Consider the following 139,942-nt stretch of genomic DNA (forward strand, 5'->3'; position numbering starts at 1 on the left):
ACATTAGAAAGTGGATATCAACCTAAGTAAGTGAGATAAACAGAGCATGTGCTTTTCAAAATCCAGTTTGAATGAAGAGGATGCTACTGTTTTATCCAGAATTCCCATTTATTGCAATAACAGACCAAGGCTTGTACTTTTTTAAGCTTAAAGAAGATTCAGACTTCACAGATTTAACTGCACCCTCGTGCCCAGTTTAGATATCTAACAGTGTGTCATAGTGCACTGACATTACGTCCCAACCCTTTGGCTAACAGAATAACAGGGTCTCCTCTGACCCGCCTCCCTCATCCCTCATTTCAGTCCCAACTGTCGAGTCTGTCAAATTGCCATTGTATCTTTTCACTCTGCAGCTCTCAAACATGACCCAGTCAGACTTTTATCTTTCTCTTTGATTGTCTTCTGTTTCATTATTTTCAATAACTTTTTCTCCCTCAAGCTTTTAACACTTCTCGAACGGATTCTGTCATATTGCAGCCCAAAACTCTTTCACTGTGTTACACTTACACTCTTGTCGTTGTGTAGGATTACTTCCTCCTGCTGTGTTCTTCTCACCTGTGCCTGTGGGATTGAGCGGATCTGTCTTTGGTTGGTCCCTGAGGGCCCCTTGGTTTCCCACTGGGTGTTTTTTTAACAGCTTGTGCGTTTTCTACTGCTGAAAGATTTACATGACAAGCATGCAACCATGTTACACTGTAACACCCTCTCAGCCTTTTGATTCACCTCCTATTACCTCGACACGCACTGCTGACACTGCCGGGTTGCTGCACACATCCTCTGGCAGTGTTGTGGAAGCTGTTCTGTGACTGTAACTTGACACGCTACAAGATGCTCATAATTTATAGGTAAACAACAAGTCAAGTAACCTTTTAAAAATTAATTATCTAGACTACAAGCTATTAGCTAAATGTGGCTAAATACAGTTAAAGCTATTTAAATTGACAACATAATCTAAAAGTTTATATTATTCATTTATAACCAGAATAAAAGCAGTATCTATCTGTGTCAAAAACAATGGCTGACAGCATTATAGAGCATTGATGTACACAACTAATTACATATGCATTTCATAAATGAGTCATGAATCTGTGATTTATTTGTTTCATCATAGTCCTCTATCAGCTGTATTTTAAAGGATCGTTCAGCCAAAAATAAAAAAATCTGTCATCATTAATTCCCCCCCATGTCATTCAAAATCTGTATAGGACTCTTTCTTCTGTTGAACACAAAAGCAGTTATTTTGAAGTTGAAAGTGAGTGGTGTCAAAGTTGTTTTGTGTTGTTCCTCAAAATATATTTAATTTTTGGTTTGTTTTGTATTACAGAAGAACGAAAGTCGTTACATGAAAGAATGACATGAGGGTGAGCAACAAAAAAGTTTGATTTTGACCTTGGTGGGGACATAAAATTTATTCGAAGAGCCAGATTGTCACCAAAGTTTACATTTATGCATTTGGCAGGCGCTTTTGTCGAAAGCAACTTACATTGCTAGTACTATACATTTGTGTTTGAGGATGCGCAAACCGTGGGAACGAACCCATGACATTGGCTTTGCTAGTGCCATGCTCCAACCACTGAGCTACAGGAAAGCTACATAAGTGCTGTTTACTTGACTTGTTTAAACAATATAATAATTTAACTTTGAACACTTCCATCTCTTCACGCTTGGAGATTGGTCCAGCACAGAGCTCGCAAGTATCCGATTCTATATGGTGAACTTTGTTACCTTTGAGGCGCTTTGCCAAAGATGATTTTTATTGGTGTTCAGAAATCGCTGCCATGCTCTCACTATCGCACATTTGTGTTTCATGTATTGTTTGTGTTTATGCTATCATCTTTATGTTTACTATGTAGATTAGAGTTTAATAATATGCAAGCAAATTTACACTTGTCAAGGGTTTTCTGTGCTCAAAGCTCATACTTGGTCACTTAAACTTTGTTTGATTTATGCTAGCTTTGCTCTAAATCCTGTTTGGTTAAGTCATGTTACTTTTGGCCATGAGATAAGGTAAAGTGTATAATATCATTAATGCATTCTACATACACATATTGTTATTGTTTATATTGCTAATCAGAGACTGTAATATATATATATATATATTTAATAATGATTATTATACGTATTTTCGTTTGAGCTAAAAATTCCTTGACTGAAATTTATGTTTAAAGTAACTCATTTCATGAATGTGATCTTGATAGATCTGGTGGAGAATCATATTTGGTGCGCTAAGATCATCATTATTTTAACATACAGCTAAAACCGCTACAGAGATAAAAAGAAATGACGTTAATGTTTAAATGATGTGAGCACGCTGCCATTTGCAAAACAGAGAATGCGCGTGCACACATATCAGATGCGCACACTAAATTAATATAAACTCTTGATTAATAGCTTTACAGCATTTGTCTTGACATTATAACAGATTTGACTTTGATCATAAATTTTCCAGACAATAACATAATAAATCGAAATTACCAGATTCATTAATCAAATGACCAGTGTCTAGTTAATCTGAAGACGAGTACGTTGCGTCTCTACAACGTTCTCCATGGGATTAATTCTCAATGTTATTTGAGAGCGTGGCTAGGACGTTTCTAGAACATTGGCAAAAATGACCAGATTCATTAATCAAATGACAAATGTCCAGGCTACCTGAAGATCAGTACATAACGTCATCAGATTAATTCACGATACACTTGACTCCTATAGTTGCTCCCAGCGTTGTAAAGTCTACCGTTTTGGCCAGGATTTCCCCATTTTTTCACCCATCTCCTGTAAAAACCTCCCAAACAAAATCACAAACAGACTGGAGGGAAACCCCCGGAAACTGACCATCAGATACAGGAATGCATCCGCAAATGGAATTCTTTTTTCACCTCTTTGCTGGTTAAACATTTTTAGTAGTAGAATTTAGTCGTCTTCTTCTTCGTCCTTTACAAGTGCCACTTGCAAACTTGCACACATTTAACAAGGGGAAAGCTAGCTTCCAGCTGTTTACCTGACATTCTCCCGCTTTGTGCAAAGCATATGAGACCACGCTGATAATGTATGGTGTCTGCAGGGTGACAGAGGGATGCCAAATGCACACATGACCGAGGGCAATGATTTGGTAAAAGTTTTTTGGTCGTACGCCCTTCACAGACGATATATATAAAAATACCAATTATCACTTTACTGATTGATTGCTATCAGGATCTTAAGAGACTTACCACCAGCAGGACAAAAAATTTAATCACTTTACTTATCCCTATCAGTTAGAAAGAAACATAATTTTGATCATAATTTGGAAAATGCTTGTTAAGAATAAGAAATATAGTTAATAAAGGCTTATGAAACAGTCGATTGTCAAGATTAATTGTTTGGTCGAAATTAATGGTAGGGACAATTTAGTGTTCCCAAATCGACGACTGAGGGTGAGTACATAATGAAAGTATTTTCATTTTTGGGTGAACTATCCCTTTAAGTAAGCGTAAGGTGAATAGTGATGGTGCCCCCTTCTAACATTGTGATTAGTGTAGATTCTTTGGATTTTGTAGTAAAAGCATGTGTATCTCATTTGCAACGTGACTAAAGACAAAATGTGCAACTACTTCATAAAATATAAATGCTTTTTGGATGGAGTGCATTAGCATTTGTTAAATAAGGCTTAACAAGTAAAGAAAGAGAACAAGATCTTTTAAATATATTTCAAAGAGCCTCTTGGTATGAATAGGGGATTAGATTCAATGCTGCACGTTTGGAGTTGAAGATGTTAAATCATTTCAGTTTCCCACATGTATAGATGCCAAAGGAGTGATGTCAGTGCGGATGTGTTGTATTTATGCAGTTGCCTGGTAATATGTTTGCATATTTAATTTCTGCATAAATATTCACAAACTAAGGTTTGAGGTTTTACTGGCAACGGCACAAGATAACCCTCTCAGTGAGTTGCCTTTAATCTGCTGGTTGACATTTCCTTAAACACAGTCTCACAGAAAACTAGGCGCTTATATTTCTTGAAACGAGATGTTCGTATTAAAAAGACTCATTAAGTCATATGGAAGCCGCGTTGACAGATCTGCGTGTGCGTATGTGTTTGTGACTGTGAAAATAGCAGGCACTGGTACTACAGGCTGTGATTGGATGGAAACTGTGTTCACAGGATGGATGTGATATGAAGAGTTTGTTCTTCTCGCGTTTAATTAGGACTGACACGAATCAAGTGTGGTTGAGAGGGAGATAATGAGAACATGACAGAGCAGAAAGGAACAGGAGGTGTCAAACGTTTATTCAAGTTTTCTGTGTTTGGGGTCTCAGAGACCCCAATTAGCATTGTGAGAATATTTCCGTCACATAACTTAAATAACTTAAAGCGATACATTACCCAAAAATGTTCTTCATTTATGTTCCCTCCTGTCCCCTTATGTCATTCTTTTCCATTTATTCTCTCCCATTATGTGATGCATTTCTACAAATGTTAGCAACTGACACCATTGATTACCATAGATGGAAAAAATATGTTTCTTTTTTCCGTTAAACCCATTTTAGGAAAGAATTTCGGAAACCAAACTGTTCTGGGGCACATTTGACTACCATTAAAATTTTTCATACTATGGTAGTCAATGATGTCCCAATTGTAGCTGCTTTTCCCAATCTTCTTTCTTTGTGCTCAGCAGAACAACGAAATGTATACAGGTTCCAAACAACTTTTTATTTTTGGGTGGAGTGTGCCCTTTAAAGTTATTTACGTTTACGTTCCTTTATCCAAAGTGGCTAACAAAAAGAACAAAATAAAGAACAAAATAACAAAGCTTTTCATCCTAGGTTGTTTATCTGTCAAATTCGTTTGAGTCTTGTCTCTCTAGCTTTATTATCTCAGTAGGGGTTAGATCAGAGGTGTTGAAGTGATGTGGGCATAGATCAAAAGCCATACAGAGCAGGTGCCAGTGAGAATGAATGATGATAGTTCCTATGTGGATGTGTGCTACGCCCCTACATCCCGAGCAGACTGTATCATAGTAATTTTTGACTGACATATCTGGTTATATCATCGCGACCCTCCGAACTGCTGCCAAGGCTATAAGGCAACCTCTGGAGGTTAAAATTACTCACTTTTGCATATGTACTGATTAAATTTGAAGCATTCCTGTTTTGTGTACAGTAGCCTTGCTTTAATCAAACCTTTGACTGAGGAAAAGAACCGCCCACATAAAGAGGCATCTGACATGTGAAACAATCAAGCTGGTTTTGTCTCATTTGGTCTGGGTTACCTATAAAACCGAAACACTTGCGTCACTGACAGTTCCCATAATTCTTTGCTATGTTCATTTTCATATTTGGCACATTAGCTGTTAATGCACCAATGGTTTCCCTTTTCCATTTAAACCATAATTAGAAAACATAAAGCGAAACCACAGAGGAATACATTTTGTTGTCTTCATTTACAACGAACTGCACACGACACATACAGCACAAGAAAAATGCAGACCAAGTAAACTATATATGCCCACAGCACAAAACGCATCTTTCTCTCTCTATGATATCATTTGATTTACTTTAGTTTTTGTTTGGTGTACTAAATTCCATGTTTTCCCCAGTAATCCTAATTGCTCATATCTCCCACTCAAGTCACAAATGTGCCCCGAGCCCTGTATCCAAATGCCAAGATATGCACGCTTTTTAACACACATGCTCTGCTATTTGAGAATGAACTTTTCATTGTTTACCATCGTCAGGTGTCAGAAGCCACTGAATTCAGAAAAAGAATGATGCGTATGTGTTAATGATCATACACCTGTCTTGGGTGGTTATATCTAGTCATAAAATGTCATGCTGAACGGCCAGTGGCAAGATGCTAACAGAACTTAATTAATGAGACGATAAAAGAGTCAGATCATGACACAACATTTCCCTTCTCTACAGTGCCGTGCAATAATTACATTCTGCTTTTCAAACTTTATTTTTAAGAAATGAAATTCGGTATTTTTAATATGGATAAGCTGGAGATGGTAGACAGTCTCTCGGCTGATATTCCAATTTATATGACAAAGTGTATTTGTATGCTGAAGCACTGTTGATTGACCTGTGTTACAGTAAGGGATTTTAATAGGGTTCAACAAGGGGTTAGTTGTAAATGGTCAATGCTCGTCTCAGTCACCATTTACCTGACAGTGTGTTCATCTAAAAATGGACCAATCTTTATCAGTTTTGGTTGTTCTTTTACATGACGACAGCATTTTGGGGGACTGAAACAACAATGACCCAATGGCGGCCAGATCACCTTCAAAATGAAAATTCTGTCATTATTTACACGCCCGTGTATGATTTTCTTTCTCATTGGTTTTGTGTCCATACAATAGAAGTCAATGGGGACCGACGGTTTTCTGTAACCCTCCTTTTTCAAAATATCCTCATTTGTGTTTTAGAGAAAAAAGAAAATCACACATTTAGAATGATAACAGAGGCGAGTAAATGATGACATGATTTTCACATTTGCTAAATTCTAAACATACCTATAAGGTTATTCAAAAAGGAATTTTGGGTTAATCCTGGAAATGCTCAATTTCTCAAACTTCTAGCATGACATGCATGATAGAACGTTTGACTTGTTTTTATTCATCAATGTGAACGCAGCTCGTTTTGACATAAAAAATGCAATTGGAAACCTTTTTTGCTACATCCTTGTCATATTAATATCCTCTCAATCTTATTGAGCACGTTCACAGACCACCGGCAACTTGTTAACACTTCATCTGATGCATAGAGCACTCTTTGTACAGTATGCTTTGCTTTTTCGTTGTTATAGCCTTTGGATTGAAGGAAATGTGATAGGCCTAGCCTCCACCCATTTTCTGCAATTTTCTTCTGTTGTCTCGATACTTTTGTTCTCTGCGGCACTCCTTTATTTCTCTCTGGTTTCATTCATTATTTTGTTGTTTTATTATTTTATCATTTATTTCAGACTTTCCTACCCTTAAAGGTCCAGTGTGTCATTTTTTGGAGGATCTATTGACAGAAATCTCTTCAAAGGTGTATGAAGACCTTATATAATGAAGCATTATGTATTTATGACATTAGAAGGAGCTTTTTCTATCTACATACACCGCGGGTCTGCTTGCATGGAATGTTGTTGCCATGTTGTTTATAAAGTTTCCCTAAAAGGACAAACTGCTCTACAGATCGTGTTTGGTGAAGACGGTATCTCACGAAAACGTGACAACATCTTAGTCCTCTCTCTGCCTCTGTTGTGCTTCGAAAGGGAGTGGTGGAATGAGCCGTATTGACAGGCCTCGGGCCTCATCTCATGCTGACGTGCAATAAGTGGGCAGAGTGTTGTCAATATCTTTATACGCTCCCTAAAGGAGGACTAATATGTTACTGTCAACATCCCCAAGGATACTGACTGCCTTTGCTTTCACATAGTAAAAGAGACCATTTCACAGAGTGAAAGAGTTTTTAAAAACGAAAAGAATGTGAGTCCTTAGCTATAACTTCAATTAAAAGTCCTGGTGAATTAATTAGTCTCAGGGCTTTTAGCTCAGTGTGTTTTTGAATCCGCCAATGGCGGGGTAATCACTGACTATGAAGTAATAATAAGTCAGATTCCCCGCTGTAGCCTCGGCCTGTAACTTCTCCATATTCCACAGAGCTTTTACTTTCAGCGTGCAATGCTTCAGTTCTTCCAATTAGATGGCATTGCTCCATTATTAGACGGGTGAGAGAAATTTAGTAATGCAACAATGGCGCGAGACCTCCATGTCCCGCTGAGTTGTGGTTAAAAGATGCTCGTCAGGTTCAAACACACTAAACCCCTACTGAGAATGTACTGACGCTTGGCCAGGCAGAACAACATGACGTCTTCTAGCCTGGACACTGTATAGACCAATTTTCTATCAACACGTATTTTTTTTACACATTTTATAAATCTGATTGTGTTGATATTGCGAAAGTAAAAACTGTGGTTCCCAAACACATAACTGAATTCCTCTCGCTCTTATAGCAAGCTGAAAATCACTTTATAACGTTAAATCAAGCGGACCATACTGAGACAGCTTAATCTGTAATTAGCCACAAAAACATATGCAAATATGCAAATCTGAGAGCAGCAGGCTGGGCGGACCTTATCAGAGCGTGACGGAGTCTCCGCCAAAGCTCTCTCTGTTGTAGTGGTGTACAGATGTAGTGTGTTGAGCAGGCCAGCTGGGAGGGTTTAGATGGATGGACTTCTCCAGAGCTATCTCCAATAATCTTTTTATTTGAAACTAATGTCTGTGCCAGGTGAGGCACGTTTTCACTGGCTGTTTCCAACAAAGAGCGAATACAAAAAGAACATTATGCATTTACATTTAAATCCCACAACGGCTTTGTGAATTAATCACATATTTCGACCTTTTGTATTTGGTTTTATCATAAATCTGCACACGCACAATTGAGAAGACACAATTGTTCCGCTGTTCTTGTTGTAGCCTAGTGTTTCAATGGTGTAATGTTTTCTTTCTGTTGGTTGGTCATAATTGTCGGAGATACAGTATATTGATTAGTCAGCCGCAGAAAAAATTAAGAGACCATTCCAAATGTTCATTAATGAGCATTTCTAGATTTATTGTGGCCATTCCAGTCTACTGTCTCTTGAATTTTAACAAATCAAACCACTGGAGTGACATAAAGTTATCAAGCAGCATTAAAGACAAATGAAAACTGTACAGTAATAAAGACTGTGATACGTTTTTATCTTTTACTTTCCTAGGTATATGTACAAATATAACTGTTGTATTGCTCAAAAGTGAATATAAACTTCTATGCAGTATTTGAGGTGTGAAAAATACAGAGCATTCAGAACGTTTTTGTTATTTTTACCTGTACCAGTTTTCATTTTCTGCACATAAATGCAAATAAAAACAATATTTTATTTGAAATTTGGGAGAATTATTGTTAGTAGTTTAAGATAATTTCACCTTAACTCATACCTATGAATAGTAAATCAATGGTAAATGGTAAAAAAATGTTTTTGAAATGATCTCATATTTTTCTCTGCCACTGTATATTAGCTTAGGTCACAGACCTGAACTCAAGAAACTACACACTCTTGTAAAAAAAAGGATGCTTCACGACGTAGAAAAAAAGTTTTTGTCTGAATGGTTCCATAAGGAACCTTTAACATCCAGCATTCTTCAGATAATAAAAGGTAAGAAAGAGTTGTTTCTAAAAGAACCTTTGTCTGAAGGGTACTTTGTGGAACCACAAATAGTTCTTCTATGGCACCGCTGTGAAGAACCTTTTAAGGACCTTTATTTTTAAGATTAGGGCGTTTTCAGATTGGGCTTGTTTGCTTGCGGTCTAAACTTGAGTGTGATTGTTTCCGGCATGGCTTTTGCGTTCATTTTGCATCATCATCAATGTGCACGCCGCATGACAGGAAACAGAACACGGATCAATATATTGTGTTTTTATTAATCTGGTGCTATTATGTGCAGCAGGGTAAATGACATTTGGGTTTACTGTATGTGCGTTGCATGCAGACGGCTTTCTGCTGCTTGCAAACAGATTATTTTGAGGAAACAGTGGATTAGCATTGACCTGCTGCTCTGATTCCACTCTCAACGCAGAAATACGATGCAGGCTCACTCATGCTCGAATCCAAAGTAAATTGTCAGCACTATCATCTCTTACATGTGTTTTATTGAAGGAAATAGATTGTTATTGGCTTAAACGCATGTGCTGGTCACTTTACTTCCTCATCAAGTGCGCACCCGGGTCCTTGTTGCTTTCATATTCATGCGCGCCACAGTTCGAGAGCAACCAAACTAAGACCACCTCCTTTAGGTAGTCTCGGGTGTCTATATTCACGTTAGTGATTTTTCATACGAACCGTGCCCCGTTCTGAACTAGACTTCAAATGTGAAAGCCACCTAAGAGTATACTGTCACATCATTTAAAAACACGGTGTTGATACTATGACATATCATGGTATTAAATTATTAGCCTTTTTTCTATTTTCTATATAATGTATTTTAGTGTCATACAAGGCACAAAGTATTATAATAGAGATTTTCTAACACATTTGATGTTTTTCACAGTGAACGAATGAATTGTTCAGAACTCCCTTTGATATGTCGCATGTCCACATGTAAACTTGATTTCCTGTACACAGAGGAAGTGCTGGAAGCTGGGACTATTTGTCTACTTGTTCTAAGCGACCTGTTAACCCTCCTTGATGTCTTGAGCCAAAGCCTTCACCTGCTTTGAGCAGAAGTGTCAGATTTCCAATATTCTGTCACTAATGCCTACACGATCTATTCATCAAATAACCATCCAGCACCCACACAAGGTCAAGCCACAAAGGAGTCAAGCAACACACAATTGAAGGGACATCTCACCAAATATTTGTAAGGTATCTCTAAGAAATTGGCATTAAAGATAGCTTGCGGTATTCTGAATGAATTCCTTTATTTCTAATCTTTTTGCTGATGTGCAGTTCTGTCCTTTCAAAGGCTGAATTGTGTCTCAAGCCAATATTTGATTTCTTCCGTTGGGCGAGGTGAAACAGATTCAGTTGTTCTGTCTTCGTAAAAATTGCTTTTCTGAAAAGAAAGAAAAGTTTTTTATCCATGTGTCTGCTGCCAGAGCTTGGGCGTATTCAATGTGGAAAGAGGGAAATTAATAAATCGCTGCTTTGTCGCAGCCTAAATTGTCTGCCTGTGATTGCAACACAGCGGGTGGTAATTTCGAAGGCGGTAGAAAATGTGAGCTCTTTCCATTCAAGGCTTGATATTTTTCAGATTTCTGTTTGTAGTTACCTTCACACTGTCAGACCACTTTTCACAATCTAAGAAGTAATAAAATAGAGAGAAAATGCAAATTGCAGATGAGAAAATACAATATGCTACATGAAACTAAGACATTAAACAAGTGTCAGAAATCTGATTGGTAGTCTAGATCAGATGAATGTGTGCGGATTATGTTTTGATGAAAGATTTCTAAAGCAATTATGTGTTATGGAGGAAAAGGTATATAAATACAATTAGATTAGAATTAAAACAGCAATTCTTAAAGGTACAGTTTGTAGAAATCGCAGCTAGAGGGCGCACGATCAAAACAACATTAATCGCATAGCTTGATGACGCTGTGTAGAAGCGTGGAATGATGGGATATGTTGTCTTCAACTCCACCGCTGATGGTATCGCTGATACATAAATCAGGCCGGAAGGAGAAATCATGTAAGCGGAGGAGGTGTAATAACGTTTTATAAATGTTGCGTTTGATGAAAACATTTTATTTCATTATAATGAATTAGACCCGAGTAATGTGAGGTTTAAAACTAAATTGTTAGTCATAGATGTTACAGTAATTGTCCAATTCGATAGTGTGATAACACTGTGCAGTTTTAAGTCTTCAAATCATTCATAGTAAACGTTTTTTTGAACGTACCCACATCATTTGCAATAATGCTAGACGGACCGACAGTACGAACTACTTCTGCATCTGTCTACAACATTGTCACGCGGTTGCTACGTCAGTAAAGGTGGTAACAAAGGGAAACGCGGATATGACGCCTTTGACAGGTGACTAAACGGTCCCCGTCCACTGTTTAGAATGGCGATTTTCTCAGGATCTAAAGGTACTCAGCTGGATATATATAATATATATAACATTGTCCTAGTGGTTTTGGGATATTACAAGTTCTACCTTTAATAGATGCTAGTTGGAATGGTTATAAAACATATTTGTGTAAATAAGATTTTGCTTTAAGAACCGACTAATCCAAGCAGTGTGCGTGTGGTCCAAATCTCCCCACAAAGATAGCAATACCAGTAATTTTTTACTTTATTGGGACATTTTTTGGGGACAAAACATCTTATAAATCAAACTTAATGATGTTTATTTATAATTGTCTAAATGCACAAAGGTTTTGTGATGGTGGAGTTTAGGGGTAGAATTAGGGGATATAATATTCAGTTTATGTCATTGGGACAATGAAAAGTCCCAATAAAACATGAAAACCCCACATATACTGTATGATCTGTATATTTCATCCCCTATAAACACAGGGATTATGTAAATAATAAATACAAAATGATACTAAATATTGCATTCCTGAAAAACTTGTTCATACTGCATGCCTGAGATCAAAGCAGCTCCGGTAGAGCATGTTGATATTCATTAAAGGTCCTCTTTGCCAGGACGGAGCTGTAGAGACTCTCAGCAAAGTGGACTAAAATTGCAACATAATTGGGCCATCTTGGAGAGTGAGGCTAAACATTCATTCCCTTTCTCCCACAAGACTAGGACTCTCTCTGTCTTTTTCTCTCTGGGTACCTGTCGTTCTTTATAGCAATTCCAAAGAGTTAATTTGGCATTGCAGTTCACTTCAGTAGAAACACCAGCCACTGAAGAAGTGAGGTACAGTTGACAGCCTGGCTGTACTGGGATTCAACTTATAGACAAATGAAATTTGGATTCTCTCCTATCACAAAGTGGGAAAAAGGAGGGAGAGGTGAGATAGACACTGAATGGGACAGTGTTCTGAAATACAGTCTGGACTTGTTCCTGTTCGATGTCCACTAAAAGGTGTTTAATGTGAACTCAGAGAGAGAGACAAAAGAAAGAAGGTGAAATGTAAGAGTACCAAAGAGGAGCTTGGAATATAAAGCTGGCTGGGTATTAAATATTAATCTTCCTCAGGTTTGGAAGCACGTTCGTCTCTATTTAAGCAACGTGAAGCAGTCAGCAAAAGCGTATAAACCACAGGAGAGAATGTAGCTCACACCCGTAAACCACACAACACACAAACACCGACAGAAAGCGAGAAAAACTGCAGCAGATTTTCTCTACTGAACTGTCATTCACAAGCATGAACATTAAAATCAGGAAGCACCTGGGTCCACAGGCACAACACACATACAGTTAGCTATCACATCCACATGCAAACTCATACTTTTATATTACTCTCTTACTTAAGTCAGTGAAGCAGAAACCCTCATCTGCCATGTGTTCTGAGAATATGCACATCCCTCGTCTATTTAGTTACAAACATCTTTTTTGCCCATTTTTCTTCCTGCGTTTACCCCTTTGCATCTGCACACTTCAATATTGCATGGCTTTCGAGAGAACCAGAGATAGAACAAGACATAATGTACATTTCAGTACTCTAACTATCATTTTTATATATTTCATAACCATTTTTTTACAGTGTCTGTACTTGAATGCTTTGCCAATGTTGTAATCCTTTGTAGTCGGGCCAATGAAACTTAATTGACTCCCTTTTCACTTGAATAAAGCAGCGTTGAATAGTTTTCATACAGACTTAGCCTTTGACACAATGTTCACCTCCTACTGACAGATGATTGGTTAAGAATGTCAGATGAGACGGCGGAGGTCAAATCAAAATGTCACTATCCTTGTTGAACGATAAGACGACTTTTGCCTATCTAAAGAAAATGTAATTCAACAGATTTGCTCCTATAATAAAAGACAGTCTCCCAGTGGAAGATGGGTTGAGCGTTGTGTCAACGTTTTTTTTCTTCTTTTAAATTAGCATAGAAATTATGTCTGCATATGTATACAAGGTCAAGTAGATCATGGCAATGAGTGTATATGGCGCATACAGTTTCCTCTTTTCTGGTGGGAGCCAGGACATCAGGGAGTTCACAAAAGATGAACTCTATAGTGTACACTTACAGTTGAAATTGTACTGCATACCTCATGGTACAGTACATCGTATGGAGTCAGCACTTTATCCACCCCTGATAACAATTTATATCTTGTTCAGTCTTCCGGGAAATCCCGATAGTTTAGCTGACCCCTGATTTAAAAAAGCCCGCAGTCTCTCATTAGTGCCATGCAAAACAAAAGAGAGTCAAAAGAAGCGTGCTATTGATCACATTAGCATAAACATCCGCAGTGGCAGGTGACCTGAGCTGATTTACTCAGCAGCAGAGCACAGGGAGCAGACCTGCCTTTACTCTGAATGCAGGGTTATAACCTACCTTGGACTCCATGAATACTGCATTAGTACCGTCACCTGTGTCGCATTGGATGTGGGTCAGCGATGAAAAGACACAAACTGGCATTTGGTCTCAGAAAGACATTATTTGCCCTCTTTTCTTTCTCTCTTTTGTACGATAATTAATAAATCATAGTTACATCTGCAGCAGTTGTGTAGACAAAGGCTCATAATCTATTTCATAGTTTGTGTTTTTCACTTTTTCTTGCGATGAGATCTTTTTCTATACAACTATTTGTTCAATTTTTAAAACAATAAAATCAAACACAGCCTTGAAAAATTTTTAAAGATCATCTCAGAGACTTATTTTAAAATGTACTACATGTGTTGAAGTTAAATGATCCTTTTAGTTTCGTTCTGTGAACTACTAACAATATTTCTTACAAATGTCGAATAAAAATATCGTCTCTATTTGCATTTATTTGCTAAAATGTAAAACTGGAGAAACCAGGTCAAAACGACAGAAATGATGCTCTGTATTTTTTCAGACCTCAATTAAATTCAAATTCACTTTTAAACAATACAACAGTAACATTTTATGTATTTAGGAAAAAATTATTTGAAAACCTTGATTTTGTATCACTGTTTTCATGTGTCTTTTCATGCTGTCAGTTTTTCACATTGCTGTTGGATGACTTTGTCACTCATGAGTTTAGATTTTTTATTTATTTAACAGAGACTGGAATGGAATGTCCACAATACATCTAGAAATAGTGATTGAAGGAAAATTGGGAGTGGTCTTTTAATTTTTCCACAGCTGTGTACATATATTACATTTGGAAGCTCGAGGCACATTCAGTAAAATTATATTTTTATGTTTAAGTAAAAGTAATTTTAATTTATCATGGACTGTACAGACACCCTCTTTTTAAATCATAATAGCATCAGAAGCTTTTCCGTGCACAGAGCGGGTCTACGTTTGTATTTGGTCATAAAAGCAACGGTCATATTTCAAGTCTAACATGTTCACCAATGGGACAGATAGACGTCAATCTCATTTCCAGTTTTTATGAAACCGTGAGACTAGCTAAGTGGTTCTGGGCTGTTTATTGTTTCTCATTACCCGAAGGGAAGGAAGATGAGCCGCTAAAAAGATTTAGGAAAGTACCAGTAGCTGTATTTAAAGCTAAGGCCATAAAGATTGGTAATCTGCAGGAGTTGTGCACAGTTTGTGAACCGTGGCGATGTGAGAGCACAAATGAGTTTGAGAAAGTTTGTCCTTTATTATTGAAGTCTGCAACACAAGGACATTCTGTAAAGGGAGAAAAAAAGAAAAATGATCCAGCTGAAATATAGAGGTCAGAAACAGGAAGGGCAGAAGAGAATTCATTTTATTCCCCCTCATGTGTTGTTCTCAACCAGTTAGAAATGAAATCCCAAAATCAGTGTCAAACATAAGAATCAGAATAAGAAATTAATTCAACATTAATGATGCAAAAACTGGCTCTCACAAACACAGAGAGCCGATGCATCTCGATTCGCTGCGCACCCATCTGCACAAACACACGCTGACATCCACCGAACCAACAAACACATGAATTCTTAATTGTTTTCCTGGAGTTTTGGAGTTTATAATCACGTTCGGAGTGAACTCGTGGAAGCACAAATGTCTACGGTGACCTATATTCTTTGATTGTCTTTGCCTTTTTAGAACAATGGAAAAGTTGTGTTCTAATTATTCTGCCTCTGGATGCACTCTCGAATCAATGGGAGCTGAGAACGCTGCTCTCGGGTTTACCTTCACATCTAGTGCTGCATCATTTTTTCTTTCCTTTTCCACTGTTATAATGTAAACCATCTATTGCGATTTCTCATATTAAGCACTTCTTTATGCGGCTCGAATCCATTAGAGCATCGAGCGGGGATTGCATTTAATGAATCACAGCGCCAAATGTAAAGCCCACAGTTTGGTTTCAAAGCAAGCGCTGTAATGAGGGTAAACAGCGTGCTTGAGGTTCCCTTCAGACCTTCTAGCATGGTCCATTACCGTGACTCATTGTACCTCAGCGTTTTCCAAACCATGTCACGCATTCTAAAATCTGTCCAGTGCACCTGCAAGACAGGTTTAGACAAATAAGCTTTTTTTTCTTTTCTTGTTATTTTTGCCACCATTTTTACTTCCTCTTCATACGTGTTACTTTTCCAGCCTGAAAACACATCATAGGATGGCAGTTTTCGCATGCAAGAGTCAGTTTAAAACACATCCCCGTCTTTGTCACATTATATACACTCGTGGCTCCCAGTGAAATGCTTTCGTTGTTAAAAGTGACAATGTTTCCTTCAAAAGCGTGTAAGCAAAATACAAATGTGGTGTATAAAAAAAAACAAGCATTGATGTTTTGTAATGTCATCTGGTTGTCTCTCTCTCTCTTTAGATCGCTGAGTGGAATCTGTGAGTGTTTGCAGACAGCAGAAGTGTTCAGCGTGTGTTCAGTGAAGAGACCGTTTCCCCTCTGCCGATAATGAAGAACCATTTCCACACGAGGAGGCAGTGAGTATTTCATCTCCGACTGCAGCCGCATGCGCATGCCGAGCTGTTAATTCCCTCGGTTCGCCTTTGAAAACCGCCTCTCTCTGGCTTCATGGAAAGCCTTTCTCAATTTCAATCTTCTAGCAAATGCCTAGCTGGGATTACACAAATGTCATTGTAATGCCCCCCAAAAACCTCACCTCAAAGATTCCCGTTCCTTTAATGCTCTTTGAAACTGTCCTTTTCATTCTTTGATCTTTGATGTGAAGAGAGTCTGAGAGAGAGTTGCCTGACAATTGTTCTGGCCTTTAATAAATCTATTCAACTACAGTGTATTGAATATACTGTTGCTGGACGTGTGGTCTATGGTGCTTTGGGGTGCGGTGTGGTTTTGTGGTTGTCAATTAAGGGATGGTGGTGTTGACTAAAGATTTTGCATTATTCAATCCTGGCCTGTCGATTATTCAGGAAGCTGACATAGTGCCACAAGAGACTGCTGCTTACTGTATGTGTGCTGAGTGAGGTCTTTAAACAGGTTTGATTCTTTAAATATGCCAGTAGTACAAGATCCCATCAATAAAACAGGATCTGAGTATGCTTGCATCACCTATCATGAAAAGCCCATCTATGACATGTGTATCTATTCTGTGTGTGTTTAATAGATACAATGTTAGGATATAATTATTTTTGTTTACATTTCTTATTCATTATTAGGGGAGATAATTCAAGACTGCACACATATTCCGAACGTACGGCACAATTACAAACAAAGCCTGCAAACAGGCTCTTGTAGAAAGGCTTATTTCACTAATGCCTTTTGAGTTAGAATACGTTTGCTTTATTTGATAGATCCAAAGACTTTAGACCTTGTGCCTCATGTATAAAACTTAATAAACTGCACACTAAAGAGAGACAGCAGATTGTGCATAATCACAAGGTTTCAGATTTATAAAACCATATAAAGCTGCACAAATAAATAAGGGATCATTTCAAAATCAATATTATAATGTACAATTTACAGGTATGTGTTTAGGTAAAATTATCATTTTTAATGGATTCTGTGAACGACTTAGAATATTTCTTCCAAGTTCAAATACAAATATTGTTTCTTCTTGCATTTATTTGCAGGAAAAACAAAAAAAACATGTGAGAAACAGTTCGAGAATATAAAAAAATGTGCTCTGTATTTCGTCAGACCTCAAATACTCCAATGAAAACCAGTTTATTTCAAGCAATATAACAGTAATATTTGTACATGGATTTAGATAAAGTTAAAAAAAAAAGTTTATTATTTGATAACCTAAACATTTTCATGTGTCTTGTCTGGCTGTCAGTCTTTCACATCGGACGACTTAATGTCACTCCTGAGGTTTCCTGTAGCTCAGTGGTAAGAGCATTGCGTGGGTTCAATCCCAGGGGATTGCACGTACCTAAGTATAAATGTATAGGTTAATGCAATGTAAGTCGCTTTGGATAAAAGCGTCCGCTAAATGCATAAATGTAAAATGTAAATGTATGTGTTGAAATTCCAAGTCAATCAAGGCTTTCATCATGAGAGCTCATCATCGGGTTCTGCATTGGTTGACACGCTGTCACAGTGCAGAGCATGCCGTTCAGATACTATCATTGAATTCCTCTGAGTCACATAGACAACACTGCAAACAGGTCGATGCTTCTGGTTGACCAGACATTTTTCACCTTTTTACCACTTTGATGATGTCAGGCTTGGTGATACAGCTACCGGTTTGGAATTCAGAGCTTCCCTTTTATGTAGTCATGTGTGCTTCCTGTTCTTTGTTGCTTGCTGTTACAGCCCACTTCTTGTCATTTGTCGGTTGAAGAAGCGCAGAGATCGACCTCTGCCTGACCAGGATGAGTAATTTTTCCTCATTACCTGATGCAAGTACGTGGACTAAGTGCATTGCTGTGAGCATGCCTAGTCTCACCTCTCCTGTTTTCGCCAATCAACATGTCATGGTGATCAGGCCGGGGGGAAACAGGTTGGAATTTCGCTAATGTAAGAGACCATGCACAGTACAAGCAGTCTGTTATTTTGATGGAAGTACAAGGGATGTGATCCATGACATGGAATGAATGTGTGGTTGTTTTTTGAGGAAATAGAGACTGCTTGATAAAGCAATTGATCAATACATGCAGTTATACAAAAACATTGAACCAGATGTTTGGGTGGTTTGTTGTGATGGCTCTCCTGAGGCTAAAACAACACATTTCTATGCTTTGTCCGTCTGTGTGGGCTTATTTGTCAATGGGCAGTTGTGATAGAAGACTGCTGTAAGCAGCCAGTCCTAGTTTCCTCTTTTCCTGACACCCCTTTTCCTTAACCACAAAACGGTTTGTTTGTTTCTCTGAGCTCAAAAATCAATGGAAACACTTTGCAGCGTGCCTTTAGAAAGAGATTCATCTATCCAGGTCACTCTGCACCGCACAACGGTCACCAAACACCCGCACTCAATTGAACAACAGCTTTATGGGCTATTTTTAGACTTCTTGAAAGATGTTTATCTGCCTCAAGAACGGATGTCACCTTTCAGCAGCTTTTTCAGAAGTTCGCCTTCCGATGCAGACTACTGTAACTAGTATCCTGTCTGCAGTGAGTCAGACATCATAATACATAATCATAATAATAAACAATAAAAGCTGCCTTTCAGCCATTGGCAGTGCTAGAGTTTAATTATGATGGTTATCATTTCTTTTTATAGCTTGCTGTAATGCCCACTCATTGCAAATGTCACTTAGTAAACAGGCGAAAAAAGTTTTTTGGCTGTAGACTTCAAAGTGGGTTGCGAAATGTTGTTATGAATTGAAAATAACTGAAAGTATACTGAAGCTCTGTGTAGTTCTTAATACATTTTTAAAGCGTAAGTGTATGAGTAACAACTATGAAATTTGCTGATTTATCACTGAATCCTGTCAATGTGTACTATAACGATAAACAACTCTTTCTTTTTCCTAAATCCAGCTTGTTTGCTATTTCGGTCCTTTAATCTCTACTAAAGTCTCAAACATGCAAGTCAGTTAGATGCAAGTGTAAGATCAACTATGCACAAAATATTAATGCTACATCAACCCGGCTGCAATTAGGAGCCAGCTTGCACGTGCTTATGCATACATTTTACTTAGTTTTGCAGTTTCTGAAGTGCAAAGTTTGCATGCTGAGAAAATAAAGCGTGGAGTATGAAATGAAAGAGCTTTAGGCTGAAAGTATTATGTTTCAAAAAACGTTCTTCAAATTAAAGTTTTTACCCATTTTCTTGACTCTCACACTGGCACCATTGTGCTTATGAAAGAAAGCCATTATATTAAGTTTACATTTTTATACATCATTTATAGAGTTATATTTGCCAAGACCTTTCCCTCTGTTGCGCTTTAGATGTGTATTTGTATAATCTCTTTTGAATTAAGCAATAGGTGGTGGATGTTAAGATTACTCTTTGTAAATGTTTACGCCTGGGCAATTCCGTGAAAATGTCAACCTTACAAGGAAAAAATTTAGTTTTTACAAGCGATGTTCTCTATGGTAACATTTGGTGGTTTAAATACCCATGTGTGGCTTAGTGGTTAGCACGTTCGCCTCACACCTCCAGGGTTGGGGGTTTGATTCCTGCTTCTGACTTGTGTGTGTGGAGTTTGCATGTTCTCCCCGTGCTTTGGGGGTTTCCTACGGGTACTCCGGTTTCCTCCCCTGGTCCAAAGACATGCATGGTAGGTTGATTGGCATCTCTGGAAAAATTGTCTGTAGGGTGTGAGTGCGTGAGTGAATGAGTGAGTGTGTGTGTGCCCTGCGATGGGTTGGCACTCCATCCAGGGTGTATCCTGCCTTGATGCCCGATGACTCCTGAGATAGGCGCAGGCTCCCCGTGACCCGAGGTAGTTCAGATAAGCGGTAGAAAATGGATGGATGGAAATACCCATGTGAGATCTCTCTTTAAATTTGTAAAGCATTTGTTTTATTTTTAGTGCATGATTTTTCATAGTCAGGTAAGTGCCATTGAACACTTGCTTCGATGTCTGCGAATGAGAAGAGGGTGAGTCCGTACTTATATACTCCTAGGGTTAAGTGATAATTGGGTAGGACTGTACGTAGAATGATGGCGTAACATTTGATTCTTCCCGGTAGAACTTGCGCTTAAGCTTACATTTTCCTTTCTTTATATATATTTTTTTCATAGACTGATATCTTTGGGAGGGGGGCACGGTGGCTTAGTGGTTTGCACGTTCGCCTCACACCTCCAGGGTTGGGGGTTCGATTCCCGCTTCCGACTTGTGTGTGTGGAGTTTGCATGTTCTCCCTGTGCCTCGGGGGTTTCCTCCGGGTACTCCGGTTTCCTCCCCTGGTCCAAAGACATGCATGGTAGGTTGATTGGCATCTCTGGAAAAATTGTCCGTAGGGCGTGAGTGCGTGAGTGAATGAGTGAATGAGTGAGTGTGTGTGCCCTGCGATGGGTTGGCACTCCATCCAGGGTGTATCCTGCCTTGATGCCCGATGACTCCTGAGATAGGCACAGGCTACCCGTGACCCGAGGTAGTTCGGATAAGCGGTAGAAAATGGAATGGAATGGATATCTTTGGATGTTTAGACTCTTATCAAAAAGGGTTCAGTAAAATATAAAGAGATGGTTCAATAAAATCGTAACAAATCACGTCCATATCGCCTGCATGGTAGGCTATGTGATCAGGTTATGGAGCAATTTACACTTGATTATAACCTACAGTGTTTTACAAATTTAGTAGACCACCACCCTGTGTAAGGTTTGTGCCACAGCTGTCCAAAATTAACAGTATTGGTAGTTACCTTATTTTTCTGAAATGGTCAATCCACTATTACATGTAAGCTCACAGTATTATGCATAATTCTAAAATGTGACTGTTGTTACCATGAATATTCGAACAAGAAAATCGTAAAGCACTTAATATTTTTATTCAGATGCCCAATGACAGTTATTTACCTGCAGTCCCTAAAAGAAAAAAAAGGTGTAATGTTTAAATGTTACGCTTGAATCATTCATGACTTCTGAGAGAAATTGAATGTGCCGGCTCAAACCTGCATTTAGTGCTGTCCACCTGTAATCTGCTTTTCCGAAATAGATCTTAACACCAGATATAAAAGGGGTCTCTCAGCACCGATCAGTATGCGGCTTGTCAAACACGGTCCCTTGGCTAACATTCGCAATCTCTTCACTGGCTCAAACCATCCCTGACAAACACATATTACATCTGACCTTCATGACACCAGGATGCCATGGGAGCGTTCTGACCTTCTATGTTGGGTAGCTGTCCACTTCTGGAAAGAGGTGATTTTGTACCAGAGCTATAGTACAAAGGAAAGAATGGAAGTACACGATTTAGCAGTGATACCTGCAAAGCAGAAGAGCATTTGAAGCAAACAATTTATTTCGGTATACAGATTGATGATGCTTTCTTACTTTTTTCTTGTTCTCTCTGACATTTGTTTTGTAATTCTAGTGCAGCCTTTAAGATCTGTTCACTGTGGTTAATCATGTCTTTGACTGCTAGCATCTCAGTTGATTATACCAACCGAGTAATATATGGATATTGTGAAACAATGGAACACATTGTGCTGTGCAGTAGTACGTAGTGATCTTCTGAAACTTTACTGGACTGTGGATGGTGCGCAAAAGTGAGAAATTCATCAAGGTTTGAAATGTTAACATTGATCGGATATCATGTAGGAGCCCGTCAAAACAAGGAGATTAGGATAATGTTATCCATAAGTAACTAAATCGTGCTATCACAAATATATAAAGAGTTAAATGTAATTTCTCGGAGGTTGCTCTTTCGTACCTTAGGAAATTTGATAGAGTTGACAGTGTTTCAATATCAATTTTGTCTATGCTCTTTTTTTAAAGTGGATGAGGAGCAATAGACTCTATGCACAATCGCTTTAGCATTTTATCTCAGTAAGCTCAGTTACATCCGGCGCACATTGTGTTCATAGGGAACAATGACGATTTCACTCAAGATGCACATAGGATTAGGGTCAACTGCGCGAGTCAAATTATCCAAACACTACATCATACATTGACAATCAAAAAGGGGAACAGCTTCAGGCTATCCGTTTCAAGCTACATTCACAAATATGATAAAAAACGAAGTAAACGTTGCATTTACACGAGGCTTGATCACAGAGACACATAACAATGCGGAGCTGTAGTGCTTTCAGTTAGCTGAAATTTGAATGTTTTACTAAACATTCTCATTACCTCGTAAAACATTACCTCAGCGCTATGAGAGCGGAAGTGGCTTAGCTGCCTGAGATTTTAGCGGACGTACGTCATCACGGAACTAGAAAGCACAGAACTAGAAAGCACAGAACTAGAAAGCACGGAACTAGAAAGCACAGAACTAGAAAGCACGGAACTAGAAAGCACGGGACTAGAAAGCACGGGACTAGAAAGCACGGGACTAGAAAGCACGGAACTAGAAAGCACAGAACTAGAAAGCACGGGACTAGAAAGCACTGAACTAGAAAGCACGGAACTAGGAACAACATACACTAGGAGAGTCAGGGGAAGTACAAACAGACATAATACATCCAGACCTGACAAAGACTGACGGTACAAGTGAGGGTTATATGCCATGTGGGTGATTGGGTGCAGGTGAGACTGAATTGTGTAGATGAGTGAGTGCACAGAGTCCTGGGAAGTGTAGTGTACTAAAAGTCCGGGGATAAGGTGAGAGGATATCCAGAGGGAGACCCTGGTGCCGGGGGCGTGGTCAAGGCTGGTCTTGCGGGTGTTATACATAAAACACAAGAGGCAAATGAAACAGTTCAAATACAGTAGGGGTTGTAATTCATTACCAATACATTAAAAGGATAGGTCACCCAAATTCAACCCATTTACTCACCCTCATGCTATTTCAAACCTTCTTTCTTTTGAAAACACAAAAGACGATATTTTGAAGAATTATGGAAACCGAACAAAAAACAGTACCCTATTGTATGGACACAAAACAAATATCAATGTGTAACACTATTGTTTGTTAACTAACATTCTTCAAAATATCTTCCATTGTGTTTTAAAAAACAAAGAAAGCCATACATGATTGAAATGACAAGAGGGTGAATAAAGGCTGACAGAATTGTAACTTTTGGGTGTATCCCTTTAAATCAATGAACGTACTATAACTATTACTATACATACTATTGATTATGTATAAATCTATAATAATATTGACTTGACTGAAGACTTGGCAAATTGGTTTGTGACATTAAAGAGACTTCTTGTAACAGTACCGCATCAGTGGTTCCTTTTCTAAAGAACATCTGAGATGCAAGAAACTTGCACTAAAATATAATTTGGTTTTCATCGTATCTTCATTTTGTCCATTAAAATAATAGACAAACAAAAATGATTTTACCCTCCCTTAAAGAGATGATGATGAGTCAACCAAGCAGCAACAAGATGACTTAATGAGTTGAAGATGTTGAAGAAGCACTCAATGGTTAATGAGAGAAGGTGTCTCTGGAATTACTTCTCCTCCCAAGGGTTTGACATCAGGTGTTTTATTGCACACAAGAGGTTGGATGGTTTCTTGTGGATATTGATATATTCTTTGTTAACAGAGTTGCCAGCATTGCTGAATCTCAGAGTTTAAGAATTTCCATAAGACTGCTATGAGATGTTTTCGTTGATGGTGAGTTCCTAACTAAAAATAGCGGAAAGCTGAAAGTAATCTTTAATAATACGTTTTATATAGGATGACTATAGCAGTAAGTGCAGAGATAACCGTATTGGAGAGCCAGTGATAACCTAGAAATGAAATCCTGAAAGGACACAAACCCATAAAAAACTGGTTTAAGAAATGCAGTTGCCACCACACAAGACTTTACTAAGACAAATAATATTCATAAGATGTCTAATTGCATAGCTTTGGATTCCGGTGTGAGGTAACTATGGTAACAATAATTAGAAAACTGGTTCCCTCTACTTATTAACCAAGGTGTCTACAATAGTCTCTACAGGTCTCTTGAACTCTTCAAGCAAGCAAAAAAGGTCATGTGAGGTGTGACAGATCACCTTGGTTACCAGGAAAAATTATATTTGTGAAAGGAAAAATGCAATTCCAGAGACAACAAAGCACAGACCAGAGGATAGATGTGAACTTGTGTTTCTCAATGGATATATTTATATATCAGACACATCATGCCTAAAATAGATGTGCCATATAAATGATAAAACTGAAGCAGTATTATCTATCTACAGAAGTTAATTGTCTAAATGGTTTTTAAATGACGTCTGCACAAGGTGTTCAAAATAGCAAGAATTAAGAATCAGAGCAAGATTGACAACATGCACAAAATGTCTTTCTGCTCTCCTTCTAACATCATTTACACTTTAATATATTTTCAATAGTTAGTTTCTTTAGCTTAACAGATAGAGCATTGCATAGTGAATGCAAAGGTCATGAGTTCGCACCTACAGTACTGATCAAAACTGCAGAATCATATAGGATGTTGGTTGTAAGTAAACCTCTGTTAAAGTTCAACCCCCCAAAAAATATCTCGTAATTTACTCACTCTCATATTGTCCCAAATTTGTATCAATTTCTTTGTTCTGATGAACACAGAGAAAGATATTTGGATTACTGCTTGTAACCAAACAGTTCTTGGCCAACCATAGTAGGAACAATTACAACGGTAGTCAAAAGTGCCCCAAGTGCCCCCGTTTGCTTTCCTACATTCTTCAAAATAATAAGAGTTAAATAAGAGTTGATCTTTGTTATGGTGTAGCATATTACACATTATGAGCTACAATGTTGCATAGCAACATTATTAATTCTGAACTCTCATCCAAACAATAATCAACACAACACATCCACAAACTGAAGATTCTGCATCATTGATTGCCTTTAGTTTTTGCGCCTGTGTGTACATCAGACCCCAGAGTAGTACATTTATCTTTGCTTTATTGTTTATCCTTTGCAATACTTTGCAACCAAAAATGGTTCTTCTATGGCATCGCTGTCTTTTTACTCAGGTTTGTGTACCATAAATCTACTTCTGTCAGGTTCACAACTGTCAAAAATGATTGACAATTAGCATACAGTTTAGATTGGTGGTATGGTTCTGTTCTGGGCAAAACTCCCTGCCCCTAACCCCCCTTAGAGGAAACAGAACAGAACAAGCAGATTTCATTAGTTCTTAAAGACTTTTTAGTGTAACACATAAATAAAATGTGGTTGAGACTTATGAAAAGGAATAACAGAAGTCAATGTGGAGCTGGGGATGGAGGAGGGTAATTTGCTCCTGAGGAATGCGATAAGGTGCTGGTAGCAGAATGAATTTTTGAATTGAAGCTGTGAATTTGGGTCATATTTCTAGAGGTAGAGGAGGATCAGCGGATGCACGCTAGACTCACATGACCAGACAGAACTAACGCTATTCGCTTGATTTGTGCTTCATTTTTTTTTTCTCTTTATGGATTAACCCCCGTAAGTCATTAGACACTTAATGGTACCTGTGCAGTATTTAGACGGTACCAATTAATAGGTATCAACTATTTGTTTCATACTGCAACGGGTAGTGTTTTCAATGATAATGTGCTCATTTTTAACTTTATGGGTGTAAGGTGTATTATGGATGTATTGCAAATGGTAAACTGTAAATAAGACTGTCTAGACTCTAGAGAGCCGTGTTGTCTATACTTTTGCCTTCGGTTGCTATTTTCATTTTTTACTTCTCTTTTGATGGAAAACATATCATTGAATCAGAAATGCAGAAAGAGAGAGAGAAGGCTACAGAGGGAGTGAGATGTCCTGAATGAAGATGCCTTTTTTCGGAGCAGGGAAAGCTAGTAAGAGCAAATGCAGGAGTATTGATTGTATTTCTTTATTATCACCCCTTCAGCTTGGCTTATCTGTGACAAGCAAGAGAGAAGACTAGGAATTAGCCGTGCACATATTTTTTCCTCTCGTTTGATATTGATTTCTTTGGGGTGTAAAAACGTTTTGCTAATATTCTGTAACCCTTATGTAAGCATTGTACTTGTAAAGTCCGCGCAAAATATGATTCTTCTGCAGTATTTCCCTGTCAGCCTGTTTGGTTTATTACACTTCTGCCTAGCTACACCAATAAGACTATGCAGGTAAACCAGTATTTTTTGCATGATAAATGAAATAAATATTTAATTATAAATGTTTTGTCGCTATGGAACTTTTGTTCACAGGTGACTATTATTACTATATAAAGCTTTACTCTGCACATTGCATCTTTCTAATCAATGTTGTATTATATAATATTATAGTATATTACATTTTGTTAAATATGTGGCTGCATTAGACTACTAGCTGACCAGTGTAAACCATCATAAACCAAACTGAAACAACAATAAATTCATGTTAATTTAAGCTGGTCTTTGTAGTAGTATTTAGCAGCTATTCTGTCTTTTCTTCCCCCTCTTGTCAATGATAACAGCTCGTCTAATTCTTTTTCTATTACTCTTGTCAGGTGCTTCGTTAATTTCAACGAGAAGGATTAATTGCTTTACTGATGCTCTCTCTTTCTCTCTCTCTCTCTCTCTCTCTCTCTCTCTCTTTCTCTCTCTCTCTCTCTCTCTCTCTCTCTCTCTTTCTCGCTCTGAGATGATTTATATATCTCTTTATCCTGATGTGTGGGCTTGTCTAGTCTTAGCTCCTAAACATCTATCTTATTCTATCTACATCACATTGTTTCTTTGTATGTGTGTGTGTGAGTGCATCAGACTTGTGAAAATCAAAGTTGTTAGGAGCCGCTCAGATGTGAGATGTTGTGAACTGCTGAGCTCTAATCAAAGTGATCCATCATTTTAGGGGTAAAAGAACAAAAGCACTCTCTAGTTTTTCAGTCTGGTGGGAGATTTTGGCACACGGTTCTGCCACTGGAGATATCAATCTTTGATGCCTGAAGTTGCTGTTTCCAGCAAATACAGATGTTTGCCTAGATTTTAAAACATTGTTTTGATGGATGGTTATCTAGATAACAAATTTGGAGGTTATAAGGTATAAGAGGTTAGAAGATTTAGGGATATTTGCTGTCATGCTGTCAAGCCCTGTCATGGTGATTCTAGATTAATTCTTTTGTTGATTCTGTTGGTAATATATTATATTAGCATCATACATTTCAGTCAACATTGTTAATATTTTTTAAAGACAAATGGCAGGCCCCTTTCATCCTAAACTATGTTGTATTGAAGGTAAATATTGTTATGTTGATGTATTCCCTGACAGGAACATTTGCAATGTTTGCTAATAGCGTGCTTTGAAAATGTAAAACAATACAATATTTAAGTCCATTGAAAAAGTGCATTACTGCTCTAATAATGTATTCCTGTAGTGCGTAGAAAAATGAGCTACTTGTATTGTATTTCTTCTGCTTATGTAATTCTCATTTCTAAGTCTGACAAATTATAAATGAAAATTCACCTGCTAAAAATATCTCAGTGCTCCAAGATACATTATATTATTTGATATTATTATTCAGAAGCGTTCAACTATATACACAACATCTATTTCATTCGTTTGTAGGTCCATAAAATAAACAACATTTGTTGGTTTATATCAGCAACACAGCAGAGTTTTGTTTTTAGTTTTAGTTATATTTAAAATGTGCTTTTATTTTTATATTTTATCAAATTTGATTAAGTATTTTGTCTTGTTATTATTTATTTATTTATATGTAGCTATATAAGATTAATTTTTATTTATTTTTAATCAGGGTCCTAAAAGAATTCCAATCATTTTAAGGCCAAGTTTTTAATTGATTTGAATAATCAGGGTTGCGTTTCCCGATAACGTTGTCTCTTAACGCGCTACGAAGACTCTTAAGGTACACCTTCACTCAAGTTATACCTTTGCGTGTTTGCAAGTTATACCTAGGCGTGTTCCCCAAATTTACCTTTGGAGGTTACTTAAAGTAAACCTTTTAAGTGCGACCTTAGCAGGTGCTGTCCATGGCGGTGGTGCTGAATAGGTTGATATCGATCCCTCGAGAATCAATAAAAACGAAGAGCCACCATGCAGCAGCTGATTTTCGGGGCTGAGGGAATAGCTCCGTCTTGTCTGTCTCAACAAAGTTGGGCCAACAAGATGCAAGAGCTGCATAATTTGCTCCCATGGCAGGCTACATTTGTGTTGAAATTTCTCTTCTGACATGGCAGCCAGGGGACTAAAATGTTCTCTAATGAAATTGTGCAAATACACTAACTGGCTCTTGGATGGCGCCGTCTTTAAATTTAAAGAGCATGTTCCCCGCGATCCCATTTTTCAACCTTTAGTTTGTGTGTAATGTCAAGCATAAATAATACCTGTAAAATTACAAAGCTCAAAGTTCAGTGCCAAGCGAGATATTGTCTTTATCAGAATTCGCTTTTCAAAGACTACAGAAAATGGGAGGATCGGACTTCCGCCCTCTACTTCCCGGGTACATGATGTCACCATTCCAGGTGCTTTTAATAATCTCTGCCCAAAGGAATACGCCAAAAAGGGGGGATGTCTACCTTAAGGAAGTAGAAGAGCCACTGGAGTACAGTTCGGTTATCAGAGATTGTAAACATTTGACTGAGCTACGCGCTAATCTACTTTCACTTTCATCACAGTCCTACAGCTGGTAATAAGAATTCAGCTACACACATTCCAAAATAACCAACGGTCAATTAACAACTTTAACATCGGATGTGAAAGCTGTTCTGTGTGATACACTGATATTACGATAAGACGATAAGGGAGGCAATAGCTGAGAAAGGTCCAGACTACCCTTACGAAAGTATGACTAGCAGAGGGTATAATTAACCAAGAAGGATTCGGGAAACAAATATTAACGATAAGGTACATCTTAAGGTATAACTTAAGTACGACGTAGCGTAAACAAGGTTTCGGGAAACGCAGCCCAGAACATTTTCAAAGTTTTTATTTTAGCAAACTAAAAAAAACGTGTAACACAGTCAAAAACCACAATATCACAAACACCTTTTGTCAGAGTTTTGTCGTTCAAAATCCAACCAGTATTGCAACTTCCTCCCTCCAAAACTACCAGGGCTGGGTTTACTTAAGTAGCACTTGAAAATCATAGTAGATCTACGAGTGCTCTGGAATAATCTTAAAGCACTAAGTGAATTGTAAGAAGACAGATTTATGAGGTTACCTGATGTCAACTGGAGAATAGCGCTTAAACTTACACCCGCCTATGTGATTTATTTTTATCTTTTTTTATTTTGTTGGTTTAAATCTTATAAATTACTTAACTTTATTAATAAATAAACAGTACAATAAAAATTTAATGAATGAACATAAAAAAGTAAAGAATAAAATATATAGAATGGGCAATGTAATGACACACTTACTGGAGACAAACACGATGACCACCAACTAAATCAAAACCACTTTATAAGGGAAATTCCACAGAAAACCAGGCCACAGAAAACATCCACGGCTACGATTAACAATAAACATCCACGGGTACGGTAAACAATAAACATCCACGGGTACGATTAACAATAAACATACACGGATACGGTAAACAATAAACATTTAGGTGCCCCCGACAAAATGTGGTTCACTTAACACATACAGTATTTTTTTAACTAATGATTTAAACCTTTTGTATTTTCCCTAGAACGTGCTAAATACATTGCACAATAACAGGAAATAAGTCATATCTGCACATAGAAAATGTATTACACATAACAAGTTGCACAAAAATTATGTTAAACATCAATAAACAATATTCACCTAGCACATGCACATCGGAAGAAAATAATTCCTGTCCTGTGCTGACAAGTTATTACACAAGCAAGTGAAGGCAGTAGAGAATATAGTTATCAGAATATCACTGCAACATAGTCAATTACTTACTAATTACACCTTAAACCTCTCCTGATAAAGCCGGAGACGCCCATTACCCTGCATGTGTGACATAATTACATACTGCCGTGAGGAATTAGAGGTGGGACCTTCCGGAAGCAGTTCAATATTCTTGAATCACGATATCTCGGATGTGTCAAACCTTGTGATGGTCTCGGGATAAATTACTAAATTGACTTTGGGCTTAATTATCTGTCCATTGTTGATCTGTCAGATCTGTTTTTCTGTGGGCGCTAGATACGTAAGTGCTGAATTCTGGGAAAGGGAAGCTTACAGTAAATCATTTTTATTGGAAACTCCCACTGTTATGAAAGAATTCCTGATTGCATCAAGAACGTTTCGTTCTTTCCTCTCATTTTTCTCTCCTGTTGTTTTTTAATCAGTGTTTGGTATACTTCATTCAGCAATTTACATCTATTCAACCAACCATCAGCGCACAACTTCAAACACACAGAAGAAGACAACGATTAATGAATCACACTTCCAAATCAGGCCAAACAATATAAGCATCTCAACCAAACTCAATAATGGAAAATGTTTAAGAGTTCGTGGTGAATAAGAATGAGTCAAAGACTAATTATTTAGTCCTCAGTCAGGCGGCCATAATGGATTCTATCACCAATCGTTTAATAAAATCATTTGTTCCTTAATTTCGTTTGTTAAGCATTCCATTTGCACCGTTTGCACATGAATGAATGTGCAATGAGAATGCATGTGTGAGTATGTGTTTGCACATGAGTTGTTTTGAGTCCTAAGGGTGCTGGCAGATTTTTGTCTTTGTGTGTGTTCTCCTGCGGTTATGGTTAGTCACATTGCCAGCTGATCCACGTAACTTGCATGTACAAAACCACTCACAGAATCATACACTCATCTAATACAATTATAAAGAATGAATACATAACCACACTCACATTGGGAAAAGGAATCGCAGGGACTTTAATGACTCTGGTTTCAATACACTTTTCATCAATTTGGTTAAAAAAAAAAAAAAACGCAAATCAGTTGGTACTGCTGTTGTTCAGTTTCCATCATTCTTCAAAATATCTTCTTTTGTGGTTTGAAATGGCAAGTGGTTGAGTAAATGATGACAGAATTTTCATTTTGAAGTGAAATATCTAAATAATATATTAATATTAATATATTAATTAATATTAACATAACAATGTATAGAAAATTAGAACAAAACTACTTGGTCATATTTGACTTTTTAATTAATGCCATTTGATGTAATTGCTCTGAACTACATGTATGACCATAAAAAAAACCTGATGAAAATGATTAAGTTTAGGACGTTTCTCATTGATTCAGTCGGTAAATGATTCAGTAGACTGATTCAAACTAATAACCCATTGATCTCTGTGTCTCTTTTGGCCATTCCCTGAAGAAACAACTCATAAGTGTCATTTATTCTCTAATTGGACTCAACTGAAAGGTGTGTTCTTTTTGTAGTCTTAATTGAATCAGATTGCAAAAGTGCAACTCCTAAAACCTAAAAGCATTTCTTTAGCTATAGTGCCATAAAAACACATCACTGGAAAATTCAAACATTCAGGAACCGAAGCAAAAAAGAATAAAAACATCATTTTTCTTTTTCGTCTTTTTTAATGGACCTAGTTCTAAATAAAAAAAATGGTTCTGGGTTCCCAACCCTGCGGTACATGGATATTCACTCACTTAAAACATCACATGCACACTGACACAAAATTTTAACTCAGTATTACACTGAAACACTGAAGTAAAAAAGCAAATGAAAATGTAGGAGTGTGTGTTTCTGGGAGTGTGTTTCTGTGTGTAGTGTGCAGTCAACAGCAGCACTTTGACGCAGCATTGAGATGTTGTAAGTAATGTGTCATACTGGAGAAGTGTGTTAAATGTCACGTGGGAGGACTCCAACTGTTTCCTCACTGCCGTCAGAGACAGTGAGTGCGTCGATGTGGAGTGCGCAAGTGAATGCTTGTGTGTTAGCCAGGTTCCTGAGGGACTCTGTCATGTATCTGTCACAGTAATCCGAAAATACTCAGAGAATGGCGTGAATTATGTATGACACTTCTCTCTGTCTCTGCCTACTCTCTGCTCCACACACACACTGCCAGAGGGAAAGCAGCCTAGACCTTTTGACTGTAGTATTTTATACTCCCAATTTTTCATTGTGCCCACTCTTGGTTGGATGCTTTATTGCTCATAGTAAAAACACATGATCATATGTTTCGTATAACAAATTGTTCGATTTCATTTATTGTTATATGCAAACCTTTTTATTGATATACAAATGTGATAAAGTGTGATAGTTTACCCAAAAATACAAATTCTGTCATCATTTACTCACCCTCTTGTAAATTCAAACCTGTAAGACTTTCTTTCTTCTGCATAACACAAAAGAAGATATTTTGAAGAATGTTGTAATCTGGCCCCAATTTATTTGCGTTGGTTTTGTGTCCATACAATTCTTCAAAATATCTTCTTTTTCTGTTCTGCAGACGAAAGAAATTCAAAAAGGTATATTAAGGCAAGAGGGTGGGTTTTTTGTGTTAACCATCACTTTAACATACAAATAAATATGTAAGAATCATACAAAAGATGAAAACTCCATCTGTAAAATGTAGGATATGTTATTATGTTGTGTGTTCCCATGACGATTTCTTTCCAAACCTTGTGTAAACAAGACAAAAGAACCATTGTAGCCTTGAAGCAGAAGAAATGTTTTATTCATGTGCTATACAGTATATCAATATGTTCTAACTGATGGAACAAAGCAAATATTTTCCAATGTCAAAGAAGCCTTTCAAGTCAACCCTCTCTCTCAAGCTCTTCTCTCTCTCCAGCTCTTCTCTTATAGGAAAACAAACACACACACACACACACATACAAGCAACCACTCTTCTCTGAGCTCTTTGGAGCATCTTCAGGTCAGATATTGAAGATTTGGTTTTACTGAATAAGAGATGAACTGCAGATTCTTGGTGCCAGAAGTGGCACCTCAAATATTGCACCATCCAAGCTAAACTACTTTGCTTTCTTATATATTCTTCTCTCTCTTTTCAACCTCATTTCCTGTGCCTCTCATAAGAGTCTTCCTTAGTAACCCTTCATATACTGTAAAAGCAGAGATGATGGTAATTGGTCTGAAGATATGAATAAAGGATTTTAGGATAGTCCTGAACCCGCATCCTCTCACGGATTCATGAGAGCTCTTGATCCGTCACTCATTTCCTGTTTCACTTAGAATGTTGAAACAGGATTGCAGAATTTAAAGATGCCGTATTTATAAATGGTGACTGTGTTACGGAAATAGTCTATGCATACATATCATATTTTTATAGTATTGTATACAAAAGCCAAACTCTAACACAGTTTTTGTAGTCTAAAGATTTTGGAAATGTATCTTTGTATTCGCATTTGTGATTGTACGTTTCAGTTCTACAATGATTTTTCTGGGTATGTGAGAGCATGATATGTTCAAGGTGTTTTGGATGTTAGATGGATCTTCAGAGCCTGCAAATGGTCTATGATGTCTCTGTGAAGTGATTCATATGAGATTACATACTGTGTAAAGTGATTAAGAGAAAGCGATTTATATGTGAGATGATTCAGAGATGATAATGACTGACTACATTGAGCAGTAGAGTTAACATTAATGTTCTGTTGGGATTGACTTTCTTTCCTCGGGCTTAGAGACCATAAAGCTTTATGTGTAAAGATAATAACGTGTAGAAATTGTAATCATTTGAAATGAACCTATTGTTTTCCCTTTTGATCTCTGTTGTTCCTCTCACCTAATTAAAGCCAGACAAATACTGTTGATGCCAAATCCATATAGACCTCCGGCAGACCTGCGCTATAGTGTGTACCAATCGCTCCCTGTGGAAAGTCAAGTAATTTATTCTTGTTTTTTCTACCTGTTCCTGGAGGCAAGTTGAAGTAATGTTACATTTTTTATAGAGGACATGTGGTAATATCATGTTTAAAAAAACCAAGTAGTTCAGACTCGGGGTAGCTAAAGTTGCTTATTGTAAAATTATCCATATATCGCCGCTGTCCTTCTGAAACCTTGTATCATGCTTTCATTTTTGCCATAAATTGTTATTATTAGTCACCCTTTATGTTTGTTACTGGGTTTACCAAATATCTAACCAGTACAAAGTACAGTCAACTTTGACAACACAGTATTCAATAATTCAAAAAATTCCTGAAAAACAGCGAATTTGGACATCCAAGATTTTAGAAAGACAATGACGGTATTCATGTTATCGCACAGTGATTTAATAATTTATCATCAACAATTTATTATTTTTAATAAAGTCTGAGGGGTTAAATAAATGTAATGACATGAGATTAGTGTCTTAAATCCTATTGCTGTCGGTAAAATCATTGTTATTTATGGTAAAATATATTAATCATCCTACAGTGTAACACATGGGCTTCATTGTTCAATGTACCCCACCCATAGCAGTCTAACAAGTACTGTACAATTTATTTCACACGGAAACAGAATTAAACAATTCCTCTGATGGAGACATGAACAGATCTTGAATAAATTAAAAATCTGGCTGGATCGCATGTATTTACCCCTCTCTCTCCAACCCCCAACCCCAGCAGTGTCAGCCTTCAGGATGCAGTGAGCTGCAGCACACATTTTCACATGTTGTTTAGATATTTTTGCTTAATCTTATCTCGTCTTCATCTTGTGTGATTTTATGATTCCTTTTCAGCATATAATCGTCCATTAAAGGAGAGATTTTTTTCTAATTTTACACAAATGTAAATTAAATCTTAGGGGTCCACAGAATATGTCTGTGAAGTTTCAGCTCAAAATACACCGCAGATATTTTATTATACCATGCCCTAACTGCCCAGTTTTGCATGCGAGGAGAAATATGCTGTTTTGGTGTGTGTCTCTTTAAGTGCAAATGAGCTGCTAGTCTCCACCCCCTTTCCAGCAGAAAACGCAGCCAGGGCTGTGAGCCGGTGCTTTCATCGAAAAAGAAGGGTCAAATAAAGCGAATGAGAAATGTTGTGTTTCATCTTTCAACATCAAACACATTGTTTTCTATAAGCGAACAGACTCCTTACAAAGGCGTCATGTTTTATATAAGCGAAATTTCACATTACAAACCGGTTGACTATTTACAAACCATAACACAGAAGGGTCACATATAAGCGAATGAGAAACACCATGTCTTGTCTTTGAACAACAAACACTTTATTTTCTATTAGCATAGATATATGCGCGTTTCCACCGGGGCCATTCGTGAAGGTGTTCCAGTCCCCTTGGTCCGGTCACAAATTCTTTTGTGGGGGTGAGACCCGCTATCGCGTCACGTCACATGTGAAAAACAGGAGATTCTAACAGGAGTGTAAATATAACAAACCGGTCATGTATTTACAAACCAAACCCACTCCTTTCTATAAGTGAAGATCCTCAGGACAAAAGCATCGTGTGTTCTAAGTATAAGTGAAAGTAACGTTACACAGGACAATCACGTTGCGTGTCTACAAGCCATACACATTGCTTTGTTATGATTTCGCCATCATGTCATGTCTATTCTTGGTCTTGCGGCAGAGTCATGGCATAGCGTTAGGTTTTGTGTGGAGGGAGAGATAGTTTACTTGCCGGCCTTCTATACGCTCTCTCTCCCGTCCGCGTCTTCTCGTATCCTTGTTACCATCCCATTAGTGTTTTATCCCTGTCACCTGGTCCCTGTTATTTATCCTTTGTCTGTCCCCCCAATAAAACATCCTTGTGTCTATTGTCCTGTGCTCGTTCGTTGTATGTACCTGTATGTACTTACTTGTGCATGTGCTAGTTTGTGCCTTGTCATGAGTCCGTGAGCTACTAATCTTTTGGAATTTCCCAGAGTCCTGGTCATAGTAAGTTTTGTCATTCTGTTATTATTTGTCTAGTGTTGTTCACTCTTGTTAGTTCTAGTCAGTGTTCCTCCCTTGTTTTTGCTTATTGCTTTACCCCATCGTGGGCGTTTGTTTGTTCCTGTTTGTGTATAATAAATCCCTTCGTTAACCCCTGCGTTCCCGTGCCGCTGCCTGCATTTGGGTTCTCCCAGAATGAACCGTGACATGCTTACTTTGCGTGAAGGAACGAACGTTTCACAGTCACGTTTCACCTACTTTTAAGTTCCCACAGGTCCCTGAGCTCTTACTTAAAAAATACCGGTACTTACAATGTCTTTATTTGCAGCTTCGCCTCGTTCAGTCTGGAGGATTTCCTTTGAAAACAAAATAAATCCATTGCTCTCTTGTCTCCTGTGAGGAGAATTCACATGTCGCTTGCGAAAACAAAAATGGCGCGGCGCCATGGGTGGATGCTCAGAAAAAAGGGCGGTAATATTATAATAAGAACGGCTACCTACGTCAGAAAGGGAGCGAAATCCGAACGGCTCGATCTCTCACAGGCTTGCAGAGATAGGTTCACATAAACAAGGTTACTGGGTTGTCATTATTCACGTTTTCTGGGTTGGTAAATGCACCAGAGACCCGATTATATCACTTAAACATGGAAAAAGTCTGATTTTCATGAAACGTCCCCTTTACGGCCTTATGAATCCATTGTGGTTCAGGCTTCACTGATGATCCACGGCACACTGTGGAGACATTCCGGGGTTCTACATAAATTATGAACAGATCCCATGTGTCCATGCTTGCAAAACTAGATCACCAACTGTGGATATGAGGATCGTGGGATGCCTGGAGCTGCCCCACATTCTCATGGATTGAGGCAGGACCATACTGTCAGTGCCGTACACCAAAATATCCTGGGGCTTTTTTGGAACATGTAATGTGTGTTTATAAGTTGTGTATGTGTGGGTCTCCTGGTATAAGTCAGGAAAAAGCTGATAGAGAGTGAAAAACACATCAAAGATACTTGGTGATAAAAGCACAAATTAAATAATACATTTTATAAATACAATGAGCTCTCACAGGACAGTAGTGACTGATGTTGGCTATTTCTACAAAGCAGGATCTATTTTCAAAGCGTTTTAGGTCTCATGCCAGAATGTTTGTTGTATAATTATTTGATCTTTAGACTGGAAATAAATTCACCTGAATTTTCCTTCTGTTAACATGTGTGATCTCCTCTGTACTTAATTTCACACAAACACAAGGCAAACAAGTCTTTGGAGTTGAAAATAGCTAGACGTCTCTGCATGAAGAAAGTATTTTTTTTGACATGTGAAGTAATTTTCAGCTGAGTAAATGAAGCACCATTTATTATATTATATTGTATGCGGATTAGGTTTGATTGTATAAATCCATGCATTCAGACAACCATAATGGTCAGTGATCACTGATGTAACTAAATATGTTCAGTATACTGTATTCACATTTCCTTATAGTTGTTTAATTCAAAATACCATATCGCATGCATCATGGGATGATTTCATTTGAACCTAATATGAATACGATGTGTTTTGTGTTCCCCCAAGACTTTGAATTTGATTTACTTTAAATTCATGTAATATTGTTAGAACACAATTTGTTGTAACAGAGAAACTAAGCTGAATTTATGGATTGAGTGATCATAATATTCAATATACCCTATATGAGATAATGCGGTTAAAGTTCCTAAACAATATCAACTGTTATACACTCTAAACACTGTTGTGTAACAAACAACACAATCTGTCCTTACCTGAACACATCTATATGTCTAGTTAAGGACAACCTATTTTGTGTTACTTTTAACTCAATCTTGTACCGTCCCTTTTATCGATTTAAAGGTCCTATGTTTAATTGTTTGGAGGATCTATTGACAAGAAATGCAATATAATACACATAACTATGTATTCACAAGTGTATAAAGACCTTATATATTGAATGCTTTATTATCTTCTAATATAATAGGCCCCTTGCATGGAATTTGCCATGTTGTTTGTAGCCCGGCTCTAACTGACGAACTGCTCTACACAAAACGTGGCAAAATGTTTGTCCTGTGAGAGGTGCTGTAGTGAGTGAGAGGGGGTGGACTGAACCATAAGGTTGCAATTCGCACCCGAACCACCAAATGCCTCTAAAATCTCCATATTGTACATTTAACATTTAAAATCAACACAAAATTACTCATGATGGTTTTAAAAAAGCCAAAATTTTGAGAGTGTAATCAGATTGGAGTGATTTTTTATCTTTTGTTATTCACTTTAAATGTGTAACATGTTACCAAAAGTTTGGCCAAATATATGGTTTAGAAATATATATTTTTTACAGTGCTGGAAATCCTTCGGTAAAACACCAATAAACCTAAATCTCGTAGAGGAATGGCTGGATATCACTGTATGCCGTTTTGAATAAGATGAAGTAATTTTATTCACACTAATGTGTATTACCTCAGGCTCTCTTCTGTGTCTGGGGTAGCATAGATTATCTTGAAAGCTAATATCCTAATGGACAGCAGAATGCTGATCTCATTCACTTTTGAATAGACTTAGCTTCGAAGTTCTCATTTCACTGCTGTAACACAATTTTGCTTGTTCTGTGTGTTCTTTATTAAGGTAAGAAATCAATGATTTCGAGAGCTGCGAAGCGTTATTGCTCTCTTCACGTTGAGCTGCATTGAATGCTTTATCAAACATGATCTTTTGTGAGATGTTCTGTGTAATTGTAAAATACTGGTTTTAACAATACAATATTATCTGTATAATTGAATCAATTGTAGACTTTGGATAACACTCACACCTTGTACCAATTGAAAGAGTCTATCTCGTTGAACCGTATTGAAATGACTGGAGAAATTATTTAGGCAGACATTGTGAAAATCCAGGTCTATTGTATTGTTCCACACAGTCAGAACAAGATTTAGCTGTATGGGATAAAATGAATGAAAGTGCTCTGAAGGGTAAATGGTCTGCATTTATCATCTAACTGTGATTGGTGAACAGCGTTTTGTGCTGCTGGTCTGGTTGCTGCTCCACTACTAGTCAACGAGTACACTAGTCATTATATAAAATGACCTTTTTCTATGTAAGGCAGTGGAATGGTATTAGAGAACATTGTGCGATAAAAGGACTTGAAAAGAAAGAATTTCCTGTAGTGGTTCCTACTAAAAGTCCAAAATTGTTGCCATAGTGTGAGTGTTATCAAGCGTGTTAGTACTGATGTTGTTAAGACTAGGTTAATTCAATCACTTGAAAGGTGATGTCTTACCTCTCACTCTGAAAGAACCGTGAGACTTATTCTTATTTATCAGCACCTTAAAACATGCTTAAAGAAATAAGGAAACAAAGAATCAAAATATAAAAAGTCTCTCAGATTTTATTCACACTCACTTGGCATCCTATGTGTAAGACTTTCTTTTTTCACTAAAACATAACATTGTAATTTATGTTAATAACAAATCTTGTGTATCATGTGACGAAACACGCAAATGACAACTAGTCACAAGACACATGAAAACCAGAGAGCTTCAATATTAGCGATGTGCCAGCATATTTTAATTTACTGCATTGAACTCTATGAATATGCAATACATAATTCGCTAAAAAATTCAAAGTTTAAATCCTTTTCTATCACAACCTTTTTTTTCTTTTTCAAAAGACACATATTAACCAACTGGAGTAATATGTATTATTTATGGATAGGAGAATGCTAAATTTCCCCACGATACTGAAAACCGATGAAATCTGTGATATCTGCAAATACTGAGACCGGTTTTAAAGATGAAAATTATATTTCTTAACTTTTTGAGTGTAATTAATTCATATAACGTCTATTATTATTGAACATCAAACAGTGACGTTTCTTTAAATTTTCTATATATACAAATTCATTGCATTTTCCCATCGACTTTTGTTCATCAGCTGTTTTAGCTATCATCCGACAGCCGATAGTGTGAAAGATTGCTATTGCATTTATATTTAGCTTTTATCCAAAGCGACTTACAGAGAGTTCAGGGAGCAATAAGCGATATATCATACAGGAGCAATAATACAATAGTTGATAATACAAAGTTACTAGTTTCAACAAAAGCTAGACCACTACCTGTTGAGGGAACGTTTTTTTTTCTGTTACTGTCAAGTATTCACAGAAGAGATGGGTTTTAAGTAGTGTTTTGAATGTTGTGAGATGTGGTTGACCGGACTGACTTAGGAAGAATGTTCCACCAAGGAGTTGTGAAGGAGAATGAGCGGGAAAGCGATTTAATGCCCTTATGAGAAGGCAATACAAGACGCCGCTGGCTTGTTGAAAGCAGGGTTCTTGAAGGGGTGTAGGAATGTGTGAATGCATGTCAGTGCAGATCCAGTAATAGTCCTGTAGGCAAGCATTAGTGACTTGAATCTGATACGGGCTTCAACCGGTAGCCAGTGGAGAGAGATGAAAATGGGTGTCACATGATACTTTTTGGGTTCTTGGAAGACGAGGCGTGTTGCTGAATTCTGAACCAGCTGGAGGGTTTGATGCCCTTTGCAGGAAGACCATCAAGGAGAGCATTGCAGTGGTTCAACATGATGTAATAACGCATATCGGCATGACCGCTTTGTCTTTGCAATTTGATCATTGAAGGACAGCTGTTCATCAAGTATGACTCCGAGGTTCCTCCGAGGGTGCGATTGTGCTGCACCGTGGGGTGTGCCAGAAACACGAGTAGTTCTGTCTTGGCAGGGTTCAGCTGGAGGTGATGCTCTTTAATCCAAGCTGAGATGTCTTCTAGTCAGACTGTAATGGGAGCTGCTACAGTGATATCATCTGGGTGAAACGAGATGTAGATCTTGGTGTCGTCAGCTTTATTGACTGATACTGATTATTGGCCGATATATTGTTGTATCTCTATTATGGATTGTACTGTTTGTGCTTCTTCGAGGTTCAAGACCTACACTATATGGCACAATATTGAAAAGCCTTGAATTAAAATGATAAATCATTTAAATCTTAAATGGGCAGGTGTAAGAGTTCTGCAAAAGCTTGTTTTGCGGGATAGTTCAAGAAAAAGAAACACGTCACGGCCAGCCACTTCAAATCACTTCAAATCTAGAGAGATGGCGATGAAGTCCCATGCGACTTGAGGCCGGCGCTTTTCTGAGAATTTATAGCCTTGCAATCAGAAGGCTAATGTCATAATTATTTAGATTGCAATTAATTAGATTATGATGAGCCTGTGACGACAAGCTGTTTGGTTTGATTAGAATTCACTCCCCCGTGAAAGACACTACTAACAGCCCTGTGGTCCGAGACAGCATCTGCCTCTCCCCTTCTTGAATATCCTCCCCATAACCAACAATATTTTGGCTTACATTACCACGCTCATCCTCTTTATATACAGTTTCCTCATTAAGATTCAGTTCAGATGGCCAAGGTGTGTTGCATTTTGTTGACGGAGGCATAAAGCTCCAATGTGCTGGCCAGTGATCATTACGGTCATTCCTTTATAACTGACTTTCTCAAACCAAGGACAATGTGATTGCTTGAGAAAATGAAGCTTTGTTCTGTTCAGTTTTGCTTCACCTCTGCGGCTGCCTCGATATTGTGAGACAGTTTAGGAGATTTCTTAAAACGTGTTATAAATAGTATATCTCACAAAATAGGGAATCTAGGACTGTCAAAAAATCAATCGCATCCAGAATAAAAGTCTGTGTTTACATAATATATGTCTGTGTACTGTGCATATTAATTTTGTATTCATAAACACATACACAAACATGCATTATATAATTCAATTCTTGGTAAATATAAATGAAGTATCTAAATACTTCCCCAATATATACGGATAATCGGGATCAATAATTTGACAGCCATAAAACAGAATTTGCATATTTAATTCAAAATCTTACCTGTAGGAAACATTTTTAACGGAAAGGTGTTATTTTATCTGTTTTTACATGTTATATAAGTTCTTTAATAGTAATGTATTACAATTTTTAAAGGAATCCACTAAATGTGTTTTATCTGTACCCTTAGTTCATCTGTCGGTGTCACAGCTTCATTTCTTATTTTCGACCCCATTTTCCCTTCTTCTACCATTTGGGCTCCAGCAGAGAAGCAAAAAAAGATTGACTCCTCCTGTGTCTCTCTATTGAGTGTGACGCTTAAAAGCCTTTAGCATTTCTGTGTTGACTTTGTGATTGACAGCTTCCTCCTGCTTAGGCACACAGATCTATAAAGCACAAGATCCAGACACAGCGCGACACTGTCATTAAACATAGAACCGGCCCTGTCGTGCCAACACAGCTCAATCACAACACAGCCACACACACACACTAAATCACTTCTATCTCAACAAATTTTCTGTCTCTTTCACTAATATACACACACACGTGTATATGCTTTTACCTGTGACCCTCATGGCTGTGGTGAATTTAGATTGCAGCTCTTAAGCTGGTGAGTGGCAGCTAATCTGGGTATCTCTCTAGTGCGGATCTGGTAATAAGAAGTCTCTTGGGTTCTCTCGCCTTTCACGCTTAAACCTATTATGGCACATCTGTGATATCACATAAATGCTCATTACGAGCAGAGGAGATAGGGATGCGGGTTTGATTTTTGTGAACGGCAGGAGAAAATATGCATAAAATTATCTGGCAGTTTATTATCTTGTTTAGTAGTGAGAAATATTTGTATGTAAAATGTTTTCATAACAATTGCCAGTGCTGTATGTATCAAGTCTGCACAGTATAGCTTTTAATAGAAACAGACAGTTTGTCTTAAAAATTTGTGATTAATATATATTAATATAAATTATAATAATATAATTTGCTTTTATGTCTCATAATATTGTTCTTCAGTTCCCAAAGTAAAGAAAGCAACAAAACATGGGCAATCAACATTTTTTGTGCTTTTACACCTGTCAAATTAATAAAAAACATTTTTATGATTTGGAGAAAGTTTTTCTGTTTTGATTTAATATTTGTAATTTGTGGTAAACATTTTATAAAACCTTCACATTGTGCCTAGTATCACCCTACCGCCATGATTTACTCACGATAAAGCACAGCCCCTCGTACCTTATTGCTTATATTTGTGCAACAAAGCGGTTGCAAGCACTGTTTTTTTCCCCACTTTAAGCACTAATGCTTCCCTTTTCATTGCCCTTTCATTTTCACACCTTTGGACCCCTGCCGATAAATAGTTTGACAAATGCTTAATTTTGTTATTTATTTTATACATTTGAAAGGCCACAACAGAAAGGCCATTCAGTGCTGCTGAACCTATCTCATACAAACGCTCCAGAAATGCCCAGATGAAGCGGTTTTGTTTATTTATTCATGAGGGAATCGATCCTTTGGACTCCTGAGCATAATGTTGTAATCTTTCATTAGAAACTTGAGAAGAGAGCTTTTACAGGGGCAGCTAGTCACTTAAGGGGGATTATGATGTGTTTGTCTGTGAATATGCTTGTGTGTGTGTGAGTGTCTGTGTGTCTGCATCAGGGGAGGTAAAATTATCACTCCGAAATGGAGGGGGAAAAGGACAAGCGATGAAAAGTGGAGCACGCAGAGCTATTATGCAGAAATTCATACTTGAGTGTGCCAGAGAAGCAGTGACCTAGTTCTGATATAGAACTGAAGGGTGTGTGCCGCTGTGTATGCGTGCAGGTGTGAACATGCGAAGCATTACCATGCAGTTCAAATATGTGTGCTTGTATAAAGGCATCATACTTTTTCCTTTTTACATCTGTTAATAGGAAGTTGGTCCTTCCTTGGGAGGACTTTCTGCTCGATGCTGGACCATGGCTTGTCAGCATCAGCACCAAGTCGGACACTGATGTCGGCATTCACCCCAAAGGTGTTTAGAGGTGCCTACATACATTTGGCCATGTGTTATATAAGATTCAGTAATCATTTACTCATACAAGGTTTTTTTTATAATGCCAAACTCTAGTCCATAGATTGTGACAGAATCTTTTATACTGTCATTTGGGAGCTGTCCAAAAGAGATCTGACCTCAGACTGCCTGCATGTGTCCTTTAATAAGACTTATATTCTCGCTTACCTTCAGCCATCTTCTCTCTAAGCCTCACATTTTTATATTACTCTGCGTATACAAAAAGAAATTCCGCACAGAATGCAGAGGACTCAAAATGTGTGGAGAGAAAGAGCTAGAGATTTATTGAATCAGAAGTAATGAATGGATAGCATTTCAACTAGAGTACATCTGTGTGTCCATTGATTTTCTCTACAGAAATGAAGCTGTGAGAAATGTTTTGCAAGGAAATGAGTAGCTCTAGTAATCTGGAAAATAAGAGCCAAAGTCAAGAACAGCAACTTATTTGTGATCTTGTTCTTTATACAGTTAAAGTTATATACTATATATGCAGTCTATAGACATTATGGTTCAAATGTTTTTAAACATTTATGCTACTCATTCTTTATTTTACTTTTTAGAATAATAATAATCTCATCAAAACTATATAATAACTGATCTTTCCACATTATATTGTAAATATGAGCATCCTAAGGAAATGAAACCAAAGTTTATTATAGCCTCTTAAAAAGTAGCCTTCCTTTTCCTAGAGGTTGCAAAATCGTGGTATTTTATCAAGCAGCTTCTTGAAATGGAAAGCTTTTAAAACGGCATTAAAGGAGTTCCCATCTATTATGGAGCTGTTTTTGGTTGCTTTTTCTGTGGGCCGGATCAAAAACGTGAAATATATTTTTCAGTATAAAACCTAAGTTTTCAAATAAAAGATATTACTCTGTTGGCTCAATTTTTTGTCAACAAACGTAATTTAAAACATTTTGTTGTTGTTAAAACGGGTCTGGCTATGACAAACTATAGTCGATCTAAAAAGTTTATAGAAAGCAAATTACTTCAAATGTGATCATCTCAACTATGACAATGAAGCCATATACCTTTTGGATTAAAATATTAGAAAAATCGTAATAGACATTTCATTCAAGTGTTTCATTCTATTAAATTTGAAGTATAACATGTTGCACAAATGAGACAATCTACCATCTTTGAACTTTAGACAACAAAACACTGGAAGTAAAAGAGAGGGACCAGATTATCAATGTACTTTAGAGAATTGGATACATTGGACACAACTTGATGGTGTGCATGTTTAAAAGAATGTTAAACTAAAGATGTGTTCTGGGGCCTGTTTCAGAAAGGAGGTTTAGTGAAAACTCTATATTGATCCTGAAAAGAGGGAAAATCTGGGATTTCCGTTTCAAAATGCGAAGTTTGTCAAACCCGAGAAAACTGGGTAACTCAAACCCGTTTCTAAAAGAGAGGTAATTTATACTCAGAGTCAGTAACCATAGTAACTTACTCTGTGAACCTAACCTGTTTGGAAGCTGGTTTTCTTTGGTAAACCCACAGTTTATTTCGATCTCCTCCCCCTTTTAAAGCGCAAGTGGTGTACCTCAGTCATTCATTCATTCATTAATACAGTCATTCATGGCACACATTTTGATAACAAAGAGACCATATCAGTGACTAATATATCATATTTGCTTTTAAAGAGGATTCAGTACATGAAGAGGCTGCATTAATTAATTCATTGGGATATACTTTGATTTCAGGAGAGCAATTTAGGACCCGAATGGAATTTTGTCATTTCCCTGTGCATTTGTATTAAAACGGTACAGTTTTTTTTATTGAATTAGATATATCAAAAGAGAACATACATTTTTTTTATTACTACTGTCTTGTTTCTGTTGTTTAATTCATGCAATGATTAATTTCTTTCTGTCGCCATGTTGCTTTTTTTGGTGCCGTTGCCATGGTGAATCGTAATATAAGAGCTCCATTGATGACGGCCTTTTACAGTCGTGGTTCACACGCTTAACCCGAGGATAATCCTACCCAGAGTAAATTAAACTAACTCAAGACAGCTGTTCTGAAACCAAAAACTCAAAGTTTCTCATTTCTAAGTAAACCAACTCGGAGGTGAATGTTTAACCTAGAGTTGGTTAAACCACCTTATTGAAACAGGCCCCTGGTTAGCTGACTCATTATGCTGATAATAAGATTGATCTTATTGTCCTTGAGTGAAGCTTAAGAGAGATTCTGTCTAATGGCCGATCGTGTCTTTAGTCTGTTAGTGACAGTGATCTGTATGTTATCTGTGTTCTGTTAGTGGACTTTCTAGTGAGTCTCTTATCACAGAATGAACAGAATGTGTGTGTGTGTGTTGGTGTGTGTGTGTGCGTGTATCTGTCTGTGTGTGTGTGTGCTAATTTGATCACATTGCTAAGCACAGATTAGCTACGAAACACCCTGTTCTTCCTGCTGTGTGTATTTTATATTTTAGACACTAAAGCAGTTCTTTATCTGGCCAAAATACAGAAAACGATTCCTAGTTTGTGCTTTGATTTATAGGTTTGCATACTTAAGGTTGACAGCTTTGGTAAACATATTTGAGTGAACTACTGTGCACTGCGGTGGTTGCGATTCATACATTTTAAATAGAAAAATTTGATTTTTCCTGGGAAAATTGTATTTGAGTGGTTATTATATTACTTTAGTTGCCCGCCCAGTACTCAGAATGGCATGTCTGGCTAAATGTAGAGCACAGTTTATTCACAAATGGTTTAACAGCTCTTTACACTGTCAGAAAGTGAAGGTTTATTTATTTCAACAGCAAGTTCCAAACACTGTGGCGTTAAAATATAAAAAAACGCCCTTATTTGTAATGCTAATAAACCATGTGTTCGTGAGGATGATATCAACATCGTCTCAGTGTACTCCACAAAATATGACACATCTGAACTGGCAGATATTTGATGTCCCCTGCCTTTAGACAACAGCTTGATATTAAATAGAATGATTATACAGATCATCTGTCAGTCTGGTCATAAGCCAGTTGTGCCAGTTGTCGCAATTTATTTTTATTTGGATGGCCTATCCAAGCTGCGGCTTCCAGTAATGTGGTATGTCAGCTACGAGCGAAATGTGTTGCAATTATTGTAATACAATTATTGGTTATTATAAACTACTGGCACGTTGTTGTGCACGCCTTGTTGTCTTTGTGTGTAGTAAGCGTGCCATTATCATTTGTAAGAATTCAGATGTAAAGTGCGGTTCAAGCACACATACATTTTCACATTATAGCTTCCGTGCATGGAGAACATAACATACAATTACCTACCATCTAGCCTACTTTACTGCCAGTGTATATACATCAAAGGATTCTGATTTAAGATACAATTTAATGCAAAGACACACACTCGCATTCAGTTCTTGGACATTTCTTGGTTGTTGATTTAATAATGATTGTGTTTACATGCACAGACTAACTTTGCTTCTGCTTAGTAATGTGGTAATGTGTATGGTCATGTAAACATGTAAACATGTAAATGTTTTCTTTTATTATAGAGAAATGTCATTAATGGAAATGTCTTAAATCCAAAACTATTGATTTTGCGTTGAATTTGTCAAGTAAACTAAAGTCAAAGTAATGTTTAGAAAACCAAAGCTCTTGACTTTTTACATACATTTTAAAAAAGAGATAGACAGACTACAGTCTTGACATCACTTCATGAGATCAACCTGTTAAATAACAAAACTCCACACCTTCACAGAAAAGACAAACAAAATTCACATGTGCAAAAAACACATGTGATCACGTGTGAAATGTGTGTTTTTGGAACATACAGTTGAAAGAAAAAGTATGTGAACCCTTTGGGCTTACTTGGATTTCTTCATAAATTGGTCATAAAATGTGTTCTGATCTTCATCTAAGTCACAACAATAGAGAAACACAGTCTGCTTAAACTAATACCGCACAAACATTATACGTTTTCATGTTTTTATTGAACACAACATGTAAACATTCATAGTGCAGGGTGGAAAAAGTATGTGAACCTTTGGGTTAAATAACTGGTTGACCCTCCTTTGGCAGCAATAACCTCAACCAAACGTTTCCTATAGTTGCAGATCAGACCTGCACAACGGTCAGGAGAAATTTTGGACCATTCCTCTTTACAAAAGTGTTTCAGTTCAGCAATATTCTTGTGATGTCTGGTGTGAATCGCTCTCTTGAGGTCATGCCACAGCATCTCAATCGGGTTGAGGTCAGGACTCTGACTGGGCCACTCCAGAAGGCGTATTTTCTTCTTTTGAAGCCATTCTGTTGTTGATTTACTTCTATGCTTTGGGTCGTTGTCCTGTTGCATCGTCCATCCTCTGTTAAGCTTCAGTTGGCGGACAGATGGTCTTAAGTTTTCCTGCAAAATGTCTTGATAAACTTTGGAATTCATTTTTCCATTGATGACAGTAATCCGTCCAGGGCCTGTGGCAGCAAAGAAGCCCCAAACCATGATGCCCCCTCCACCATATTTCACAGTTGGGATGAGGTTTTCATGTTGGTGTGCTGTGCCTTTTGTTCTCCACACATAGCGTTGTGTGTTCTTTCCAAACAACTCAATTTTGGTTTCATCTGTCCACAGAATGTTTTGCCAGTAGTGCTGTGGAACATCCAGGTGCTCTTTTGCAAACTTCAAACGTGCTGCAATGATTTTTTTGGACAGCAGTGGCTTCCTCCGTGGTGTCCTCCCATGAAGTCCATTCTTGTTTAATGTTTTCCTTATTGTAGATTTGTCAACAAAAGTGTTAGCATGTGCCAGAGATTTCTGTAAGTGTTTAGCTGACACTCTAGGATTCTTCTTCACCTCATTGAGCATTCTGGGCTGTGCTCGTGCAGTCATCTTTACAGGACGACCACGCCTAGGGAGTGTAGCAACAGTGCTGAACTTTCTCCATTTGTAGACGAACTGTCTTACCGTGGACACATGGACATCAAGGCTTTTAGATATAATTTTGTAGCCCTTTTCAGCTGTATGTAAGTCAACAATTCTTGATCGTAGGTCTTCTGAGAGCTCTTTTGTGCGAGGCATGGTTCACATCAGACAACGCTTCTACAGAACAGCAAACTCAAAACTGGTGTGTGTTTTTTATTGGACAGGCCAGCTTTAATCAACACATCCAATCTCATCACATTGATCGGACCCCAGGTTGGCTGACTCCTGGCTCCAATTAGCTCTTGGAGAAGTCATTAGCCTAGGGTTTCACATACTTTTTCCACCCTGCACTATGAATGTTTACATGTTGTGTTCAATAAAAACATGAAAACGTATAATGTTTGTGCGGTATTAGTTTAAGCAGACTGTGTTTCTCTATTGTTGTGACATAGATGAAGATCAGAACACATTTTATGACCAATTTATGAAGAAATCCAAGTAAGCCCAAAGGGTTCACATACTTTTTCTTTCAACTGTATTTGTGTGAATCCCATGTGAATTCCGATGTGAACCCAAGGGATTAGATGTGAAAACCAATGGGATCACATGTTCTTCACATGGGTTTTTACATGTGATCCCATGGGCTTCACATAGAAATTCACATGGGATTCACACAAAAATATTACCAAAACACACATTTCACTGGTGTTTTGTACATGTTAAACACATGTGAATTTTATTTGTCTTTTCTTTAAACAGATTTTTGTTGTTTGTTTGTGTAGCCGTTTTATTGAACTATGCAAAGACATGAGAACAGATTTCTCTAATTAGTAGATTTTTGATAGATATTTATATATATCTTATTTTGGGCTCTTGTCATTTCGGGCTCTTGTCATTTCAACAATAGAAAATGCTTTGAAGAATGTTGGTAACCGAACAACACCGATACCCATTCACTTCAACTGTATGATGAACACAAAACCAATGCAAGTCAATTGTTCCGTTACAAATATTTTTCAAAACATCTTCTTTTATATTCTACAGAAACAAGGGTCTCATACAGGTTTTAAGAGGGTGAGTAAATCATGACAGAATTTTCATTTTGGGTGAACTATCCCTTTGACATGATGTATGCAAATATCAATGTATGCAAATATCCGCTGTTCAAATATAAGGTTTGAAAAATCTGTTTGCTCAAATACATTTTCAAAACTTACCATGTGGTAGTTTTAGGGAAACAAATCTGAGGACCTACACTTGTACTAGTTTCAGGTTCACCTGACTAAAAGCTTGTTTTTTTAGGGAGCAATTCACATCTCATTTTTTCTCTTACTCAAAATCAGCTCTAGTGCTCATTACAATACTCAATGAACAGTATAATTCATGAAAAACTGTTTAAATTTGAGGAACTACTGCATATTTACGAAAAAAAGCGGTTCTTGGTCAATTACAGGACTACGGGACATGATCTCTGAATTGCAAAACCCAACATGATATCATTATGAAAATGGTCCCTGTTGTACATTAACTAACCTAGTTAAGTGTGTAGCCTAGCAACGCAGAGATGATTTGTATGTGTGTGCGAACACATGTTTGAGTGTGAGTAGGGACATGCTGGACTTGAGGAGACCGAGTGGCTTTGATGGAGTAAATCTGAAAGCCATAGGATTGGACAATTCAATACCCCTCAGAGAGGTGACGTGGCTCAGCGTCCTTGTATCGACACTACTTAATGAGTGTTTGCTCAGTAAAGCAGTCAGTAAAAAAGAGCAGAGGGCTGTTTAAATCCCTCTCAACCCATCGTCGCACTCACACCGCTAATAGTGCACATGCCCGTAACATGAATAATGAGCATATCATCCATTAACACAGGAGCACCTGGGCTCATTGTGCTCTCATAACAGCATGTGTGTGTGATAGAAAGAAAAAGAATGATAGAGAAGAAGAAAGAGGGTGTGTTTATGAATATTAAACACGTCTGCACCAAAGCACGAGCCTAGAACAGGCGAAAAGATCAAAGTAAGCAAAGCGGGCCGGTCACGTGGTTATGGGTTCGTCACATCGTGCAGTTTGTACAGGATGTTTTTAAGTGGTTGCGTACCATTTCTGTTTGAAGGGAAACTGCAGGCGTTATTCCGTGTTATTTCAACATGATGCATTTTTGTCGCATGATCTCATTTCATGTTGCATTTTAATTCAGTCATCCATCCAGAAATAGGTAAAAAGGTTATTTTAGCATTTTTAATCTATTTGGGGGGGAAATGTCTTGAATCAAATAATGAATCAAGATTATTATTGGTTCATTTGATTTTGATTTGGCACACTGGAAACGAAAGGTCATGTCTTGTGCATTGCATTCTGGGATACAGCATTTTACTCAGTGAAATTATTTGAAGTGTAGATTTTTTTTATTCTATTTATAAAAAGCATTTGCATAATGCGCACAGTATATAATTGGTTAAGTGATAGCATGCTGTTTCAAACATAGTCCATCCCTCCTATTCCCAATTCATATGTATTCTCCCTCCATTTTCCCTCCGCCTACATTTTGACCTTCCATTTTGTCCTTCAATCTCTTAGCGATTTCCATTTGTCTTCGACAGATTTGTCTCTTCTCTCTGCCTCCCCGGGTGAAGGGCCAGTGGGGGTTGGGCGTGTTCGCTTACCCTTTTACCCTCTGTTCCCGTTTTCTCTGTGTTGAAAGGAAAATATGCTTGTAGGTGTACATACAGTACATTAGACAGTAAGGAACAGAGTGAGACTCATGTGAAATGGATGAGGTGGTAGAAACTTCAGAGCAGCAGCAAAGTTTGCTATGTAGTCCAGACCTGACACTTTTTTCTGTGAGCTTTCTGTCTGACTTTGATCGTCTGCCTGTAGAAGTTTGATAAATTTCTCCGACCTCTTTCATATTAGACCCCGGACTGCAAATGTCTAGAGGCATTGAAAAAGAGAGAGATATAGCTGCTTTAAAAACATTATTATATTAAAACATTATATTTAAAATTAAAATGAATTGTTCACACAAAAACATTTTGTTACCCATTACCATTGAATCTTTGAAGACAGTCTGGCTTTGTGTTTTAAACATCACAAAATGCGACATTCTGCTATTTTCTCTTTACCTTGCATTTACAATACAGTATATAACTCTTGAAAGCATCATAAAATGCTTTAATTTAAACCATTTGATGCACAATGCAGAACAGAAATGATGCTATGGGCAAGATAGGTCGATTCATCTCCTTGATCCTCTTGTCATATGTCACATGTCCTGTTTCATATCTGGTTTGATTGTTCACGATCGTACCCTGTTGGGGTGCCTCTCTTTCTGAGATGCACAGGATCTCAAAGATCCTTCTCAAGAACACCCAGTCTCACCTGCAAGCAGAGAAGAAGAATAAAGTGTGAGAATGGGGAGAGAATGAGAGAGAGTGAGACTGGCCTCAGGGTGTGAATTCCAATTTATGCTCCGGTCCATGCTGAGGTGAAGGCCAGAGCAGAGAAGGATGAGGCAAGAGCTTATCTCTTTCAAAGAGAGGGACTCAGAAAGAATCATATCAAAACCCTTCATGTGGAGTGAATGCTAGTATTTCTCTAGCTGTGTACACAAACACAGAGTATACAGGTACATCTGAATTTTTGTGGGCATTTTGAAATTGTTTACGGCAGTTTGTTAAGAATAATTCTGAAAAACATAAAAAGACATTAACCTTTAACAATTGATCCGATTGCATCAGGATCGCAACCTGCACTTAAAAGTCAACACACTGAAACCATTTTATAGCAAAAACTGCTTAAATAGCGGATGACATTTGATATCCCCCTTTCTGTCTTTGCCTCTTCACATTTGCTATTATCTCTGAAAAAACGTATTCTGGCTTCCCATTTAACCTCCACATGCTGGAACTGGAATAAAAAGTCTTGTTCTTCTGTGAAATCTGCATGTCTTACTGCATGCTTGTAACAGGAAAGAAAAACACAAATATTTTAAAGCAGTAAGCCATTAAATTCAACCATGCATTTCTTTCCCAAAGGCTGGAGTAACACTTCACTGCAACCAATCACTGACGGCCATAAATGCCATTTGAAAGTAATTATGACTGAACAGAAAGAATTAACCCCATTTTTGCGTATATAAATCATATTAAAAACTAATTTAAAAATAACCTTAAAGTCCGGGTGAAGAGAATTCTGAGAATTGTTTCTAAACACATTATAGATGTTAGAAATGAACATTGCTGAAACACATTTCAATGAGAATGTAGTGCTTAATTGCGGACTTAAACCGTTATATCGTTTTTTGGGGTATGGTTTAAAATGGGGGACCAATGAACCTCAGCATGCATGGACCCTCCCCTACCACTAGAGCACCTAGCATCAGGTGTCTACTCAATCACAAGCTCAGGGTTGTACGCTTTTCGCACAGTCTTTCAGGCTCTCACTCTGCCCAACTAAACACATTTCACGCCAAACAACAAGCAAATGGTAACGCAGACGCAAAGGAAGGACGTGCTTCAGTGAATGATGTTTAATTAACAAATTTCGAGACGAGCACAAGCAGATAATCCACCCGGCTGGTTCGCTATCAGCAATCCCAGCTCAAGAGAGACTACACATAGACAAAGCTGTCAGTGTTTACACTTGACTTCTTTTTTGAAGGAACTTGATTGGTCGAGAAGGCTCAAGCTCGAAAAATAAAATGGCAGCCGAAACACCCTTTGGAGCATATTTTTGTATAAATATAAATTTAATTTTCACTTTCAATACCATCTGATTGCATTTCTAAAGTTTTTTAATATGTTGTCATAGTCATAGTGGTCATATCAAATAAGCTCTCTGTTTATAATTCAAATAGACTGTTACGCTGCCTATGAAGCTTGTCTCTCTAAGCTGCCTCTGTACACAAATGTTATCTTTAAACATTGCCGGCTATTTGTAACCACAACTCACTCTGGGTTTCGGGCTAATACCTTGCCTGGGTCCTTCTCCAGGGACAGGGGGAGAGTGCTCCGAGTTCGGAAGAAACTGTCATGCTCGGAGCCCTCCCCCCGGACAGCACACCAAATACACATACATTTTAACCTGCTCATGAATTATCTATTGATGAATATTGCGTGTCTTTGAATTGAAATTCTCCCATAAAATGTATTCACATAGCCTACTGGGCTGGGGACTCAATTCGAGTGGGCGTGGCTTCGGCGCAGACAGCGGACACGCTCCCAGCATTTGAGAGCAGAGAATCTTGCTTGTTTTTTCAGGATTTTGATAACTTATTTTATTTACTTGGAGGTTTTTTCTCCATTCAAATTTTGCTGGGCGGTTGAAACTCAGAACACACATTTCAATGTCACTTTACTCTGACGTTAAATAATTTCTGTTTATCTGAAAAGGGAAATCCAACGCTTCATCCATAACATAATTAATACATCCCACCAAACACCAAGTTTTTACGGTAGGTTTTCACCGTACTGATGTCAATATTTGATGGTTTGAATACCCATATGAAGTCTGTCTTAAAGTTTTTAAAGCATGATTTTCCATAGTCAGGTATATAATAATTATGGGATAATAATCTATATTTCTCATAAAAGGCAACCGAAAAATGAAAATGGTAAATATTTTATGTTCTAAAAGAGCCATCCCTTCCCCGGTTTGCGCATTTTAATTCACAGAAATCATACCATGAATGTTGTCTCTCCAAAACATGCATCCTTATTTGTCACATCGTTAACTCATGAGTTTTTTCCTGTTTTATAGAAAACTTGTGTGTATACTGATATTTTTTTATGTCTGGACTCGGTCAACAGTAGTTTAGTAAAATATAAACGTGGTTCAATATTGGTAATAAATAAATTCTCTTTATTTATTTAGGATTATTATTTCAAATTTTGACAGAAAATGTGCCCTTTTCATGCAGAACACATCTGATGTGCATGGTACAATATATAAATAAAATATTGTGTAATGTTTAATGCAGATATCTGCTTCAGTTTTCTCCTGGGTGAAAAAGGAGAATAACATTGCATAATACCTCATCTAGGTCAACAATTCTCCCCCTACTGTTTAATAGTTCTAAAGTAAATTGTTCAATTTTCTCCTATCGGCTCTGCAATGTTCTCACCTCCGTAATGACAACCTCCCAATCCAATTACAGAAAATTAACCAAGCCCTCTATCTGTTCAACAGTTCTAAATATTTAAAGAGAGAGATCTTTGTATGCTCGTAGGGCTGAATTAGCTCATCACTTGTGTGGAAGGTTATTTGAGAATAAGATAATATTTTATAATTGCCTGGAATGCATCTGTTTCTTTGTGTTACCAGCTTTATTTAACACTGTTGGAAACGCATGTCCAGGGCCATTATGGAGGCACTGTGTGTGTCCATAACTGGTGGTGCGGAAGTCTGACATCAACAGCATTGTTCCAGCAGTGAAATAGTTTAATTTACATACCATTTGCCAGAACAGACTTGGAATTCGTCCGCTTTCTCATAATAAGGACCAATGTGCTAATGCCTGATATTATTGTCATTTTCTCATGACTGTTGACCGGTAAATTTATTGTTTTGGCTTTACTCAAGGCAATACTTGGCAATACTCAAGCCAGTAAACTAAATCAGTTAATAGTTTGGTGTGAAAGCCTTCATGTTTTTGACCTGTATGAGATGCTGTAACCATGAGCCAGTAAGGAGGAAAAGGCAAGAGGAAACCAAAACCAGATTTTATAGTCGGCTACTGGTGACACATTCAGACAATATGAAATAATAGAATAGAATAGAATAGAATAGAATAGAAAGAATGTGTACGATTTTTATGATGGCTAGGCAATGTTTATGCATTGGCAACGCTGCACCAAAATGCTTTGAGGATGCAAATCAGAAATCAAGACTGGCATAAAGACACGGATGGAGAGACAACTGAAGGAAAGACGTAATGGCATTTAAACAGCTGCCGATGAAATACATACATTTATAAACTAGAGTGAAAGAAGTAGGTCAGAAGCAAGATCTAGAGAGAGAACGAGAGAGGATAAGGGAGAAATAGAGAGAGAGAGAGTCTGCAGAGACTCTGGGCTCCTGAAGACAGGCAGAATGGAAATTATGAGATAGGTTTTATGCCTGTCTTTGTTTCCAGTAGTCTCCAATTTCGTGTCCGGCTCAAGGAGGCAAATGGAGGCCAACTGGCACCTGAAGAGGCAATGAGTGACACTGATTGACAGCAGGCTCTACTAAATTACAAGACAATCCAGACTCTATGTTATTCCCGCTGTGAGATGTGACTGCACCATGCAACTTATAGATTTTATATAGCTTTCTTTTGAATGCAAATTCTTTATCTGTTTCTCTTGTGACCTCGAACACACACACATATGGGTGATTTTTTTAATGAGGACTCAAAATGAAAATGTATTTACTCACCATCTTGTTATTTCAAAAACCTGCATGACTTCTTGTTTGGTTGCTAACATTCTTCGAATGTCTTCTTTTGTGTTCTGCTGAAGAAAGGAAGTTAAACAGATTAAAAATGACTGGATTGGTGCATGATGACCGAATTTTCAGTTATATGACAGTTTTTTGTGTGTGTGTGTGTTATTTTTTCCCATCTCTCTTCTTGAGCACTAATTTCCTGCGATTTTGTAAAACTGTAATGTTTATAATGTTCATGTTTGTAAGTTTCATTTTGATCTGAGGTGTCATTACCAGACCAAATCACAAGCGCTTGCCTCTATTTCACAATCATTTTGAGCTGCTGTTCAGTATGACATCATGACATAAAGGATCAGGCTAGCTGTGCAAATTTAGATCATTAAAAGTAACAGGCTAATTTCGTCTAATAATCTCCTCAACATCTGTCTGCCGTAGCACCACCTGCTTCAAAGACCAGACCCATCAGCTGACAAGCCTCGCTCTTCTAGCAAAAGCCTTTTCCCTTTCAGGCATTTTTTTTGTTTTATCGAAATCACAGCATGGGCATTAATTTAACTGTGAAACAGCAAGGAGGTTTATCAGCTAGGAACATAAACTAGATTATGGGTTGAAACAGAAGAGATTATCCTGCTTTGCCAAATGAACAGATTTTGAGAGATAGCGACACAATGACTCACTCCAGCACAGCAATGAGAGTGAAATGAATGATGAATGGATATAGAGTTATTTTTACACAGTGTTTGCCCACCCTCCGTCATCTACGTTCAGGGTCAATGACGGCACTACTACAGCAGGCGGATAAAAGTGTGCTTGTTCTGCACCGTCAGCTAACTGAGTTGTGGTTGTCACATTGTTAGAATACACATGAGCAAATGAAAATAGTATAATTTGGTATGAATGTTGAAGGTTTTCGTTTATTTGTCTCATCAATGCTTTCTCTGTATCTCTCTTTTTGTAGTTGACTCCGGCACAGCCCTGTCGCGCTCACAGCGCCCCCTCTCGGCCCGGGCGGCCCACCACGCCCCGGCAATTAAGGGCTACCAGGTGAGTCGTAGTCTATCACAACACTCTTCCGGGCCATGCTACTGCATGCCCGAGGACTGTGACGCTTCCCGGGACTACATGCACCATCCCGACCACTACCAGGGGCCCAACGACCACCCCTACTACCCGCCTGGTGGGCCCCCTGAACCCCTGGCGATGGTTCCATCTGGTGGAGGCACTTTCCCCCGCTCACACCCCAGTCAACCGCACCCACCCTACGACTCCACATGTGAGGAGTGCCTATCTTCGACAGGACATGGCCATGGGGGAAAAATGCACCGCATCCCACCCAGCCTCCTGGACCAGTTTGAGAAACAGGTTCCCTTCCACCCTGACGGCTTCCATACTCTACAATACCAACGCACAGCCAGCGGGGAGCAACGCAGCGAGAGTCCAAGTCGCATACGCCATCTGGTCAACTCGGTTCAACGTCTCTTCGCCAAGTCTCATTCGCTGGAGACTCCATCCAAACGAGAGTTTAATGGCACTCGTGGGGGAGAATATAGAGAAAGGGGGCAGCGCAGCGGAGGGGAGGACGGTGGTGGGCACCATTATTCCGGAACGCACCAGTCTCGGTCCACCCGGCGCAGCAAGAGCCGGGAACGCAGCAAAAGCGGAGACTCCCGCCATGAGTCACGAAGCTCCCGTCATCGCAGCAAAACGGCCGGTTGGTGGAGCTCTGATGATAACCTGGACAGCGACAGCAGTTTTCTTGTGGGGGCGGGCAGGGGGGCACGGGGATATCCCACCGGACATGAGACCCTTGATGCGGCCATCCAAGAGCTTACCTTAAGGAAATCTAAGGGACCCCCTCCAGGAGAGTGCCTGGCTTGCACCAACATAGCCATGTCTGCAGGGGACAGCGGACACTCTCTGAAGAGAAGCACGTGGTCGGCTATGACGGTCAGCCAGGCGAGAGAGGTCTATCCATCTTCTCGGGGAGGTGGAGGAGGCGGGGGAGGAGCATACGACAAGGCATTGGTTCCCATGGATCCGAAAATGAAGGAACGATCACTCCACTATCTACAGGTAAGCTTGTGTGTACAGCATATCACTTCTGTCCTTCTGAAACCTCATGTCTCCATATTTCAATTTTTTTTTTTTGCCATAAATCGTTATTATTAGTCGACCTTTATGTTTTTCACTGGGTTTTGCAAATATCTTACCATTAAAACATTTAAAAAGTGCTTGTCAACTTTGACAATAGAATATTTAATCATTTAAAAACAGCAAATTTGGACATCCAAGGTTTTGGAAGGACAGCAAAGATATGAAGGTCATTTTTTGTCATCTTTGTGGAAACCAGATCCCCACAAGGATAGAAAAACCTGAAATCACCTAATCTGAGGGGATCTCATTGGAGAGGGCTTAATAAATATACTGAATCATGATTTAATGAAAAATGTAGAATATTTTTAGGTTTAGGACGTATTTTTTATTTGCACAGTATTCAAACAATAGAATGAATGGAAAATCATCATCAGTGCAAGAAAAACAGAATGAGAGAAAGAAAGAGTAAGAGACTTTTACAACATGCGATCCCATTATCAAACGCAATGACCCCAACATGGCTTCCACTGAGATTTCAATATTTATGTGGAGTCTCTGTTCTCAAACACAATCAATCTGCACCCCTTATTGACTTGCAGATTCATTTCATTGTCAAAAGAATTAATCTGTTTGCGGAGATGGAGATATGCGCTAAATAACAATTTCTCAGTGTGAGAGAAAAAAATAACTTGATGATTATGTTTGTTATCAGCTGCTAGCTGTGAAGAACGAGAGGCTGATGCCATTTCCAGCCACAGTCGAATCTTTGTTAGAAGGTGAATAAAAGCAGGGAAGAATATAGGAAAACAACATATTAACCTTTGGCCTGCTTGAAACAGTGAACGCACACAAGCGCTGCTATCAATATTAATATTCAGAAATTCAGAAAACTAAAGTTTCTGTGCAGACTTGTACGACCCATTGCTCCTTTAATGAATGAGCAGCACATAATCGGAACCTTGGTGTCTTGTCTTTCTTCTCACATATACACTTCTCAGACTCACCCGCTGAGGACATCCATGGGTGTGCTATCACAAATACAAAATTGTGGAAGCAAACACTCATGAATGTGGGGGGAGACTTTATTTGACCTGACAGTAGGTTAAATGAGGATTATTTTCTTCGGCCACGTCGTGCCGAGCACCTCCTATGAGCTCTCACACCTCCTACCAAGTGTCAGCGTATGGTTTCTAAGGTAACAGAATGGAGCTTTACGAGGTTGCGGGTTACAGGTAAAATGGTGAGATGCAGATTATCACCACTCGTAAAGTTCAGACTACAGAATCATTGTTTTGTGTGCATCCCGTTGTGTTTTGCAACAAAGAAATAAACTGACACTGCAGTTCTAAGATTCATTGGTTTGATTGATCTCTGTGGGTTTAAACGTCCTTTTCATTATTAAATATAAAATAATTATTTATTATTAGCTTTATAAAAGCCTGTCTTTTTAACTGGACTGGTTAAAATAGTGAGATGAAAGAAAGACTATGGAAATATTAAATTTTTTATGTACATACATAATGACATGTCAATAATTGAAAATACTACGAGCAATAGACCGCTTCAGGAGACTTAACCGCTGTTCCAGAAGAAATTCCTGTTTCAGTGTTTTAACACCACACAAAATTTGAACAAAATACAACCAACAGAACATTTATAACCAAATTAAAATACTAGACAAATATCTTTAAAATGGAATTATATAAGATTAAATAATAATAGTAATAATAAATAATAGTACAAATTATTTATGATATATTATTTGTATAAATTTTTATCCATTTGTCAATTTGTTGTATTTTTTAGGTTTAGCTCTCAAAATTACTTTCTGAACAGAACAACAGTTTTAAAACAAAGCGTCTCTCTTTGCAACAATAACATTGGCACACTTGGCTTGGAAATCTGTATATACTGTATATCTTAGTTTTAAGTCCTATACAGTATCCATTATTCTCTGAATTTAGGGAAGAAGACTTGGGGAATAAAACGTAGCTCGGATCTGAATGTGATGTAGCTTGAATAATAGCTTCAAACAACATAATAAGCATCATGTGCGCACACCATCTCATGGTCACTCCATCCTCGGGCTTCCTAAATGGGAGATAGAGGAATCTGTGTTGTTAGATGGACACTACTAACAGCCGTCTCTGGCATTCTGTGCTATTGTTGCCCAGGGCGACATAAGCATGCTGGAAGGTCTCGTCCCTACACTAATTTAACTTCCTGTTATATTAGCGCTTGAGAGGTCCAATTACACAGAACATCAGCTTCACCGTCATACACACACATTTGATCTGCCACCACTGTTGTTTTGCTAATTTGTCATAGCAAGACAACCAGTCAACTCGCATTGACTTCCTACAGACTCTGTTCTGTTACCAGTTACTTTTGATGGATATTCTTTAAAGGGGTGCTGCAACGATGTGTCATGCATTAAACGTGCTATCTTTTCATGTTTAACATGGTCAACTTGTCACAAAACGAGTAGTATTGCATTTGGGTGATGAATGTTACATAAACGGAGGATATAACCCTGGATTTGGAGATCGTTTGAAACTGATATGTGGAGCCGTCCCAGCGCTGAAAGATGCCGGACATGAACCGGATGCGAAGAGTGAAACTGATGTCTGTGTTTTGTTGGCAAAACCGAACAATGGGTACCGCTGTGGTTTGGTTACCAACATTCTTCAAAATATCTTCTTTTGTGTTCTGCAGAAGAAAGAAAGTCATACAGGTTTGAAATGACAAGAGGGTGAGTAAACAATGACAGAATTTCCATTTTTGGGTAAGCTATCCCTTTAAATTAGTGGCTTCCACATTCATTTCGATTTTCAATGATTTTTGCATAAGATGGTGTAAATAATGCTCATATTGTCTTGAGGAATCTGTGTAGGGGTTTTACAGTGATAGCTGAAGGCAGAGCAGCTGACTCAGCTCCCCCGAGCCCCGGGAGACAAAAAACCCCAGCTGGGTTTCAGCTTGGTCAGGGACTCATTTTGGGAGACAGGGGATGAAACAGATGAATCCTTTGTTACACGTCAACCGATCTGTGTCCCAATTAGCAGGGGAGCAAAGCAAGTGAAATGTGTCGATATAATGAGAGTGAATGCACAGGCTGTAGGGGGAAAATATAGAGGAGAAAAAATATCACAGGTTGTGAGGGATAAAGGTTATTAAAAAGTTATTCAATAATCTTAAAGGAACAGCTTAAAATTAAATAAACAAACTTTATTATTAGCTTAAATTAACTTTTTTTTTTTTTTTTAATCTTGAAGCATTGAATCTCCAAATAAAAAATAAGCATTGTGGAGACAGGTAATATAGATAAATTGGATGTTTATATGCTTCAAAGAAACTAGTTAACATCCAGATTTAAAGGTATTTTTTGGTGTAGGGGTCTGTCAGTGTGTGTGTAAGCACATGCGTGTATTGAAAAGAGAATAAGAGGGGTGGGGCCTAAAGAAACAGAGCTAGATTGAGAGAGATGACCTTTAAAAACCCACTGAGTGGTCATTTGATAGATAAGGCATGGCTTGTGCGTGTGTGCACAAGCCATGTAACTATATAACTCTATACTATATAACACAAATATAGTAAAACATTTTTGGTCCCCATAAGCAAAACCGCATATAAATCTAACTAAAATGATGTTTTTTAAAAAAAATGTAAATATAAAGAAAGGTTTGTGTAAGGGTTTTGCTTAGAGTGCGGGTTAAGGGATAGAATATACAGTTTGCACAGTATAAATCCTTATGTCTAGGTAAAGTCCCCATAAGACATGGAAACCCAACATGTGCTTAATTTGGACTCACCATCCTATTTTTACAACCTGTCAAGTCCACCCATGCGTTTTGTGCCCATTAAAACCTTGCAATGTGACTATTTTCTTTAACAAGCTTTTAACCTACAATCTCACATGCACCAATCAACTTTTGACATTTAATTGAGAAATTCAATACGCTTATCTCTTCACCATGATAGCTGAATATTAAGCAAACTGTGAATATTTGACAAAACAGTGCAGAGTACAGCAAGTAATAAGAGTGTACATTCTGCTGTCAATACTGGCTTCTCACCTATATCTCACTTCATTGTAAGAGTTATTGGTTGTGATATAAAATGTCTAGCTGTCTTATAGTAACAGCACAGCCCACAATGGCTCGCATGACACCATTTATTACTGTATGTGTACAAAATATGTGACAGAAAGCCAATACGATAGGAGAGAAGTTGAAATACTACACAGCGTTGCTATCAAAAAAAGGACATGGCTCTGGAGAGCAAAGTTCATGAAAATAAGTAATTTCACCTCTCTCCTCCATAACCTGCTATCTCCGCACATCTGTGCTCGGTTTGTGCCCCAGCCGCGGGGCGAAGCTTGAGAATGATGACAGGTCTAAATGTGCAGCTGGTGCCTTTCATCCCGTCAGCCAATCAAATTTCATTTTTCTCAGCTGGCCTCAATTCAACCCTGCATTCCCCCTGGTTACCACACCTGCCAATAAGAAAGCTCTAATATGACTGTGTTTCAGACGTACATAAATCTTAAAATACAGTATTATAGTGTATTTCCTCCAGTATCTCTGAGGTGTATGTATACAGTGGCCCAAAAAGAAATGCATCTGGGCATTTCAGTGTTTAATTAGATATTAAAACATCTAACCAAAGTGCCATTCTTTTTACAAAAGCATTAATTTTGGGGCCTCTTTATGGAAACGAAAATGTGCTTTATTTAATAAAAAGACCAAACTGACAATCATACTGTGACTCTTGCAGGTGCCCTCAGATGACTGGGGTGGTGGGGGTCCGTCTGACAGTGGTGGAGAGATTCCCTGCAGACGTATGCGCAGTGGCAGCTACATCAAGGCCATGGGGGACGATGACAGCGGCGACTCTGACACCAGCCCCAAAGCCTCACCAAAATCAGCCCTCATCGCCCAGAGAGAAGCCTTCCGCCGATCCATCAGCATGGACCAGCGCTCCTCCACCACATCTAAGTCAGTCTCTTTCCTTTTCCTTTTCAGTTAATGTAAGATTTTAAGATATATACTGTAGATCGGAAACATATGAAAATATGTTACGTAAAATATTAGCGTATGTGTTTACATTACAGTAAATCACATTAGGTTACACAGTAAAATACTTACATAATTCATTATGTCATTAAATATATATCATAAATTATTTATGGATTATTTAAAATGTTCATTTAGTTTCTTAAATTGCATTTCTTTTTATATTTGTATGTTTTAAATAATCATTTTACCTTTAGTGGTCACTAAACATTATCAAGAATAACAATAAAAAATGATTTAATACTGCAATAAAATTGTATATTGCAATTAAAGCCCAAGCAATTATATGTATATTAAAACTGATATGTCACATTCATGCAACAGTGGCAAATGCAAACCTTAGTAAACCTCAAATTTTCATATGATAGCTAGATAGAAATACCCCTAATATGCTTAGCATTACCCATAATGATAATAATAATAATAATAATAAAATGCTTACTGTGCTGTATCCACTGGAGGTTTAATGGTGCACTTCTCTTCAGGTATTCCTGTAAACAGTGTACAGATGGTTACCCAAACAGCCGCACCACACCTAAAGGCCACGCCCGCTCTCGCAGTTACACCCGCTCGCTGACCAGCTCTCAGGTACAGCATGCTCACTTCCTGTCTCTTCTTTATCTTCGACAACACAGTCATAGTTTTGATTTGCCAGAAACTCACAACTGGTCAAAATGTATAACTGGAATGCATTGTACTATAAATGACTTCGGATAATGTCGTATGTCAAATGCAGGAATGTTAATGACTGTGATCATCATTATTTTAGCTTTTTATAAAGTAAAGGTTCGCCGTTCCTCAATAAGCTGTACAATCTGAGTCATCATTCATGATCACAGGACAAACAAAGAAGAACGACTAATCAAATCCTAATCATAAATGTGAACATTAGCAATGCTTTCTTAAGCAAGGACCACAAATAACAATGTTACTTATTAAAGTGACTGTCTGGATTCAATTGATCAACATCATGGTCTATATGTGTGCATCAGCTGGGAGAAACTTTGAACCTGTTTGGGGAGATGGAATCACAGGCTGTCGAGGCTCTAGATCTGCCCGGATGCTTTCGAACCCGCAGTCACAGCTACGTGCGGGCCATTCAAGCTGGCTGCTCCCAGGACGACGATTGCCTCTCTGTCTTCTCAATGTCTGGCCCACTGAGCAGCGTGAAGGGCGAGGCAGGTGAGTCATCAGTGTTGTCACAAGAATTAGTTTAGTGGCTTAATGAGTTTTTGGATGAGTCTCTAGGAATGCCAAGGGATTTGGATCCAAATAGCTTTCTTTATATCTTTCGTCTTTCACTATATGAAGACTGTAAACAAGCGTTACGTTGTGAACATTGTAAAACGCTCGAATCCCCACGAGGACATTTTATCTCAACACAGCGGTCGTGATTGCAATCATACTTTATTCCTTCTCACTCCCTCTGTATCATGTGAATGGCTTTTCTGTCGTTTTCCATTGTCTCTTGTTCTCTCGTTTATGGCGAAGAATCTCACAGGAGATTTTTTAAAGCCCTTGTGAAGTGTCAAAAGCATCCATCTGCAGCTTCCCAAGGCAACACTCATGACGTTCAGGAGAGGGATGAGGAGAGAGATAGAAGAAGAGCTTAGGCTTGCTTTTTTAAAACTCCTTTAATCTCACAGTGTGTCCCACAGAATTTAATGTGTCTGCTTTCAAGAGCTTGTGAGTGTGCGCGTGTGGATGTCACTTAAGCCATGTGGATGTCTCCAAGCTTTGGAATGATAATACTCGTGTGGGGATTTTAAGCTTTAATGTATATACAGTACACATTTCTATCTTCTCTATATAGACAGGATGTTTACATCTTTCAATGCACACTTACCATTTCTCTTGATTATTTCACATTTTTCAGTTCTCTGTACGATCCCCAGGGGTGCTAGAGTGATTATTCACTATGCTTAAATCTGTCAGCTTTGCTCATGAATATGGAATATGTGATATGACCTTCATCAAGAACTAAAAACTTTAAACATGCAAGTTTGCCAGTGGTTTATGCATATCATGTATAAAGACACATTTTTATAAACATGACATTGCAATTTATGTGAATTTATAAGCAAAACTATTTCATATAACTTTTTTAATTCTATGTTACCTTTACTAGTTTATTTAAAGTGTTCTAAATTTGTGACAAATTATTTTTTATATATAATTCTCGTCTCTAGTCTCTTAAAGAATTTAAAGTTATAAAAAGTACAATAAATAAAACAAATAAAACAAATGCTGAGCTTTCCTGTAGCTCAGTGGTAAGAGCATTGCGTTTGTGGTTTCAATCCCAGGGGATTGCAAATACCTATGTAAAATGTATAGGATAAAGCAATGTAAGTCATTTTGGATAAAAGCGTCTGCCAAGTGCCTAAATGTAAAATGTAAAATGTAAATGTAAAATTGTATTATAGTATAATGCTGCTGTCCTTCCGAAACCTTTTATGTCCACATTTTTTTTTTCTAGGAAATGGAAAAAACACTGTACTTTTAAATTGATTAAACCCTGTGTTGTCAAAGTTGACAAGCACGTTTTAATACTTTTTTATTGGTTAGATATTTGCACAACCCAGTGAATAACATAAAGGGTTTAATGATTTAATGTATTTCGTGTGTCCACCTTTTATCTAGTCTACATAAATGATAGCTCTTGAGCCCTCAGGCAGTTTTCAAGATTTTGTTCATCTGTACATCATCACATTTCCCTCCCTGATTGTTCTCCTTGCCTGCTATTAAAGCTATGAATTTACCTTACTCAGCACATACCTCATTTATCTCAAAGGCTTGTTTTATTATTTCTGTGATGAATGTTTTAAAGTCACAGAACAGCCATTTATCTTTCAAACAACTGATGTCAACAATATCTGCCTTCGTCTGTCTAGTGTTCCCGTACAGGAAAGGCCCACCTCCTCTGCCCCCACGGATGTCCAAACCAATGATCTCTGTTACCGCCCAGAGCAGCACTGAATCCACCCAGGACGCTTACTTTCAGAGCACAGGCCAGCCTTCTTTGGTTCGACCCAGGCAGCACAGCAACTCAGTGGACCTGACGGAGAGCACCGCTGGCCGTACTTCTAGGGGCGGGCACTATTTGGGCGGGAGCTCGTCACGGGTCAGACAGAGCAGTAACTCTGCAGAGAGCCTGAATGGCAGGGCTCTTCAGAGCATCAGCTATCCTGGTGGGCCCATTCCATTGAAACCCAAACACAGCAGCTCGGCTGATAACCTGCTGGAGGGACCCAGGGGATCCAGAGAGCGCATTGTAGGAAGCCTGGGAAAATCTGCCTCCCTGCCGCAAAACAGCATGTCCCTGGCTAAAGCTTTAACTGGGGGAGAGGAGTTCAAACAGGAAGGGAGAGGGAGGAAGTGGAGACCCTCTATCGCAGTACAGGTATGAAAGGGCACTGTGCCGCGAGCACTGCTCAGAGCATTTCTCTGTGCGCCTTTCCAAATTTTGTTAAATGTCTCCCTGTGTTTTTTCCAGGTGGACAGCTCAGAGACATTGTCAGATTCAGACCCAGAAGGCAAAGTCCTGAGAGAGGTTCATTCTATTGGAGTGCAAGTGGAAGATGACAAGAGGTTGATTTCTTGTGTTTGTTTAATATCAATGTTTGAACATCGCTTCGACAAATACTTTCTTTTCTGTGCAGGGCTACGTTTACATGCACCCTCATTATGCTATTATAAAAGGATTTGGGCAATATTGTGATTACATTTTACCTCACGTAAAAGCAATCATTCTATCTAAATAAAAGCGATTAAGCTCATAATCGCAGTAAGAATAATCAAAGTAACATTTGTGACGTACACCGGTTTTAATCGTAATAAGAAGACATGTAAACACTTTAATCGCATTTATGCTGCTCTGACCAAGGTGCGCATGTGTTTCTGTCACGCACCTTAAGTGCAAATTCATGCATGAGCTGTTGGCAGTTTCTGCTCCTTATCTTCATACAGAAACAGCACGTTTGTGATGACAGAGTACACCGTTATGGAGGCATTTCCCATTATATTTATATATTCATCACGATGCCGAATAAGCACAAAATATGTCCACATTTCAGTGTTTTGCATTTGACGCAAATATATTAAAACGATAGGCAGGAACACACACCTTTTGTATCTGAGATCATTGTTTGTGCTGTGTATTATAGCAAATAATGAGACTAATAAAACTTTCATGTAGATGTGTTCTCATGTCATGTAAACATGTTACTGCGATTTAGTCCTTACTCTAATTATTGGAAATAATCACATTATTGGTGCGCATGCAAACAGGCACATATTTTACTTCGATTATGCTCACTTGCATTATGAGCTTCATCACATTGTTTATATCGAATGATTGCGTTTACATGAGGAAGGGTAATTGTAAAATTGTCAAAAATCCTATTATATTCGCATTATGAGGGTGCATGTAAACGTTGCCATTGTTGAGATCTTTTCTGAAACTCAAATGGAGACATTTGTGATATTTCTCTTTCTAATGGGGTGGCAGGTGGTAGAGAGATTTTTATGCTTAGAGACAATTTTATTCCAAACATCAATATTAGCATTTTTATATGCATTTAGAAGACATTTTTATCCAAAACAATTAACAGGGCTTTAACGGTAAATCAACCTGAATCAAATCCATACATTTTGTGCTTCTATTACAATGCTCTACCAACTGAGCTACAGAAATAACATGTGCTGGAAGAAAGAGAGTATGCATTATATACATCACTGCTGTCCATCTGAAACCATGGAACTGTCAATTTAAACATGCAAGGTTTCAGAATGACAGTGATAATATTCGATAAGTAAATTTTTTACGTTTTGTAATAGATGATTACTGCCTCAAAGCTAATATCCCAAATCTTTAAATATCTTATAGATTTTCACTTTGTTCTTCTAATTGGTTAAACAGCAGTCATGGATTTATTTCTGAGGTGGATGGGGTGTGAATGTGTCAGTGTTAAATGAGCAAGAGGTGCAGGTGTAAGATTCACACACACAGGGGGTGTATGTGCGGGGAACAGTGTGTGTGGTGAGAGGGTATAATTAGGCAGCGATCACGCAACACAGCACAACTTGTGAAATGATGTCATTCATCAACGAATGAACGCAATATCTTTGTGTCTTGTGATCATTAATTAGCCATGTCTCTTTTTGGAGTTGACAAAAATGCCGCTACAGAGCTTCTTTGAGTTTCATCGGGTTCATATACTGTATCATCGTACAATTGTTTTGTCTTTTTTTATTTACTGTACTTACTGACACCAATAATAAGCTAAATTATCTGAATCATGTTTGGTAAACTGTGGTGAAATGTCTGCTAGGTTATATTGTGACTTTCCATAGACACAAATTAAATAATTTTTAGTTAATTAATTTAGTTAATTTTTTGCTGCCACGTTGCAATGTGTCCCACAGCTAAAAGCTGTCTATCTACACTGAACGCGTCATAGCAACTGTTTCAAATCATGGTTAAATGGTTTAAAGGCCTTTACATGAATGAGAGCGTGATAACATAATGTACCGCTAGCGAAAGGATGACAAAATACACGTATGCTGTGTTAATTGCGTTAAATATTTTAATTCGTTAATCTGGGGGGAAAAATACATTCGCGTTGACAGCCCTAATTTATAAACAATAAAATATCAATATGATTAATATTAATATAAATTAAATAATTAAAATAAGTAGTTACATTTTAATCAAACACAGAACAGAAGTTAACTTGGGGCCAGCATGTGCGTCCAATGAGGCACAATCATTGTATATTAGTACTTTATTTTTGCTTAATACTACTACAATATTTTACCAAACATTAAAGGGTACTAAGTACAAGGGTTTTATGATCATGAGAAACAAATTCAGTCAAGTGTACCATAACTTTTGAATTACTAAAAAATAGAGTTTATAGTTCATATTACAGTATCGCCAGTAGACATCGCTTATCACCGAATGTTGCTAATCCCAAAATGTCAACTATCATCTTGGTGTTATCTGTTCCAGGCGAGCCAGATTCAAGCGCTCCAACAGTGTAACCGCAAGTGTCCAGGCTGACCTTGAAACCGAGGGTTTCGGTGTGCTCACTGTCCCCACTCAGGATAAAGGCCTGCAGTTCGGTTGCTCATTTCAGCGCCACTCATCCGAACCAGAGTCAGCCAGTCAGTTTGCCGAGTACCGCACGGTGCACACACAGGGCCAGTGGGCCTACCGTGAGGATTACCAAAGCGGTTACACCACCACTGAGTCTGGACCCCCAGAACTGAGGGCCCTGCCCCGCTCACACTCCCCCTTGCCCCTGGCTCCCGACCGAGCAGTTGTAGGATGGATCGAGGGCCCGCGGAGCCTCCCCGATTCGGGCCGAGCTTCCCCCTGCTTACGGGATGGAGAATTTTTCCTCCGTCTCCTGCAGACGGAGGTGGAAAGGATGGAGGGATGGTGCCAGAACATGGAAAGAGAGGCAGAAACAAACGAGCTGCCAGAGGAAGGTGAGTGAGGAGGAACAGAAAAGGCAGTGAGGTGTCAGAGTGGGGAATAAAGACGTTGGTTTCTATTATGCATTGATGTCAGGTTAGCCTCCTGATTTCTCAGGTGTAAGGCATGATGAGAAACAACACCTGTGTTAATCGGTTGTGTGTAAGATTTGTTCCCAGTACAGTTCTTTTTTTCTTCTGTCTGAATGCTGATAGTTATACTGAGTGTGTTTTTACTTCTCTCTCTTTCCTCTGATTGGTGTGTTTGTTTGGTTCAGTGCTGGAGCTCATCAGAGGAGCTGTTGGCAGTGCACAGATGCTCATGTCCCAGAGAGTTCAACAGTTCTTCAGGATGTGTCAACAGAGTGTGGTGAGTGCTTCAAAATAAACATTTCTCTGTTAAGATGTAAAGTTGATCCTCACACTAACCCAATGCATAATTTAAAGATTACTTATCACAGGCAGTTTCTGCCAATCTCATATTAATCTTGAGAGCCTAGTGGAATGGCACACGTTGAATCTTCGAAGAGTATTTAGTTTGATCAAATTTATAAAAGAGAGGTACGGCTGTACAATTATTTCGAGTAAAACACGAGCTGCTAGAGGTGGGACTAGTGGGGAGAGTGGGATGGAACTACAGCACGAGCATGCAACACATCATCACATTAATCTCTTCATGTTTTTAACATTATGGATGGACACGGCGATTGCCAACAAAACACAGACGTATGACTTAGTTTGACTTACCGCGTGCAGTTCATGTCCGGCATCTTTTAGCACTGGGACCGCGCCATCTATCCGTTTTCGACGATCTTCAAATCCAGCGTTATATCAACCATTTATATCACATCCATCACTGAAATACCGTGTACAAACAAACACACCTGTGTACAAACACGCCAGTAAGAGTAAGCTTCAATCCCATGGCTCTCAACAGACAATCTTGATGGTAGGCGGGTCTTCCAATGCTTGTCGGTTAGCACGTGGGCGGGCTCTTTCTTTCGTCTTGCCGTGATTTTCTGGGAGAATTGCCCAATGAAAGGAATAGGATCTCTGTTACAAAACAGGGATCCAGAATTATAAAAAACTTTCCGAAACATTTTTTTTAACAAGTCGACCATGTTAAGCATGAGTAGCCAGCATGTTCAAGAGTGTAAAGAAGTCAGAATGCATGACATAGCATGATACCTCCACTTTAAAATGTATTAAATAGATTTTAAAATATTTTAAAGCATTTACTGTGCAAAGGTATTTGATGCTTCACCAAAAGAAAATCTATATGAAGTTGAATTATATTTTTTATAAATTATATTATATTATTATATATATGTTTTGTTGTGAAAGGTCCATATAGACATAACATTCAACTTAAAGTCCAAAAGAAATCAAAATATAACCTATTTACTTTGTTAGCACACAGTTCTAGTTTTGTGCTGAACAATTCACCCATGCAAATCAAAATGTTATTTATTTGTTAATTATTGTCTATTTATTTAATTTATTTATTGATACTATATTATTATCAGTATATTTATCTGTTTATTTATATGTAAGAAAAATCATAATAGTAGTAAAAATAATGGTAATACTACTTCTACTACTAATAATAATAACCGTTGTTATTATTATTATTATTATTAGTAGTAGTAGTAGTATTCTATGTTTATCTATCTATAATAATAATATTTTTTGTCAATTATTATAATAATAATAAGTATTATTATATTAATGTTTTTACCATTCATATTACTATAATAATTGTTATTATTACTATATTATAAAAAGAAAAACAATCTACATTTCTCTATTTTTCCTTTTTCAACATTTTATTTTACTATGAAATGTCACAATGCAGATGTAAATGTGGTCACATAGACATTGCAATAGGCAATAGACATTTTTATTTATTTATTTATTGTGCTAAGAAACACAAAACAACCAGTTAAATAAAATGAACAAGGTGAATCTGCCTTCCTAACTCTTTTCTTGCATATTTCCCTCTCTGTTTGATTTCTAAATATCTTTCTCACTACTTGAAGGATCCCTCGTTGTACCCTCAGCCCATCACACAGGATTTGGCCAGTTACTGGGACCTCCTGCAGTTGGCCATTGAGGATGTTAGGGTGAAGTTTCAGGACCTACAGCGGCTGAAGGACTCGGGCTGGAGGTTGCTCCCTGAGAAGAAGGTGAGAGTGGACATCCGCTCTGCTCCGGTCACTGCACAGTTCCACTCGAGTGCCAAAACTGGAGTGAGCAGGAGAACACCTCATGTGTTTGCCCCCAACAACTCTCTCCCATCAACTAAACACCAGAGCCACAAAAGAAACTAAACCGTAGAGAAAACAAAGACATGCATGTTCTGAAAAACCAACCAACAGCTGATTTGCTGCCAAGAGAGCTGTTTGCTTTTGAATATTAAAACGACTATTTAACCTCCGTTGTGGTGTAGTTACTAATTTTTCTGTTTTCTTTCCTTTTCACTGTCCGCTGCTTCCACAATGTTGTGTCACATCCTAAAAACACTAATCCAATATCACTTTGCATCTTCATGGCTCTGTCCCAAACTCTGCACCCTACATGGTCTCCATCCTTTTTCCGACACATCTTCTGCTTATTTGTGTGTGCTTCCCTGCATTCTTCCTGGTCATCCATATTGTCATGCCACTTCCCCACTCTTCCTCTTAGGAGGACAAGAAAGTTCCACCACCATTACCAAAGAAACCGGCTGGTGGTGTGACGGGTAGCCTGCGGGCGGACAGCGCCTCCGAGGCGGTGGTTGGGGGCAGTGCTGGCATGCTGGTGGTTTCACGAGGGCGTAGCGTGCCCGAACGGGAGAAATCATTGGACATAGGAGACCGTCAGAAATTGGAGACACGGCGCAGGTTGCTCCAGACCAAGCGTTCCGCCTCTTTTCGTCAGAATTCTGCTACGGAGAGTGCAGACAGTATCGAGATCTACATCACAGAGGCACAGACGAGACTATGAGATGCCCCTGGACAACCAGAGCAACTCTTCTCTGCCTCACACCTTTGCACAGACGTCATAAAAGAGTGCAGAAATTTCAAATGGAGAGATGAAGATGACTTCCAAGTATGCTGCTGGTACCTGCTTGTTTTTGGGATAAGGTCTTTGGATGTTGCGTTGCACACTTTTTATTTATTCGTTTATTTTGAGCAAGTGTTAATATTTTCAGAAAAAAAGGGCTCATCCAGCACAACCATGTGGTTAAAGACTTTTCTTAGTCCACATAATACTCAAAAATCTTTAGGACTGTTTAACACACTAACACACATACGGGTGCAATATCATTTATTGAGAGGATCTTAAAACTACGGTATTCTTTTAAATAATTGACCTTCTTTTGATATATTTAGAAATCTCGTTTACTGAGTGTGTACTGTACTTGTTTCCTAATCGTTTCCACAGTGCGGCGAACGTCAAGTAAACGTCGCCCTTTCACTGTGACACGAGCCCACCCTTGTGGCCAGAGTAGAGTAATGCATCCTGAAAGCTCAGGCTAGATCTGTACATTTGGAGGCCTGTTACTGAATGTCATAGTAGTACGGTTGTAAAACTCATGGAAGCAACGTTTTCAGTAAAGACGGTAAACAACATAAACAAACGTTATGTAGCCCAAATTTTCACTTACGGTAGCCACCCCAAAGAATATAATACGGTTGAGTAGTTTAAAAATGTACAATATATACAATAAAATATGAATATAAATTAATATTCATATAAATTAAATACACAATCTTTTTTTATGTTTTCAAACACACAGACCGGAAGTTAAGCGTGTCTGATGAAACCTTTTTTTCATCAGGGATCCATCTCCTGTAGCCTATACTGCAATATCATTATACAATTGCAATTTTACAGATGCATTCAGGCTTCTTGACAAACTGGCAAACCTCTAAAAATATGAAAGAAAAAACATTCAGTGAAGCTTTTTAAAAGAGGACAGTCTTCATCACATGACAGCAAAACAGCAGGACGGACCCGGGGGTGATGAAGACAATCTTAAATTTCACACTTGACCTGTACACTGAAGAATGGATATTCAGAGAGAGGAGGGTACACGTCTTGTTCATTTCACCCCTCTCTGCCTTTTTATGTAACATATGAAAACCATCATACGTGAAATCAATGTAGCTTCGGCACTTTGAATGAGTGCTTTAATTTCAGTCTCTTTTTTACTCTTTGTTTTCAATTTTAGTTGGAAGAAGGATGAAATTACTCAAACAAAATCTTCTTTTCCATTCTATTTGTTTGCTTCCCTCTCACACAGGGTTTCATAAACTTTATATTTGTATTGTGATAAATAGCCTATTTACACCAAAAGAAAATTCATTTGATGAATATAACTAAAACAGTGTTTTTATGTGGAGATTGTTATGTGCTCATGATAGAACAGAAACATTCATGGACATACAACGTTAGCGAATGAAAAAGTTGTTTATGTGCCAATTGGGGATTTTACAACAGCGGAGACAAGATTGATCTGATTTTTTTGGTGTCAAACCATGGAAGATGTAGAATATTTTATTGGGATATGTATATTTTATAAAGTACATTTTTAGATTAGAAATAGTCTAAAGTGGTGTTAAATAAAATAATATTATAAAAGAGTCTTTAGAAAGAGAGAGATTTATAGCTCTGTGGACTTACGTGTTTTAGTTGGACTTATCAGAGTCTAAAAAAGACTTTGGGTAGAATTGTGAGCTTGTTGAAATAGACAGGATGATATTTTAAAACAAGAGCTAGTTGACTACTTGCCATGTTGTCCACGGGCAAAAAATATATAATCTCTTTTCTATATCTTGATTATCTACATGTGCCTAACATGAGCACTATGTGTGGCTTTTTTCAAAACTTATTCAGTATTATATTCAACATGAAATATGACTCGCACACAATATGTGTTGTTCTAATAATATTATTTCTTCCACCTCATCCAGCTAATAACCACCTCACACTGGATGTTTCTATGTAACCTGCATGCTGTTATTAATCCATATAAAAAGAACAAACTCTATCAAAACTGTAGATTTTTATCCCGTGTCTAGAAAGAAGACAGGTGTATTTATCTATAATATTTATTTAGAATGACTACACCCACATTTCTGTATCGCACTGGTTTTTCTAAAGACACGACGGTCAACTATTCAGCCTGTCATTCATATGCAGTATATATATGTTACTGTACCTCTCACATCTCACTTTCTTTGTATTTATTTTTCGTCTATACATAGCTTTTTCTGAACCCACTTTGTAGATCCAGGTGCTTTTGAAGCTTCAATACAGTTGTAATTATGCTCAAATGTCACATTTTGTAGATGCAGCAAGTCTATAAAGACAGAAAAGCACAACAGACTATTTCTTCCACTGTGAAGGACGCCTGCCTTCTCAAAACACTTACAGACCGTCTGTGATGTGGAGTTTGAATTTCTAGGTTGATCTTTTATCAGGGCCATATGTTTTTGATACATCAACAGGACATTCAAAAAAGACTGAACTTTTTTTTTGATGGGTGAGTTGTTTACTTTTTCAGGCACCTGCTGATACAGGAATCAACATTAGACTATGAAGGACTACTGAGACATTTTAACCCACATGTTTTTCAATGGATGGAACTCTGGGATGTATTGAACCCCATGTCAACACATGACCCAGGTATGTGGATTGTCAACAGTCTCAATAGATAAGTATGGATGGCTTAAACTCTGCCTCGGTGCCATAAAAAAAAACAAGTCTGATATACGTTGGCGAACATGATGTGTAGCCTTTATAGAATAAGATGCCGTGACCAGATTTAAATAGTGATGAATAATTATCTTAGTTGCACAGAGGAGCTTGTAGCTGTGTGTGTTATTGGGGCACTGTGATGTAGACCTTACATTGGATTCTAAACTCCCGCATAACAGATCACTGGAAATTACATGAGTCATAGACTTACAAACAATTACTGTGTAATTACAAATACCTTCTCACATTCTGTCTTTTATGTACAGTAAATATATCTGTTGCGATTTAAGTTATTGATAGCCTATTAATATTCCATGGATTGTTATGATTGCTGGTATTATTATTGATTTCAGATACAGTGAGAAAATGTTATTGCGATTATTATAATGAGAAACTCTATTCTGTATTCTCAAGGGTGTTAATAATGTATAAAAGTCACCCTGTTTAGATTTTATTCTTATGTTTGTAATTGCTGCTAATGTAGAAAATAGACCGGAGGATGACGGGACGTTTCTAAAAAGAGCCACTAATGTTTAGCAGTTGCATGAGAGACATCACATGCCAGGACAGAAAACAAAGTGAACACGTAGAGTTGTAACTGAGCCTACTTCACATTTATGTATTCTCTCTTCCATTAAAAGAGGGGGGCAGGTTGTGGTGGAGCAAACATTTTTCCTACACCGAGTTGCTCAAACAGAACATGAAATCATTGTGGAAATATTATTTGCTATTGTTGTAAAGGTTGTAATTGTTCTTTGCCTGTTTTTGTTATCACATATTTGTTTGATACAGTGCCAAGGTTAAATGTTAATTTTGTATCTATGCTTTTTATATTGTTTATTTTACCGAGCAGAGCTAACTGCAATAGCTTACAGCAACTTCACCCTTCTTGGTATTTTATTTCTAGATTTGAAATAAATCAAACTTTTACTGATTTGTTGAAACAACGGCTGGATGCCACATGTGATATGTACATTGATCAAATGTTTAGTCTATAGTTTGTTTTTGTTTCTTGCCACTGTACAGTTCAATGTTTGCTAGCATTACATCAGAGAGATGGCACACTGTGATGTGGTAAAAACTAAACAGAATGTAATATTGTCAACAGTTGTAAACATTTTCTATAAACGATTATAAAGCTATTTTAGCAAGGTAAAATAATTGCCGTTTACGTAGCATTTTATTTTGTCAATATTCAAATCAAGGGTCTCTTAACTTCTTAAAATTGCCAAAATAACGGTTTTGGAAAACGTACAATATTGACTGAAGTTACATCAGTATCTTAATAGCATTGTTAATTTACATCAGGGCTTCAGTGAGGGGTGATATGTTCAGACTACATGATAAATCAGACAAATTAAAAGAGGAAATAAAAATTTAATTCACTGATAAAAACAAGAAACCACAGGTACAAAACATGAAACCAAATTGAAATCTCTTTCGGTCCCCTTTGTAGTCATAACCGTATCAGAAAAGGCGAAGTGGGGGGAAAAAAAGGGAAAATCGATGGCCTTTTGGTCCTAATAATTTGCTGACAATTACCATGAGCTTATTAAGCATGGCATGACCAGAGGAAAAATCAAATGTTGATGTACTGGGGACTTCACGGTAAGAGATAACAAAAGGATCTGTAACAAAACAAATTAAATACAAAGTGGCAAAAGCATTAAACAACAGGATCACTCCTGGGTCTCCATGGTTTCATCTTCCCCTTCTCCTCCTTCCTCCAAAGCTTCATCTTCCTCTTCTTTGCGCTCGGGAGGTTTCTCATAAGCTTTTTCAGACGGGGTAACAATCACTCCGTCCCAGGTGGACATCTCAGTGAGGAGATCTGCACAGACAAACCTCAGTCTCAGAAACAGAATCCAAAAAGGGATACTAGAAATCCAGTAACATATTCTCACACTTACAACTAGCATCTCCTTCAAAGCCCAAGATTTTGCGGTATCCTCCATGAGACAGAACTCTTACCAGTGTTTGAGCGGTAAAGCACACCATGTCCTGCAGGCAAAGATCAATCAGATTTCCTATGTTTGAAAATAAGCAAAAGTGAAAAATGTTCACTCTTCCAAAGATCTACATTACCTGTTGTTCCAAAGTCATGACTGTGTGCACACGGAAGTTTCCACTCTCACATGGATCTGTGATTCCGACCGAACCAGGCAAGAAAAGTCCTGCAGCAAGCATCTGAAGACAGCGCCTGAAATACACGCATTGGCTTATCCTCTGGTTCTACAATAATGTTGATGTACGTACATACAAGAAACTACAAGAAATCGATTTAAATCAAACACACACTGGCTTACCTGTATGCAACGTTGAGTGGTAAGGGCTGTCTGGAGGGGTTGTTCATGACAGCAGAATGTCCCTACGAACAAACAAAGCAACGTTGCAGTTGTTAATCATCCGGTACAACAAGAAGTAGTTTTATTCTTATCCTAATGCTCACCAGCAGATCCAGAATCCAGGGCGTTAGGGGTTCAAATCCAGCGAATCGGACTTGCAGATCTTTCAGTAAACGGATCAAAACTTTCACGCTATAAAAAAAAACAGAGTGAGTCACGGGTCAAGGATATGCATTCTTGGCATTACGTCAAGCAGTGCGTGCTTACGTTGAATGGGAGGCATTCTCCTCAAACCAGCGAGCGTGGCGGATAGCAGCCAGAGCACTTTGCAGAACCTTGATGTCCACTATGAAAGAGGCTGATTAATAAGCTACATGCTTATAAGGACACATTAAATATATAGGAAGTGTTTAAAGGTTGACATACAGTGTAGGTCTGAGTCCAGCTTGCGCAGGTTTGGTGGGACTGTGGTGATGAGAATTTTTACAGTGGCATCTGCAGAGCTGATCTCAAAACCAGTCTCATTGGTCAGCATGGAGAGCACTGGTGGGTGAAGATTTCAGTGAGAAACACAGTAGCACATTTTTTATCAGAATATACCCAGTTCTTATTTTTACTTTATCCGGCATTTTGACTCTTTTAGCAGTTAAAATGAGTTTGGACTAAAAATAAGAAGAGGCTAAATTGTTTTAGATTAGCAAATAGGACAAATTCCACACTCACCCTCAGCAGGGTCCTGTGTACGCAGGGTCTCAACTACTTTATTTCCGAGGGCAGCAACAGCTTCCACTGCAAAATAAAAGTTAAGAGAATTACACACTTGCCAAGAGCACTTGACAAATGTGCTCGCACTGCACCACAGATAACCATATACTTGACTTATACTAGCTATAATGAGACTTACATGTGGGCAATATCTTCAGGATAACCACAAGATCTGCTACGTTGTGTCCTGTTGTCATTGTGCCTTTTTTATAGGAGCCCACTTGCCTTACTTCCTCAATTTGCTGTAAAAGGGATTTTAGACATTGGTAAAAAAACTTTTCTCCAAAAACTGATTTATTGAATTGTCTTTCTGAAAATGTTTTTTACCACTTCGAAGTTTCCAGGAGCCACAATTAGGTTGTCAATGACGTTGTTAATCTTAGTGACCAAGGACAAAATAGAAGCCTGCAGGATAGAAATTAAAAAGATAAAATTAAAAGATAGTTTTGTTGTTGTCTAAAAACGAATTATTCGTTGAAATAGGTATGGGAGGTGATTGTGAAAAGCCAACAGAGCCATACAATCATCCTCATGATATATAAATTACACTGCTCGGACAGAACTCACTGGCTTTATCGTTTGGCCATGTAGATTATTGCATGATAAATGTACCTGTTCAGTAGATGAAGGAGAGAGATCTTGGTTTCTTTTCAGCAGACACTCGCTGAAAGCAGTCTCATCAGGGGCGGGTTTTACTCGGGGGAAGGCCATCTCACACTACAATAAATAACAATACTATAACAAACTACATTGAATGACACCACTTTTAAGTCAAATGACATGAAAGACATGAAGCAACGAAGAAATACACTTACAACATAGAAGTCAAACGGGATGTGAGGAACAAACGGCCGGTACCTACAAGTACAAAAGTCACAAGCAAGTAATGTTAGGCTAAATAATTTTGAGTAAACATACTAGTGGTGGGCCGTTAACGGCGTTAGTGAGACTATTATCGCGCGTTAAAAAAAATGTCGGCGTTAATCTATTCTCAAAGTTGGGTTGGGAGCTGGGTCTATACTACGCAAGCTATGATGACTTTCACCTTGATATTTTAGCGCGGATGTATACCAGTTTAACAGCACTGTACGGGGCGAGAACGAGATTTTTCAACTCACGTGATTCGCGTCATTCGCGGAAGCAGAAGCCGCCTCATCATCTCATAACCAGTGCTTCATTCGCGCGATTCGCGCAGCAAGTAGGTCTATTGGCTCTTTGCATTAACATATAAATCACTCGCGCTTGACACGCCATTCGCGTTTGGTCTGAACACAACATAACGTTACTGTGAAATTACCGCATCAAACGTGACGTGCTAACATGGATGCAGCTATGAAGCCGCCGGGTTTGCTTCAGGGAATATTAATTTCTAAGAAGCTTCCCAATAGAAACATCGACAAGACTAAGGTTGTTTGCACCTTGTGCAATGCGGAATTGGTTTAAAAAAAACACTTTCTCTCAACAGGTAGTGGTCTAGCTTTAGTTGAAACCAGTAACTTTGTATTGAGATCTAATGTATTATGGCTCCTGTATGACATATCGCTTGTTGCTCCCTCACTCTTTGTAAGTCGCTTTGGATAAAAGCGTCTGCTTTTGACTAATGACTAAATGTAAATGTACTGTAGGAGCTCTTCCAGTCTCAAGTACCACCTAAGCTCAAATCATCCCTTAGCTAATGCGGAAGTAAACACAAATTCATCTTATTGAACATAATTTAATTTTCATCCCCAATTATCATAGTAGAACAGCTTTCTCAAGCAGTTTGTGATGCATTTTGGAAACAGGAGATGAGCCCCTGGTCTAATGCGCCACCTGGCTTGAGAAACCCGTTCTCAAAGACTTACTTTTAGTCATTATTTGGGTAGCAAACATATTCTGAATGCCTTCGGCAGAATTCAAATGAGCCAATTTAATCTAGATTAATCTTGGAATTAATCTAGATTAAAAAAAATAATCTATGCCCACCACTAAAACATACATAGATCTACATATGCTAGACAGCTCACCCTTGGACCAAGCCACCACGGGAGCCGAACCGGCCGCCCCTCCCCCTGCCACGATCTCCTCTGGAGAATGAAGAATATATATATATTAGTAAAGAAAATTACAGGTAGCATACAACGTTTGCAAGCAAATTATGGTCAAACCTACAAATATTTATCCAATACAGAAAAACAGAATTAAGTAAATTAATATTTCAGGCAATCCAAATGTTTACTAACGTTACTGCTGAACCATTTTAGCTTACATATCAATGCTCTTCATTGCCTGCTTCATTCACTCTTTCGTTCATTAAAATTATTACAGCAACAAATTATACCAAGATAAATAGTATTTTACAAACAACGAATAAATAGAATTGAATCGTAACCTACCCTCGAACAGGTTTAAGAGCATGCATTCATTATCAAATAAGATGCATCTCATTTCTGCCAATACCAAAACGGCTAACAGGGCAATAGGCTAACAAGCAATGAATCAGGCTAGCTAACCTAGTAACAAAAATCAAGCCGCCAACTATTGCACATAACGTAATCAGTGTAGGGTGCAATGTTAATCAAGTAGATATATAAACATTTTTACCTCATTGCGTAAGACGTTTTGGCAGTTTTAAAAGACACGCGCTAGTAAGAAATGATCTATCACCGCCAGTACCTTCCACCGGCTCTGCGCTTCTCTAGACCGGAAGAGTGTTACTGTAAAAGTCCATAAGAACGATGTATAATAAAAGTCTCATTCTAACAGAGCGCCGCCAGACCCACTATGGCTGATCTAGATTGCTATTTATTCGTTTGTATTTAAGTGGGGATATTTTAATATTTTGCCAATTCAATATGTATTTACCTGTAAATATTTATATTTTAATAATTGGTTTGTATTATTGCATACTTTATTTTAACATAGTTTTACATGTTTTATTTGCGATTTATCGAACACTTAAGAGCCTGAGTTATATTTAAAATCATTGTTTATACTTTGTTTGTACAAGTTGCATTCCATGCCAAGTTTACGCATTAAACATGGTAAACCAGTTAGCACAGTGTTGGAGTGGGTTTTGATATGACGCCATATCACGGGCGGACCCGTACAGCGCTCTTATCAGCGAAGACCAGACAAAACTCATACAGCCAATCAAATGCAAGGAAATCTAAAGCTGTGGCATCTTACGTATACAGGCTACGTAGACATCATCCATGTGCTCAAAGAAGATAAAATTGTTTATGAATAAAATTCTTGAGGCTCACATTTTCGGTCATTACTCCAATGTGACTTCACCATCAGAACAGTTGTACAGGAATAATCCAGGGACACCACAGAAGGTAAAATTATATTTGATAATATTTCACTTTCTTCTATATATTATTTTTCCAATCTACTGTTCATAGTTTACAGAATTGTAATTATAAAGCCTTTATTTAATCCTCGTTATGTGCAAATTTTAGCAATGATTTATTGTGTCGTATTATATTGACCCCACAAATGTTTAATATATATTAAATTATTCCTTAAAAATTGTAATTTACTTTTCTTTCTCACTCATTATTTTTGATAAATATTAGCACAATACATAACTTTGTCATTTGTTTATATATTTTATTTGTATGTTTGATTGCGGAGTTCTCTGAAATAAGTTCCTGGAGAAACCACAAAAAGCTATTGATTCTCATAGAGTTAAAAATACAATCCGTATAGTTTTCAGAAATTGCTTGCAGCACTTCTGGCGTCTGGAGTTCAAATCCCGGCTCAGGGTCCTTTCCTGGCTTCCGATCCCCTCGCTCTCATCCCATAATTTTCTGTCTCACTCTCCACTGCCTATCCGTTTAAAGAATAAAAAACTGCATGGGATTCTCTAAAGTATCAAAACAATTACAATAATTTATTTGCATACATTTTAGATCACACTTCCAGCAAATCACATGTAGCAAAGCAGCAATGGCAGAAACTAGAGACTACGGTAAAGTTTTCTACAATACATAATAAAGTTTGTTTATTGGGATTGTGATGCACTGTTTATAAATTTGTTCTGCACATGTTTTCTCACTCAACAGTTGGAGACTTCCTGGTGGAATTTAAGGATGTGATAATTGTGAGAGCAACACAGGTCAGTGAAATTGCAGAGGCAGTTATTTCCCAAAGTCTGATACATGAACGGGCAGCTCAACAAGTGCTGAGTGCTCCAACCCAGCAGGAAGCGATGCAGCTTCTGTTTGAGGCTCTGGATAAAGAACCACCCCGACACAGAGTATCCTTCCATTTGATCCTGAGAATGACGGAACCTGAGCTGATTCAAGAATTAGGTTAGATTTTTTGAGAACTTAAAACAAATGTGATCATTTAAAGGGAACTTCCCAATATTTTTTATGTTATTTGAGACTAATCAAAAATGTATGTAAAAGCTGAAATTAACATGAATTAAGATGAATAAATGATATAGAACTATTTTTCATTGTTAGCTCATGTGAGCTTTTGCATTAACTAATTGTTAACAAATACAACCTTAGTGTTAACCTTTTTTTTCATGCAATACTATACAATGAGATTTTTACTATGTGAAGCTTATTTTATTTTAAACTATTAAAATAGAAATATACAAAATTTGATAGAAACTTAGTATTCATATTTTCAGCAATGTAAAGATAAAAAACTTTTTGCAGAGGGGATACAACGCAACACCAAGCACACGCAAACAGAGACAGGCAGTCCACCGAGTTCTCCCAGAGAAAAAAGAAGACATGATGACAAATACGGACATGCAAGTGACCTCCAGAAGAGAAAAGACTCGCTGAAGAGACGAAGACTGGAAACGATGCGTGCAATTGAACAGATAGAGAAACTCTGGGAAGGAACCAAGAAAGAAAGAAACGAGATAGAAAACATGAGGCAGAGGATACAGAGACAGCAAGATGAGATGGCCAGGATGACCCTAGAGAAAAGACAACTTGAGAGATGTATTACTGACTCGAAAGCTGAATTGGACTACACCCACGAAAGAATAAGTCGGAGCAAAGAAGAGATAGACAGAGAACAGGAAAGGATAGAGAAAATGAGATCTGATCTCCAAACGGAAACAATCACCCTGGAACAACAGCGTTATGAAATCATGAGGGAGAGACAGAATTTGGAGATGCTCAGATGCGAAGCTCTGAGAGAGAAAGAGGAGCTGGAGAGCAACCGTGAAAGCACAAAGTATGAAATAGAACGATTGGAACAAAAGAAAAGCGCCATACTGGTTCAGATTAATGAGATAGAGAAGAAGTTTGAGGAAACAAAACAGGAAAAAAGTCAGATTGAGGGCATGAAGGCCGAAATCAACGAGGAGAGAAATGAGCTAGAGAGAAGAAAGGATGATATCAAGAGACAAAGAGAACAATTCAAGCAGATTAAACTTGACATACAGCAAGTGAAGGGGGAAATGGAGCAAAGGTGCAATGAAACAGAAAAGGAAGGGCTGGAACAGAGAGCAACAATCCGCAGAGAGAAAGATGAGCTGAAATATTTGCAAGATGAGATTCAGAGAGCAAAAGATGAGGTTGAAAGAAACAGAGCAGTGTCAAGGCAAGAGAACGAAAGACTGGGACAGCTGAGAGCTCAGGCACTTGAAGAAAAGGATCTCATTGAGAAGAAATGCCAAGAGGTGTTGAGAAAAGAGAAAGATTTTGAAGAGTTGAAGCATAAGGTTGAGATTGGCAGAGAGGAGTTAGTCATGAATGAAGAGCTGGTCAAAAAGGAATGGGAGAAGATAGAACAGGCCAAATTAGAAGCACAAGCTCACATCAACTCGATGGAAGCCAGGGTTAATGATACAAAAAGAGAAATTGAAAGACTGAAGCATATAAAAACGGAGATGCAGAGAGAAAAGGAGATTCTTGAGAAACAAAGGGATGATACAAGGACAGCTAAAGAGGAAATGGAGAAAAAGAGATATGAGATAGTTACAGAGGAGTTAGAGCACAGAGCTGGACTTCAGAGAGAAAGAGATGATCTGCAGAGTTTGAGAGTTCAGATGCAAAGAGCCAGTGATATACAAAAAGCAAAGATTCTAAAAGAGAAGGAAGAAAGCATTCAGATAAGAGATGAGGCCAGACGAGACGTGGAAAGAACAGAAAGAATCAAAGCAGAGATAGAGGCTGAAAAAGACAATTTATCTAGACGACAAGATGAAATGCTGAGGGAGAGGCAGGACCTTGAGAGAATTAGACATGAGATCATCAGAGCCAAAGAGGAGATTGAGAATAGCAAGGAGGTCACAATGCGGGAAAATGAGAAAATGGAAAAAAGGAAAACTGAAATTCAAGGGCAAATTGAAGATGTTGAGAAAAGTGTTGCAGAGACCCAAAAGGCAAAGGAGAAAATTGAGGAGATGAAGGCTGAGTTAGAGGAGGAGAGGGAGGAGTTGGAAAGAAAGCGAGAAATGGTGAGAAGTGAGATGGAACAGTGCAAGTTTATTAGAGGTGAAATCATCAGGGTAAAGGAGGAAATGGAGAGCAGGTGGCAGGAAACAGAGAGAGAGGAAGTAGAACTTCGAGTAAAAACCCAGCATGAGATGGAAAGATTGGAACAACTAAAAGAAGAGATCCAGAGATCCCAACAAAATATTGAGGAGAGTCGGATGGAGCTAATGCAGTGGAAGGTGAATCTTAACAAAATAAAAGTTCAGACAGAGGAGGAAAGAAAGGCTGTGAATATAAAGATGGCTGAAGCTACAGCAAAACAAGATGAGTTAGCAAAAATAATAGAAACGGTGGAGAAAGAGAGAGAAGAGATTCAGAAAAACGGAGATAAGGCTAAGCAAGAAGCAAATGAAATCAAAAACTTAAGGGCTGAAATAGAAAACCAGATCATGGCAGCAAAACAAGAAAAAGAAGAGGCGAATCAAGCCAAACTAGCAGTCCAGGAGGCTGAATTAATCTCAAGAAAGCAAATAGAAGATTTAGAAAAAAGAAAGTATGAAACTATAAAAGAGACATTGGAGCAGAGAAATGAAATACATAAAAAAGCAGATGAGTTAGAGCAACTGAATACAGAGATACAAAGAACCAAACTTGAGCTTGATGAGATGAGATATTCTGAAAAACACATTTTGCAGAAGATGCTGGAGGAAGCAAAGCTAGAGAGAGAAATGATAGAGCAAATGAAAAAAGTTCTGCAGAAAGAGAAGGAGAATCAGGAGAAACTATCAGCTGAGATAGGCGTAGAAAGAGCAGAGCTCAAACAGACTCAGTCTCAGGTCCAGAATGAGAAGAATGAGGTTGAGAAAATAAGGTATGAGGTGATGAGACATAATGTCGAACAGAGTGCTGAGTTGCAGAGACAAAGAGAAGATCTTGAGTCCATCACACAGCAGCAAGTTAGAGATAAAGAAACCATAAACAAAACCAAAGAGTTGGCACAACAATACAGAGAGAAAGCTGAGCTTCTCATGAACGAAATCCAGAAACAGAGAGAGGATCTCAATAAAAGGTTGGAGGAGACAAAGCATGCAGAGGACACTTTGAGACGTCTGAGAGAGGACATGGAGCATGATAGAGAAGCTCTGGAGAAGATCCGTGTGGATACGTATGAGGAAGTCAAGAATGAGATTAACAGAGTGAGGGCTGAGATTGAGAGATTGTGGGACGAGGCCGAAAATGGAGAACAGGAGGAACGAGAGAAAATAAACAAGGAGAAAGAGGAGATGATGATGAAAATGGAGGCGATGAAGGAGGAGATGGTGGAGATTGAAGACATGAAGGTGAAGCTTAAGAAACAGAAGGACGACACTGACGTAAATATGGAAAAGGCGAGGATGGAAATAACTAAACTGGAAACGATGAAGGGAGACCTGCAAAGACAGAAGGACGAGATTGAGAACAAGATGGCCGAAGCAAAGAGCGAAAGGCATCAGATGGAACTGATGAGGGCAGAGATCTTGAAACAAAAAGAGGATGTTGAACAAAAAGTGGAGCTAGCCAAAGCAGAGATGGACAAAATGCAGCGGGTCAAAGATGAAATACAAAGACAAAAACAGGAGCTGGAAGAAAGGATGCAAAGGACCAAACGTGAGATTGGAGAAATGGAGCTGATCAAAAGAGAAATGGTGGGGAAAAAGAGAGAACTAGACCAAAGGATGAAACTCACCAAGAGAAAGAAAGACGAGATGGAACGACTGAGGTTGGACATACAAAAAGCGAAGGAAGACATGGAACGTAAATGTATAGAGACACAGAGGCAGAAGGATGAAATGGAACAGGTCAAAGCTGAAATTCAAAGAGCGAGAGAGGAGTTTGAATTTAGGATGGAGGAGAGAGATTCAGAAGCAGAAAAAGAACTGACGAACGTCACACTAAACAACCTGATACAACAGATCGAGGCAACAAGAGAAACGGTGAGAAATACCAAATTTCAGAGCGGATACAGGATGGCGGGGAGTCAGATGGAGACAGCAGACCAAGACGAGATGAATGCTGAGATGCAGAGGCTCATTTTGGAGATCGAACATATTCGAGAAATGCTGCGGGGTTTTAAAAAAGAGGTGGAGCAAAACAAGGAAATAATGAAGAGGGATAAGGAGGAGATGAGGCTGCTGAAGTTGGAAGTTCAAAGAAGGAAAAGAGAAATAGAATACAGGGAAGAAAAAATACTGAGGGAACGAAATGAAGTTGAACTCTTGAGATCTATGATTCAGAGACAAAGAGATGAGCTGGAGAGGAGGTTGGAGGAGATCAATAAAGTGAATGATAGGGTGGAGAAGATTAAAGAGTGTGCAGAACAGGCAAAAGAAGAAATAAAGAAAGAGAAAGAACCGATTGCTCTCGAAAAGGCTGGAAAAGGCAAGGTATGTTATTGTTTACATTCACTTGGTGGCAAATGGATCATAACATGTTTGGTTTAATCAATATTATCAGCAACTGTAGTATCTTTCCTAAAGTCAAGATTAAATTTAAATTTTCATGTTTAAGTTCACGTAGTTATAGCTTTGTAATGTGACATATTGCGGAGTGAAAGGTGGTTTGGAGAAATAACTGGAGTAGTTATTGTCAAGTTAGGGTATTTAAAAAATGACAAACACAAACTTTTCATTTTGGGAAATAAGATCCACATATGTACTATGTGACCAAGCATGTGGCAACTTGAAATATATTTTAAAAAAATATTAAGTTGATGGTTGAGTGGGTTTAAATGTCTTTCAAACATGTACTTAATGTTGGGACAAAGAGATTTAAACAGAAAAACGTATTTCAGATTCAACCAGCCATCACCACAGTTGAAAGCCAAGAGGCCACAACAAAAGAAGAACTGGGGGCTATGAAAGCATTCACATCAGATGACTGTGAACCCAACTTGACTGATATACAGAGAGAAAGAACAGAACTAGAAAAATATAAAGAAATAATTTTAAATGAGAAACACATACTAGAGAAGACCAAAGAAAATATACAGGCATTGAAGGATGAGATTGAAGAGCAGATGTCCAAACTACGAGAGGAAGAAAAAGAGATGGAAAAGAAACGAGCCAATCTAGAAAACTGGGAGAAGAAACTGCAATCAGAAAATGAAGAGAACAAAAGAAACTTCGATACAATATGGAAAGAGAAGCAAGATTTGAATCTAAGAAAACAAGAACTGGATTGTATTAAAGTAAATACAAAGAGAGAGAAATATGAATGGACAAGAATGAAAGAGACTAGACAAGTTGATGTTCAAGTACAAACTGATGTGCCAGAGGGTGTACATGAACCACAAAAAAAAACGACTGTTGAAACTCAAGAACATGATGTCATTTTGGCCATGGAGCAGCTGTATAAAGAGCGACAAGCTCTAGGAGATATCAGAGAAGACATACGTTCACAAAAAAGTTCAATAGAAAGACAAGTGGCAGAATTAAGACTGAGAGAGGATGAACTTTTGCACAGAGAAGCTACATTAAAAAACGCAACTAAAACCGCAGCAGGCACACAGATGCAACTTGAGCTACAAAAAAAAGAGCTGGATCGCATAAAAGATGCCCTCGGCAGAGAACAAGATGAGCTGGAGAAGACAAAGATAAATATACAGAAAGGATGGGATGACCTACAAACTCAAGTTTTAAGAAATAGAGAAAAAGATGAGATCATAACAATACAATTAGAAAAAGAAAGAGATGTCCTTAATCATATTAAACTGAATTTAGAAAAACAGAAGCAAACCATGGAGGCTGATCTAAAAGCCGGTTTGGCAAGAGATCTAGAGGACATAGACTCTCAAAGGCAACTGGTTGAGGAAGAAAAGAATAGATTGGACAACATGAAATTTGAGCTACAAAGACAATCCGATGATAATCAGAGATTAAAACAAGAGACACAGGAAGAAAAGCAGATGGTGAAACAAATGGCAGAGCAGCTTAAACAAGAGAAGGAGAATCTTGTAGATCTTACAGAAGAGACAAATGGAAGGGCTGAGATCTTAGGGAAACTGCAGCTTGAAATAGATAAGCAAAGAAAGGAAATACAAACAGAAAAAGACGTGTTAGAAAAGCAAAGGTGTGACATCGAAAAAATACAAGCACATATAGAAAATGAAAAGGAGTATGTCGAAAACCTGAGAGAAAAGAATGAGTTTACATTAAAGAAGGTAAAAACAGAACAAGACACTCTAGAGAAGATCCAGGAAAACATTTCAAAACAAATGGATTCCATTGAGAACGAAAAAAGAGGCACTGAGCAAAGAGAAACAACCCTGCACCGAATGCCGACCGAAATAAAGAAACAACAAAATGAGATTGAAGACTTGAAAAACATTATCTCCTTACAAAACAGTGAGCTTGAGAAAAGCAGAGCAGAAATAGCAGAGAAGCATAAAAAAGAAGATGACATCATGGAAATCACACAAAATGAAAGGGACAATCTTGACAGAGAGAGAGCTGCTTTAATGAAACACAAAGATCAAATAGAGAGCAATATGAGAGATTCAATAAACAAAGAACTTGAAACTGTGAAACTTATAAAAAAAGAGTTATTAGATGGTAAGCAACTTATTGAGAACTGCAGAATAACTTTAAGGAGCGATATAGAAGATCTGGAACAAAAGAAAATCGATTTGATGAGGGAGACTGATGAGATAAAATTACAGAGACAAAGTATCAAGGATGAGAGAGGAAAGTTGGAGAACATTAAAGCTGTCCTGCACAGAGCAGCTGAAGATACTGAAAAGCTTAGACAAGATACAACAGCTGAAAGAAAGAAACTCGAGAAGACTGCGGCAGAACTTCAGAAAGAAAGAGACGTCATTGTCAGTCTTGTAGAAGAGACTAGGAGAAAAAGAGAAGAACTAGACAGAATGCAAGCTGATATAGAACCGCAGAAAAAAGCAGCCGAGATGCTGAAGGAGATGAAGGCCGACCTGCAAAAAGAAGCAGGTAAGATTGAAAATATAAGGCAAATTGTTCAGAGTGATATACAGAAAGTGAAACAGATGGAAAACCAACTTCAAAATGACAGACGTAACACTGATAGACTTGTTGAGGAGATTGAAAGAAGGTCTGAAGCAATGGATGAGATACAAGCAGAGATTCAAAAGGAGAGGTTGGCAATTAAGTCTGAAAAAGATATGCTAGAACAGGAACAGTCTGAACTGGAAAAAACAAAGGCAGAGATGTCTAGGCTTAAAGATCTTCAAGAACAACTGGCTAGGCAAAAAGAAGCAAACAATACTATACTTGCAGAGATTCATAACGAAAGAGAAAAACTTGAGGAGATTAAAGAAACCATCTCAAAACAAAGACAAAGTCTTGAAGATGATAAAGAAGCTTTGAGACTGAGGGGAAATGAACTACAACAAAAAGAAGCAGAGAATGAAAACCAACAAAAAGAAACAGATGACGTGAAGAACCGTTTGAGGATAGAAAAGAGACAAGTTGAGAGATTGCAAGCTACAATAGATGAATCCCAGAAATATTCAGATGTGGAGAGACAAGAAATGGAGAACATTTTGAGAGAAGAGTTTAAAAGGAACTATGAAGATCTGGAGCTCCAAAGGAAAAGGATAACTGAACAAAATGAACTATTTAAGAGCCAAATTAAATCACTGGAAATGGAAAGAGAAGAAATTGAGCAGAAGAAAGCAAAACTGCAACCTTTTGAGAGAGATATGCAGCAGATGAGAGCTGAGCTTCAGAAAGAGGTTGAAGAAATTGAAAAATTAAAGAAAGAGTTGCTGGATGAAAAACAGAAAATAAAAGACATGGCAGACCAAACAAAAAAAAAAGAAGTTGAAAGAAAAGAGGCCATGGATAGGATGTACTCATCACTCGAAAAACAAAATCAAGCTATTGAGACTGAAAAACACATACTAGAAAAACAGAAATCTGAACTGGAGAAAACCAAAACAGAGATGGATAGAGCAAAAGAAGATCTAGAAACTGAACGAAAGTCTCTTGAGGAAATGAAGATAAACATCTCACAACAGAAAAATTATATTCACATAGAGAAAAATGAATTACGAGTTAAAGAAAATGAACTGAATAAGTGCACCTTACAAATGTATGAAGAACAACAAAAATTTGAAGAAATTCAGAATGAAATCAAGAGAGACAGGGACAGACTTGAGAAAGAGAAAACTACAACCATAGAGGAAAGACGAATGGTGAATGACATGCAAATGCAGATGCAAAGAGAGATTGAGAAGATAAAACAAGAAACTCAAAATGAAAGACAGAAAATAGAGGAAATGACAGCTCAGCTCATAAAAGAAAAATATGATATCAATAATCTTGTTGAGGAAACAAACAGAAAACAAATGGTCTTAGATACAATTAACAGTAGTATTGAAGGGAAAATTAAAATCATGGAATCTGATAAACACAAGCTTGACAAAGAACTAAAAGATTTAGAGGAAACTAAAAAAGAAATTGCAAGAGCCAAAGATGATCTTGAAAAGAAACTTGAAGAGCAAACAGAAAAGGATAAGATAACACTGTCAGAGATTCAGAAAGAAAGAGACACTCTAGAGGAGATGAGTGTGAACATCACAAGACAAATGAAAAATCAAGAGGAACAAATAAAACAAAAACTAAATGAACTTAAGAAACAACAAGCAGTGATTCTGAATCAGCAAAGAGAAATAGATGATGACAGAGACAGCATAATAAAGGAAAGAAGTCAGGTTGATGTAAGACAGCTTGAGCTAGATAAACAACAGACAGAAGTGAATGACATTATAGAATCGTTGAGGACTGAGAGAAGTCAATTGGATAAAGATAAAGAAGAGCTGAAAGTACAGAAACAGATAATGGAGAAAAATCTGAGAGATGATCTCAAGACCGAGTCTGAGAACCTGGAGCTTCTAAAGCAAGACGTACTAAGAGGAAGAGAATTGCTAAAGAAAGACAGAGATGATGTCGAACAGAGCAGACAGAGTTTAGCTGAAGACATAAAGATGCTAACACTTCAGAAACAAATATTTGAAGATGAGAAGAACAAGTTAGAACAGATGAAGATTGAGCTGCAAAGAGATGCTGATGAGATTGAGAAGCAGAAACAAGAGACACAACATGAAAGACAGAAGCTGGAGGAAATGACTGCACGCCTAAAGAAAGAAAGAGATGATATTGTCATGCTCACTGAAGAGACAATGAGAAAGAATGAGATTCTGAATGAAATGCAAGCTGCACACGAGACTGCATTGGATGATCTACAAAGAGAGAAAAACACTCTCGAGCAAATGAGAGTGAACATCTACAAACAAAGGGAAGACATTGAAAATGAGAAAGAAATTATATATCTCAGAAAAGATGAACTGGAGAAACTGAGAAAAGAGATTTATGATGATCGAAGTGAAATGGAAAACCTCAAACAAAACATCACTACTCACCAAAAACTGCTGAAGAACAATATGAGAGATCTAGAAGAAAAAAGAGCCAATATTGACATCGATTTGGAGAGTCTCAAACTTGAGAGGGAATCTATTGAGAACGAGAAGAAAGTAATGGAACATGAGAAAACTGAGATGGAAAGAGAGATTGAGAAGTTAAAACAAGAAACTCAAAATGAAAGACAGAAAATAGAGGAAATGACAGCTCAGCTCATAAACGAAAAAGATGAAATCAATAATCTTGTTGAGGAAACAAACAGAAAACAAATGGTCTTAGATACAATTAACAGTAGTATTGAAGGGAAAATTAAAATCATGGAATCTGATAAACACAAGCTTGACAAAGAACTAAAAGATTTAGAGGAAACTAAAAAAGAAATTGCAAGAGCCAAAGATGATCTTGAAAAGAAACTTGAAGAGCAAACAGAAAAGGATAAGATCACACTGTCAGAGATTCAGAAAGAAAGAGACACTCTAGAGGAGATGAGTGTGAACATCACGAGACAAATGAAAAATCAAGAGGAACAAATAAAACAAAAACTAAATGAACTTGAGAAACTACAAGCTGTAATTCTGAATCAGCAAAGAGAAATAGATGATGACAGAGACAGCATAATAAAGGAAAGAAGTCAGGTTGATCTAAGACAGCTTGAGCTAGATAAACAACAGACAGAAGTGAATGACATTATAGAATCGTTGAGGACTGAGAGAAGTCAATTGGATAAAGATAAAGAAGAGCTGAAAGTAAATAAACAGATAATGGAGAAAAATCTGAGAGATGATCTCAAGACCGAGTCTGAGAACCTGGAGCTTCTAAAGCAAGACGTACTAAGAGGAAGAGAATTGCTAAAGAAAGACAGAGATGATGTCGAACAGAGCAGACAGAGTTTAGCTGAAGACACAAAGATGCTAACACTTCAGAAACAAATATTTGAAGATGAGAAGAACAAGTTAGAACAGATGAAGATTGAGCTGCAAAGAGATGCTGATGAGATTGAGAAGCAGAAACTAGAGACACAACATGAAAGACAGAAGGTGGAGGAAATGACTGCACAACTAAAGAAAGAAAGAGATGATATTGTCATACTCACTGAAGAGGCAAAGAGAAAGAATGAGATTCTGAATGAAATGCAAGCTGCACACAAGACTGCACTGGATGATCTACAAAGAGAGAAAAACACTCTCGAGCAAATGAGAGTGAACATCTACAAACAAAGGGAAGACATTGAAAATGAGAAAGAAATTATATATCTCAGAAAAGATGAACTGGAGAAACTGAGAAAAGAGATTTATGATGAACAAAGTGAAATGGAAAACCTCAAACAAAACATCACTACTCACCAAAAACTGCTGAAGAACAATATGAGAGATGTAGAAGAAAAAAGAGCCAATATTGACATCGATTTGGAGAGTCTCAAACTTGAGAGGGAATCTATTGAGAACGAGAAGAAAGTGATGGAACATGAGAAAACTGAGATGCAAAGAGAGATTGAGAAGTTAAAACAAGAAACTCAAAATGAAAGACAGAAAATAGAGGAAATGACAGCTCAGCTCATAAAAGAAAAAGATGAAATCAATAAACTTGAGGAGGAAACAAACAGAAAACAAATGGTCTTAGATGAAATGAACACTAATATTGAAGAGAAAATGAAAATCATTGAATGTGATAAAGACAAGCTTGACAAAGAACTAGAAGGTTTAGAAGAAACTAAAAACGAAATTGCAAGAGCCAAAGATGATCTTGAAAAGAAAGTTGCAGAGCAAACAGAAAAGGATAAGATCACACTGTCAGAGATTCAGAAAGAAAGAGACACTCTAGAGGAGATGAGTGTGAACATCACGAGACAAATGAAAAATCAAGAGGAACAAATAAAACTAAAACTAAATGAACTTGAGAAACTACAAGCTGTAATTCTGAATCAGCAAAGAAAAATAGATGATGACAGAGACAGCATAATAAAGGAAAGAAGTCAGGTTGATGTAAGACAGCTTGAGCTAGATAAACAACAGAAAGAAGTGAATGACATTATAGAATTGATGAGGACTGAGAGAAGTCAATTGGATAAAGATAAAGAAGAGCTGAAAGTAAATAAACAGATAATGGAGAAAAATCTCAGAGATGAACTCAAGACTGAGACTGAGAACCTGGAGCTTCTAAAGCAAGACGTACTAAGAGGAAGAGAATTGTTAAAGAAAGACAGAGATGATGTTGAACAGAGCAGACAGAGTTTAGCTGAAGACACAAAGATGCTAACACTTCAGAAACAAATATTTGAAGATGAGAAGAACAAGTTAGAACAGATGAAGATTGAGCTGCAAAGAGATGCTGATGAGATTGAGAAGCAGAAACAAGAGACACAACATGAAAGACAGAAGCTGGAGGAAATGACTGCACACCTAAAGAAAGAAAGAGATGATATTGTCATGCTCACTGAAGAGACAATGAGAAAGAATGAGATTCTGAATGAAATGCAAGCTGCACACAAGACTGCATTGGATGATCTACAAAGAGAGAAAAACACTCTCGAGCAAATGAGAGTGAACATCTACAAACAAAGGGAAGACATTGAATGTGAGAAAGAAATTATATGTCTCAGAAAAGATGAACTGGAGAAACTGAGAAAAGAGATTTATGATGAACAAAGTGAAATGGAAAACATCAAACAAAACATCACTACTCACCAAAAACTGCTGAAGAACGATGTTAAGGATCTAGAAGAAAAAAGAGCCAATATTGACATAGATTTGGAGAGTCTCAAACTTGAGAGGGAATCTATTGAGAACGAGAAGAAAGTGATGGAACATGAGAAAACTGAGATGGAAAGAGAGATTGAGAAGTTAAAACAAGAAACTCAAAATGAAAGACAGAAAATAGAGGAAATGACAGCTCAGCTCATAAAAGAAAAAGATGAAATCAATAATCTTGTTGAGGAAACAAACAGAAAACAAATGGTCTTAGATGAAATGAACACTTATATTGAAGAGAAAATGAAAATCATTGAATGTGATAAACACAAGCTTGACAAAAAACTAGAAGGTTTAGAGGAAACTAAAAACGAAATTGCAAGAGCCAAAGATGATCTTGAAAAGAAACTTGCAGAGCAAACAGAAAAGGATAAGATCACACTGTCAGAGATTCAGAAAGAAAGAGACACTCTAGAGGAGATGAGTGTGAACATCACGAGACAAATGAAAAATCAAGAGGAACAAATAAAACAAAAACTAAATGAACTTGAGAAACTACAAGCTGTAATTCTGAATCAGCAAAGAGAAATAGATGATGACAGAGACAGCATAATAAAGGAAAGAAGTCAGGTTGATGTAAGACAGCTTGAGCTAGATAAACAACAGAAAGAAGTGAATGACATTATAGAATTGATGAGGACTGAGAGAAGCCAATTGGATAAAGATAAAGAAGAGCTGAAAGTAAATAAACAGATAATGGAGAAAAATCTCAGAGATGAACTCAAGACTGAGACTGAGAACCTGGAGCTTCTAAAGCAAGACGTACTAAGAGGAAGAGAATTGTTAAAGAAAGACAGAGATGATGTTGAACAGAGCAGACAGAGTTTAGCTGAAGACACAAAGATGCTAACACTTCAGAAACAAATATTTGAAGATGAGAAGAACAAGTTAGAACAGCTGAAGATTGAGCTGCAAAGAGATGCTGATGAGATTGAGAAGCAAAAACAAGAGACACAACATGAAAGACAGAAGCTGGAGGAAATGACTGCACACCTAAAGAAAGAAAGAGATGATATTGTCATGCTCACTGAAGAGACAATGAGAAAGAATGAGATTCTGAATGAAATGCAAGCTGCACACGAGACTGCATTGGATGATCTACAAAGAGAGAAAAACACTCTCGAGCAAATGAGAGTGAACATCTACAAACAAAGGGAAGACATTGAAAATGAGAAAGAAATTATATATCTCAGAAAAGATGAACTGGAGAAACTGAGAAAAGAGATTTATGATGATCGAAGTGAAATGGAAAACCTCAAACAAAACATCACTACTCACCAAAAACTGCTGAAGAACAATATGAGAGATCTAGAAGAAAAAAGAGCCAATATTGACATCGATTTGGAGAGTCTCAAACTTGAGAGGGAATCTATTGAGAACGAGAAGAAAGTGATGGAACATGAGAAAACTGAGATGGAAAGAGAGATTGAGAAGTTAAAACAAGAAACTCAAAATGAAAGACAGAAAATAGAGGAAATGACAGCTCAGCTCATAAAAGAAAAAGATGAAATCAATAAACTTGTTGAGGAAACAAACAGAAAACAAATGGTCTTAGATACAATTAACACTAATATTGAAGAGAAAATGAAAATCATTGAATGTGATAAACACAAGCTTGACAAAGAACTAAAAGATTTAGAGGAAACTAAAAAAGAAATTGCAAGAGCCAAAGATGATCTTGAAAAGAAACTTGCAGAGCAAACAGAAAAGGATAAGATCACACTGTCAGAGATTCAGAAAGAAAGAGACACTCTAGAGGAGATGAGTGTGAACATCACGAGACAAATGAAAAATCAAGAGGAACAAATACAACAAAAACTAAATGAACTTGAGAAACTACAAGCTGTAATTCTGAATCAGCAAAGAGAAATAGATGATGACAGAGACAGCATAATAAAGGAAAGAAGTCAGGTTGATCTAAGACAGCTTGAGCTAGATAAACAACAGAAAGAAGTGAATGACATTATAGAATTGATGAGGACTGAGAGAAGCCAATTGGATAAAGATAAAGAAGAGCTGAAATTACAGAAACAGAAAATAGAGAAAAATCTCAGAGATGAACTCAAGACCGAGTCTGAGAACCTGGAGCTTCTAAAGCAAGACCTACTAAGAGGAAGAGAATTGTTAAAGAAAGACAGAGATGATGTCGAACGGAGCAGACAGAGTTTAGCTGAAGACACAAAGATGCTAACACTTCAGAAACAAACATTTGAAGATGAGAAGAACAAGTTAGAACAGATGAAGATTGAGCTGCAAAGAGATGCTGATGAGATTGAGAAGCAAAAACAAGAGACACAACATGAAAGACAGAAGCTGGAGGAAATGACTGCACACCTAAAGAAAGAAAGAGATGATATTGTCATGCTCACTGAAGAGACAATGAGAAAGAATGAGATTCTGAATGAAATGCAAGCTGCACACAAGACTGCATTGGATGATCTACAAAGAGAGAAAAACACTCTCGAGCAAATGAGAGTGAACATCTACAAACAAAGGGAAGACATTGAATGTGAGAAAGAAATTATATATCTCAGAAAAGATGAACTGGAGAAACTGAGAAAAGAGATTTATGATGAACAAAGTGAAATGGAAAACATCAAACAAAACATCACTACTCACCAAAAACTGCTGAAGAACGATGTTAAGGATCTAGAAGAAAAAAGAGCCAATATTGACATAGATTTGGAGAGTCTCAAACTTGAGAGGGAATCTATTGAGAATGAGAAGAAAGTGATGGAACATGAGAAAACTGAGATGGAAAGAGAGATTGAGAAGTTAAAACAAGAAACTCAAAATGAAAGACAGAAAATAGAGGAAATGACAGCTCAGCTCATAAAAGAAAAAGATGAAATCAATAATCTTGTGGAGGAAACAAAAAGAAAACAAATGGTCTTAGATGAAATGAACACTTATATTGAAGAGAAAATGAAAATCATTGAATGTGATAAAGACAAGCTTGACAAAGAACTAGAAGGTTTAGAGGAAACTAAAAACGAAATTGCAAGAGCCAAAGATGATCTTGAAAAGAAAGTTGCAGAGCAAACAGAAAAGGATAAGATCACACTGTCAGAGATTCAGAAAGAAAGAGACACTCTAGAGGAGATGAGTGTGAACATCACGAGACAAATGAAAAATCAAGAGGAACAAATAAAAAAAAAACTACATGAACTTGAGAAACTACAAGCTGTAATTCTGAATCAACAAAGAGAAATAGATGATGACAGAGACAGCATAATAAAGGAAAGAAGTCAGGTTGATCTAAGACAGCTTGAGCTAGATAAACAACAGACAGAAGTGAAGGACATTATAGAATTGATGAGGACTGAGAGAAGCCAATTGGATAAAGATAAAGAAGAGCTGAAAGTAAAGAAACAGATAATGGAGAAAAATCTCAGAGATGAACTCAAGACCGAGTCTGAGAACCTGGAGCTTCTAAAGCAAGACGTACTAAGAGGAAGAGAATTGTTAAAGAAAGACAGAGATGATCTTGAACAGAGCAGACAGAGTTTAGCTGAAGACACAAAGATGCTAACACTTCAGAAACAAATATTTGAAGATGAGAAGAACAAGTTAGAACAGATGAAGATTGAGCTGCAAAGAGATGCTGATGAGACTGAGAAGCAGAAACAAGAGACACAACATGAAAGACAGAAGCTGGAGGAAATGACTGCACACCTAAAGAAAGAAAGAGATGATATTGTCATGCTCACTGAAGAGACAATGAGAAAGAATGAGATTCTGAATGAAATGCAAGCTGCACACAAGACTGCATTGGATGATCTACAAAGAGAGAAAAACACTCTCGAGCAAATGAGAGTGAACATCTACAAACAAAGGGAAGACATTGAAAATGAGAAAGAAATTATATGTCTCAGAAAAGATGAACTGGAGAAACTGAGAAAAGAGATTTATGATGATCGAAGTGAAATGGAAAACCTCAAACAAAACATCACTACTCACCAAAAACTGCTGAAGAACGATGTTAAGGATCTAGAAGAAAAAAGAGCCAATATTGACATAGATTTGGAGAGTCTCAAACTTGAGAGGGAATCTATTGAGAACGAGAAGAAAGTGATGGAACATGAGAAAACTGAGATGGAAAGAGAGATTGAGAAGTTAAAACAAGAAACTCAAAATGAAAGACAGAAAATAGAGGAAATGAAAGCTCAGCTCATAAAAGAAAAAGATGAAATCAATAATCTTGAGGAGGAAACAAAAAGAAAACAAATGGTCTTAGATGAAATGAACACTAATATTGAAGAGAAAATGAAAATCATTGAATGTGATAAAGACAAGCTTGACAAAGAACTAGAAGGTTTAGAGGAAACTAAAAACGAAATTGCAAGAGCCAAAGATGATCTTGAAAAGAAAGTTGCAGAGCAAACAGAAAAGGATAAGATCACACTGTCAGAGATTCAGAAAGAAAGAGACACTCTAGAGGAGATGAGTGTGAACATCACGAGACAAATGAAAAATCAAGAGGAACAAATAAAACAAAAACTAAATGAACTTGAGAAACTACAAGCTGTAATTCTGAATCAGCAAAGAGAAATAGATGATGACAGAGACAGCATAATAAAGGAAAGAAGTCAGGTTGATCTAAGACAGCTTGAGCTAGATAAACAACAGAAAGAAGTGAATGACATTATAGAATTGATGAGGACTGAGAGAAGCCAATTGGATAAAGATAAAGAAGAGCTGAAATTACAGAAACAGAAAATAGAGAAAAATCTCAGAGATGAACTCAAGACAGAGTCTGAGAACCTGGAGCTTCTAAAGCAAGACCTACTAAGAGGAAGAGAATTGTTAAAGAAAGACAGAGATGATGTCGAACGGAGCAGACAGAGTTTAGCTGAAGACACAAAGATGCTAACACTTCAGAAACAAACATTTGAAGATGAGAAGAACAAGTTAGAACAGATGAAGATTGAGCTGCAAAGAGATGCTGATGAGATTGAGAAGCAAAAACAAGAGACACAACATGAAAGACAGAAGCTGGAGGAAATGACTGCACACCTAAAGAAAGAAAGAGATGATATTGTCATGCTCACTGAAGAGACAATGAGAAAGAATGAGATTCTGAATGAAATGCAAGCTGCACACAAGACTGCATTGGATGATCTACAAAGAGAGAAAAACACTCTCGAGCAAATGAGAGTGAACATCTACAAACAAAGGGAAGACATTGAATGTGAGAAAGAAAATATAGAACTCAGAAAAGAAAAACTACAAGAAAATAGAGCCAACATTGACAAAGATTTGAAGAGTTTCAAACTTGAGAGTGAAGCTTTTGAGAATGAGAAGAAACTGTTGGAACAGATAAAAACTAACATGAAAAAAGAAGGACATGAGATTGAGATTTTAAAGCAAGAAACCCAAAATGAAAGGGAGAAGATAGAGAAAATCAAAGGTCAACTCCAAATAGAGAGAGGTTACATAAATAATCTTGTGGAAGAAACAAAGAGAAAACAAATGGTTCTGGATGAAATTAATACTGACATTGAAGAGAAAATAAAAGCCATTCAATGTGATAGCGTCATGCTTGAGAAAGAAAAAAATGATTTGGAGGAAACTAAAAAAGAAATTGCAATAGCCAAAGATGATCTTGAAAAGCAAGTTTCAGAGCAAAGAGAAAAGAATGTGATCACACTGTCAGAGATGCAGAAAGAAAGAGACACTCTGGAGGAGATAAATGTGAACATCACAAGAAAAATACATGACATTAAAAATCAAGAGGAACAATTAAAACAAAAACAAAATGAACTTGGGCAACTACAAGCTGAAATTCTGAATCAGCAAAGAGAAATAAATAATGACAGAGCCAGTCTAATAAAGGAAAGAAGTCAGGTTCAACTTAGACAGCTTGAGCTAGATAAACAACAGACAGAAGTGAAAGACATTATGGAATCAATGAAAAATGAGAGAAGCCAACTGGATGATGATAAAGAAGAGGTGGAAGAAGAGAAGCTGAAAATGGAGAAAAATCTCAGAGATTCTCTCAAGACTGAGACTGACAACTTGGAGGTTCTAAAGAAAGACTTAATAAGAGAAAGAGAATTATTTGAAAGTAACAAAACCTTGCTCCAGGAAGAAAGATATTATGTAGACCAAAGCAGAATGAATCTAGCTCAAGAGATAGAGATGATATCACTTCAGAAACAAATGTTTGAAGACCAGAAAAACAAATTAACACAGATGGAGTTAGATCTGCAAAGACAGGCTGATGATATCAAAAAGCATAAAGGAGAAATGCTAAATGAAAGACAAAACTTGGAAGAAGTGGCCGCACAACTTCAAAAAGAGAGAGATGATATTGTACAATTCACAATTAATGAAAGAAAGAGTGTTGAACTTGAAAGAGTGTCAGTGGTCAGGGAAAAACAGAATATGATGGATGAACTGAAAAAGAAGAGTGAAAATCTTGATCTCCATATGAAAGATGTAATGACTGAAAAGAAATCACTGGAAAATGACAGGCAAATGTTGACAAGAAAAGTAGAAGATCTACAACAAAAAAGAGCTCATGCAGACCAATATTTAGAGAGCCTCAAACTTGAGAAAGACGCTTTTGAGAATGAGCAGGAAGTGATGGAACAGATGAAAACTGAGATGCTTCTTGTTGTAGAAGAGAGGCCCAGGTTGGAACAGATGAGAGCTACAATACAAAGAGAAGCCGATCACATTAATCAGCAAAGGCAGAACCTTCAGATTGAAAAACGGATTCTAGAAGAAATGAAAGCTCAATTTCAAGAAGAGAGGAGGAGCATTGAGCATCTCAGTGAGGAGATAAATATGCAGAAATACAATCAACACAGACAAGCAGAAGAGTGTGAAATGGAGAAGGCTGTTCTTGAAAACACCAAAACTGAAATTGCTAAAGCACTTGAATGTCTTGCAGAAGAAAGTCGAAAGAATGAGATGACAATGGCAGAGATACAAAAGCAAAAGGACACTCTTGAGGAAATGAGGGGGAACATCTCACAACAAATGGAGAACATTACAAACGAAAACCAAAATCTGTCTCGCAGAGAAAGTGAACTCGCACAACTGCAGAAAGATGTTCTTAAACAACAACAGGACATGGATGAACTGAAGAAGAATATCATGATGGAAATGGATAAGCTTGACCAAAGACAGACCGACATTGATCATTTACAGAGAGAGGTCGATGAGTTTATGGACTTCACAAAGACAGAAATGACAAACACTAAAAAAGAAAGGGTTGAACTGATGGAACAAAAGAGAAGTATGGATAGTGATATGGCCATTCTAGAGACAGAGAAGGAGAATAACAAACAACTGAAAATCAAGTTATTTGAGGAACAACATCTAATTGAAAAAAACAGAGAGCTGGTGGCCAGAGATCTGGAAATTATGGACACACAGAAGGCACATATAGAAAATGAATTTGAGAAAATAAAAATTGAGAAACAAATAATTGAAAATGAGAAGGAACAGCTACAGACAATAAGAACTGTCCTTCAAAGACAAACTGAAGATCTTGACAAACTAACTGAGGAAACAAAGAATGAAAGATTGCAGTTTACAGAGATGACAGTCCGACCACAAAAACAAAGAGATGAAATTAGTCCTACTGAACAGATAAGTAATCAGATCCCAGATGGAATATATGATGAGATTGAAAAGCAAAGGAAAGCAATTCAGGCTGACGAAGACCTGCTTCAAAAAGAAAAATCTCAGCTGGAGAAAACCAAGGAAGAAATATGCAAAGCCATGGGAGATCTAGATAGAAGAAGAGCTGAGATACTGAGTGAGAAAGAAATTCTTCAGCAGATGAATACAAACAACATGCAACAAATAGCTTATATTGAAAACGAGAGGGAAATTATAAGATACAAGGAAAATACACTACATCAAGTGAGAATGGAACTTGAAGATCAACAAAAGGAAATGGACGACATTAAAAACAATATAACGCTGGAAAGAATCAATATGGAGCACATGGAACAAAAAAGAGAAAAGTTAATTAGAGATTTAGAAAACTTCAGAATGCAGAAAGAAGCTTTTGAGAATGAGAAAGATAAGGTGCAAAAAGAGAAAGAAGATATGAAAATGTTAAAGCTAGAAATTCAGAGAGAGTTGGAAAAAGAGAGACAACGTCTGGCTGAAGAGACCAAAATGAAAAGCGACATCCTTGATAAAATTCAAGCTGAGACAGAAAGACAAAGACAAGTCTCTGCTGCAGAAAAAGAGTTGATTATGAAGGAAAGGTTGGATCTGGAAAAAGCAAAAGAAGATCTGAACAGACAATGCGTTATCCAACCTGAGAAGAACGACACCATACGGACAGAGCAACTAAAAGAGAGAGAATCTCTTGATCAAATGAATTTGGAGATCTTAAGACAACAGCTAGATTTTGATAGTGAGAGGGCTGAGCTGTTGGAGCAGAGACAGCAGATGGAGATTCGTTTGAGGGCAACGCTAAACTTGGAAAATGTGGAGGAGCTTAAGAAAGAGCTTGTGGATGAGAAGGAAATGACTGAGAAAACCAGAAACCAGCTGAAAGAAGAAATAGATTATGTTGAGCAAAAGGAATCAAATCTGGACAAAGAACTAGAAGTGATAAAATTCCAACAAAACACTATGCAAGATGAAAGAGATAAACTAGAGCAAATGAAGGCTGAGCTTCAAATGAAAGCTGAGGACATGGAAAAGTCAATGGAGGAAATACTTAGTGAGAGGGAGAAAGATGTACTTCAAAGGAAGTCAGACGAGAGCAAACTAAGAACAGATATTGATAAAGCAAAAACCAAGATACAACAACAAAAGGAAGAGTTGGAAAGCTATGCCATGGAGCTGGAAAAATCTAGACTAGATCTAAGGGAGGCAAGAGCGGAGATAGTCAAAGTCAGACATGATGCTTCACGACAGATAACACAACAGATGGAGGACCATGAACAAAATGAAAAAGATAATATCGAGGATGTTAAAAAGATTTTGCTTAAACAGGAAAAGGACATTGAAAAGGAAAAGAAAGAAATAACAGTGAAATTTGATGAACTACAACTTCTTCTGGCAGAAATAGAGAAACAGAAAGAAGAGATGAGAAACCTGAGAGATAAAGCGGGGCAAGAAATTCAAGATGAGCAAAGGAAGCAACAGATGCAAGCAGCGGAACAGAGTCAACAGATGGATGAGTTGAAAAGGGAGATGGACAAAATCAATGCTCTAAAAGCTGTATTAGCACAAGAAAGAGAAGAAAGTGAAGAAAAATTGAGAGAGATTAAAATGGAAATGGTTAAATATGAACAGATAAAATCAAATATTCTATCTGAAAAAGAAGAGATTGAGGCTAAAAAGCAATTAGAGATGGATGAAATTATTGCTACAAAAGCTGAAATACTAAAACAAAAAGAGGAATTAGAAGAGAAGATGCAGAAGACTAAACGTGAGATGGGAGAACTTCAGTTTCTCAGGGATGAAACTGACAGTAAGAAAAAAGATCTTGACCACAGAATGAGACAGGCAGCAAAACAAAGAGACGAGATGGGGAAACTGAGGGTTGAACTAGAAAGTGCAAGTGAGAAACATGACATGGAGAGGGTCATGTTAAGTGTAGAGCGAAAGGAGGTAGAACGTTTGAAAGCTGAGATCCAAAGACCAATCTCAATACCATCTCAAATGGAAGCAATAGGTAAAGATTTGGAGGAGAAAGAGTTACAGAAGCTTCTTCAGGACATTGAAAAGACTGGAGAAATGTTTTGGAAAACAATACATGATCCAGAACAAAGAATGGAGAGAGATGTTGCAGTGGATGTTGAGGAAAGGAAAGAAAAAGTATACCGCTTGTCTGAAGGGAATGAGATGAAAAAGAGGGACCTTGATACTATGATGAAGGAGGTGGAAGAGCAAATAAAAGAAAACAAAATAACAAAAATGAAGTTTGAAAAGGAAAAGAGAGAGGTGGAAAGTATTAAAAATGAAATTGAGATGGAAAAGAAAGACCTGGAAATGCAAAGGTTAGACCAAAGAGAACTTGTTTCAGTAATGAAGAGAGAGGTACAAAGGGAAAGGCTGGCTTTTGAGCAGATGAAGGATGAACTTTTTGCAGAAAAAGAAGCAATAGAGAAAGAAAAGAATAACTTGATCACAACCAAGCAGCAAATAGAAATGTTAAGATCAGAGCTAAAATATGAGCAAGATGAAAATGAGAATATAAAGAAAAACATAATTTTTGAGAAATCCAACATTGAGAAACAGCAGATTGACATACTTAGCCAGTGGCAGGAGAATGATAAAACCAGGGAAGAAAATGCTAAAGAGAGAGAACATCTGGAAAAAAAGAGGGCTGAAATAGAAGAACAAAAACAGACGTTGGAGTTGAACATGACAAAAATGTTGGAAAAGAAACAGGAACTTGATCATTTAGCACAAGAGCTGCATGCATCCAAGGAAGAGATTAAACAAATGCAAGCCCTGCTAGAAGCTGAAATAATGAGGGAACGTGATGAAATGAAGACCACAATGCAAACAACGATCATTGAGAAAGCCAATTTGCAACAAATAATAGATCAAAGTTTAAAAGAGATACAAGAAGAAAGAAGTGAGTTAAATGAGATGAGGAGTAAACTCGAGGAAGAAAAACAACATGTACAGGGTACGCAGAACATGATAAATACATTAACAAGAGATCTGGAACTCATTAAAGCTGAGATAGAAGAAAAACAACAAGAGATCAAAACTGATATGGACAAACTCCAAGAAGAGAGAAACCTGGTTGACCAGGTAAAGGCTGAGGTACAAAACGATGCTGACAGAATAAAAGATGCCTTTGAGGAGATCAGGATGGAGCGAGAGACACTTGAGAAGATGGAGTCCCACTTAAAACTAATAAACGAACAGTGTGATGCTACTATGGAGGAGGTACACAAGAAGAGGAGTGAGCTGGAAAAGACTGTCATTGAGATAGAAAAAAATCAAAATATTGATGCCGAAAAACAGCTTCTGGAGGAAACGAGAAAGGATGTTGAAAGAGAAAAATCTGAGTTACAAAGAAGAAGAGAAGACCTAGAGGTGCAACTCATGAAACTCAAAGAACAGGAAGACATCGATAAAACAGCCAAGGAGGTGAAGGAAAAGCTTCTTGAACAAGAGCGTGATGATATCTTGAGACAGAGAGATGAATTAGAAAAAGAAAAAGAGCACATGATGAAAAAGTGGAAGGAGTTGGACATTCTTATGAAGGAAATGCAAAAACAAAGAGATGAAATTGAAGAAATCAAACGTAAGATAGAGACTGAAAAGATAGAAATTAATCAACAGAAACAAAGACTGGATGAGAGTATGAAAGTGATGAATGAGGAGAGAATTTATCTGAAAAAGATGAAGATTGAATCTGAAGCACACAGACAACAAATTGAGAAAGAGATTAGAGTAGGAGCAGACATGGAGAGAGAAGAACTTAATCGGGTAAAGAGTGAATTGGAGAGAGATAGGACTGAACTAGATAAAACGCAGCAGAAAATGGATGATAATTGGAAAGAAACTCAACAGATGAGGAATGATCTGGAGAAAATGAGATTTGAAATAATTAAACAAAAAGAACAAATGGAAAAAGTAATCAGAGAGGCAATAAGACAAGAGAGATCAGAACTTGACCAGAAAATCAAAGAGATTGATCGAGAAAAAGTTGAAATTGAAAGAGGCAAAGAAACAGTTATGCGGTTGAATGATGAGCTGCTACAGCAGAGAAATTATATAAAACTCCTTCAAGAAAAAACTGAACTTGAGAGACGAAAGTTTATTGATGAAAAAGATCTTCTGGGTCAAAGAAAAACTGAACTGCAAAAAGATATTAAATATATGGAGGAGAAAATAAAGGCAGAGAGAGAAACACTGAAGGAAAGAAAAGAATGTCTGCAAAAAGACAAAGAGGAAATTGAAAGTGCCATTGGGGAAACAAGGAGAAGACAAGAGGATTTAGAAAAAAAGAGTACAGATATAATGGAACAAAAACAGGACCTGAAGACTAACAGAGATCTTCTGGAACAAGAGAGGGAAGAAATAAACGATAAATGGACTGAGTTAAAGAAGAGAATTGATGAATTTGAGGACCAAGTCAGAAAACAGAAAGAAGAGGAAGCAATGAATCAGACAACAATACAAAAACAAAGAAAATGTCTAGAGCAGCTCAATACAGAGATCCTGAAACTAAAGACCAAAGCTGAACAAGAACAACATGACATAAAGCTAGAAAGACAAGAGTTAAACGCATTGCGAGAGCAAATTAATAAAGAAAAAGAGGAACTACAAGAAAGTAGAAACAAAGTCTTGACTGAAACAGCCACACTTGATATGAGAGCTGCTGAGATCACACAACAACAGCAAAGTCTGGATGAGAATCTGAGAGACATGATGGAGGAGAAAATGAAGAAACATAAAAAAGACATTGAAAAGGAAAGGGCTGAACTACAGAAGAGAGCTGAAGATCTTGAGTTTCAAATGATAAAACTCAAAGAAAATGAAGAGACGAGTAAAACAGCAATGAAAAGAGAGAGGAAAGTTCTTGAGCAGAAGAGTGAAGAAATCTCAAGACAAAGAGATGAATTAGAGAAGGAAAGAGAGGACATGAAGAAGAAGAGAAATGAACTGGAGATTCTTCGGCAGGAAATGCGGGAAGTTGAAGATGAGTTACAGTCTGAAAAGACAGACATCAACCAACAGAAGCAAAAACTGGAGGAGAGTTTGAGAGTCATGAAAGAAGAGAGAAGTAATCTGGATAAGATGAAGACTGAATTTGTAACACAAAGAGAACAAATGAAGGAGGATGTCAGAATAAAAGCAAAGATGCAGGGAGAGGAACTTGATCAGTTAAAAAATGAAATGGAAAGAGAAAAACAAGAAAATGAGAAGAATAAGGACATCCTGAATAAATTAAAAGAGGAGTTTGAATGTGAACAACAGAAAATGAAAGATGAGATGGAGCAGATGAAAGTCAATATAAAGAAAGTTCTGGAAGAGATAGAGACAGACAGAAATACAAATGCTGAAATGAAAGCACAACTTCAAAGTGAGCAAGATGAGCTTGATCAAATCACACAGGAATCAAGGAAGAAGAGAGCAGACCTGGAGAAGGAATGGGCTGAAATAGCTGCAGAGAGACAAACTCTGGAAGAAAAAAGCAATACAATTTTAAAGGTTAAAGAAGACACAGACAAAGAGAAATCTCTGCTTACGGAGTTAAACAATGCATTAGATAATAAACAGAAGAAAATAGATGATGATCAGAATGTGATTCAACAGGGAAGACATGATCTGGAGAAGATGAGGTCTGAAATACTGACACAACAAGAGCAACTGAGAGAAAAGCTCAGAGAGGCCATAAAACTAAGATTAGAACTTGACCAGAACATAAAAGAGATTGATAAAGAAAAGAAAGAAATTGAAAGGAGCAAAGAAACAGTACAGAGGTCAATGGACGAGATGGAACAGCAGAAAACACATATAATAATCCAGCAAGATGAAATTGAACTTGAGAATCAAAAGATAACAGATGAAAAGGATGAGGTAGCTCAAATAAAGATTGAACTGCAAAAAGAGAGTGAAGAAATCAAATACATGGAGGAGGAAATAAAGGCAGAGAGGGAAACACTGAAGGAAATGAAAGTCCATCTACAAAAAGAAGAAGAGAAAATATATAGTATCATTGAAGAAACAAAGATAAGAAAAGAGGATTTAGAAAAGATGAGCAGAGATATAACTGAACAAAAACAGGAGCTGAAGACTAGCAGAGATCTTCTGGAACAAGAGAGGAAAGAAACAAATTATAAATGGACAGAGTTAAAGAAGAGGATTGATGAATTTGAGGATCAAGTCAGAAAACAGAAAGACGACGTGATAATGAAACAGATGAAAACAGAAGAAAAACGAAAAAGTCTAGAGCAGCTCAAAACTGAGGTCCTGCAAATGAAGACCAAAATTGATCAGGAGCAACATGACATACAGCTAGAAAGACAAAAGTTAAACTCATCGCAAGAGCAAATTAATAAAGAAAAAGAGGAACTACTAGAAAGTAGAAACAAAGTCTTGACTGAAACAGCCACACTTGAGATGAGAGCTGCTGAGATCAACCAAAAACAGGAAAGTCTGGATGAGAATCTGAGAGATATGATGGAGAAGAAAATGAAGAAAGAGAGAAGAGACATAGAAAGAGAACAGGCAGAACTACATAGAAGAGCTGAAGACCTGGATCTTCAAATGATAAAACTCAAAGAATATGAAGAGATGTATAAAATAGCAACTGATAAAGAGAGGGAAGTTCTTGAGCAGAAGAGTGAAGAAATCTCAAGACAAAGATATGAATTAGAGAAAGAAAAAGAGGACATGAAGAAAAATAGAAATGAATTGGAGATTCTTCAGCAGGAAATGCAGGAAGTCAAAGAGGAGTTACAGACTGAAAAGACAGACATCAACCAGCAGAAGCAAAAACTGGAGGAGAGTTTAAGAGCCATGAAAGAAGAGAGAAGTAGTCTGGATAAGATGAAGATTGAATCTGAAATTCTAAAAGAACAAATTATTGAAATAAGAATAAAAGCAAAGTTTGAGAGGGAGGAACTTGATTTGTTAAAGAATGAACTGGAAAGAGAAAAACTAGAAAACGTCAAGATCAAAGACATTCTGAAAAAACTGAAAGAGGAGTTTGACTGTGAACAACAGAAACTGAAAGATGAGATGGAGCAGATGAATGTCAATATAAAGAAAGTTCTGGAAGAGATAGAAACAGACAGAAATACAAATGCTGAAATGAAAGCACAACTTCAAAGTGAGAAAGATGAACTTGATCAAATCACACAGGAAACAAAGAAGAAGAGAGCAGACCTGGAGAAGGAATGGGCTGAAATAGAGGCAGAGAGACAAACTCTGGAAGAAAAGAGTAAAGAAATCTTAATGGAAAAAGACGACACTGAAAAGGAGAAAGAGACAATTTGGAGAATGAAAGGTGAACTAGACCAACAGCAAATAGAAAACATTAAACAGAAAGCTGAAAATGAAAATATGAAAAACATGACTATGATGGAGAAATCTCTGCTTGAAGAGTTAAACAATGAATTACATAATAAACAGAAGAAAATGCATGATGACAAAGATTTAATTGAAGAAGAAAGAAATAAGCTGGAGAAGATGAGGACTGAAATGCTGACACAACAACAGCAACTGGGAGAAAATATCAGAGAGGCCATGAAACTAGAAAGATTACAACTTGACCAGAACATAAAAGAGATTGATCGAGAAAAGAGTGAAATTGAAAGGAGCAAAGAAACAATACAGAGGTTAATGGATGAGGTGGAACTGCAGAGAACTCATATAATAATCCAGCAAGAGGATATAGAGCTTGAAGGACAAAAGACTGCAGATGAAAAGGATGAGGTGGCTCAGATAAAGACCGAACTGCAAAAAGACAGTGAGCAAATAAAATACTTGGAGCAGGAAATAAGGAAAGAGAGGGAAACGCTAAATGAAATGAAAGCCAGTCTACAAAAAGAAGAAGAGAAAATTAATAAAAAAATAGAAAGAGAACAGACAGAACTAAATAGAAGAGCTGAAGACCTTGAGCTTCAAATGATAAAACTCAAAGAATATGAAGAGACGAGTAAAATAGCAATTGATAAAGAGACGGAAATTCTTGAGCAGAAGATTGAAGAAATCTCAAGACAAAGAGATGAATTAGAGAAAGAAAAAGAGGACATGAAGAAGAAGAGAAATGAACTGAAGATTCTTCAGAAGGAAATGCAGAAAGTCAAAGATGAGTTACAGACTGAAAAGACAGACATCAACCAGCAGAAGCAAAAACTGGAGGAGAGTTTAAGAGCCATGAAAGAAGAGAGAAGTAGTCTGGATAAGATGAAGATTGAATTTGTAACACAGACACAACAAATGGAGGAACAAATTACAATTGAATCCAATTTGGAGCGAGAGGAGCTTGATCTTGAGGAGCTTGACAAACCTGGATCGACTGATCAACAGGAGGAAGAAATTGTCTCTCAAAGAGAACAGTTGAAAAGGGAAAGATGTGATATCAGCAAACACCTATCTGAGATTCAAAGAGAATGGGAGGAGCTAGAAAAAAACAAAAATATCCTAGAAAGTCAGAGAGAGGCTCTAGAAAAGATGGGGAGCAAACTACAGACAGGGAGGCAGGAAGACATGTTAGTTAGTTGTGCAACGCAAACTTTACTGTCTGATTTAGAAGAGACAGGAGACATTTCACTCCCTCAAGAAATGATTGCTGAAAAACAAACAGAAAAATATAAGGAACACACAACAAAAGAAACAGTAGAGAGATCGACTGATCAGAAAATGGAGAAAAGCCTGACTAAGAATATAAAAAAAGAAAATATTGAGATAAAAATTGAGGAAGAGGCTGAAATAGAGGCAAGCAGAGAGGACACTGCGTTGTCTCCTTCGGCAATGGAAAGTGACATGAAATTTCAGTTGGCATTTGAGACAGATGAAACTGAGATTCTAAAGATCGAGAGAATGGAACTCGGAAAAACAAGAACTGATCGTCAGAGAGAGCAGAAAGAAGTTGAGAAAATGAGACAAGGAAAGAAATATCTGGAAGAACAAACAGCAGCTCTAGTGAATCAACGTGATGAATTGGAGATCTGCAGACAAAATATAGAAAATGAGAGATTTGAGTTAGAAACAACCATAGAAAAGATGAAGAAAGAAATTGAAACATTTAATGCAGAGACTAATAGCAAACAGGAGAGATTAAAGGATCTAGAAGTCCAACTTCAAGCAAAGCTAGGAGAAATGAGAACCATCTCAGATGAGACAGAAATGAGAAGAGAGGAGCTAAATTTGATTAAAACAGAAATACAAAGAAAGAGAGACATGGAAGACACCAAAGAGACACAGTTTGAGTTACGGACTGTCGAAAGAGATGAAATACAGAACCAGAAGGAGGCATTGAAGAAAGAACAATATGAATTTGAAAAAATGCACAATGAAATCCACAATAAAGAAAAGGAATTAGAGATGCGTCTGACAATACTGGATTCAGAAAAGGATGAATTGAATAAAACAAGGGCTGATCTGGAAACACAAAAACATCAATTAGAGCTCATCCAACAAACCATCAAGACTGAAAAAGAAGAGCAGAAACCCATGTTAAGAAGAGCAGAGGACACAAAGAGCATTTTGGAAGTAGTCATAAAAGAAGAGAAAATTAAAGAAGAAATGACAACCCAACTTTCCCAAAAACAGGACGAGCTTAAAAACATTATAAAGGAGAAAAGTAAACTCATGGATGAGATCAAATTGATGGATCTGGATATCAAAAAAAGACAAGAGGAACTGGAATATGTTAAAAGTTTGACACAAAAAGAGCTGGATGAGGTAGAGATGAAGGAAGAGGAAATGGACAGAATGAGGAATCAAACTGACATGGAATGGGGAGAAATACAGAAAATAAAAGAAGGGTTTGAGGAAGAAAGGATTAAACTGGAGCAAATGAAAGCAGACTTACAGAAAGAGGAACAGCTTATAATTGGAAAAACAAAAACACAGCAAACCGATGCAGAGGTGCAGTATGAGCAGTATGATGATGCTCAGGACTCATTGAAGAAAAAGGAAGAGGAAATAGAGAAGGTCAATGCAGACCTCAATAACAAGCAAAGGGAGATTGAGAATATGAGGGAAATTATAATAAAGGTCGAGGATGAGCTGAAACAGATACAAGCTGAAATGCAGCGAATGACGGAAGAAACAATAAAGAATGAAACAATCCTCAGTGAAACCAAGAGACAGAAGGAAGAGTTGGAACAGATGAATGCTGATTTGATCAGAAAAAACACAGAACTAGATAGCAACTGCCGACTTCTAGAAAGAGAAAAGATAGAAGCGGACAAAAGATTGTCTGCATTACAGCATGTGGTGAATGAACTGCATGTAAGGTTGAATGATTTAGAAGATCTTGAAAAGTTCAAGTTGGAAGAGAGAGAAGCAGAGAAGACAACTATAGAGGAAGCCAAGGAGGAATTATCGAAAGAGCGAGAGAAAATTAAAAAAGAAAATGAAGACTTGAGAATGAGAAGAGATGAGCTACTGCATATGGAACAAGAAATTCAAAATCAGACGAGAGTCTTAGAAAAAATGAAGAACGAAGTGGAAAATACTGGAATCGCACAACATAAGGCTGTGCAAACACAACAAATAGAAGATACCTTAAAAGTCCCAGAAAGCAGAAATTTGGATGAAGCACGGGTACATACAGAATATTCCAGACAAGACGAAGGAGTCAAACTCAAACAAATCCTGAAAAATGAAAGAGAAGAGGTCGCACACCTGAAGGATCAGTTACTGAAAGAGAAAGAAGATGTTGAAACCATGAAAGAGAGAATTAATAGAAAGATGGAGCATGTTGATAAGATGCATTCCCAGTTAATTGGAAGAATCCAAGAGATAGAGTTTGAAAAGCAAAAACTAGAAGACCGGAGGAATGAACTGAGCCAGAAAGAGACTGAGATTGAAGAAAAGAAAACTGATCTTGAGAAAATGATGGAGGAATTAGAAAGAGAGAAAGAAAAATTAAACGCTATAGCAATTCAACAACAAAAAGAAAGAGAAGAGATTGATTTAGTAGCAGAGGAAAACAAACGGAAACAAGTGACTGCAGAAGATGAGGTTCAAAAACAACTACAGGACATCGAAAACACCAAGTTCAGGTTGGAAAAGGAGAAGAATGAGATGAAGGCAGAGATACAATTCAAAAAGGAAGAACTAGAAAAATTAACCAGAAGACAGCAAAAGGAGTTTGAAGTCAAAGAGAGCTACATACAACGTGAAAGGAATGCTTTGGAAAAGATGAATTTTGAGTTGGTAAAGCAAATCACAGAGATGGAAAATGACAAAGAAGATATACGACTCCAGAAAGAGAAAAGAACTATGTGGGAAGCACAAATACAGAAACAAAAGGATGAAACTGAGGAGCTGAAGAACATCATAGAAAAAGAGCACACTGAAATTCAACAACAAAAACAAGAGATGGATAGAATTCTGCAAACAACCAGGACTGAGATGCAAGTTGCCGAGCAACTAAGAAAAGAAATGGAACAACAGAGGATAGAAATTGTACATATGCAAGATAAACTGACTGAGGAAAAACATGAGCAGGATCGCATAAAAACTGAGTTACAATCAGAAAGCCAGAGAGTTGAAGAAGACAGGCAGATGCTGAAACAGTCAATGAATGAAATAGAAAATACAACATCTCAGTTGAACAGAGACATGGAGAAAATGACCGCAGACAAACAAAATATTCAAGATGAAAAATCTTCCCTGGAAGAGTTCAAGGCTGATTTACAAAGAGAAGCTGGGAACATTGAAAAGCTTAAAGAGGAAATAAAGCTTGAGAAGCAGAGAACAGAGCAAAAAGCCTCTCAAATCAATAAAGACAAAGTTGACACTCAGAAGATGCTGGAGGACATAAGAAGAAAGCAAGAAGAGCTTGACGCCATTCACGCTGAAATTGAAAGACAGAAAAAGGTGGTGGAGTCTGATCTGTTTCTACTTCAGACACAAAGAGACGACATAGAGAATAGCAAAACAGAGAATGAGATTCTAAGAGAGAATCTTGAAAAACAAAAGGTGAAGAATGAAGAGGAACTGCAAAAAGAGAGACTGGCTATGGAAGAGATGATTTCTGAAATGGCCGAGCATAGAGACAAAGCGGAAAACATGTGGAATGAAATAAGACTAAAAGAAACTGAACTGACAAACAAAGAGATAGAACTTGACATTCGGCAGAAAGACATAGATGACTTAAGAAACACTGTCACGGATGAGAAAATACAAATAGAAGATAGACAAAATGCTTTGGATCAACAGCAAAAAGCGGTCGATCAATTGATTGATGAAAACAAGACCAAGCAAACTGATCTGGAACATCAAAGACAACAACTTCAAGAGAACATGGCACAACATTTTGAAATGGAAAGAGAAGATCTTGAAAGTTTAAGTGAAAAAATCAGGAGAGATAAAGAAGAAATGAAAAGCCTGAATGTTGAGAAAGAAATGACCAAACAAGAAATGTCAGACAACAAAGAGATGTTTGAAAAAGAGATGCACAATATGGAGCAGAAAAAGGTAGATTTATTGACAGAACTTAATGAGCTTGAAGTTAAGATTAAAAGTAAGACCAAAGAAGTAGAAAGTACAATGATGGAGGAAGAAAAGCAGATCCAAGCTACTCTACAAACAGTAAAAGATGACACTGAAGCAGACCAGACAGCTGTGAGACTAGAACTGCAGGTCGATCTACAGAAACAAAGTAAAGAATTAGAAGAACTGAAAAACAAAGTCGACGCAGAGAAATACCAGCTGGAAAAAAGAAAAGCCATGTTAGATGAACAGCAACAAGTAGCAGAAGACATCATGGCAGTCATTGAACAAGAGAGAGAGAAGCTTGAGAAAGAGAAGTCTGAGCTTGATAACACCAGACAAATCCTTAACGAAAATGTGCAGAGGGAACAGCAAAAACTCGAGAAGCTTAAAGAGGATATACAAAAAGACAGAGAGGACATTGAACACAGCAAGCGGATCATTGAAAATGAAAATGATTGTATCATAAAAGACAGAGATGAGTTAAACGCACTAAAGGAGGATAATGAATACTGCAAACAGAGCATACAACATGAGAGATATTTGCTGCAACAAGAAAAGGACCTGATACAGAAAGAAAAAGAGAATATGAAAGAAAAGATAGAAGAAAAAAATAATAGAACAAAGAAGGAAATAGAATTCATGGCTACCCAAATTTTTGAGAATAAAATGGAATTGAAAAGTCTCACAGAGCAAACAAACAAAAAGATATCTGAACTGGAGATGTTAAACAAGGAAATTGAAGAAAAGAAACAAACGGCTAAAATGAAACACTTAGCAGAAGAGAGTGATGCTGATCTTCCTATAGACAAAGAAATGGTGCAGGAACCAAAGACAGATGTACTCCAGACGTATCAACAGTTACAGATAAAGACCATATTAATACATGCTGAGACACAAACATCTTTGGATGACATGACAAAAGAAGAGGATGGAAGACAAAAAGAATTAGAAAAAGAAACTGAAGCCACAAAAACACAACCTACTGATTCTATTGTACAAAATATAGAAGACTCATGCACGTTTAAAATGCCAACAGAGAGCCAAGAAAGTTGGCGATCTTCAAAGACAGAAAAGGAAGATTTGAGAATGGAGACAACAATGGAGAATGCAGAGAAACTGGCATATGCAACAATTGAGATTGAAAAGAAGACAGTTGATGTTGAAAGTACAATGAAGAAAGCGATGTATGAGAAGTCAAGAGATGAGGAATATCTGCTTATACTTACACAAGACAAGGAGGCGCTATCAAACATCCTGGATGAGAAAAATAAGGAAATAGAGACTATTAAGTTAACATTCCAGAGAGAGATGGAAGAGCTGGAGAAGACTTTGGCGACAATAAAAGAACAAAAGAAAAAAGTGGAGGCTGAAAATGAGACACTTCAACAAATGCAAACTGAAATACAACAGGAGATACGTGAGATCGAGAGAGAAAAGAAGGTGAAGGAAACCAAAGAAATTATACATGAAACATTCTCAGTACAAGGCACTGAAGACGTCTCAGATATGGAAAAGTCCGATGTTGACCACAGTCCCACAAGAGACAGAGTAACACAATCAAATGCAGAGACACAAACTTCCACACCTGACTACACCCGACATGAAGCACTTCAATTAACACAACATCCAGATGATGTGACACAAGTACAAGATAAGCAAAATATCATCCAATTTGAATTACCGCTGGAAAAAGATGAAATCGAGAAGAAAATGAAAATGATACAAACCACCATCCTTGAGCTTGAGGAAGCAAAGGCAGACCTGCAAAAAACGAGGGATGAATGTAGAGATGCCAAAGAAACAAAGTTAGAGATCACGGAGAGCATCGAAAAGCGTAGGAAAAGTCTAGAGAATGTTTATGCTGAGGTCCTAAGACTCAGAGAGGAGACAGAGCATCTAACACAATCATGTCAAGGCAAATGGAGTGAACTGGAGCAAATAGAAGCCGACCTACAAAAACAGAAGATGAGGACTGTAAAGACTCAACTGGACACTGATACACACGAAGACAAAGTAGTAAGTCAAGAGACACAAACTGAAGACCAGAAAGAGGATGCAGAAACAATAGAGAGAGGTGTTCTACCGCGGAGAGAAGAAATTGAGTCAATGAAAAAGAGAATACAGGAGATGAAAAGAGAACTTGAAAACCGATTAAAAGACATCCAGAAGAGTGAATTGGAAAAGCTTGGCACACAACGAGAAAAAATTGAGCTGGAGCTAAGAAAAGCAGAGATTGAGAGGTATAACGAAGCCCTTCAGAGTGAACACGAGACGGAAAGACTGAAAATCATGGAACGAGAGAAGGAGATCATTCTATTAAGGGAATGTTTGCTGATGGAGATAAATCAGCTGAGGAGCGAAGGGACGGCAACAAGTACACAACACTTGGAGAGGATGGAACACCTCATCTGTGATGGAGCTGGGAGGATGGACAGATTGAGACGGGTGACGGACAGAGCCGTGCAAACACTGATGATGGAGAGAGAAGTAGAACAGACTCGTAGAGATCATCAGGTGGAAGTATCTGGAAGGGTGGAGCTTCCTTTGGACGTCTGGGAGGAGGACAGACAGGAAGAACTTAGAGCAGAATTACAGAACCGAGGGGCATTGGCTGGGTCAGGTTCACGAAGGAGGAGATTACTGCACTGGATCAGACGCCGATGCGGTTGTCCCAGAAATCCTAGACACATTGGAGAGGAAGAGCAGGACATTTTATAAGCACATGTTTTGTTTATATGCTGTATATAAACATGAAGCGATTTCGAAAATGATTTTAATAGCATTATGTGTGAACGCAACATTCCAATAATATCTACTAAAGATCTTATCGAGAATACTAATGCCACAAAGCATACTGCATATTTAGTCGTAGTGCCGAAGTTATTTGCATTGCACCAAATGCCTGGCTGTTACATATTTCATGATGTTTATCACAGTTTGTATTATCCAACAGATGAGAGCGTTGCATTTTTAAAACACATCACAGGTATTTGCATAAACCAGAATAGACTAATGACTGAATGCATCTTTCATGAACGCATACATCTAAATGAATGTTTAGTTCATATCATTAGCATAATGTATGTAATTGCATTTGTGTTACTGTGTGTGTGTTTGTGTGAATGGTGCTGTTTTCCCTCATCTGTGAAACATCTTGGGAAATGGAACAATTAATGCCAAAATGATCCACATTATTTCTCTATGCAAATGACTGTAATTATTACTGTGTGTTAGTTTTTATTCTGATATTCCCTTCTGAACAAATCTTCCGGGAACTGAGATGTTGGGCTCTCTTAATTGGAAGATTTGGAAATTACGTGAACCTTCAAGGTGTGTGTGAAAAAGCAAAGGTCTCTTACATGCAATACGCACATTTCCTTAGGGGCACAAATGAACACAGATGAATGTGAGATGGCAGTGTCATTGCTCCAGCTTCAGTGCTCGGGGTCATCTTTGTTGGGTTCAAATACTTGCGGCTCCACATTGAAGGGAATAAAGAAGTTGTGTTGTCTCTATTTAAAGCAGATCAAAGAAGCTGAGTGAGCAGTGCATTCTGCACCAGAAGCTTAAATACTGTACAGGTCTGTTGGCTTAAAGAGTTAAAAAAAATCAAGCTTTAATAGTAATACTTTAAGTCGATTAAGAGTTTCCAACCCTCAAACAATCTAGTAAATATATAGTTTGAATTTGATAAACAATGTGAAAATTGTTAATTAAATTGTTAACACCACCATCCACATACATATACACATTACACATGTTTTTCCAAGTACTGTTTAGAGATTGTCTCACATAAGCTTATGTATAACAATATATTGCTTTAAATTTGAATAAATTATATTCTAAATAAAGACTGTTTGGACAATGTTAAATCTACTGAATTTCCTTTAATTCTCAAATTCATAACTATTCACCGAAGAATTACAACCAGAACACAAGAGGGCAGCAGAGCATCACTCAAACCCCGCACAAAAACAGCGGTACTAAAGATATGTAGGAACTCCAAAACATCTGCAGATAAACGTGTATTTCTGAATAGTCTTTGATCCCACATATAACATCCACCAACGCTACTAAAAAATATGTGATGCATTAATTTAAACGTGTGAGTAATTTAATATGACATTTCATAAGTCATGGAAGTATGAAGCGTCGCACATTGTGTTTGTCCTTGATAACAAATGTCTTTAAATGTATTACAGTTTGTCGTCATTACAAGAAGATCTGAGAATCGAAATACAACTTACAGATGCATTCGAGGTGCTGGATGTGTTTACTTTAGAAGAGCAAGTATAACCTGGCATTATAGCTATCATTTCCATATAACTGCCAAAATGTATATAACTGCCAACTATACTGTCAAGAGAGGATGTTGGATTCACTTGAAATCTTCATGTTCAAGGCTCGTGGAAGTCCAAAAATAGCTTTGTTTTGAAAACAAGAGTCAAAGCTGTCCTAGGTGTTTTACTTTACCCCTTGTGGTTTATGAAAGTGAGCCTTTAAACTAGTTTAACATGATTCTTTTTTTATTTATTAATTGTTTGATTGCACAACAAGAAAGAACATACGATTATGCTTTTAGAAAAAATACGCATAGGCATTTAATGCGGTTTTAATGCTTTATATTTTGTCTTGTGAGTTTTTGCTGAAGAAGGACTCTTGTTTTGATACAAGGATAGGAGCGAACACCTGTAGAAGTCACTGAAAAATCCGTTTTAGTATTGAAAAGCATTTACACGTTTTATACTGTATATTAAAATGAAGTGTTGTAGTTTTTTATGACAGGATGCTTTTTATTTATAAATGCTTCAGTTGTTTTGTAACGTTGTATGGATTTTGTGAAATGGATAACTTTAATCATCTGCGGCCTAACCTCAGAAGTTTGATATCTGACCATCCCTTCAACTTCAGCAACGCATTAAATGTAAGTTTGTTTTGTTTATACTGTCTGTTTTGTTTGAGAACTAAGGATTTAATCTGTGTTTGGTTTGTATGTATGAGCTGTTTTGTTTGACCTTGAGGTGTTATTGGCTGCATATATAAACACTAAACAACGACACTAACGTTACCACTAAATTGACAACTCTTGCTATTCGGGATCGTTGAAATGGTGCAGTAAACACACAGAATTTAATGCAATGAAACATATCTTAACCTTATCTAGGGAGTGTTCTCTTACCTATATGGTATTTTTACATTTGTAGGGTAGGTGTACAGTCGTGGCCAGAAGTTTTGAGAATAACACAATATTCATTTTCACCAAGTCTTATGCTTCATTGATTTTTTATGTTTTTGTCAGATGTTACTATGGTATACTGAAGTATATTTACAAGTGTTTCATAATTTTCTAAGGCTTTTATTGACAATTACATTAAGTTTACTCATAGATTCAATATTTGCTGTGTTGACTAGAGGTCGACCAATATGCGTTTTTCAGGGCCGGTGTTGTGCCGAAAAATGCACCCCTGCCAGATTAAGCACCCCCTTCAAACACACGCTGTCTGATTGGCTAATTCTAACCACTCCCCTCCCCATACCTAATCCTAACCCCTCCCCTAACACCTAATCCTCACCCTAACCATTGTGGGGATGAGGGGGTGCATAATCTGGCAGGGGTGCATTTTTCAGCATAACACCGGTACCGATTATTTCCATGTGAATTAGACCGATACTGGTATTTTGAACCGATATATAGGCAATTCTTAATCTTGTTTTTCTTCGTGTATCCATCGACTACAATTAAGGAAAAATGAAGAGAGTTAAAATAACCCACAGACTGTATGCTTTATCATTAATCCCATGTTTAGTATGTGTAATTACATCCTTCATATTTCTCTTTTTTAGATAAGGTTATGGTTTTCTAAATTTCATCAACATTGGTTTATTCGACCATTGCTTTATTTATTGCAACGCACTGTATTCTGCCTCTTTCTGTGTTTTATTTGTCTTGTAAAGCTGCTTGGAAAGAAAAATGCTTTGAAAAAAACACTAAATTAAAAAAAATGAATTGAATGGAATAAATTATATTTATTTAAGGAAAACAATATGTTCTGATGACTTAAACATTGCATACAATACTAGAACTATTCAAGTAAGTCAGTTAGTAAGTGCTTTCGGTGTGAGAGTGAAAAAAACTTTCGGTTCCGCAGCCTCCTGTGTTGATTGGTTGGACTCGTGACTTAGTCCCAACAAATCAGAGGGGCATGGGCGGGCATTGCTCTAGGCAACTAACTAGAGTGACGTGTTCCGACTTCTCTCACAAATCGGCTTTGAAAATGACCGATATCGATTATCGGCTAAATCCTTAATATCGACGCCGATAATCGGCCAGTTCGATAATCCGTCAACCACTAGTGTTGACCCTTCTTTTTCAAGACCTCAATCAACTTCTGGGCCACATACTCGCTGATGGCAGCCAATTCTTGCATAATCGATGCTTGAGGTTTGTAGGGTTTTTTTTGTCTGCCGCCTCTTGAGGATTGACCACAAGTTTTCCATGGGATTAAGGTCTGGGCAGTTTCCTGGTCATGGAACCAAAATGTTGATGTTTTGGTCCCGAAGCCACTAAGTTATTACTTTTGCCTTATGGCAAGGTGCTACATCGTGCTGGAAAAGGCATTCTTCATCACCAAACTGTTGTTGGATGGTTGGGAGAAGTTATTCTCCGAGTATGTTATTGTACCACTCTTTGTTCATGGCAGTTTTCCTTGGTTGAGAAGCAACCCTACACGTGAATGGTCTCAGGATGCTTTACCGTTGGCGTGACACAGGACTGATTGTAGCGCTCACCTTTTCTTTTCCGGACAATCTTTTTTCCGGATGCCCCAAACAATCGGAAAGGGGATTCATGAGAGACTCTGAATCACGCAAACGAGACGTGACCTAGCCCGAGTCTCTTACCACTGCGTATCTTCGTCAATAGAAATGGTCCCCGCCTAGGTTTTGCCGGGACTGCCACGAAACTTCGTTCTCCTCCCATAAACACTGTCACTCGTTGTCTAGAATCTGTGCACTACGTTGTGAAACTAAGTCCGTATTATTTAAACGACCAAACGATGAACTTCTGAGGAAACTGTACTGTGCATGCATCATTTCACTAAAGATCGCTTCAATAATCTTGGCTATTGAACACTTTTGTCTTAACTTCAAGAAATATATGTGGACCTTAAGTCTGTGTTTAGCTAATATAACGCTAACGTTAACAAGCACCGTTATTTCTTGGGTATTGCAGTTTGTTTATCTAGCTATGAACTTGGCTAATTTAAGTGTTCAATCTACTATCGTCTATCTATTACCCACTATAAAATCCCCGCCATCTCCATCTATACACTGTATATAATATCCAACCACCTGTAAACCGTAATCCAGCAATGATGGTAGGTGTTCCATTTGCGACACGTGCTGAAGGCGTTTCACAACAGACTACACCGTCTGACCAATCACATGAAAATAGGCTAAATGATAGGAGGTGTTTAGACGGATGAATCACGCAACGAATCAATCAAGAAGTAAGGTAAGAATAACTGCCTATTATTACAACATAATAGTGTATTTACACCTTCTATGTACATAAACTTGTTGTTGGACACTCCATTAACGAAAGTAGCACATTAAAAATCGTATTTTACTTACTTTTTAAAGCTTCCAGTCTGTAATTTTAATTCAATCAGCATTACAGAAGGATCTCCAGACTTGTCCTCGTCAACACATTCACCAGTGTTGATGAGAAAATCATGTATTAGGCATAACATGAAAACATAAAATATGTTTATCAGTTACTAGTATGGAAATGGTGGTTGTTAACTGATGTTTCATCTCTGCATGAATCTTTTGTCCTTTTTCCGAATATTGAACCATATATTTTTTTAAGTGAACCCTCCACATAACTGTTTAAATTTCCAGTGCTCAAAAGCATGTCTTTCTAATTGGCATTAAAATAAAATTCCCTTTCTTGTTGTAATGGTGCAAAAATAGTTCACATGAATTTAATTGACACACCAGGCAAAGAGGTGAGAACACAACCTCTAAAAGTCATTAATATTGATGGGCTAGAGGTGTCATGTTGTTTTATTTATCCATGCCGGTTAAAAATAAATCTGAAGTTATATTATAGAACACAACCCTTGTTGGTCTCTGTTACATCCCTGTGAACTAAGTGTAGATTATTTATAGACAAAGAAAAGCAAACATTTTTTTCTCATTATATTCATTAAAGTGAAATAGGGCCAGTGGATATAGTGGGCTCAGAGGGCCACATTGTGCAGAATGAGTGCCAGTTTTGTCATAATGAATGAAGTGACTCAGCTGTGTAGAAGAGTCTCATTAGCAGACTTCAGTCAGGGTCTTCGGGCTCCAGGGCATAGCCTCTCATGTACAACCTGCCCCCCGCTGCCTGAGCTACATTTGGAAGTGCTCTGTGTAACCGGGGATGCTATAGAGAAAAATATATGGCCACTAAACCCCGAGTGTGAGATGGTTATGGTCTTTTATGCAGGTCAGTGGATAATATAATTTAGTGTAATGAATGTCAAATGCAAGGAGGAGGTTCATGTGGTGCGCACATTGCTGTATGCGCTTTACAAACGCACATGCAGCGTTCAAAATAAATCAGTGATTTTTCCTCAACATTTGTTCCCGGTGCAGTTGAAACCTGTCATATTTCATACCAGCATTTGTGACAGTCTGTTTACTGCAAGCAGACCCAAGCAAAGGTCACACTGTTCCCCTCTGCTGCCAGGAGCTGTCACACATCACATTACTGCACAAATATCGTGCTATGGAAAATGCGGGACAGCTTGTTGTCCGATTGACAGCGCTTGTCTGGTGTTTGTTTTTGACTGCAGTTTTTTTGTTTACCATATAAACATTGACAATTGGTTTTCTGCATGTCTAGTGTGCTGGGATTTTGTCTGTGTGAGCATGTATAAAAGAAAATACTTTCTTATTGTTGATTTGTTTTATTTTTTAGCCACTCTCTGTCAATAATTTACAAAGAAAAACAACGTAGTGCTGTATTGGAAGCATAAAGCTTTTTTTTTTGTAGTTTCCTTTGTTAACATTGGAAAGCTTTTGAAGTTATTTTTTAGTTATTGTAATTTTCCGGAGTGGCCGATCTGACGATTCTAAATCGCGATTGATCTTAAAGGCGTCCTCAATCAATGTTTCAACGGAATTGCGAGGATCGTGATCTTGTCTGTTGTCTAAAACAATAGGTGTTCGACATCATTCAGTTCTGCACAGACCCATTGCCGTGAAACATTAACACACCGCAATAGCTCAGTATGCTTTCACTCTCGCCATGCAGCGAGGTCTCATGTAGAGGTCGACCTATATAGGATTTTTTGGATAACTAAGGTGGTCAGTAGTACCTACGGATAACAATTAATTACGGATATTTTTTTATTGTTTATTTCAATAAAAAAAGCACACAAAGTAAATCAGCAATGAAGTATATTACATCAATAAACACATTGGTTGAAACACAAAACTGTATTGTACTTTAAAAAAAAAACTACATTATTGAATATTAAGCTCCAGTGTATGATTTAAACAAAATTATAAGTAGGTAAATTTTAAAGTTTTTATAATTAAAACATTCGGCACAAAACTGGATCTGTTGTAATATTTTACAATATATACTGTCGTGTTCAATGTGTGTTTGATCACAGGTTAACCTAAACGCTCAAAGGACAAAATACTGTAGTTTGCAATAGTATTTGATATAGCAAATTGTGGTATTCTTGTTGTACATTAATCAACTCTAGTATACTTTAATATTTACTATAATATTGTTCAAAAACATTATATTATCTAGGAATATTACTGCAGTTTACCATAGGCCTAGTAAATAATATAGGCTACTACAGTATTTTTAAGTGGACAAATATATTACTATTGTATACTAAAAATGGACAACACCGAACAATAAAAAATGGGTAAACTAAAAACGATATGGCCGTAATGAATCCATTTGTATATAACATTAATGCTGTTAACGAGTCTATTTATATGATGATCTGCATTTGTGTTTTTTGTAAAGATGATAACAGACATTTTATACTTGTGCTACCTGTACAACTGATTGGCCTGTGCTACAAAAAATGTATCCTATTTGCACCAGTGCTATGGGCAAAAATGATAATGTACATTCCTGTATTTCAATTCAGAATCTTTGTTATGCTTTCTTGGAAAATCGCCCAGGCCTTATTTCTTTTTGCAATGTAGTTCACTATATCATAGTAGTAGAAGGATTATGAGAGGGGAGTCTGTACTGTACAACTCTAGATGCACTTGGCAGCTTTTATGTTTACTAAGTTGCTAAAAAGAATCATTCAATCTGTACTTCTGTCTGTGTATGTGGTCAACACAGGCAGTCTGTAAAACTACACATTCTGCTTTTGGTGTCAGTCAGTGGAGCGGCACGTGAAATGTCAATTCAGACACGAGAACAACAGCCTTATCGCATTCTTCTGTCCAGTGCCCGGGGGACAAATGTTATTGTTTCTAGAAAGAGGTGTGAGGACAAGGATAAATTATTTGAGCAGTGCACAAACATACGCACACATGTACTTCGAAACATCCAGATATGTGTCCACTCTATATCTCTCTCTCACACACACACACTGACATTCAGACACTCGAATCGAATAAAAAGACACGTTTTTTTCTCAACCCATAAAACACCCGCCGTGAATCTTGTGTTCTGTTTGCGGTCAGCGCCTTTAATGAGGTCTGCTCGTGTGACTGCACAGATAAGGGAAGCCTTCGAAAGGCTACAATACTCTTACGCTCTTAATATCTTACAGACCAGTCCAGCAATTCAGCACCTTGGAGAGCGGCAGCATGCTTTCATCCAGACGCAGAATGCCAGAGTGCTAATTCAGCATATACAGCCTCACCTTCACAAGCCAGTGTGCGTGCACGCTCATACTCATTCACTGTAGACTCATCCTTTGTTCTAGACTATCCACATGAATGGATCTCTTTAATGGATTTCTTTTTGAATACTCTGCTGACACCATGTCAATGGGAATATTTATGTTTTATACAGCCACAGAAAAATTAAGAAACAATTTAAAAACTATTTATGTTCTATTTATAGGCATGTGTTGAAGTAAACTTATAATTCTTGTTTCATTTTTTGAATTGCTAATAATGTTTCTACCAAATTTCAAACAAATTTTTTTGTCGTTTTGCATTTATTTGCAGAAAGTGAAAACTGGAGAAACAGGTGAAAATAACCGAAAAGATGCTCTGTATTTTTTCAGCCCTGAAATACTGCAAAGAAAACAAGTTCATATTCACGTTTAAGCAATACAACAGCAATATTTGCATGTTGTATTTAACTTTGTATTTAGAAAAAGTTAAAAGATTATTCTCTCACAGTTTTCAAATGTCATGTCATGCTGTCAGTCTTTCACAATGCTGTAGGATGACTTTGTCACTCCTGAGGTTTGCTTTTGTTGAAATTCATCAGACACTGGACTGGAATGGCCGCCATACAACTAGAAAGGCTGATAAAATGTAAATTTAGAATTGTCTCCTAATTTTTCTTATACGGCTGTAACGTTGAGTTGGTGTAGTTAATCATTACAGCATTATAGGCTAAACCTCAATACTGGAAATGATAAAGTCCATGAAATGCCTATCTTGTGTTCATATAGCATACTTATTGGAGCAGTGCATTAGCAGTGCAAAGATCATGGGTTCAATCCCAGGGTACAAATTTACAGAAAATGTATGGCTTGAACGCACTATAAATAGCTTTGGATTAAAGTGTCTGCCAAATGCATGAATGTAAATCTACATGCACTTGAATATAAACTCTAGTTTTAGATCTTAAAGGAATAATTCTTCCAAATATCTTTCTTTTTGATTAGCAGAAAAAAAATATTTACAGAGATTTGTAACAATTTGTGGGTAAGTTATTGAATTATCTAGACAGAAATATCCTTTTATACATCCTGTTTAACACCTGCACACTAGTCGTGTAGGGAGAAGCAAACAATACATTGTCCTTCAATAACACTTTATGTAGCACTTGAAGGCCGCATTTGTAAAAAATCTTTGTATGGAAGCAATATTATAATGATTTATAACTAGTGGGGTTAATTCAGACATTATGTATTATCAGACCCTTACAGGCCCTCCTAATTACATACCTGCCCCATGTGATGAATGCAGAGTATGCTGATCTGATAAAGCCTTTTTTCATTTCCAGCTGCACACTTTCCCACTGAGACCAAGTGCAGGCAGCCAGAACTGTTAGTTCTTTTAATCCGCCTAATTACTACAATTGTCTGAGAGAAAGAAAGGGATTTATGAGCGATAGCCTTGCTTTTTGGCCCTTGTATGTCCTTCCCAAAGAATTCCCTCAGCAGATGGACATGTAATGTAGCTCTAATACATATCTTGCTGTATTGCAAGTTATTATAATTTTTATTTTTATGAACATTTTAATTTAGGTTTTATTTTCGATATTTAGTTTTGCTGTTAATTTTAGTCAACGTTTTAGCGATTTTTGCTATATGCTTTTGTCATTTTATAATGTATTGGTTTATTTTTAATGTTGCTATATATTTTGTTTGTTTATTATTATAATTGTACTGCTTTAAACTTACTTCAGTTTATTTTTGAGGCAACATTTCTAGGCAATTTTCCTTGAGTTATAGTGCATTTTTAGGTCAATATTTGATTGGATTTCAATGAACAGGAAGGTTTTCAAAGTTTTAATTGTATTAAACTAAAATAAACTTGCTGCATTCAAGGGAAAAGTTTAGGTTAGTGTTATGCTCAAAATGAGTTAGTAGTTAGCATTTGCTATGTTTGCTTAAAGGGGCCATTCCCCGTTATGCCAATTTTCGAAATTTATGTAGTGTGTTATATTGCTGTTAGAGCATAAACAATAACTGCAAAATGATAAAGCACAAAGTTCAATGCCAAGCAAAATATCGTCTGTAAGATAATTTGGTTTCCAAAGATTACAGAGAACGACTGGAATCGGACTGCAGCCCTTCCTGGGTAAATTATGTCACTGTTCCAAGTTTTTGAAAAACCTCCGCCCAAAGGAATACACCAAAAAAGGGGCGTGGTCTTCCTTAGAGAAGAAGAACCGCTGGAGTAGTGAATGGTTATCAGAGATTGAAAACATTTGACTGAGCTGTGGGTAGGGCTGAAACGATTAGTCAACAATGTCGACAAATATTCTTGTTGTCGAGTAGTCGTTTGATTACGTGACTTAATTTAAGGGCCTGCAATATCACAATTTGACCGCTACGGCACTGTAGCGCTAGAGTGTAATGCAGCCTTCCCGAATGCTATCGCAGTAGAAGGACACTCAGCGAGAATTATGGCGGAGTACAAACGAATGCGAACAAGTAAAGTGTGGGAAAGCTTTACCAAATTGAAAACGACAAAATGCGGTTGTGTAATGCAAGCAAGGCAGAACTCGCCTTTCACATCAGCACAACCTGCATGCTGGAGTATTTAAAAGGAAACATCCCGGAGAATGAGCAGAAGAGAGGCGAGTGTTCTCAATCTAGACCTAACTAACTAATTTAGCGGTACATCTTTTTATGAGAGAATGCATTAATAACAGTAATGATAATAACAACAATAATCATATAATTACAGTTATGTTATTATTTGTTTTGCAAAGTAAAAAGCTTTGATCGAGTTTAAAAGTCAAGCCTGTTTTGATTATTATAACACTATTAGGTATTACATGAGCGGAAAATCCTTATAAGAGAGGGAGGTTAAGTGATAGGAGTCTTATATCTTGACTTTATTTTAAAATATTTTCTTCTGTTTCTTGCTCTTTTTCATTAACTCTTTCACTGACATGATTGAGGATTTATCTTGTCATTTTAACAAAAAAAACGGTTCCCCGCCAAACGAGTTATAACGGCAATCAGTGGTTATACTGTTGTCCACAGGTGGCGCTGTTACACACCTTTCGGGAAAATACAGAATCCTAGAACCTAAGTTTATTTCTTATCGGTTTTTAATGATTGTTCTGAGTGTAATCTGTGCGGAATCTTTGACAAAAAAAAACTAATTGATTCAAAATTATCTTTTAATCAAAGTGATGCATTTTTGAAGAAACCTACCCACATCTAAGGAGTGATAAAAAAAAGATCAAATCAAGATTGAAGAATACGGTTTCCTTTGTTTAAAAGCAGAGACTGTGTTCTTTCATTGGACATATTGTTTGTTCATATATTCTTTACAGAAAATGTAGTGTGAGCCATCAAAGTTTGCTTAAAATGTAAAAAACCGCTGGCGTAGGCTGGCAACTTTTTTTTAAAAGGCTGACGGGGATAGAGTTAAACTGAACTTTTTTCATATAAATGCTGCTTAATGCTTCTGTCAAGAGATTTGTTTACATTTAAAATTGTTTTGCCTTTAATGTACCCAATTTATTTATTTTTATTTGTATTTAAAAGTTTCTAGAGAGAGAGTATTTGTGTGATTCGATTTGGATAGAATCAGCAAACTTAAAGAGAGTAACCAGTTGGTTCAAGTTCATTAAAGCAAATTTCAAAACCTGAGTTGATTTTATTCATTACGTAAATTATCTATAACTCAATGTTTTAACTAGTTGCAAAAGCTGAATAATCATTAAAAACGTACTGATTAGTCATTGAATTAATTGCCGATTAGTCGATTAATCAATCTAATAATTGTTACATTAGTCGACTATAGGGCTGCAACAAACGATTATTTTGATAGTAGACTAATCTAACAATTATTAGATTGATTAATCGACCAATCGGCTACTATTTCAATGACAATGTAGACTAATCGGCTATTATTTCAATGACAATGTCGACTAATCGTTTCAGCCCTAGTCGACTATCAAAATAATTGTTTGTTGCATCCCTAGCTGTGGGCTTAATTACTTTCACTTTCATCACAGTCCTACGGCTGGTAATAAGAATTCAGCTTCACATATTCTTAGATAACCAACGGTCAAATAACAGCCTCCATGACTTTAACATTGGAAAGCTGTTCTGTGTAACACACTGAAATTGTGTGTGTTTGTGTGTGCATACCTCAAACACTTCTATGAAACGTCCTTTGAAGTCCTGCTTCCAAATGTCTCATAGTCAATCTGCTTGTTTTATTATGCAACTTAGGTCCAAAATAAAAAGGCAAAACTTATGCTTCTGTTATTACTGTTAATTAGTATATCTGGTCTTACCCAATCAGTGCGGTGTCTTTTACCTCGCCATAGTAGGAAAATAATTCACGATCTCTAACAAAGATTGACGTTTGCACATGCACTTGCAGACCTCTGTTACACTTCGATCGATCCGTATGCGTTTATATGATAAATTGAACTTGACGCCATTGTTACTGTTTATTGCCAAAAGCCAAAGTTTATGAATACAGTCTAGGGATGGGCATTTAAAGCAAAAATAATATTCGAAGATCGATGAGAACTATTCTAAAATTATTCGAAATTCGCACCCCTCCCCCACATGGACGCATGTACACTATTACACACAGAGAGAGAGCATTTACGCTTTAAATCCGTATGACGGCACACTGCTTTATGTATTATGGAATAGGAAATCTTACATCAAGCTAAAATAACGTGGTGAAACATTAATATATTAACAACCGAATGACGGCCCTTATTAACATTACGTCGATCAGCATCAAGCCCTCATAATGCTAGGACATTTCCTTGTAAAATATTAGCGTGCACATTTATACCAACTAAACATCAGCAGTGTGATTGATTAATATAATAAAGCCATAAAGATTTTAGACCAGAATACGTTAAAACATTTTAACCGAATGATGGCATTTATTAACAGTCCAGAACGTGGACATTCCTTTCATGAATGAATAGCTCAAAAGACTTCCATTTCTACTGTCATGAAAAAGTTTCTCCAGTCTGGCAGTGATCGTTTTTCTAGACGAACAGTTAACTAGGGATGTACCAACTTCATAAGATTTTTAAAACCCTCTCCTTCGACAAAGCCGATCGGAAGCATATCCTTAGGGATCATCTTGCGAGTTTATTTGCTCCACCCGTCTGGCATCCAAATTGGTTGTTCTGACCATAAAGTAGCAACTGATTGCTGACCTGTGGATGGATCTGCTGGGTGCTTCGCCCTCAAATGATTGTGCATCGTAGTTGTTGATCCATGATAAGCCAGCTTTGCATAGCTGAGTTTGCAATGCACTTTATTCTCATTAATTTTATTAAAGGACCTCCACACACAACAAATTTTTGACATCGTCTCAATTTATCGTATCCGTTATGCCACGCGGGTCTACAGTGTGCGTAACTTCGTTACCAATTCTTGTGAGAAAATGTTTTCCTCTACTGTCTCTTGACTGACAGCCTTTAGGTTTTAGGTGCGTCGTTATTGGCAGCGCCACCCTTTGGTTACATGAACGCGTTACGTGTGAAAACACAGCGATTTTTTTTAAAGATCGCACACACTATTCGAAATTCTATTATTAAATAAACAAATCGAATATTCGAAATTCGTGACTCCTCCTTCACTGAGAGGGGGACCGAAACAACAGCCTGATATGGAAGCTTGCTGATAATATGTGTGTAATTTTGGACTGGCTCCTTATTTTAAGAAACGGACTTTGGCTAGTGTATCAAAGCAACGAGAATGCCTGAATCACTATTTACAGGCTAAACAGTTAGACATGCATGTCAGGCTATGAGACGGGTCCGAGGTGAAGACTAAATACATCGGCTCAGAGTTTATGGGCCATTCATCAGCTCAACACATCGTTGAAAAAATCAACAACTTGCTTTCTGAGATCGGAATCAAGAATCTTGTCCGAATCTCAATGGACGGGCCGAACGTTATTTGGAAAGTATTTGAAACTCTCCAGAAGCAAGTGCAGAATGATGTGGGAAAGTCACTAATCAACATAGGCTCGTGCGGGTTGCACATACTACACAATGCGTTCAGACATGGATGTAAATCTGCTGCCTTTCCTTTCTGATGACATGTACAAACTGATTAAAGGTAAGGATAAACATGGATTGTGTGATTTACTAATGTTTTATTGTACACATTGCAGTAATTAGAATTTTTTTTCATTTTGCAACTTATCTAGAGCAAGATATTGCATAAGTTTGAGTAGGTTAAAAAAAAAATAACGCGTTGTTGTGTTTCGAAATGCGAGACACGCGGCAATGGAATAAATTAAAAGCAAAGTCTTGAGAAGTTTATTTTTTTACTTGAGCGACACCTACTGGCAAAGTGTTAATTTTATACACAGACGTTTTATGGAACATTTAGTCATGAATCCACAAACGAGTTACTAGGAGTGCTGCTTGGGTGTTGAGAGGTGTATTCCTCTGGTGCTCTTCAGCTTGGAGATCCATAATGTTTCCCAAATAAACAGTAGTTCTGAGGCACCCACAAGGAATATACGTTTAAAAAGCCTTTATTTAAATTTGGCTTTCCATTAAAAACATGCCAACATGTTTCAGCCTCTGTGGCCTTCTTCAGGGCAAATTTAACAGCATTTTTTTTGCCCTTAAGAAGGCCACAGATGCCGAAACATGTTGGCATGTTTTAAATGGATAGCCAAGGCTTTTTAAACTTCTATTCCTTGTGAGTGCCTCAGAACTACTGTTTATTAAGTCATGAATATTTACCTTTAAGTCATGGAAAGTCATGGAAAAGTCATGGAATGTAATGGTAAAAATGTGTACGAACCCTGTGATATGGTGCTGGTGGGACATCTTCGGACACACGCTCTAAGCGGGGAACCAATCACAACAGACCTAGTCAGTTTTACAAATCAATGGGTTTTGGAAAGAGGGACTTTATATAAACCGGAAAAAATCAAGTTATTTTGTGAGAAGAGGGACACCGGGAAACAATAGACATTAAATATGTGAAATAGAAAGCATGAAAACTAGAAACATGAAACATCCACAGTTAAACACCCAAAAAACATAATCAAAGCTTCAAAAACAGCAAAAGAATGGCCCCTTTAATGTTTCCCTTAATGTGTTAGCAACTATGGTTTGCTTCATGAAGTTGGATTTAAAACTGTAGGCCTGTTTGTTTCCAGTGAAGGAGCTTTGAAGGAATAAAGCAAAGCTGATCCGCCATCACTACTCCTCATTGTGATTGATGTTCCGCAAAGGAAGGTAGTACTGAACTTCAAAGTGGTGTCAATAAACAAAATTTATTAAAGGTGTAGCGAGAACTCTGCTGATAGATTGTTATAATGGCTTTGTGTGCTGACAGAGCTGTCTGAACAATTGAAGTGAAAAATAATGTCTTTGTGGTCAGAGGCAACCCTGATGTTAATTTGATTTACTTCACATTTGCTGGACTCAAGTGTTTTTTGATAGACCGCATTAATGGTTGCATTAGTGGCTGGAGTGCAGATTCGGGGCTGAAGAGCATTATAATTTCCTTTTTAGCACTGACCTGTGATGTCACCCTGCAGAACTGTCTTTAAAGAGCTGTATCGCTCTGTAGGCTTACAGAGAGTCACAGGCTGCTAATGCTGTGGATTTTTATGGTTCAGGAATAAGGGTTAGAACCATGATCCCTCTTATAAGTGTTTTTATCTTTTATAATATACTCTTCAGTCCCATAAGAAAAAGAGAAATCTATATTTATTTTTTTGTTTTTTCTCTTACTGTAGACGTCAGTAAAAGGATAGCAAATTACTTTTGCTTGATTCTGTAGTTTTTCTCCGGAGAAAAGGCTTCATTAATCTTACTATGCATTGTTAAAATACATATATATTGTGTCTCGTTTTTTTTCCATAAGAAACATCATAGACGAAGTTGATTCTCAAATAAGGCATAACTGAGCCCCTGAGGTACACTTCTTTGAGCCAAACAGGGATGATGTCCCGGGTGAGAAGGGCAGTGAGGTCAATGCTTATTTAGTTTTTATGAATTCTTTTTTAAGTGGGTGTCAGTTCAGCATGCTAAGTTTAGTAGACGATTTACACATGGAAGAAACTGACCCCATGCAGAGTTTTGACCAAGTACTTTTATTTATTTAATATTTATTTCATGACTTCATTAAAAAGCAGGCGGTTACTGTTACGCTTACATGTATTTACAGTACTAGCTTTCTTACTAATTGGCTTAAACAAAAAGTGCATGCATTTAGCTTGTAATGATCCTAAATTGCAAAAAGCTGAATAGAGATAATGAGAAGAGTACAGATGTGTGCTTCATTCGCCGCTCTAATATTCCGTTTCACACGCTGAAGGCGAGAAGAGAAATGAGCCGTATGTTTATTACTGTCTCAACATTCACTAGACGAAAATGAGTGTTTACAGTCAAGACGCAGAGCCACATTTCAGTGTTTTCCCAAATAATTATCATACTTCAGATAGGATGTTCTTTTACAGTGATAAACCGCCCATTTTGAATCCGCTGTTTGCATCTGGGTTGAGAAAATTGGGGCGAGCGGGTTTGTGATTGTTCAACGTCTTGCTGATTCATGAATTAATTATGAGCATAACTGTGAAATCTCAAACAAACATGCAGCAGTTAATTGAATGGATTTGGAGAAATGCTAATTCAAAAAGTCAACTGCATCACTAACATCGTTTGACCGGCAGCAAAAGAATCAATTTGAGAATCTAAGCGGTATGTGTTCATAGAATCAGATGTTTATGTCGGTTGTTAAATTAATCAGTCAAAGTGAATTTGTTTGGGTGGGATTTGTTTGAATCTGTTTAGTGAACACTGGAAAAATTTATGATTTATGATTAATTGATTTTGGCAAGCACTGAAACTGCATGTGATTGGCTTAAAGGTCCAGTGTGTAATTTTTGTGGAGGCTCTTTTAACATAAATGCAATATTGTACACATAATTGTGTCTTTAGGGGTGAATGTAGATCTCGCAAAATAATGCGTTAAGTTTTTATGACTTTAGAATGAGATATTTCTATCTACATACCGTGGGTCCCCTTACATGGAATTCACCATGTTTTTTTCTAAACGGACAAAATACTCTTGATAGTGCGTTAAGTAAATATATTATCTCCATCAGCAAAGAAGTGAAAACGTGACAACATCTTAGCCTAGTGTGTGCCGCTGTCGTGCTTTAAAAGAGGGGTTGGAGTACAAGACAGTGTTTGACTCAAAGGTGTTAAGTTGGGTTCAGGTCCGGGCTCCATGCAGACTAGTCAAGTTCTTCCACACTAGATTGAATCAATCATTTATTTTTTAAACTTTGTTTTGTGCACAGTGGCATTGCCATTCTTGAATAGAAAAGGACCCTGATAAAATTGTTGACATAAAATTAAATGCACACAATTCTCTTAAATATCATTATATGCTTTTGCACTAAGATTTGTGCTCACAGAAATGAGTAGTCAAAGTAGTATCAGCTGTTTATTAGAAGAGGGCGTTCCAATACTTGTCCACATAAATATCTGGTCATTACATTTGATACCATTGTCATGATGTTGAGAGAAAGGTTTATATTTATAACATGCTCTACATGCTTGGAAATGTGTTTTGAACTCGTATCATTTTGGTTCACCGTTCACTCCCACATGTTAGCATAAAGGAGTAGTTGCGTGCATTTGTGTGTGTGTGGAGGCTGGTCCTCAACCGCTTCTCCTCATCGGTTGCTATGCAGAACATGGGTAGCTGCATGACCCACATTTCGGGAATGCCATGTTTTGATGCAGATCATAAATGTAATATCGAGACCCAACATACAGTGAAGCGGATAAACGCGAACGGGGAAGTTTCTTGAGTTGCCTGTCGACCGTTATACAAGTGAAACTCTTGTGTCTGTTCATATCCATTCATCCCTCGCTGTAGTAGTCTGCAGCTTCCTCTAGTTTTTTTTCTCTCTCTCCCTCACATGGTGGTTCTCTTGCAGTCTGTCAGTAAATGCGAGCTGTTTAGAGTGTGAAATGGGTTCTAATTCAATGACTCTGTGCGTCAATTACCTGCATTCACGGGAAAAGGAAAACAATTGCCTTCTGTTAACCCTGGTGGTCCCCAGCTTGCTGCCAGAAACCTTCGGTTTTCTTCTCATCAGAAACAGAGAAGTAACTCTGTCCCTTAAAGGAACAGTTCAGCCAAATATGAACATTCTGTTTACTCGCCCTAATGTCAGTGCATATAAACTGTTTTGAATCATGCTGTGCTGCCACAAGTCTAGTCTCATCCATTCTGTCAAATTGTCCTAAAGTGGTTGTAGGTGAATCTTCTGCAGATTCAAAATGGGGAAAACAATTTTTTTTATTCTTTTATTATTTATTCACTCTCATGCCATTCAACCTGAACTGTATGAAAAGGATGAAATGTCTCAGTGGTTTGTGTCCACACAATGGAGGTCAATGGGATGCAATGTTGTTTGGTTACCAACATTCTTCAAAGTATTATCTTTTATGTTCTGTAGAAGAAAGAAAGTCATACATGTTTGGAAGGACATGAGTGTATATAAATAATAAACTGATTTTATTTTTGAGTGAACTATTCCTTGAAGTCTGATTTGGGCCATTGGTATGTTGCTTAAGATCAGGTCTGACAACGAAGTACAGGATCTATGAGGGATGCACCGATATGTACATTTTGGTGGATAACAATAACCAATAATTCTTTAACATTGGAATCCGATAACTGATATACAGTATCTAAATTTTAATATAAAATTTGCTAAGACTTCAACAAAAGGCAAAACGTGGACATCTGCTTTTATTTGAAAACATTCACTGCAGAAAACAAAGTAACCATTTGTTCTCTTTTTTCCCTTGAACATCATGTACCAAGCCTACTTTTCTGGTATATTTTTTTATTAAATAAACGAATTATAGAAGTTCTTCCAGATCAACCCAGAAAAATGTTCTTAATAGCCACATGTATAACAGGTCTCAATAAATAAAGCATTCAGACAGCAGAATGATTCGAGCAATATGCTTTTATTCCCATAATTTACACATTCATAAGTATCTACATACTGTGCCTACATCAATAATGTTTTGCTAGCAGTAAGTGAATGATCACGAGTCACGACAGAAAGACAGTAATGTATTTTATTTGACTGTGAGCAGCGTGCAGCTGAAGAAGTTTAACCAGAGGAAATGATTTTTGATTTATCGGCTATAATATATCGCCCTAAATTTTATTATCTGCCGATACCGATATGGCCGATAATTTATCCTGCATCCCTGGAATCTATAGTTTTGGTTGTCTCTTAAACAGCATGAGGCGTTGAAGTTGAATTAAAGTGAAGTGATATACTGCAGCAGAACAATGTGAGAATGAGCGCTTCACCTAATAGTGAGTGAGAGAGATGAATGTTGATTGCATTTATTAATATCCATATTCCACCAGCTGTTCTACATTTGCCACTCTTAAAGTGTGCATATGTTATGACATGTCACTCTATGCATTTTAAATATATCATTTATAATTTTGCTAAAATAGCAATATATTCATGAAATTTGGATTTACATCATTCTTAATCTGTTTTAGACTGTGATTTGGGCATTTGAAGAGTTTCAAGAGGAATCACCAGCTTCGACAGCACAGAGACCATTTTCAGCTTTTTTTATTAATTAATTTAGATTCAGTGATGTCTCACTTTATCAGTAATAAGCACCGTGTAACATGATAGAGCCCGGAGAGCTATTGATCACATTTGTCCTTGAGGACAAATTGTGACTTTGTCTAAGATCAATGCTTCAAACAAGGTGAGAATTTGAGATGATATAAATACATGGAGAGTAAGTACAAGCCTGTTTTCTGATGAGTTTTGCTCGTTTGTGTGAGATCTGTACACAGGTAGAAAAAGTATTTATGTTATACTAGCCCAAATCTGAACTCTTACTCAGAAAAACATGCAATGCAAACAATGCAAAATAAATCTACGCTGAATGTGTGTTTGAATGTTTTACACAGTACTTTTGTGATATGCCTATCAAGTGCAGGTTAACCTTATGGAATTGTGCGGAAAAATAAAACATTTAGGGTAAATCCATCAAACACAGTATAACATCCATAGGCTTGAGTCCAGCCTGCTGCCCCCTACCCTAATCTTTTTAATGCACGCGTGTGTCGAAGTGTAATCTCCGTTGTCTTGGAGTTTGCATGCTGTCACATGGCACCCCTCATGCCTGCAGGATAACAAGCTTGAAAATCCCTATATTGCACTTTGGAGAACAGGAAAGGCTGCGATGCGGAATCATTGCGGCCTGACGTCTGATTGGTGTTGAACTCTGCGACTGAGGGGAGCCACCCCAGACGTGGAGCTTGCTGTCTCCGGGAAAAAATACCGCCAATGCGCTCTCATTGGCAGACTTAAGGGGGTGCGAAAATGGGGGAAGGGGATGCAGCGGGTTTTTAGAGTGAGAAGATGAAAACTAGTGCAATACTTGTGGTTTGATTTGCAGCCAATAGTTTTATGAGGGAGAATACCAAAAATACAGGAGAGAAATAAAATAGTAGCAGGAACATTTTTTTCTAATTACTTTTTGCTGTGCGTAATATGAATACAATAGGCTTCATAAATTCTTTGGATGTTTGTGTGTTTTTCTGAGCATTCATGGATGCATTTCTATGCGACTACATTTGATCTTTGCTTACAAATTCAATTTCTAATGAGGAATAAATGTTTTGGTGGCTTTCCTGCCTTTATAGCAATCCGCTGGCATGGTGTGGAGTGATCCACTTTGCAGCGTCTCTCTCTTTTTCACACCCAACAGATCTATGTTTATCACACTTAAGGTAGTCTTAATGCATGCATGCATTGTTCTTGTTAAATTATAATACTGCATCTTATCAACAAATCTCACTGACTAGCAATTATTTAAGACCAGTCTTACTTTTCAGTTTTCAATTAGACCAATCTACCTATCATGTAACAGACTTTACAGAAGTTATGACCAAATTTGGAGAAAGCAATAGGATGACTAACTTCTAAGACTAGTCTAAGCAGTTTATGCAACCGGGCCATGGACATAGTCAGAGGCCGAGCAGTCTTGCAGTTGACTGAAAGTCGGGTGAGAATGTGTTGCTAGGAAACACAGCACTTCAAGAGTTAGTACCCTCACATACTAATAAGCAAAAGTTGAGAGCAGAATATGTATGGAGGATACATTTAGTCATAGCCAAAATGTGATGGGAATATGTCTGTTTTGATCACGTTTTTACATTTTTTTTCACCTTTTCTTATGCGCACTAAAAGATTCTGAGTTGTTGTCAACCCGCATTGGGTCAAATAGGAACGCACCCAGCTGCTGTATAACCTTTGCTTGGTTGTTTCAACCCAGAAGGCGGTGTTGTTTCAACCCATTATTGGTTCAAATATAAAAAATGTTTTTAGGTTAATTTAACCCTAGCTGGGTTCGTCATTTCATGACCCAATGTTGG

The 139,942-nt window shown here is 37.5% G+C and overlaps 3 protein-coding genes across 4 annotated transcripts; 2 read left to right on the forward strand and 1 right to left on the reverse strand.

Moving 5' to 3' along the window:
* Positions 1-57,392: 57,392 nt before the first annotated feature.
* dlgap3 (discs, large (Drosophila) homolog-associated protein 3) lies at positions 57,393-76,988 on the forward strand. Its single transcript, XM_056741163.1, has 10 exons — positions 57,393-58,453; positions 63,251-63,471; positions 64,035-64,137; positions 64,542-64,731; positions 66,441-66,949; positions 67,043-67,137; positions 69,560-70,041; positions 70,305-70,396; positions 72,066-72,212; positions 72,712-76,988. The coding sequence occupies exons 1-10, from the start codon at positions 57,470-57,472 to the stop codon at positions 73,009-73,011; spliced, it is 3,123 nt and encodes a 1,040-aa protein (XP_056597141.1). The 5' UTR covers positions 57,393-57,469; the 3' UTR covers positions 73,012-76,988.
* A 140-nt stretch (positions 76,989-77,128) lies between these two features.
* Positions 77,129-81,589, reverse strand: ilf2 (interleukin enhancer binding factor 2). The gene is made up of 14 exons (XM_056741165.1): positions 81,465-81,589; positions 80,888-80,947; positions 79,697-79,739; positions 79,494-79,598; positions 79,209-79,286; positions 79,021-79,123; positions 78,840-78,905; positions 78,543-78,659; positions 78,384-78,462; positions 78,221-78,308; positions 78,078-78,139; positions 77,857-77,971; positions 77,682-77,772; positions 77,129-77,602 (listed from the first exon to the last, which is right to left on the reverse strand). Exons 1-14 carry the CDS (start codon positions 81,467-81,469, stop codon positions 77,451-77,453), a joined length of 1,164 nt encoding a protein of 387 aa, XP_056597143.1. The 5' UTR covers positions 81,470-81,589; the 3' UTR covers positions 77,129-77,450.
* A 530-nt stretch (positions 81,590-82,119) lies between these two features.
* On the forward strand, positions 82,120-119,431 carry si:ch211-250g4.3 (nuclear anchorage protein 1). 2 transcript variants are annotated; one of them, XM_056740940.1, is made up of 5 exons: positions 82,120-82,201; positions 82,778-82,836; positions 82,931-83,179; positions 83,537-87,696; positions 88,104-119,431. In XM_056740940.1, the coding sequence occupies exons 2-5, from the start codon at positions 82,815-82,817 to the stop codon at positions 118,296-118,298; spliced, it is 34,626 nt and encodes an 11,541-aa protein (XP_056596918.1). In that variant the 5' UTR covers positions 82,120-82,201; positions 82,778-82,814; the 3' UTR covers positions 118,299-119,431. The 2 variants fall into 2 exon arrangements, with proteins under 2 accessions (XP_056596918.1, XP_056596919.1); XM_056740941.1 differs by lacking the exons at positions 82,120-82,201; positions 82,778-82,836; positions 82,931-83,179 and having other exon boundaries at positions 87,602-87,691.
* Positions 119,432-139,942: the final 20,511 nt, after the last annotated feature.

The sequence above is a fragment of the Triplophysa dalaica genome, chromosome 25 (genome assembly GCF_015846415.1).
Source record: "Triplophysa dalaica isolate WHDGS20190420 chromosome 25, ASM1584641v1, whole genome shotgun sequence".
NCBI lineage: Eukaryota > Metazoa > Chordata > Actinopteri > Cypriniformes > Nemacheilidae > Triplophysa > Triplophysa dalaica.

Excerpts from the sequence above, each read along its gene's own strand:
- ilf2 (XM_056741165.1), bottom strand. Across the intron at positions 79,599-79,696 it reads TCCCGTTTGACTTCTATGTT|TGTGAGATGGCCTTCCCCCG; the intron begins GTAAGTGTATTT and ends TATTTATTGTAG. Across the intron at positions 78,660-78,839 it reads TACACAGGACCCTGCTGAGG|TGCTCTCCATGCTGACCAAT; the intron begins GTGAGTGTGGAA and ends TTCACCCACCAG.
- dlgap3 (XM_056741163.1), top strand. The coding sequence starts at position 57,470 with ATGCCCGAGGACTGTGACGCTTCCCGGGACTACATGCACCATCCCGAC. Across the intron at positions 67,138-69,559 it reads CAAGTGGAAGATGACAAGAG|GCGAGCCAGATTCAAGCGCT; the intron begins GTTGATTTCTTG and ends TATCTGTTCCAG. Across the intron at positions 70,397-72,065 it reads GGATGTGTCAACAGAGTGTG|GATCCCTCGTTGTACCCTCA; the intron begins GTGAGTGCTTCA and ends CACTACTTGAAG.
- si:ch211-250g4.3 (XM_056740940.1), top strand. The coding sequence starts at position 82,815 with ATGGCAGAAACTAGAGACTACG. Across the intron at positions 82,837-82,930 it reads GGCAGAAACTAGAGACTACG|TTGGAGACTTCCTGGTGGAA; the intron begins GTAAAGTTTTCT and ends CTCACTCAACAG. Across the intron at positions 87,697-88,103 it reads AAAAGGCTGGAAAAGGCAAG|ATTCAACCAGCCATCACCAC; the intron begins GTATGTTATTGT and ends AACGTATTTCAG.